The sequence below is a fragment of the Clarias gariepinus genome, chromosome 1 (assembly GCF_024256425.1).
Source record: "Clarias gariepinus isolate MV-2021 ecotype Netherlands chromosome 1, CGAR_prim_01v2, whole genome shotgun sequence".
Classification (NCBI taxonomy): Eukaryota; Metazoa; Chordata; class Actinopteri; order Siluriformes; family Clariidae; genus Clarias; species Clarias gariepinus.
In genome coordinates this window covers 46,139,184-46,283,362 of record NC_071100.1, presented here as the reverse complement: position 1 = coordinate 46,283,362, position 144,179 = coordinate 46,139,184, and the positions used below count along the sequence as shown (strand labels likewise).

Below are 144,179 nucleotides of genomic sequence, written 5' to 3'. Positions count from 1 at the left end.
TTCAATGATTTATTACAAACAGCTGCAAGATAGTAATTTTGGCCAAAAAACAAAAACAAATTTTCAATGGAGGTTTAATCATTTCAAGTGCAACTATATTACACAAAGTAATTAACCAACATTTAAACGCAGAAGCAATAAATCCATGAACACCCAAGTCTGCATGTTTACCTACCATCATGCCTGGGTAAAAACTACGGAGTGTATACATTCTCTGAAGAGCGATTTTAAAGCTCCACTGTGGAAGCTCTGGTCATCATTATCTTGGCAGGAGTGGACTCCACCTAAAACATTTTTTTTTTCTTTTTTATTCAAGCCCTTCGGCACATCACTCCCTTTAAACAACACAGAAATGAGCATTTACTTATGAGTTGTTTACATAAATCTTGCATGTGAATGGAGTACAATATAGTTTCGTTTACAAAAACACTAGCAAAGAGGGAAAAAAAATTGACTGGCATTGTCGTCGATGATACCGATGACCCTTAAAGGTCATTAATCCATAAATGATCAAATCAGTGGAACAAACAGAGCCTGGCTGTAGGCTGGAACAGGCCTACTTTTCTCAGGTAGCTTAGCCTAATGTTAATATCTATGCTAATATTACTTTTTGCATTTAGTTAAACTCCGTTATCCATACCCTCAACATTGTCTTGTTTCAACTCCTTTATTTCTTGTGATTAGTTAAATTACACTGATTCCAGTTGGCTGGTTAATTTACATTTAATGTAAATTAACTGGCGAGTTAAAAATTCACTCGTGGCAAAATTATCATGAACAGGTAACCCTAGTATAGAGATCAAAGCTGTTTTTTTGTATTCTTGGTTTTTTGTACACTGCTTTAAACTGTCAATTTCTGTTGTACAGTTGGGCATTTTAACATGGGGGCCTATGGAGTTTCATGCACCTAGTGGTCATTTGAGGAACTGCATGTTCTGGCACATCATTTTTCAGAACTGAAGTTTGCCGCGGGTAAAAACAAACAGGATTACAACCTAGACATAACGATTGTGACTAACTGGAAGATTATTCCATAGCTTGGGGGCTTTGCAAGAAATCTAACACCTTGTTTGTATTAAAAAAAATAGCTTGCGGAACACCAAACTTTCTTTTTATTTTACGTGTAAACAAATCAGTGTAAGAATGAGTCAGGAAAAGACTCTATAGTAGCATTGTTTAGTCTTAAAGAGTACCGCTATTGATGGAATCAAATACTAAGATCAATTAAGGCATGCAAAGAGATGCAGGTCAATAGTAGGTAATTTACTTCTTCACCCAGTGCTGTTTCAGTACTGCGATTACATCATTATGCTGATTGAATTGTTTTATGAATGTTTGGCTCTTATGTACATTTGAGATCAGATGCTGAGTTTACAACCCAGGATTCTGAAGTGATACTGAGAGCTAATAAAAGCTAAAGTCAGTTCACCTGTACATGTCGAAGTTAAAAGTCTCATCAAACAAGTTCAAGTAAGACAAGTTTCTCCTTACTCTAATACCTCTTGTCCGTTCTTTCTTCTTACGATTTCGAAATCCATTCATCTGAGACTCAACCCAAACCACATAATTCATTCCAGAACCTCTGGCTTTACATGCTCGGTTTAGAATCAGACAGTGAAACTGAATTTTATAACCCCTTGCTGTGCCACATTCCTGTTTCACAGTTCCAGCCATCTAGATGCATAAAGCTCTGGAAACAAACTATATATTTTTATGCGCCACTAGACGTTTAAGGTAATCACAAGTGGTGTACAGTGGGAAGCGTTTGGCTCCCTACAACACGTTCCTTCTCCTTCCTACTGTATGAACGTGCATGCGTCAGGGCGACAGGGTAGGCTGTCATAAACATCCTAATTGGATACTCTGAGGCTTGCAGTATAGCTGAACCTCTCAGCTTATTGCTTTCACATCAGCTTTATAAAACAGGAGAGGGAGAAAAAAAAAAACATGATAAAAGCATCTTGAATATAAACACTGAGCACAATAAATCTTTCCACGTGTGCATTTACTGAAGCAGTCACCCTGAAAGCAATTACAGTGGAATGTTCGTTACGGATAAAAGCAAACTGTTGTGGCACAGAAGCCAAGTTGGTGGACACAAATGGCTTCATGATAATGATCAGGTTCTCTACTGGTTCTCAATTGAAAAGTTAGAAAGTGAACTTTTCACTGCTATCCTATTTACTGATATTTTTAAATCATAAAAATGCTTTTCACGGAATCTCATCAGTACCGTGTAAGCCTCTTCCGTAATAGTTTCTCCTCTGTTGTTGACACTTGTTTGGGAGCAAGAAATATCCATGCTCTAATTTTACCAGCGGACTTTGAACGTTATCTGTTCAATACTTGAACTTCTCATGACCTTGTCTACCGCAGTAATGCTACTTTCCCTGGAAAAAAAAAAAAACAGCTCATAATGGAGGCATGTTGGCGTCTGCTGGAGTGCCAGACACCTGCTAAGAACTTTTGCATCGACAACTTGGCTCGGTTTCAATACCAGATCTATGCCGCCACACTGGCCTGTCAAAGCTCTAGGAACCTTATTGATGCTCTGACGGGCTCTTTCTAAATGGGCTTGATTCAGTCTAGACGTCATGTTATTTAGTCATTCACGCGCTCATTTCGGAGCCTAGTCGAACAAGAAAGCAACTCACAACGTGTCCTTACAAGACATAAGTGCTCAAAATGTTTTTATTACAAACAAACCATAATACAATTCAATAGAATTAATTTCTTACAAGCTTTTTTAAACTGCATTACCGTTTCTAAATCCGGTTATAACTTGTGGCATATAGTTATTAATTTCTGTCAGAATACAATTTGAGTCTAAAATGCGTTTTAGTGCCTTAAAAAGACTCATGAACAACTGGTCAACTGATTATAATAAGTTAAGATTGAAAATGCTTTCAAAGAAAAGGATGCAAAGCAAATGAATGAACATTCCAAATGTATCTGGGTATTTTTTTTTCGTTTATAAAAAAAAAATTGTATAATTGTATTTGTTTATGTTCCAGGTTAGTGGTACTGTACAATCACTGCTAAGAAGAATGAAGGAATAGTTTAAAAAAAAGTACTGATAATTTTAATTCTAATTTAAAACATAAAGCATTTATTATTGCCTGATATATTCTGCTTATATTAGCTTTTGAATCCAGCAATTTGTTACTATATAAAAACAGAAATTCTTACATAAAGATCTCATTTTAATATAAATTAATGTCGGATATCTTTTAATGATAATAAATGTTTATTAAACACACACACACACATACACACACACTGTTAAATGTTAATTTCTCATAAATGCATGAGTGACAGTTTTAGTGTTGGGTAATTGATGATTATTTGATATTGTGTTTTTCATTAAATATACAGTGGGGCACAAAAGTTTTTAGTCAGCCACCAATTGTGCAAGTTCTCCCACTTAAAAGGATGAGAGAGGTCTGTAATTTTTATCATAGATACCTATGAGAGACAAAATAAGGGGAAAAAAAAACAGAAAATCACATTGTAGGATTTTTTAATTAATTAATTTGCAAATTATGGTGGAAAATAAGTATTTGGTCAATAACAAAATTTCATCTCAATACTTTGTTATATACCCTTTGTTGGCAATGACGGAGGTCAAACGTTTTCTGTAAGTCTTCACAAGGTTTTCACACACTGTTGCTGGTATTTTGGCCCGTTCCTCCATGCAGATCTCCTCTAGAGCAGTGATGTTTTGGGGCTGTCGCTGGGCAACACGGACTTTCAACTCCCTCCAAAGATTTTCTATGGGGTTGAGATCTGGAGACTGGCTAGGCCACTCCAGGACCTTGAAATGCTTCTTACGAAGCCACTCCTTCGTTGCCCGGGCGGTGTGTTTGGGATCATTGTCATGCTGAAAGACCCAGCCACGTTTCATCTTCAATGCCCTTGCTGATGGAAGGAGGTTTTCACTCTCACGATGCATGGCCTCAATCATTCTTTCCTTGACACGGATCAGTCGTCTTGGTCCCTTTGCAGAAAAACAGCCCCAAAGCATGATGTTTCCATCCCCATGCTTCACAGATCTGTCACAGTTGCCAAGGAGGCAAAACCCTGAAACAGCCAAAACTCTGAGCACAGCATGAATGCATGACCACTCAACTGATTGGGAAAATATAATGTATACTGTGTAGATACATTGCATTTCAAATGTTTACGCAACAGGTTTCTACAAGTCCGGTTTTTCTTTGACTTCAATATTCTTACTCCTATATTTCTAGTAAAAGTTTAAATAATTGCATACATTTTGCATACTTCATAAAACATAGGTATATTTTTTTGGTTAAAGGTAAAATAAAAAGTGGTTATTCTGACAGTTAAGCTTGTATCAGGAAAGATTACTTGTGATCAACATTTTGTAAAAAAAAAAAAAAAAAAAAAACATGCACTGTTATAAAAAAATGAAATAAAAAAATCTAGCATAAAATTTACACAAACATATAAATAATCCATATTTTAAAATTTGTTTGTCTTAAATTATTAGTGCTGTTTTAATTGGACATGAATTAGAAATTAATTAGAAATGCATAAAATTTTAAGGAGGACGGTTGTTTAAAAATTTACATTTTGTCAATATAATGAGTATAATTTTAAAACTACAGTACATAGTAAATGTAAATGGAATATAATGTTCATGAAGGAAATGTGAAATACTGTCTGTTACAGTGATATATCAGGAATTTGCCCTGGTTCTGAAACCCCAGTGGTTGCAAAAAAAAATAAAAAAAAATAAAAGTAGGGAGTAGATGTTGGAAAAGCAATTCACCCCCCTAATTCATTGCCTAAACAAGTATACATATAATTTGCTGCCGGTTGTCTTTGAGCTCAGGTATATCCCATTTCCATTTGATTGGTATGGTGTTCTTTGGATGTAACTCAGCATTCTTTCTCCTCCAAACACAAAGTTCTATTTTGGTTTCATCTGACCATATGACATTCTCAAAATCCTCTTCTAGATCATCCAAATGCTCTCTAGCAAACTTCAGACGGGCTTGGACATGTACTGGCTTAAGCAGGGGGACACGTCTGGCACTGCAGGATTTGAGTCCCTGGTGGCTCAGTGTGTTACTGATGGTAGCCGTTGTTACTTTGGTCCCAGCTCTCTGCAGGTCATTCACTAGGTCCTCCTTGTGGTTCTGTGATTTTTTCTCACAGTTCTTGAGATCTTTTTGACCCCACAGGGTGAGATCTTGCGGGAGCCCCAGATCAAGGGAGATTATCAGTGTTCTTGTATGTCTTTCATTTTCTAATAATTGCCTCAACAGTGGATTTCTTCACACCAAGCTGCTTACCTATTGCAGATTCAATAGCCTTCCCAGCCTGGTGCAGATCTACAATTTTGTTTCTGGTGTCCTTTGACAGCTCTTTGGTCTTGGCCATAGTGGAGTTTGGAGTGTGACTGTTTGAGGTTGTGGACAGGTGTCTTTGATACTGATAACGAGTTCAACTACTGTAGATGCTATTAAATGCCAACAAGTGAATGACATAGGAGCCTCTTAAAGAAGAAGTTACAGGTTTGTAAGAGCCAGACATCTTGCTTGTTTGCTTATTTGGTACTCCTAACCTTAAAAAAAAAAACTCTATATGACCCCAAAATGGGAAAGTCCAACTAGAATTTAGGCAAAGAGGCAAATAATTTTTCACGGTCAGTCCTTGTGCGAGAACAAATCATGTAATAAATTATCAATTACCCGACATTGAAACTGTCACTCAGGCATTTTGTGGAATTAACATTTACCAAAACCAATCAGATTTCAGCCGTTTTAAATTCCATGCAAAAATAAGATGATGGCTGGATTCTTGGTGCTGAGCTTTCTGCAAATAAATCAATCCTGACTGCAATCTTTGGCAGCTTTGACTGATGTCATCTCTATGGGTTTTGTGTAATGTAATAAGCAAAATGCTGCAGTGTGAGATTCGAAAATGCACTCACACGGTAATTTTCAGCAGATTGATGGGTTAGATTTGGATAGGGTTGCATAGGTTTGCCAAGAGCTCTTTTGCCCCCTCCCCAGCAATAAATACTTTAATTGTTGACTTTATTTGGCAGGAAGATCACATGCACAACTGGCTGTGATATTTACATATCATGGGCACAAATTTTAAGCCATGCAGAAGCAGCATTATCTGAGCCAACTGGCTGTTAATATTAGAGAAACCAACTTTAATCTGGGATTTTCTGAGTCATAGATTTATAGTTAATGAATTCCTAGGTCTTTCAACATCAATAAACTCATGTTTGAGGTTACCATGGCTGAGAGAAGTGATTTAGAGTGTGAATGCTCATCTGTTCCAGCCTCCTGATGGGTTGGACCAAGACTGGCCTGCCGGGAAACCGCCTGTCAGATCTGATTATGTGGGTTGGCAGTAGGAGGCTGCTTTTGACCTCTTGGACCGCTCATTTTTTAAAATGGGTGAGTACAGCGGACAGCCCTCAGTGAGTAATCAGCATCCAACGAACCGTTGATGAATGTGTTTGACTCTCATTCGCTGATCTGTCACAGTTGCCAAGGAGGCAAAACCCTGAAACGGCCAAAACTCTGAGCGCAGCATGAATGCATGACCACTCAACTGATTGGGAAAATATAATGCATACAGTGTAGATACATTGCATTTCAAATGTTTACGCAACAGGTTTCTACAAGTCCGGGTTTTTTTTTTATTCAATATTCTTATTCCTATATTTCTAGTAAAAGTTTAAATAATTGCATACATTTTGCATACTTCAGAAAACAAAAGTGTATTTCTCTGGTTAAAGTTAAAATAAAAAGTGGTTATTCTGACAGTTAAGCTTGTATCAGGAAAGATTACTTGTGATCAACATTTTGTAAAAAAAAAAAAAAAAAATCTAGCATAAAATTTACACAAACATATAAATAATCCATATTTTAAATTTGTTTGTCTTAAATTATTAGTGCCATTTTAATTAGACATGAATTAGAAATTAATTAGAAATGCATAAAATTTTAAGGAGGACGGTTGTTTAAAAATTTACATTTTGTCAATATAATGAGTATAATTTTAAAACTACAGTACATAGTAAATATAAATGGAATATAATGTTCATGAAGGAAATGTGAAATACTGTCTGTTACAGTGATATATCAGGAAACAGGATTTGCATGGATTTACTGTATGACAAGTGGACGGATTTGAAAACCCTTATAATTTGCCCTGGTTCTGAAACCCCAGTGGTTGCAAAAAAAAAAAAAAAAGTAGGGAGTAGATGTTGGAGATGCAATTCACCCCCCTAATTCATTGCCTAAACAAGTATATATATAATTTGCTGGCGGTTGTCTTTGAGCTCAGGTATATCCCATTTCCATTTGATTCATGTTTGAGAGGCCAACAGTCTTCCTTCATCAACTAAACTGTGCAGGGACAGAAACAAGGCTTAAGCCTGCAAGAACATGAACTTTCTCATAAAGGTGGAATTTGGGATCCTTAAATTGGCACCAGGAATGTTTTTGTTGCTTTATCTGTTGTTGTTTTTCTCCCTTTTTCCCTTTTTTCTGTGTTACGTGTCTCTCTCTGCCATCGTATCATCAATGCGCAAGGAACAAGATTTGAAGAGCTGACAAAACTGAGAATGAGGTCATTGGCCTGAATTGCTTCTGGGAGAAGCCAGCCAGTGTTCATCACCTGGTCAATTCCAATCTTACTGTAAAGTGTGGTGGTGGTAGCATCATGCTGTGAGAATGTTTTCAGCAGCAGGGAGTGGGAAAATAAACTAAACCGTTTGACTGCAGAGCATGATCCTTGGACTTTCACTCATTTTGGCAATATATTTTCCTTAGGCAGACAAGGGTGTCTATATATATATATATGGCTGATAAGCAAGTGATCAAATACTTATTTGACACAGTAATTCACAAATAAATTGTTAAAAAATCATACAATGTGATCTCCGGATTTTTTGGATTTTTCTTTTTAGATTCTGTCTCTCACAGTGGAAATGTCCTATGCGAAAAATTGTAGACTCCTTCATGATTTCTAAGTAAGAGAACTTGCGAAATCACAGGGTGATCAAATACTTATTTACCTATAAATATATATATATATATATATATTTTTTTTTTTTTACAAGACAAGGAATTTGCTGATTATATTTTCCATGTCCCATTCTCCAACCATGATTCTAGGCTTTATTAAAACCTTTTGGGACCAAACACCTACTGTATGTCTAGTTGGTTGAGGCTGAAGAGATGTCATACACCACTGCCCTGTACTATGACACGACAAAATGAAAATAAAAGACGGAGGAGGAGGCTTATGATGTTTTTTGTTGCTTTAATGATCTTTAGCACTCATTGTAATAAAAAAGGTTTCATGTGCAACAAAATTCTAAATTTGTTCCAGTTTGCTGCTATGACTTACTGCAGAAAAAAAAATCAAAGTTTGCTAGATTAAATATTAAAATTTAACAAGCGTATTATTTTTAATTGTCCAATAAAAAATTTCGACAAAAAAATACAATTTAGTCACTTACTGGGCATTATATAAATGCTGTAAGGAGTTATGGTGTGGTAGGTAGGGATATATATCATTTTGCTAAATCATACAAATTATATGTATTATTCTTATACGTAACTGAATAACTCAAAATTATTGAAAATTTTTTGAGACAAAAAAACAAAAACATTTTGACATTTACTGAACATTGTTTTAATGCCATGTACTGTAAGAGCCAGTTGTGGGAAGTGAAGTTATGGCATTTTAATCAAAATGACATAACAAAAATAAAAAAAAAATCATACAAAATTCACATTAATAAAAGGAAAACAATTTTAACACGACTTTGTTCATGTGAAATTCACCTGCACACTCATAAGCGTGTTTTCGAGAAATGTACATCTGTTTATCAAGTAGATTTTAACCGCACACTTAAAAGCATGTAGTAAAAAAATGTACAGCGCCATCTGTTGAATTTTGAGATGAACTAATGATTTTTACAATGTCAACTTTTTTAATATAAGGACATTTTCTATTTAAATTTCAAAGTAGCATATCTTCTCTTCTTGCAATGAAACAAATCCTATATGTGACCTTAAGCTTGGCCAAATACGACTGTAAAAACCCCATTAAAATTAATTTAGTAGTTTTTACAGGATGCTTGCACAAACTAACAGACAAACAGACAGACAAAAATTTTTAAAAACATCTTTGTGTGCTATTACTCATCTTATATCCACAAATAATTTCTAGCAAATATCTTCAATGTACAGAATTGACAACTTTACAGTTTTATTTCATGTATAGAATAGATATCTGTTTATATAGCATCATTTTATTATATAACATTATATATATTTATTTTTATTTATTTATTTTTTTACAGAAAGAAAACAGTCAAAATGAAGTGAGTCTCATTTTGCAGTCAAAACTGTTTAAATATTGATTTGCCGTATAGTACAATACTGACCACACTGAAGCCGCATTAAATCCCACCATACACGTTGATTTAATGTATAGCAACTGACCTCATAAAACATGTATAGTCCACACCATCAACCTGATAGTGCACTTAGTTATTATAAATAAACCCGAATAAATACAAACTCTGAGTGTTTCTGTAAGTAACATTGTGCAAAAAAAAAAAAAAAAAAAAAGAGCTAGAAAAAATTTTGGCAAAAAACAAACAAACATTGTGAACAAATACAATTGTCATTATTCTAAAACATTATGAAGCATATAATATGGTGAGGTTAGATCTACCTACTTTTATATTCATTAAATAATCATTTTCTTTATTAGTATTTTGCTAATCAGTACAATCTTGTATACTTTGTGATTATTACTGCAAAATTCAGATTCTGTTGTTAATTAGAATTTTATGTAAGTAATAAATTAAACCTACAAACGTGTCATTATCGTATGTAACGGAACAACTCAAAATTATTGATAAGCTTTTATTCAGACAGAAGGAAAATCAATTTCTACATTTACTGAGTGCTGTATAAATGCCATGTACTGTAAGAACCATGTTGTCGATCATATATGAGAGGGAAAAGCAAGTCAGAGGTGTTGTTTGTGTGTGTGTGTGTGTGTGGCTGTACGTGTGTGTACGTCTGTGTGTGTGTGAGATGGGTCTAATGAACAGCAGACAGCCAGCTAACAACGCGATGATCCCTGTTCAAACCCCATCTCACATGTGGCTGCACGCTGTCCACCTTCATCCATCATCTCTCCTGCACCTGCAGGCGGCCATCACACCTCCTCATCATCCACCACACACACACACACACACACACACACACACCACTGTATACTCTTCAGCCTGTCTAAGCAGTAAAAGTAGAGTAGGCTTTTTTATTTTTTGAGGTTATGTAATGGCCACTATTATAAGCATCGAATCTGATGGCCATAGGTGTACTCTTAATTTCATTAGAATAACACGGTGAGGACCATTCACAAGTCGTTAAGACGCAGGAACAGTCACTGTTGTGTCAGTCACGTCAGATGAAATTGTAACGTCGTTAATGCACATCTTGTCTTGTTGGTGTCATTGAACGGCACACGTGGCCTGGTCTTGGATTCAGAGCGCGTGTGGGTGTACAGTGCACTGTGTTATTGGTAAAAAGCATACAAATGGCGCGGGATAATACGCTCAATTTCTGACATAATGGTAATCAGAACTGAGAGAACAGTACAATGCGAGACTGATTGGAGAGAAGACGAGCCATCTGCGACGTATTAACAAAAGTTCAAGCTTTGAAAAAAAAAATCAGCTTCAGTGGAGAGACGACAAGACGAGAGCGCCGGGAGGACAGACAGCGCCACTGCTTTTTCATTTTAGGGAGAGTTGAAGCTTGTCGATGTACAGTACTGGGCAAAAGCGAGTCTTGAGCCAGACCTAATTTCTTCATATTTTGCTTGCAAAGAGCCAGACGTTCTTGAATTTTTAAAAATAATTCAGGGGAATAATTCAGGTTTCTTGAAGGACTTTTTCTCTTACTGGAACGGAGGAACGTATTTTGTTTGTTAAGTCCAGTAACTTTGGAATCATAAAAAAAAAAAAAAAAAAAACATTTAAATTAAAGCATGAACCAGTGAGAAACTGGTGCAGATGATGACAGATGATCCGGCCGGTGATTAGAGTACTGGTGATGGTGAATATACTGGATGGTTAAGTATATACTGGAATATACTGGACTGGAAAAGACAAGAGGGGAAACGAGGTCGCTGCTTAAAGTTGTTACATAAACATCTAAAGTTTTAAATTGAATCTTTAGGAAGTCGAACATTTGTCCTCATTCCTTTTTTTGAACCTTTGTCATTTACGGTAACTTATTGATGCCCTGAGGAAATTAGGGGAGCTCAAGATATTTGCACGTTACTGTAAAAGGAAAAAGTTAATCTCAAAACAAATTGAATTTCGAGACAAAATAACTCTCGGACTCCAATGACGATTGCAAATTGTATATAATATATACGAATGCATTTTAAAGGTCCCCTATTTACCTTAACATAGGTCTCCCATGCCAAAGTGCTCCAGCTGACATACCTCTGAGATGCTGCATTCATTCATACCTTCTAGTAAAGGACTAGTCCTAAGCCACGCCCCTTCTGGGAGGGAACATCAAAGCTGAGCAAGAAAAAAAAAGAGGGGCATCTTAGGAGAAAAATCTAATCAAATAGTTATAAAGGACATACAGAAGGGAGTTTCTTTTACACCAGAGACCCATGCAAAAGTCTGAATTGTTGATTAATAAGTATTTTATTTGTTTCCCTTTAAGTATTAATTTGTCTGTGATGCATGCAAGGGAACAAAAAGTTACTTAGCATCTAACATTTGAGTTTTTGGTCATAGATGCATGTCATTGTGTTTTATATTGAGATGCCCATCACTAAGTCCATTAAATGTGCACGCACACACACACACACACAGCATGATATATTTGTCTTTTAGTAAAGGTGGAGAAAACAGACTGTTCAGTGCGCAGTCGTCTTAATGAAGATTAATGCAAGCATGCGAGTCCAAGGTGATATTTTATTTGGTATTAGACTATCAATTTGCTAATGTACAACTTTGGAGAGCGGCTCCAAATAACAAAGTGACAGGAGCTGGAAATGGATATTGATTATAAAAGGCTGATGGTTGTTGTTTTTTTCCTCTCTCTCTGTCTCTCTCTCTCTCTTTTTCTCTCTCTCTCTCTCCTTTTATCTTTCTTTCCTCTCTCTTGGTCACGCTATAACGTCTCATGCGGGGCAAAGCATGATGGATAGGCGAAGCCGATTTCAAGGCTGAGCATCAGAAGTACGCCTTTAAAGCCACCTGATCAAATTTCGCTTCTCTTTTTCTTTCTTTCTCTTTTTTTTTTTTGCACAATCTTTCGAATATCCCTATTGATTTCCAGCTCCTAGGTTTAGTTGTGAAAATGGACATGGACACAAATAATTGAATAAATATGGACTCAGCCTTTAAATATTTCCCTCCGTGCCAAAGTAGTGCCTCAGAATAGGAAAGAGATTCTTTTTAAAGTTCTGCATTGAATTAAACGTCTTTGCATGAGATGTGTGTATGGAGAATAATGGCAGTTGGATTGAATGAGATCGGTTACTTCCAATAATCCTAATGAACATTAAGAGCATTGGATTGGACCAGCCGGTTGCAATAGGCAAAGATAATTGCTTGAATCAGGATCTCTTTTGTATTACATCACACAAAGACGTCACACTTATCTACGACATTAAGAGATGACATTACAAAATCCTCTTTTAGGGAATTTGATCAGATTCTCATCTACATTATTTTGACACGTCCAATTACTTGAGTGTGTCTGTAAATCAGCGGAACCGATCCTTAGGCTAAGTGTGTTCATACCCCAGCATTGTTAAGTTTTCAGCACTGACAAGTCTGAAGGTGTTGATTAATATTTAACAGCAGCTCTGCGATTAGGTTTCTTAAGGTTCTTTCATTTAAATTACAGGTTTAGATTATATTAGAAAACTTAATATTTAAGTATAGATAGACTTTCATTAATTCATCAAAAAATGATCTTAACAAGAGGATTTCAGAATCTGCTCTTGACATTGTTGATTTTGTTCCTTCCTTAAATTAATAATTTGTTATTATGGTAACCCTAGCATAGTGGTGATTTTGTAGAGTTAGTTTAATTACATAATTATCAATTCCAATCTAAAGGTCCTTTCATCCATCTAGTAATCTCTGTCGTCCAACTAGGAAGCGTGGAGGCCAGTGGTGATGCCAGTATAATCATGGTGGAACCTCTGCTCAACATTTGGGAAACCCAGTTAACTTAATCTGCATGTCTTTGGACCCGGATGAAAACCCACCAAGCACAGGGAGAACATGCAAACTCCATGCACACAGACCCAAGACGAGAATCGAACTCGGACAATCACCGTGCCGCCACCACTTTACACCATTAATATTATAATCATGTAGGATTTGCATTACTACCGTGCCACCGGAGTGTCTCCGCAGTGATACTGGGTGGCTGAACCTTCTGGCGCTGTGCAGGGTGTGGCCTCCATGGATCACATTGCTGCTAACCACTACGCACGCCACCATGCTGCCAAATCTAAAAGTCGGAATTGAATTAATTTTGTGATTTCGATCAAAGTTAAATATTAACGACATATTCCTGCCTTTGTTAGAGCTGCTACTTATTGTATTGTAAGTTTTTCCATTATTATTTTTTTTCTAATTTTTCATCTAAATGTTTTAATTACCTATAGCGGATTTCCTTTTCCTTGTAATGCAGAGTATAAAGATTTTTGTCCCTGACATTTCCTTAGTGTCATCTCCGTTCAGATAAATTATAATAATAAATAATAAAAATAAATTAAATAAAGCGTGAATAAAACCGCCTGAAAGAAGGACTTGCCAATGTATCAGAAATATTTTTTATGTCACAGGTGTAATAGTCCTCTCGTCACATTTCTGATAGGACACATGCTGTGACAGATTGGGGACAGAAGGTGATTTCATCATTGATGTCCACATGGGGGCAAGTTTTCATGTAAAAGTATCATGGGTTTGCAGGGTGCTTTCACACTAGAGACCAGTGGTTTTGTGTAACATGAACATTCCGTGCCACTTGTATCTTACTTAAAGGCCACTTAAAAAGGTTGTACCAAGCAAAGTACGATGTGCATGGTTTGAATGTTTTTTATGTCAACTCTTACATTTCTTGTGTTGGGATGAACTATAACGATTCCAGTTAGCTTAAGTTAGACAGCTAAAGTTAGACAGCCTCCAATGCAGCCGTCACTCAAAACACTAATTATGCATAATTTTATGACTTACAGTAATATAATTTTAACTGATGAGTTACATGAAAATAGGTGACACCTGAGAACCTGCAACCTTGTATACGGGACAAAGCAGTATAGACGACAATTAAGTGCATGTCCATGAATTTTTTTTTTTATTACATAACAATTTATCAACATATGGGTAATCTAGCTATGGAGAAAAAAAACAAACTTTTTTTTTTTTATTTATACCAGTCTGCAAACATGTTTATTTCTGCATTTCCCCATGGTGTTCTAGGTGGATTGACTGACTTTTGAAGTGGACATTTGAAGGACTTTTTTGCACTTCCGCATTGGAATTTCAGAATAGGAGGTTAAGTCAAATTCTTTGTACTCTTATTCTCTTTGTGGTTTATGTATTTGTGGATCACAAAGCAACTAACTGCATACCAACTGTATATAGAATAGTATTACTCATATGAAAGCGAGCCAGCAGGGAAGAGGAGAGAGGGGGAGCGATCATATAAACCAATCGTGCCTGGTGTAAAAGCACTTCGGAATGTCTGAGGAATAAAATATTATGGGATGCACTTTTATAGAGAAATAATCAAAGGGTATGAAATTTTAATCCTCTTCTACCACAGCAGTTTGCCAGTCGGCACAATTTTTCATTTGTTCCCATTTATAGTTACGCTTAATGTTTGTGAGATGATTATAGCGGCTATAAATAATCATTTCATCACAACCACCTCTTTCTTGATGTTAATAAGACAAATAAAATGGTGCTGGTCATATTACTGCACTGAAGAAAAAAAGATGATTCATTTATTGAGTTTCTACTCCGGTAAAAAATGAATTCTAAAGTCATTGAATTAAATCTTCAGTGATTGTGGGAATTTTTCTTTCGGCCCGACAGCGTACAGTATGTTGGTTGATGTCATTTAACAATTGTCACAACAGAACGTGAAGTTTATATAACTTTGCAATGCCACATGGGTTACGATAAACCACTGTTAAGTGAGTAACTGTAGTAATGCTATAATAAAGCAAATTAAGAACCTTAACTAATCATGTTCCTGTCTCACCCACACCAGTGCATATGTTTAGATCTGCATAGTGATTGAAAGCGAAGGCTGATTAGGGGTGGGAAAAATGAGAGGATGCGATTGCAAACATTTCCTACAGTATAATGCCAGGTGTTAAGGAACAAGCAAGAATCAATCGATTCAGCAAACAACATAAACAGGACCAGAAGAAACAAGACCAGAACCAGAAAATCAATGCAAAGACAATAAAGCTCGGTAAACAAGTATTACTGGGGATTACTGAGGACTGTATTACTCATTTGCAATGAATATGATGTGAACTGAAACTGCAAGATGGACTGCACAGGATGTTCGGAAATGTTAAGCAAGAAGAGAGTGAAACCATTCGGTCCATAGGGAATGGACAGTGTAGAGAGGAAGTGTTTCTTTATTTCACTGGAATCAAGTTCTATAAAAACTAAAGTGAACATTTGAAATGCTATGGACAGTATATTAAATCACAATGCACTTCATACTGTAGCGCTACAGTACAACACACGTTGATATTATAATTATGGCATGCAGTCCCATCACCTGCTGCTCCTCATACTGTACATCAGCCGTTACTATTCGGTACAGTACGCATGTACAGTATTTTCAGAAACGGATATCAGGCAACACGGACAAATCCCCCTCGATGGCATAAGACATCAGTCAGTCAGATGGATTTATGATCTGTCCACCCCTTATATATATTTTAGGCTTATAGATCTAGTATACATTCTTGCTGTATGGTATGATGGGCATTGATTGTTCTTAACTAAGTATACACATTGATCTGATCCGTAAATAATACAGTTTGACAGCATTAGTTTGAGAGCAGGAAAGATATCCATGCTGACATCTCCATCTTGATCGTACGGTTTGTGTCAAGATCCTTTATCTTCACTTTGTTCAGCCTTAAAAGAACAACAAGACAGTTTTTGGCTGTGCTCATTTACCATCTTGAATTGGTTATTGATTGCAATTTTATAACAATAAAAGTTGACTAATCATTGATTAACATAGGCCTTGGGGAGAACGAGAGTCATACCCAATGATATTTTGGAATAAAAGGAAAACAGTCACAGTCCATATGAGCAATCATTTGTACACACAAACCCATATTTAAAAAATAAAATCAAAAAAGTCAAAATGTTATATGTTTGAAACTTCATGTGAATAAAGTATCATCTATAAACTCAATTCTGATTTGCAGATTATGACTCAATTTTATTTTCAAATCTTGAATAAAAAAGAACAGATTATCCTGATTTAAATATGATTCCAGTTTGAAATGCCAAAATTGTTTTCCCTACTCGAATCAAACTGCAGTCTGGAGCTCAAATGGTTTCTTCAGACTTATTACTGCAAACTTATTGCAGTTTATAATTTAAACCGGTTTATTCGGATTCCAATGTGACTGCTGATTTTAACACAAATCTGATTATTCTGTTTCAAAACCGGCAACAGAGTAAAGCAACCATTATTCTAACTCAAATATGATATTATACAGTTCTTCAGTCAAACTGATTATTCTGACTCAAATATGATATCGAATTCATCGTTCTTATACAAATCTGACTGTAGTTTGTAGATCAACGTTTTGGAACTCAAACCTGATTTCAATTTCCATCTTACAATAATTGTTCCTCCTCAAATCAGACTGTAGTTTGTAACTTCCATTTATTATGAATCCCGACTTGAACTTAACTGCAACTTAAAATTCAAATGATTCTGACTCACTCAAATTGATTATTCTGATTTAAATCTGATTACAGTTTGTAAATATAATTAATTGTTCAGACTCAAATATGACAGCATTTAGGGCATCAAATATTCTGACTCAAATATGATTGCAGTTTGTAAATCAAATTAATTGTTTTGTTTCAAATATGATTTTCACTTGTAACTCAAAATAATTATTCATCGTTGAATACTAATATTTCAAATAATCAAATTGATTATTTTCAATTAAATTGTATTTTTTAGACTGATTTATTGTGATTCAAATCTGGCAACTCAAACTGCTTATTGACATAAATGAATTTTTCTTATTCATGTCTGACCACACTTTGTACCTTTGTACCTTTGTACACTTTGTAACTTTAATATGTCTAATGACGCTGTTTCAAATATGATTCAATATATCTTAAAGCTGTCTTAAGTCTCTTATAAGAGAGTGTAAGTAACCAAACAATGAAGACTTTTACACTGATCAGTTATAACATTAATGCCACTAACTATACACCAGTAAATTGGTGACAGGATCATTGGCACTCAAGGCTCACCCATCCCCAAAGGAAGCTTTGTGTCTGTTCCAGTCCCATAGAAAGTCAATGTAAAACAAAAAGTGTCGAAAAAAGTCAATACTACTGGCCACGATAGTAGGGGACCAAAACACCTATTGCACCACAGCCCGCACTGCACAGGGCCCAGCAGGCAAAGAGCGGACTCGGTGTTCAAACTTCCCAGATCCGAATCCTATTAAGCACCCATGGGACTGCAGAAACCCCTGGGGACCAGAGGCCAGGAGACTTAGGGCAAGAGGCAGGGTACACCCTGGACAGGGTGCCAATCCATCACATGGCACACATGCAATCTACGGGCAATTTGGAAACACCAATTAGCCTAATCTGTAGGTCTTTTAAAGGAAACCCACCAAGCATTGGGAGAACAGGCAAACTCCATGCACACAGAATTGAGCCTAGCCAGGAATCAAACCCAGACCTGGAGGTGCAAGGCAACAGTGTTAACCACTATACCACCATGCAACGTAATACAAATCCTACATGGTTATAATGTTAATGTTTCCAATATCATGGCTGTATAAAGTAGTGGAGGCAAAGTGGCGTAGTGGATAGAGTTCTTTCCTTGCTCCTCCAGTGGAATTTGGGGTCTATGTGCTTTCCAGGTACTCTCGGTTCTCTTCCACAGTCCAAAGACCTGCAGATTAGGGTAATTGGCATTCTCAATTAGGGTAATTTCCCATAGTGTGTGAATGCATGTATGAATGTTGACTGGAGGTCCTACCATGGTTCCAAGATGGGAATAAATACAATGGTCACCACTGGCCTACACGGTCCCTAGTTGGACTACAGAGGTTCCTGGATGGAAGTATCGAAGATGACTGTTTTAATTTCATATGGTCATGTTTGGAAAAAAAGCAAAAGAAGGCTGTGGCTGAGAATATGACTTCTCTGCAGTGCAGCATATCCACGGGGCGTCCTGATTTTCAGGATCTTTGATGAAAATTTCACGTGTTAAACAAAGCCTCAGGTGAAGTTAGAACAATCTGCCGACAGCTGCAGCAGCATGGGCTATAAGCACAGCTGAGGTTCATGTAGGGGAGATTGATGGAGGGCGGAAGCGAGCAAAGCACAGCAAGGGCTTTTACCTCTCTGGGCAAGGTTGGAAAGAGTGGTTGTGAAAGTATGGGAGTATTAGACAGATCACATTGCCCTTAGTGTGTGGATTATCAAGGCTAAGTAGGGGAAATTCATGTCCAAGTGCCAAATGTAACTACAGCACGTAGCAAATCCTTGTTTTATCTATGATACAACCATGAGAGCCTTCTGTCTCATGTTCCTGTCTCAAAATAACCAGTCATCATCTCCATCTTTTTCTACAGAAGCCAGTTATACCTTGTGTCAGTGGAGCTTGTTTTATTTTTATTTTTTGACTGCTCCGCCAACAGAACACACTGAATGAAAACACAAGCTGGTGCTTTCTTGATTTTAGGAGCTAACAGCTTTAACCTTGACCTTTATTCCTTTATGTTTGAGATTGATGAAATTAGTTCTCCTACTAAATACCACTGTAACTGGACTAGTAATGTCTTCTGTGAAGTCAGCGAGGCATGTGAGCTCCAAATTTTCATGGGAATAATGAAACATTCTTATTATTACCAATAGCACCAGAATCCTTAAGCATAAACGGTAGCACGGTGGCTTAATGGTTAACGTTGTCGCCTTCCAACTCCAGCACCCGGGTTTGGTTCCCACCTCGGGTCTGTGTGCATGGAGTTTGCATGTTCTCCCATTACTCTGGTTTCCTCCCACAGTCTAAGGACATGCAGATTAGGTTAACTGGTGTCCCAAATTGCCCGTAGTGTGTGTCTGTGCCCTGTCTGTACACCCACCCAGAGTGTACCCCACCTCATGGCCAATGTTAATGAAATATCTTGTGAATGAGGAATTGAAACTGAATAAGTGACTCTTACAGTAGCTGCAATAAAACATTTAAATTGTACAAACATTTTAGAGAAGGCCATGCAACCTGGAGTGACAATTCTGGCCATTCCTACAAACATTCATTGAGTGGAACGCCTGATCATTGAAAATCCACTGATCCGACTTCTCGCCAACTTGTGGAAGAGACATGTGTCTGTGGGAACTGTACACACAATCATTCACCAACACTACTTGTACATTCTCACCTCACATGTTTAGGTCATTTAAGGAGTTCCTGGGAGGCCAGCATTTCAGATGTGGCAGTCCGATGGCAGCTTCGGCATACTGAGCAAACTTTCTCGCTTGATGGTGTCTAAGCACTAGTGAAACACTCTGATAAGTGCTTTAGTGTAGCAGGGGATTACATAGAGAAATAAAGAGAGTTTTCAACTCTCATGACTGTGTTCTGTTATTCCGCACAATCAAGTCCCTGTTTACCTCGAACGCCCCTTGTACATAGGTCTCTATATAGTTCCAGTCATGCCTTTACAAAAATTTTTTTTGCATGTTTCTTTATTTAAGATAACAGCCACATGGTAGGATGCTCTGGTGTCTATCGGTGTGTGGTAACAAAGCAGGAGGCCTTTACTCCTATGATGTCATTGTTACTCTATTTGTCATCTTCTGTGTCGGGGGTGCATGTTTAATTCCAAGAACAAACTCTGAATTGTCATGAATCATGTATAAATATTGTAGAAAGCTTCTGGGCCGAGGACAAATTTGACAACTCGGGTAATTTACTTGCTCTCTGGTGAAAAACAGAGCCAGTTATCTAGGGGAAAAAAGTCTTGATTGGCACACAAGTGTAAAACATTTGAAACAGTGTCGGTGATCCATCATGTCAAAACATTGGAGCGATGCAGAAACTCGAGCTGGATGGTTCCACCTCGTAAACCACAGTTTTTTTTTCCACGTTAGTGCTTTAGCACAATATTGGAGGCACATCAAAGGAGGAAGCTAATAGTCCACTAGTGCCAGTTTAATATCAGGCGGTTTTGCTAAAGTGAATCTGTTTTCATTTGTATATCAAATCGCTTGTTGTTGGGAAAGCCAATAACTACAGCACATGAGTAACATATATACAGTAGTTTACACTACGTTCACACTATCAAGCAACAAAGCCCCAGGCAAAAAGATACAGCTGTGATTTCATAACTTCATTTTAAGCAACATTTTGACTAAAAATTTTCAAGCTGGAATGATTTCTTGGCCCTCAGATCCTGTTGTCCATATGGTTGGATGTTTCTCCACTCCTAACTAGTTTCTACTTTTGACCCCCAAAAAATGGAGAAATATCTGGTAAACAAGGTTTCATCATACTTCGTCAGCTTGGAAGGAAGTATCAGACATTATTGGTGACCTGTGTGTGTATACGTACACAGCTAGGACTGTGACCTGCTAACACTAAAGCGTGTAAATAAAATGCCAACAAATGTAATGTGTGCAAATCATATAGGTGACTGTAGGTTCAGTTCCAACGTCTTGAGGATCAAATCAAGCAAACCGAGCCATCTTGCTTTACCTAAACATTGCAAATTGTGTTTGCATGTTTGTGGAAGTTCCTCCGAGCCATCACAAATCACATAATTAAAGGCAGAGTATGGAAAATTTCCAAACTCAGACGTTCCACCTCCAGTCTTTTCCCTTTAATCTGATTCAGTGCACATTTTCTGTCCACAAAGACTCCTCCATGACTGGACGAATGGCACACTGGATGTCTTGACACGAATGGAACACACCATTTAAATGCTTGATGGATGGGTCCTTACCAACATGTTGGATGTCGTGCTCTAAGGTTACAGCACATTCGGGAGAAAAAAAGAACACAGACCTGTTATTTATTTGGCCCTCCTCATTCTTGACTAGCATCAGTTGTGCTCCTTGATTGACCGCCAAGGTCGATTACCAAAGCTGGCTGCAGATTGCTTCAATCCAGAGGAGGTGTGACTGAAAGACATTGATCAGCCCTTCAAGGGTCCATTCTTATCGCCTTGGTCTTGACAAGACGGAAATTGTGCGAGGGTCAGAGATTGGATTGAGGAGCTGATCCTCACTGACTGGCTCTAATCGGTGACCGTGAAACTGGAATTGACCCAGTTGATTACAAAATGTTTGGATTTGGATTTGATTAGAAAAGCGAAGAGGACAAGAACTATCTGTTTAAAAAGCAATAAGTCAAAGGTCAGCCTGCAGAGTCTATAAATTCAATATGTTAGGCAGTTTGGATCTCTTTAGTCTACTGAATACTCACTCGCTCACTTAATTTCTTTACCGCTTTTCCTGTTTAAGGGTTGCGTGAGGTTTGGAGTCTATCTCGCGGAACTTGGGAAGTCAGTCCATAGCAGGGCAAATGCACGCACACATTCATACTATGGGCAATGTGAAAACAACAATCTGCATGTCTTTGCACTGTGGGAGGAAACCGGAGTACCTAGAGGAAACCCACCAAGCACAGGGAGAACATGCAAATTCTCACAGAACTTAGGCGAGAATCGGACCATCGACCCTGAAAGTGCAAGGCCACAGGCATAACCTCGAAGCCACTGTGCCACCTTGTAGTTAATACATAAAGAATATAATGTATGTTGATGGATTTGCCTTGAGCATTATAACCATCTGGAACAGTGGCGTCTCTACAGAAGCAAATGTAAATGACCTTCAAGGTAACTGCTCTGGAATGAAGCTTCAACAATAAATACATAAATTAAAAAAAAAGTAAAACATAAGTTCAAACTTTATTAATACATAAGTAATTCAGAAAACTTTTCTTACTAAGGTAACCAAAAGTAAATATTATGCCGAAATCTATAGTGAAGAAAGGGGTCATTCATTGCAGGGTTAAATACATAACATGGTTGAGGTTTTAGAGCAAAATTTACAAATGCACAAAATGTCATTACTAAGCATTCATGCTAATGGCACAAGGAGATTAAGGCCCTATTATTTACTTTTAATTATATGGCCCTTCAGGGCATGACTGCACAAGACCTCTGGGGGTGTGCTGTGGTGTCTGGCACCAGGATATTGGCGGTGGGTCCCTTGGGTGTTGTGGGTTGCAGGATGGGGCCTACATGGATCAGACTTGTTGGTCTGGTGCATCCCATGGATGGAGCTTGGAGGCCAAGACGGACTGGCCTTTGGGCCTCACGGGCATGGGTGAGTCTTAGGTGCCTATGATCCTGTCACCAGTTTGCTGTCACCAATGTGTTAATGTCATGGCTGATATACACACACATTCATTTCACAATATTATTAAGTATAAAGTAAAGAAAATGAGAGAACTTCTTTCAGTAATTTGGATGATGCAACTTTCTGTTCCTGGTCAGCTAAATTCACACATAAATGCAGCAATAAAAAGCTTAAGGTCAGGTGTGGTTATACTGCGATAAATCTCAGGTACATGGCTCATATGAGGTGAATGGGAAGAAACGATTCATTTGACTCCTCATTGATGTGAATTAGCTCTATTAGTCTAATGATCCTTTTTTATGGTCCTAAATGGTGCACGCTCATTCCCACACTCATTCATAAATGAAAATCGGGTGTGCTCGTCTCACCACAAGATTAGTTTTATAGCCCTCATCTTTCCACTCCTTTCCTTTCATCTCAGCCAGATTGAGAACCAAGCTCACTGACCGACCTGACAGCCCTCCAAGCCTGGATCACGTTTTCCACAGGAGCATTGAATGTATTGCTCTTTCTCGTTTTCTTTGCCACAAAATACCGCGTTTATTCCCACAACTTCTAAATGAAACCTTGGATTCCCTCTGGCTCCTTACTCAGCCACAGGCCTATTCGTTTAGAAAGAAAATAAAATGAAAAAAAAAAAAAAAGGGGGGTCTACTGTAGATTTTTCATTTAGCAGCGTCGCAGAGATTGTAAGCATCTGCGGAGGCTTATGGAGACAAAAATATTATTCTGAAATGGATCGTTTCAGTTCTAAAGAGCATCAAAATGATTGAATTCTGTATAACCACTTATGTTTCACTTACGCCCTACATTTTTTAATGTTACTTGAAAGCATGCGTTCAAGTCATTTCATCACGGGTAAGATGTTTTTTTCACACTCGTGTTGTTCTTGCGTCATGCCTAAAACCCTCTTACCTGCGGAAAAAAAAACACGTCTGTACCACCTCTCTAGTGCACATAATGAAGTAAATCATCCCGCCGAAAACGCCAGTGATTCAATTTTGGCAAAATCTATTTCTCACAAGATCACTCTTCACTAATATAAATAGGGGCAGAAAAAAGCATTTGCTATTTATTACCGAATGACAAAATCTCTCAGGATTTGTCTCAATGATCTTTCACAACAATGTAAGATGACTCTTTTTAAGATCATTTGCCAGCTGCTGAGAACATCTGGTAAGGCTTAGTGAAGATCTAGACCTCCAAAAATCTCCAGCCAGAGGAAAATCTCTCTCTCTCTCTTTCGCTCTTTTTCCCTATTCTCAGTAAGGCAAGACATCCCAAATAATAAAAAAGAAAGAAAGAAAAAAGATTTGTTTAAAATGAGGCAAAGCCAATGGAGCGTACTATAACACATGTGGAGGCCTCAGTAGCATGTGGCTCTCTGTACGGACACAGTACAGAGAGATCTAAAAACATTATAAAATAAATGAAAATAATAATAACCTCAAGAACATGACATATGTTTCTCACTTTCTATCCAAGTTGAATATGTATTGTATTTCTTAATACTTGGACTAATAATATGGACTACTTCCATATTGCCATCAAATCAATGTAATGTGAATAATTTCAAAATGAGAAACAAGTGGACGTAATCAAACCAGCCCAGCACACACAGTCACAAAAAACACATGCTTTCATTACATCATCGTTACTGATGAGATGATTGCAATGCAACGGCCGTACTTTAGTGTTCATACGGTTACATGAAACCTACATAACCTGACACAAATATGCCTAAATATCTATAGGGGCTTGTTCTAGCTGGTACCGTATTACTCACAAAAACGCTTTTTTTTTTTTTTATTTAGATGTCAAGTCTATCTGAGCCTTATGTGTGTAAAGCCAGGAAAAAAAAAAACATATACCTTTGTCCATTTGTTATTTTAACCAATATTCAGAAGTCAGGTGGGAACAGAAGCATCTTATCCAACAATAACTAAATGGTAAGTAAATTTTTCTCTTGCACCGTTTTTAGAAAGTTTTTTTTTTTTTTTTTTGTATGACATGTTTTAGTTAATTTGTACACAACTTCCTTAAAATCCTAATATCCTACAGCATTTCAATAGTCTTGGCGACCATTCCCATACTTTATTTCTACCCTTTTATTCATTCAAGCATTGATTTATTACTGTTGTGGGAATCAATGTGATTTGGATTATTGCAACCCAGCTAAACAAGAGAGCTGAACAGATGACCTCACATTTGTCCTAAGAAACTTCTTGTATGAAGTGGAGTCCATTGTCTCAATGAATACAAGTTTCTCAGGACCTGTAGCTGCAAAACAAGCTGAAATAATCATTCCTTGACCACATGCGTGATGCTCGATATGGGGTGTTTGTGGTTTTTGTGCTGTGCATGATCATGAAACATCTCCACCTTGGATTATTCAGATGTAATTTTGCAATCAGCGTTTGGTTGGTATATATATATATATATATATATATATACTCAGCAAAAAAAGTTGTTGTGGCCATCCTGTACCTGTCACGCAGGTGTGATATTCGGATGTACCGATCCCGTGCAGGTGTTGTTACACGTGGTCTTCCACTGCGAGGATGATCATCTGTCCTTCCTGTCTCCCTGTAAATCGCCATGTCCGCACTGTGAGACGCCTAAGACGGCGCGTCTTAGGCGTCTCACGGTGCGGACATGGCGATTTATCGCCCTAGCCACATCAGCAGTCCTCATGCCTCCCTGCAGCATGCCTAATGCACGTTCACGCAGATGAGCAGGGACCCTGGGCATCTTTCTTTGGGTGTTTTTCACAGTCGGTAGACACGTCTCTTTAGTGTCCTGCATTTTACTTTCTGTAAGCTGTTAAGGTCTTAACAACCATTCCACAGGTGCATGTTAATTAATTGATTATGGTTAACTGAACATGCATGGAAAACATTGTTTAAACCCTTTACAATGAAGATTTGTTGAAGACTGTATACTGCCGTTCAAACGTTTGGGATCACTTTCTAACTCCATGGTCATTGCTGATTTTACTTTCTACACTGTAAAACAAGACCAAGACTGAAAGCGTACAGATTATGCAGTAATTTCCTTTGAAGAGTTAATGTTAAGATGTGTCTGCTCTTTAAAGGCTTCAGAACGGCTCTAATCTGAGGTCGTGCTTTTCTGGGAAGGTCTTCATGAGAGACAGTTTCATCATGGTGCTTGATGTGTTTTGCAAATGCACTCGACACAATACTGTTCTTGTAAGAACTGATCCAGAACAGCTGACCTCCATGTCTTAAAAATAAGAAACAACTGTTGTTGTTGTTGTGACATCATAAACTAATTCCATATGTGTTATTTCATAGTTCTGAAATCCCCAGTATTGTTGTAGAATGTAGAAAATAAATCACTAAACAAAAACAAAGAAAGTTGTAAATGGTCCCAAACTTTTGAGCAGTAGAGTGTGTCTGTATTCTGTATATATGAAATATTAAATGTTCTGACCATAGACACCCTTTCCTGAAAAGTTTCCATTTGTAAGTGATCTTACTCAGTATAGAATCTTGAACTTTAAATCTTTTGGAGACGCCCTTACACCCCTTCCTGGATCGATGAGCAAGAAACCACTTTTTCTTTGAGGTCATGGCTGATGTCCTTTCTTCTTTGCATAATGTAGAGACACGTCAGAGTTCTCCAGAATACCAAACTGGCCAAAGTTCTGCTTTTCAAACATATTGATGATGAAGTGCATTTCATTATTCATTACTTCATGTAGAATGCTATAGGGTGGTAGAATGCTTTATTGTGCTTAAGTAGGGAGGATGAAGTAGTTTGAGAACTGGCCCTGGAAGGGTCATTAAGTGCTTATTTTTCACTAGCTATGATGAGATAGATGACATGAAACCAAGAACTGTCCAGAATTTCAATTCGAGATGGTTCGGTGTGCTCTTATGAATAATTCAGGAATGTGAAAGGGTTTGAAAAGAAAGCTCAACTGGCAGCAGACACTCAAACGTACTTAAATGGCAAAGCAGGCAGGCTGCTGGTGCAGAATGCTGATTGATCAATGCAAACGCTTGACAAACATGAGACACAGTAAAGAAGTTATTTCGGTTCAACTTCTTTTCCATGACATACACAGCAAAGTAAAAGCTAAATGATTTAATACTGTTAATGAAAGTATTTGTTACAGTATTTAGCATACTTATTTACAACAGTTTGTGGTCTTTTAGGGCAAATGAATCTATGCCTAGACAATACGCTTTTGGATCTTTTTTTTACCATTCTAACAATAAAACGGACTTCCCAAGCACGACATGCATAGCTCAAAATGCTGTGTCCAGATGCTGTGGTTCTGAAGTGAAACTTGTGAGCAGATGTGTTTCGACTAAAGTGCATGAGAACGACCACCAGCCTAATCAAGCGAGAAATGCATTTGGTCTTTTATTGCCTAGAGCTTGAGACCAGAAAGCTAATCATTTCCTACTGCAAAAAAAAAAAACATTTTATATATATATATAGTCTTTGCAATTAATGTTAATTACCAACATACAATATAATACCTGTCCATTTGTTAAAGTCTGTACCTCCTGTAGCATCAGAGTCCAGTTCTTGTCTGAACGGGTTAAATCCTAGTATGATCTTCAGGTGTTGCAGCCCATCTATTTAAGTTTTGATGGATTTTGCATTCTGAGATGCTTTTCTGTTCCACACTTTTGTAAAGGGGCGCTATTTGAGTTAGTAGAACTGACATACCCTAAATGTGTGCTGTTAATTTGTCTTCGGTGTACTCTAGACTCTGTGGCAGCACAGTGGTGTAGTGGTTCGCACTATCGCCTTGCAACTCCAGGGTCCGGGTTTATGGAGTTTAAATGTTCTCCCTATTCTTGTTCCTCCTGGTGTCCTGGCTTCCTCCTACAGTACATTCCAAAGACATGCAGATTAAGCTAATTGGCATTCCCAAATTGCTTGTAGCATGTGTGTGTGCCCTGCAATGGATTGGCGTGTGGATGGATGAGCCTCCTGGAACCTTGTATATGGGATAAAGCGGTATAGATGATGAGTAAGTGAGTGAGAGTGTACTCTAGACTCCAGAGACTTAGACTGACAAAAATCCTAGTTTCTTAAATCCTTCAAACATCAAAACCATTTCAAGGTCAACGACTCTGACATCACTGAGATTTGTCTTGTTTCTTTTATGATGTTGGATGTGAAGATCATCAGAAGCCCTTGAATGCATTAATGTGAGGAATACAGACGTTCCTAATGAAGTAAAATGTGAAAATCTTCCTAATGCAAATTCTGTGCATTAGAATTACAATGACAATTAAAAAAAAAAAAAAACAGTCAGGGAAAATGTCATCGACTTTTAATAGCTACCATGGCGTTACGTGCTGTTGCTTGGTTTTTGAAGTTATATAAAATATCCAGCAGAGTGTGACCTTTTTGCTGTGTTTGCACATCAATAACGCTTTGTCTTGACCTGAATGCGATGAGAATGTCACTCATTTGAATCACACTCAGATTAACTTTTTCTATTTACAGAGCCTGACTACGCTGGCATACTCTACATAATATTGTTTCCATGAATCTGTGAGTTAAACTTTCTGTCAATGCATCTCTTTAGTGTGTTTGAACACTCGGTGCACACTGACATTTTCATATTATTGTATATAGGGCATTTCTTATGCATAGGATTTGGGAAGTCATGATTCATGGGATTCAGGCTGACCCAACGGGAAGTATGGCGATCTCACAGTTCTTGGGTTCCTGGGTCAACCCTGGACTGTGTAAAGGTTAGAATGTATTTCCATTCCTTTCCATTTATAAAAAAACATGTCTTTTAGGTAGATTGATGACTCTGAAATAGTGCCCCTGGGTGTAAATGTTGGTGTTTGTGTTTTTGGCTCGGAAAAACGAAAGGATACAAATCCTGTTGAGGATGTTGTCTCACTAGCCTTTGGTGCTGTCTGATGTTCACATCCACTAGATTTTTAACAAACATCTTTGTTTAACTAAGACCTTTTGATCTGCCGCTGTTCCTAACCTTGGCGAAACATGATCCCTTTGAGATACTACTTGAAATAAAAGATTGGACCCACGCCAGTTGTGCTTTAGGACCAAAGGGCAAGTCATCCGACCCAAATTCAATCTTCTTCAAACCCCTCTGTCATGTTGTCCTTAATAAGCAATCATATGACACCCTGGACACTAGAGAGTAAGCCACCAAAGCCAAATGGCCAGCTGTCACTTAAAAAGATGTGATGGATCACCTCGTGATAATGTGCCATTTTATCATCTGGCAAATTGGACACATGCTACGGATCACGGCAGTTGTGGACCGTGCACTACTGTACATGCCATTGATTGCTTTTAAAATGCATATTGACATCATTGGGAAAGGTTATGTGGTTCGGTGGCCGAGACCCAAAGGGTTGCGCTTGATTGATGGGGCGAAAAAGTGTATGTGTATGATGCTGGAAAGTGCTCACACTCGCATGCAGTAGCAGGGTCTCGAGGGTGTGCAGGCTAATTACCCCTTTCACTCATGCTGTCAGGCAGTGGTTTGGGTGTCTCTTAATGCGAGTGCAGGAGGCATTAAAGTAACACAGGAGCCCAGTTTCTATAGATCGTTTCTGACCTCCAGAGCCTCTGGCCAGGAACTCGACCCCTGACCTGTTGGCTTTCACTGAAACGGTGCCTCTCAATGCCGACCAAGCTCCAAGAAGCTCCAGCAAGAAAACCAAACAAAGAAAAGCCACTATGCTTATCAATGATAACACTCTTGTAAATATTCTGTATTTTTCATACATTGATCACCCATATGAGTTGGTTTCCCCTTTTGCCAACAAAACAGTGATGACCTACAGTTGCACTATTCAACTTACTAATATAACAAGTGCTTTTTCCAAATGCAATACAAGTGGCCCCTCTTAATGGTACCTGGGGTCTAAGAATTATTCAACCCCTCTAAATGAAATTTATCATTAGAGAATAAAATTGGTAAATCAGGTGTTGTCTCAAGCCCACCTGATGCACTTAATTACAGAAAGTGTAGATGATAAGAAAACATCATGCCATCTGTGAGGAAACTAAAACTTTGGTGTTCAACAATGACCCCAAGCATGCTTCAAAATCCACCAAGGTTTGGTTTCAGATGAAGTCCTGGAGTAGCAGTCACTACTCCAAGTCTAGAGTAGCCATCACTGTCGCCTGACTAAAATCCAAAATTTGTTTATTTTTTCAAAGCAGCATGCAAACCCAAGAATCTGAACTAAAGGCCATTGCCCATGAGAAATTGGCTAAGATCCCTTAAAAACACTGCCAGAAGCTAGTGTCTGGCTATACATCACATTTGCAGAAGGTCATAATATCAAAAGGAGGCTCTACTAAGCACTGAACATGTTTCTCATCAAGGGGTTGGGTAATATTGACACTGCAATAGTCATCAAAAGTAGCATTTTGTGTTGACGTATGAAACCACATTATTATTAATTGTGTTGAGCTATTTTAATTGCTCTTGTTTTTCTGATGTATTACAAACAGCTGCAAGTTAGTAATTTTGGCAAAAAAAAAAAAATTCAATGGGGGTTGAATAATTAAATTAAATTAAAATAAGTGTGCTCTGATATCTTTCTACTGAAAGCAGCATTAATCTTTTTGTCAATTTGATCTACTGTACATAGCTCTTCTGTTGGATTGGACTACATGGGCCAGCCTTCACTCCCCATGTGGATCAGTAAGTTACCCATGACCCTGTTGCCAGTTCTTACCAGTATGATATGTTGATATGTTGGAAGCAGAAAAAAGAGGCAAGTGTAAGGATTTGAGTGACTTTGAGAAGGACCAAATTGTAATGGCTAGAGAACTGGGTCAGGACAACTCCAAACCTGCAGATCTTGTGGTATGTTCCTGGTCTGCAGTGGTCAGGACATACCAAAATGATCCAAGGAAGAGGAAAAAATGGTGAACTGGCGACAGGGTCATGGGTGGCCAAGGCTTAGTGATCCATAAGAAGCATTAGTGCAGATCAAAAGATAATGCTGGTTGTGATAGAAAGGTGTCGAAACACACAGTGCATCACTGTTATGGTGGAAAAAGGGGTGACCTATTTAATATTAGGCAGGTAATCATAATGTTATTGCTAATCAGTGTATGTACCCGCATCAACCCATCCATCCCACTTAGGGTACAAGGTGGTTACACCCTAAATGGGGTAACAACCCAAAACAGAATCTAGAAACTAGATTATTGAAAACCCACATCACTAGGACTGTAGTATCAGAGTACCTTGAGGAAACTCAATGACGGGAGGCACTCTAATATTCACATTTTACTTCAAAAAACTGCATGTGCTTTAAAGTGGTCATGGAGTGGCACAACAGAAAAGCTTTTACCCTATCATTGGTGGATTGAGGAGCCAGATTTACTACAGTATGCTCTTGTATAGTAATGGCATAGTCTCTTTTCGTTTGTTAACACTAACCAATTGTACGCATCTGTGAGGTAATATAGGTATGAGAGTGCAGATAGTGCTTTCCTCTAAGTGTGTTACTTTGCCGTTTTGGGCAGCATTAGCTTTAGTGAAAAAAGATTTCTTGACTGGCTTCATGAGTCTTGGAAGAAGCAATAGGTCATGTGATAGGGCCAGAAGGCTATTGGGAATTGAGAATGACCAAATTGAGTTCTTGCCATGCTTTTTGTCTTTTTTCCATTTCTGTATTTCCTAGGGTTTAAACAAGCAACCCTATTGTGACCTCATATACAGTAAGAAGATCCCATCCATCAGCTTGTTACTCGACTCTGCTGTTCTCTGGAGGGGTGTGGCTCAGCAGTAGCTGATCCTACATGCTATACATAGGGAAATGCGGAAAAGGGCAAGATAAAAAAAATAATAATTGTTGAAAAACGTACACGGAAATATTTTAATTTCTTCATAAACCACAAAAAAAAACTTCCTTTAATCCGACGTTGTGCAGTCAGAGAGTGAACCAAGTAGCGGCGGGCTTTCATATCCAGTTCCCGACACACTGCCCCCCACAGGTTAACACACAAACTACAATTTGGGCTGCAAGCTGACGTTAGACAGAGACAAACGAACGCCGGTGTAGAAGTCAATCAATCGCCACTACAAAACGCAACATAAACGTCTAGGACGTTCAGAGCAAGTTTGTTTATCCAAAAACTTAACGACAGTGTGAACAAGGCCTAAGTTTTTTTTTTTTTTTTTTTTTTCTTTACAAATGTACACAAAATACTGTTTCCTTTACAATAGCAATAAAAAGGATTTATTGTTTGGCTTTTGTCTTGTTTTCTTTTACAAATTTATAAATTTCCCCTCACAATATCTTGTAATTGAAGCAGATCCCTGCACTGCATCTCTATCCTGTGTTGTCTTGTGATTCCATTATCAGAGGCTACCGGCTGGAAGACAAATCCATCTAACCTGTCCAACTAACCATGGGTGAAAAATGGTCCTGCACCATACTGTGTGTCTGTGTGTGTCTGTGTGTGTGTGTGTGTGTCTGGGAGGTAAGACAGAGGAGAGAAATACAGGGTGGGGATTGGGGATAATGGATCTAACATTGAGTGACAGTGGAGGCAGCAGTGCTTTATGCGGCTGAGGAAAAGCGTGGAGGTCGACGACCCCTCCTTCTGTCCCTGGAGAGAAGCCCAGCTATCACCGGGGAATATACCATTACACTCCTCCTGGGTCACAGGGCACGTCTGGTTAAGATCAGAGAGGCAGCTCTGTTTTCAGAAACAGGACTTTCTAAAGATTTCTAAAAAATGTTTGTTGATATTTTGTGCTTTCGTACATGTTGATTTCACCTGTACAGTGGAACCTTGAATAATGAGCATAATTTGTTCCTGGAAACAGGCTCGTATTCCAAAACACTCATAAATCAAAGCAAATTCTCCCATAAAAAATAATGGAAAATCAAATTAATCATTCCACAGCCCCAAAAAATAAATACATAAAAATAATTAATACAAAATATAAAGTAATATATAAGTAAGTATAAAATACATAAGTAATAGAAAATAAGTGTTTCTGTTTATGCACGCAGGCTCTGTTTGTGTATGGGAATTAGCCTCCCCTTCTCATAAACCTTTCCCCTCTCTTATTTGAATTTCACACACACACACCTACACACACACACACACACACACATACACACACACACACACACACACACATTAACAGAAAGACTGTTTTCTCTGAAAAATTGGCAAGGAACATTGCTAATGACACTTGTGGGAGCGCATACTAATGGAATCACTGCTGTAAGGTAAAAAAAACAAACAAATAAGCTTGCACTTTACCTTTAAAAAGAGTCGCGACAAAGCAGAATTTCTGTGTAGAGCAGAGTGTGCGTGTGTGTGGGGAAGTGGGGGGTTTAAAAGCGAGAGTGTGTGTCTGAAGGGGCGCGGTGTTAAATTACACACGCGCACACACATAACGACAGGCTGTTTACAAACACAAAATAAAATATCTTTTACACACAAACCCGTGGTCACAGTGTTATAGTAAAAAGTACACACATGCACGGATGTTGATTATACCAGTAAAAGACACGCAGTAAGACCCAGCAAGGAAGACGATTACCCACAATTCCACACCACAAGAGAGAGAAAAACCGTTGGCTCAGTTGTGATCACATGGTGTCAAAACAAGAAGCGCATGTGTGATACATGATACTCTGTACTCATAAACCAAGACTTGTTTGTTTTTCAAGTCAAAATGTATAAAAAATCTTCGCTCGTTTTGCGGAACACTCATAAACCGCATTACTCGCAATCCAAGGTTTTAATGTACTATTATAGTATTGGTGCTGATTTTCTCTTTTATATGTGATACGTATAATACAGGAAATGTGTGTGATAAAGAAGTGACTTCTGAAGTTTATGCAACATGGAAGTCACCATTTTTGCTTCCCTAAAAATTTCAAGTTGCTAACTTCAGCCGTTTTAAAGAGATGATTTTATATCTGCTTCAAAAATGGTTTCTTCATAGTTATACTGTCTCACTATAAACAACAATAACTAAAAATGCAAATTATCCATGTTTCTTTATGATTATTATATTTATATGATTATATAATACACTTATGGTAATAAAATTAAGGTGTAAGTTTCTAGAAGCGTATGATCTGTAAAAATTGTTGCTTAAATTAAACCACTCTGTAGTGCCCTAACCATGTCCAATTCATGTTGCAATATTCTAGCAATTTAGCATTTTAGAATAATACACTTTTTCAGGTTTATGTCTTCTGAATGACAGTTAAGACAGTTGAAAGATTTGAATTCAAAAAAGTAACGGACACTACGGACATAAAAGGGCATGAAATTGTATTTAACGTGTTTCTTTTTATCTAATAAAATATAAATGTGTATTCAAACAGTATTTACAAAAAACGAAGCACGGTTCGGGAGATAAGAAGCATTAAGTATAATAAAAAAAATGTAATATGATCCTATCTAAAAAAAATCACTGTATATGTTTTTATTTAATCTAAAGTATAATTAATGTACTTATTTTCATTTCTAACCAACAGGACTGAATCTAAATAATAACTGCACCTATAATTAAGGCTTAGAAGTGAAAAGTTCATGATGAATCAGAACACGGGGAGAAATCAGAGCCGAACACTTCCACTGAGAAATAAAAATGATTTGCATGTTTATTACAGCAACGTGAAAAGTGTACACTCTTGCAGTGGGCTGAATGGAAACCTGCAGTGACTAAAAGACATCAGGCACGCTTTAAATAAATCAGAAATAACCAGAGTCAAAGAAATCTACACATTCTTCATTAGAGTGACTTCATGAGACAAACATCTTTAGGCTATCTACATCACAATTACCATTTTTATATCTTTATCTTGCAACAAATATGCTTTAAACAAACATTCATTTCATCCCCATTATTTATTATTAGAAAACCTTGAATATTGTGACTGTTGTATGCTGTAAAGTCATGTCATCTTGATTGACGTTTCTTGCCTGAAAACACACTAACATGCACACTTTTTTTTTTTTTTGGATCATTTAGCTCCACCCACTTTTAGTTTAGTTTATCCTGTAGCTAATTTGCAACTGAAAGACAAACACAACACATATTCAGACATAAACAATTTACTAAGTATAATTGAAATAAAATGTAAATAAAAAAGAGACATGGCTGGAACCATTAAAAAAAATTTTTTTGCAATAAATCATAAATCACAGTATTTTAGAACAAAAAAAAACACAAACAAACAAACAAAAATAAAGGCTGATATTTTTATGCTGTTGAAACTTCTGCACATCCAGTCAAAGATAAAGGACTGGACACAGCTACCCCATGGTTGCTTGTCCCTCATGGCACATGTGAAGTGCACGTTTCTGTTGTCGATAGTGGGCGTGGTCCGTTCCTAATATATAGCTAACCAGCACCCACCAAGCACGGGGAGAACATGCAAACTCCATGCACACAGACCCCCGAGATGGGAATCAAACCCAGACCCTGGTGGTGCATGGTGCTAACCAGGGCCACAGTGCTAACCATTTAGCCATTTAGCCATCGCTACAGCAACCTTCTCCATTCCAAAAAACTCTTTCAGAGTTTAATTTTTCATTTATGACATGATAAGATTAAACATCAAGTGTAATTTTGTGTAATGGAAGAAACCTCAGACCACATGTGCCATAAGACTGAGCCAAAATATCCTTCAAGTCAAATTAACTGAATTTTTATTTCTAATAAATGTAAGGAAATCTTTCTCATGTCTCTTTTGTCTCCGTGCCTATGAACTGTCGCATGGTGCTAGTGTGAATGCTTTATTTGCGACTATATTTTTAAAACTTGGCTCTACAGATCCTGAGCTGCATCATCAATCTCATCTTTTTCATTAGCATCTTCCCAAAATATATCTCATGTGACCTTAATCCTGACCATCACACCGTCTGTCTCCTCTAATCGACGTTAATAGAGAGAACCCAAAGCAGTCGAGTTCAGCCTCGGAGATTTCAAATAAACAGAAAAACACACAACAGAAATGGCGTTTCGAATGACTATGGCAGTTTGCGTCTTGCTGTGTCGCTTGCAGTCAGTAAATAAGTGTTATTAAGAATGCTTGAGCTGGAACGGATGACATAAGGATGGTAAAAAAAAAAAAGAAACATTCGAAAAACAAATCCTCAATAAGACAAAATGAATATAATTTGTTATTGTAACTCAAATAAATAGAGGAAATTAGCAACTGTAAATTGAAGCGTTTAAGATTTGTATAGTTTTAGGTAAAATTCTCCTGTGGAATACACAGAGTATTAATAAACAGATTCAATAATGAGCATTGTTAAACAAATCGTGACACAGATTACGCTTTGTCCCAAAGTATGTATAGGTGATATGGTTTTGTATTTAATTACATTACATGAAATAAGGAAGAACGACATCATTAGGAAGAAATGAAAAATGTCACTGGGGTAATAGCTGTATTACAGTATAAGGAGTCTCACTGGTGACTTAAAAGAAGAAAAAAACCAAAACTTAAAATAATGCATGGCCGTGACTTATTAACGCAAGGAAACGAGACCGTTAATTTGCGGGAATGAGATGTGGCTACATATTAAAAAGGCATGATTGTGCTGAAATATGAAACCTTATTACAACTCCAATTTGAAAAGAGATCTGTATTGAAGACTTCATTTCTCTTTGTGTAATTTCCATAACTGTCACAGTGAACTGACTTCGTATTAAAAAGAAAATTACCCATCTGACTGTTAATGCCTGCATCTGTTTGACCTGGTTATTGTAAAGTATAGAACGTGCAGTAGATGGTTGTTGTTTGGTATATTATACTGTATACACTGTTTGCATAAAACATCGACTGAATACAGTAGATTGAACAGATTAATGCAAAAGGATATATAATTGTTGCACGCAGTAATTAAAGGGATGGTATAGGTTTCTTTATGTCTGTCTTGAATCAAAATTGAGGTGCATGTAAGTACATTACAAGAGGTTTTGGACAATTTGAGTTTTCCTGCTCTGCACACTGAACGCGAATGTTGCCACCCAGGACGTGAGTACAAAGTTAGTAATTGAGACCAAATTCCACAACCCTTGTTCCGTACAAAAATGCATTCTAAACTTCAGCTGAGACTCATACAGTACGCTTCTGCCATCTCCATGAGCTAAGTCTAGTTGGTATCCTATAAAGATTATGGTGTATTTGGTACAAATTTAACCAGCTGCAGGGCTATAACCAGAACTAACCATATGGCTATTTCCAAATGTGTACTTAATACACTGTAACTTAGATACCAACCGAATTTAACCCAGGGGGACTGCAGAAACTTCATCTCAGTCTTAGCTTAACTTTGGAATGCATTTGGATCTGCTTCTGATTGGAGATCTTGTCACATGGATGCCCCGTGTGGTCTTCCCTGGATGTGTGTGGTGACTGGGGATGGTTCCACTTTTCCATGAAGTCGGTCCTATCCTCGGCGGATGCAGGAGGACTTGAGACTTCAGTCGCTCGATAATTCAGGACTGGAGTTTACTACAGTCTACCTGAGCCTCCAGGAACAAACTGGACTCCATTTAATTTAACACATCTCCTGTTATACTGAACCTTCAGTCTCACACAGTATGAATGCAGATCAATCCCAGCTATCCGTTATCACCCAGATGAGGATGAGTTCCCTGTTGAGTCTGGTTCCTCTTAAGGTTCCTTCCTATTATCATCTCAGGGGTTTTTTCCTTGCCACTGTCGCCGTCGTTCTCGGCTTGCTCATCAGGGACTATCTGAATATTTTGATTCATACACATCCACATTCCATACAAATTTAAATAATTCTTTTGATTGTGTAAAGCTGTTTTGCGACAATGTCAATTGTTAAAAGCGCTATACCAATAAAATTGAAATTGAATTTGGAATGCAAAATGAGGGTTGCAAAATTTGGCCCAGATTAATTACACCTTAGTTGCATTTCAGGTGACAAACTTCACGACTTCAGAGCAGGAAAACTGCTCAACCAAATTGGCAAACGATTCCTATTACAATGCAATTATATACACCTCAATTTTAATTTAAGAGAAACTAAAAAAAAAAAAAAACTATTTTTTTAACTAATGAACTAGTATAAATTTACTACTTTAAAAACAAACAGACAATTGGTGGCTCATGCCATGATTTAATCATTATGTCATTTCCTTGCTTTAGTAAACAGTGTCAATGAGATAATTATCTTATTCCATCATCTTGCTAAATTGTGTAGATGGGTTAATTATCTCATTCCTTCACACTACTAAATTGTGGTCATGAACTAATTAACTCATTCTCTTATTTTTTCTCGTAAGTTTATTTTAACTTAATTATCTCATTTCCTCACATTATTAAATCGTTTTCACAAGTTAATTATCTCATTCTCTTATTTCTTTGCAAAGATAATACAAGTTTACAACTTAATTTACTCATTCCCTTGCTTAAAAAAATTTTGTTTATGTTTTATTCATCCCAATGATCTGTTACTATGTAACAAAAAGAATTATCAATTTGATTATCTTGTTCCTTTGCATACCTAAGTCATGAACATAACTCTCTCATCATTCACCCATATAAATAAGTCATGGCCACAATTCGAAAAGTCATGGCAGCAGCTTACATATGACATTCCCTAACAATCCCATCATGACTGTAATGTAACTATCTTATTCCCTCGCATAAATAAGTCATGATTGTAACTCAAATATCTTATTTCCTCGCATAAATAGGTCATAACAGTAACTTGAAACTCTTCTTCCCTAGTCATGGTAGCAACTTAATTATCTAATTTCCTCGCATTACTACAGTAAGTCATGACAGTAACTTAACTGTCTCATTCGCTTACAAAAATAAGTCATCACCGTTACCTAACTATCTTGTTCCCTCACATTAATAAGTCATGACTGTAACTTAACTGCCTTGTTCCCTCGCATGAATGTCATTAATGTAACTTAAATATCTTGTACCCTTGTACTCCATAACTTAGCTGTCCCATTCCCTCACATTAAGTCATGACTGTAAGTCTCTCGCAAAACGTAGTCATGATTAACTAAATTATCTAAATCATAACCGTAACTCATTAGTACGGCGTTCCCACTAGTGTTACTCAAACACTCATCCTCTTTCAAGACTAAGTCATGGCCAAGCATTATTTTGAATGTCATGAGTCAGGTTCAATAGTACTTAAAAAGGTAAACATTCGGTTTAAAAGACAAATTAAAAGCTAGCAATCTTTTCTTAAGAACCTACTAAGAACCTACATAGGATGTTTATTTGCTCAAATAAAACAGACACTTAATAAAACTAGTACAAAAATAGTAGTGTTGTAAATGCAGCGAAATCAGCATGAACAGGTCTGTGATCGCCCTTTCCCCAAAGTTACATGCACCAACACAAGCTTGTATACTGTGAATGAAAGACGGATCAACCTCTGGAAGGTGAATTAACACAAAGCCGGACGTATCGCGCCGACATTCATAAACAGTTTTCAGTGGTGTTAGGATAAATACTATGTACATTATATCTCATCATGATACTGCCTCTACCAGGAAGAAGAGAAAGAAACAGCACAGTTAATAAGGCATCTAACGTCAAGCAGCTACAGCCACCACTGGAGTGAAAAAAGAACCGCAGTCACTGTCACTTGCTTATAAAAGATGAAGCTTTAGCATCCATGCTACATTCCAGAGTTCTGTTATGTCCCAAGGCGGCAAGCTCCACCGACCGATACAGCTTGCATTTTCTTTTCCTTCTTCAGAAAATGAAATAAAGTACATTAAAAACATTCTACAGCGTTTTGTTCACTCGTTTGAATTTGACACCTTTTATACACTATTTTACACAAGTGGAAGTTGCTTGTTTCGCTGTAAATGAACATACTGTGAAAGACATGGTGTTCAATGTAAATGCTCACAGCTCATCAAGGTAGCAAACTGACTTGGTCAGCTATGCCATGCCGTTGCCTAGTCATGGGTTGCAAAAATAGCCTGGTGACCAGATTCGACAGACATTTAGCCACTTTGAGATCCATTTGGAACTCCAAGACCAAGACCAAGGGCGTCTTTAAGTCCAACTTTCCAGTGGCTAACTTTCAGCCAGCTTGCCAATGGTGGCCCAATACTGAAAATGCTGTACATGTAGAGCCAATCTAGCCACCCAAGCATCAGTTTGCTACCTGCGAAGAATATATATCACGTGTTCCTCATAACGGTAAACAAAAAAAAAAAAATACCCCATGCATTGTTGCTCTATGTCTAACATTTTGCCATAATCAGGATTACTTAATCAATTGGGATTCGATGCTCCAAGTTAGCCATGAAGTAAATGGTGCAGGTTTTGATTTTTTTTTCTGTCTTTAAACTTTCTCAGAGACATCATGTTGTATATATCAAGTATACAACAGTAACTTACATACACAAACAGCCATGTTCTGCATTTCTGCAGCCATGAAAACCCAAAATATGTCAGGTTATACGTCCACACACAGAGACATTCTCACTCGTTTTTTTTAACACACAATACTGAAGGAGATCAATCCTTCATTTTAATAACCATGACTAGCATTAACTATCAAGCACTAGCCCAAAGACAAAACCCCTGACATTTTCTACTGGATATTATGGTATGGGACAATTCTTATCTTAGCCATAAATGAGCTACTCAATGCAGTGTTTCCTCATACGATAACACCGTTATCTGAAACGCAAAGACTGAGATTACGTTACATTTCCAGAAGACTGCTAGTCCTATTTCCGCTGGTGAAACTTAATTTCCTATTGCCACAGTTAGGGAATCCAACCAGAAAGTCTACTCTCATATAATTATTACTTTAATATATATATATTTTTAAAACAGTCTGGATAAACGTCATCTTGTGAGTCAGGGTTGCAAATCATACTTCCTGTCTGGCATCTTGTTCAGAGCCCATTATGTAGCTTCAAATATACCACCCTTAGGTCCAAATCCACCCAGGCACCCTTTTATACTAAATCAAACCTCAAAAGAAAATCAAAAGAGAAGCAAATGACATGAAACAACGATGCAAATGACTGTACACATCTCAATAATAATGTTCATAAATCATCAGAGTTTGTGTTTGACCATTATCCGTCTGGTCTGAATTTTCCACTGATAATCAGTCTCTGGTTCCGCTGCACAAATTGTGAGCTCTGGGGCTGTAGCCAAACGTCCGGGATTTGGGGGTTGGCATGGTGAAGCACTGTTCTGGATTCCATACTTCCACGCTGTTTCTCGTCTATCTGTCTATCAGTTTGTCCAGAGCTGTTATACTTGCACGTGGCTTCCTTGGGCATGCAGACTCTGGACACTAGCGAGGATCTTCTTCTGGTGCCCAACGAGGGTCACACCCATTTTACTTAACTCACTGAAAGAGAAGTCAAAGAAAGGAAAAAATAGATAAAAAGAGTTAGAGTTGCTATAAGAATGAATGGTTTTTTTTCTTAATTCCACGTCTTAGCCTTCTTTCAGTGGTTTTTAAGGTTTTTTTGTACCTTACACTGATGTAGATTATTGAATCTAATGTGACATAGCCAGCAGAGGTGAAGTTCTCCTTGTACTGGCCCATCTTTATAGCATCCAGCCACTCATCTACACTGTTGACACTGAACTCTGGGGTGATCGGGTCTTCCCTGTAAAGGACACGAACAACCGATTCATCAATATACTGACAGATATGGACTGGCCAGCGGTTTAAAAAATATATTTGAAAAATGAAGCAAAAACAAAAAAGCAGACCTGGTACTTCATAACAAGTGTCATGGATAGTCTAGCATGAGTAAAGTCATTATTTTTACCTCATAGCAGCTTAATTCCAAGTACCCTTAAAGGCAACCCTTCCTGATCAAGGGAGTTTTCATGCGCACATCAGACCACTAGTAGATGCAGAGTGGTTTCCCTGCATAATGAAGTCATTTCCTTATTAATCATCCACTGAGTTCCAAGCAGGAGCCAGCTCACATAGTAGGCACCATTTTCGGGCAGCATAATGACTTTCCCATCTGGAAGGCACCTGCCCACTGAGGACAAATTAAAAGGAGGCACTGCATGCATTCCTCTCAGTCTGGGCAAGCCCATAATTCTGTTCACCAGACAGATAGTTCCAACGTACATGGCAGCCCAAAACATTTTATTTCTAACTGGACTGCTTGTTTTAAACTGAGAATTATTTAAAAAGCTTGGGCAGCATTATATCCCTGAGGTTATCGAGCTTACTGTTGGAATTTAGTCTTTTAGTACCAGGAATGATGGTGTATGATGATGCTGAAGGGTTTACCAAATGTGAGGCCTGGCATGGTTACGCTTTGCTTTTCACAGTCCACAGAAAGGGGTGAGTACATGTGAAAGAATTGGCTACTAAGGCACCTTCCAGGCAAAATATCTTCTCATGGCCACAGCACAAGCCAAAAGATAGACATAGTGGACTAGCTGGGGGATCCCGATTTACCCAGAATGTCAAAAAAGGACTATAACAAGGTATCATGTACAGTCCTAGATATAATTTAGCATAGCCAAGCTTCCAAGGGAGGTATCAAGAGACCAGAGAGCCTGGAAGAAGCCCACTGAGGCATGAGGAGATAACATGAAACTCCACACCTGAGCTCAACAAAGAACCAGAGATCCTGTAGCTGCTATGTAGGAATACTTCCCACTGCACCACCATTCCACCTCATCCACTGAGGGGTCAGTGGTGACTCAATGGTTAAAGATTCTGGGTTACTGATAAAATTGTCAGGAGTTCAAGCCCCAACACTGTCCAGCTGTCACTTTGGGCCCTTAAGCAAGACCTTTAACCCTATTTGTTCAAGAGGTGCCATATTATCTCTGACCCCATCTTCTTAACAAGCTGGGACTGTAAAATATACAAGACAAATAAATCCTTCTTAATCTTTGCTCAATACCAGGGCATTGTGAAGGTTTAAAACAAGACATCAATGACACGTTACCACTGCAAAACCTAATGCCTACTGCAAAACTTTTTCATTCCTGTTTATACAGTATATTTACTTTCATTATCGATTCTGGAGTTGTAGAGTAATAGCCTACATACTGTACTGTAAAGCCAGCCCTGAGGCAGGGGTTTATTTTACCTTCCATTTGTACCACCTTTAACAAATGGAGAATTTGTTACATAAAATAAAAGATAGTGACAAATACAGTTTCGGGACCTTCATCACCCACTCCTGTTCTCTTCGTTCTCTTGTTCATTAATAACCTACTGTATTTCATTTGGTGATCTATCACATGGACGAAATTATGGCCTAGGGCCTAGGAAGCAGACTGCAATTTTTTTTATTTATTTATTTTTATGAAAAGAATAAATTTTATCAAACAAACCCAGCCTTCCTAAACTGGCTCCACAAGAACTTAAAGGAATCTCAGAACTCCTGATGGTTGTTTGTATTTACCTGGCCAAATCAAGATGGCAAAATTCTATCAATCTTTCAACTTTCTACTCTTTCACTAACAGACTTACTTACGATATAACGTTTCGAGTATAAACCCACCAACCTTGTATTTTTTACATATTTGAGACCTTTTTGAGTGACAGTAGTGTTTATACAAAATAAGTACTGTATGTTAAAACGTTCTACTGCTTTCACCAAATCCTTATACGCATGTCACTCATTTATAATCCTGTGTAAAACTTCATCCCAATCTATAGTAATGACATGAAGGAAAAGACGACATGATGGGAAGGGTCAAACTTCCTATTTTCTCATATTCCACCCCCCAACAATTTAAGAATGATTTGACAGGGAATTAAGGCTGTGGCAGTTTACCATATGGAACTGTTGGTCAGCTCTTTTAGGGCATTGGGATTTCGGATCAGCTTGTCTAGCATGTTGACAATCTGGCTGAACTTGGGTCTCTCGGCTCGCTCTTTCTGCCAGCAGTCCAGCATCAGCTGGTGGAGAGATACAGGACAATCCATCGGCGGGGGGAGGCGGTATCCCTCTTCGATCGCTTTTATCACCTGAGACAGAAAGTGAGCAAGAATATATAAATATATATATAGGCTTTGTGTATGTTGAATTTTACTACTTGTGACTTGTTAACCTCAAGCTAGCTCTGTATAGAATGTTCAATAATCCCGAAAGGACTGCGCAAACAGACACTCACATCTTGATTGGACATCTCCCAATATGGCCGCTCGCCATACGACATGACTTCCCACATGACGATCCCGTAGCTCCACACGTCGCTCGCTGAAGTGAACTTCCTGTACGCGATGGCCTCTGGTGCCGTCCAGCGGATGGGGATTTTTCCGCCCTAAACAGACAAAAAGAGAGGAATCATCCTCGTGCATAATGTAATGTCCAAATCATCCTCGTGCATATTCTGCTTTGGCACGGTTTGCTTTGTATTCGAGATTAAATAAACGCTGCAGGTGAGATGTACGCAGCGGAGGGGATTGTTTAAACATTAAAACACTCCTTGACAGTTAATTTCCACGTCAAAGTCAAATAAAAGGCAAACCGACTTCACTTTATGTAGACAAACGTGAGCGGAAAGCCAAAGACAGGCTTTTGAAGAGGAACCCTTTTATTTACTTATATCCAGTTATTTTATTATATCCTGTATCAAAGCCACCGAACACACAAACGCACCGACTTCTGTGTTTCCGGGAGTATTTTCCGCTTGAAGTGATGAGAAACTCGGGAGTTTAATGTAGATGTCACCTAACACATGCGTACAAAGCTGAACACAAACCACCCTCCTTAGTCTAATTAGCTCTCGTGCTGGTTTGGTGCTGAGTGCAAGATCTTGTACTCCGGCATTTAGTTCTCTCGCAAGCCTACAGGAGCTCGAGTTAATGACGGGGGGAGAAGGGGGAGGACTGGAGGACCGAGTGTCAGCCACATCAAGGAAAACGGTGCAGCGTGGGGCACGGAGGAGCCAACTTCCACTCATACAAACATATAATTAACTCCCGACTCCTGAGACTCTCACACTCTCCAAACCTCCCTCGGGCAATTTCTTCTCTTTCCTTTTGACACCGTGTGCCACTGAATACACCTTCTACAGACTAGCGCTCCTTTTTTTCTCTAGTCTTCACTTCACTCACATCACCAATTGTGGGATTTGTGAACGGGCTTGAAAACCAAACTATGTTTTAACTGATATGTTTAGAATTTTGTTTCGTATTTTTTTATCAAGAAATACATTTAGCCATTTAAACAGTTAAATTTTTTTTTTTTTTCAAAAATGGTACCAAGTAGAACCCCTTTATGAAGCCAGAACTTTGTAGAACTTTGTTTTTTTTTATCGGAGTGATGATTAATTCTGGAGTCTAGCTGCTGAGAATGTGCTAATTAGCATTATACATTAAGTAAGGAGTCTCCAGTTTCAATAAAGCTGTTAATGACGATAATAAACAGACTTAATGATTTCGTTCTAAAATGACTAGCTGACTTTAGAACGTCAAAAGCAGAAACAAAGGAAAGGCTAGTAATGCGACTAAATAGTTAAAACTAACTAATAATATTAACAGATTATTTTATTAATTAAAGATGACCTATTTTAGTTAATTTTAGACATTCTAATACCTCCAGTGTGCATGTAGGGGGAAAAATACACACATAAGAAATGTCTTTTTTTATTTTTGAATAGACTGGAGCTTAAACAAACCTATTAGATTTTTTTTTCCCCCTAATGTGACCTCATATAGGAGGATCCCCTTCTCGGGGCGTGGCTGTAAATCATTTACATTGACACTGAAAACTGAGTTTTCGAAGGAGAGGGGAAATTAAGTGAGTTAAGGTACAAAAACATGCAGTGTTTCAGAAATAAAATATGGGACATTTAATTAATAGAAAAAAAGATTTATGTTTCGATGTTTTCTACTTATGAGCACGAAGAAACCACTTATTGCTGCAGTAATTATTTTTCTTTCTTTTTTTTTTATTAATGACATGTCCATTCAAGTATTTTTGTCCAGATATAAAAAAAAACAAAAACAAAAAACAACAACAACAACAACTAAGTAGCTGATGAAATAGACGAGCAACCAGTTGTACACTTACACGTGTTGTATAAGCAGCTTCGGGGTCGTCTTCTAACACTCGGGACAAGCCGAAATCCGACACTTTACACACCAGGTTGCTGTTAACTAGGATGTTCCGGGCAGCCAGGTCACGGTGGACGTAGTTCATGTCTGATAAATACTTCATCCCGGAGGCAATTCCGCGCAACATTCCAACCAGCTGGATAATGGTGAACTGACCATCGTGTTTCTGAGAGAGAGGAAATAAAATGAAATACAATACAATAGAATAAAATAAAATAAAATAATGTTATTCTAACTTCAAACGTTCAGATTCATGTCAGTACTGTTCATATTTTCCTTAACACCCAGTTAAAAGAAAAAAATTTGATTAGTTTTTAAATGCTAAATCCAATAAACCTACTTTCTTTTTTGGACCCGGAGGTCATTTATAATGATAACGCCACATGTAATATGGTTAGATTTTTCCATTGTAATGCCAATTCGTACACGAGGTTATAGGATGTAGAACCATCTGTTTTTAGAACGTGAGACAAAACAAAACTCTGTTTTCCAGCCCTAAAACAACCCTAGCCCGAAGCAATTAGCCTGATGTTTCAATTTGCATATTGGACCTGTGAAGTAATCCGGTTAAAGCGTTTCTATTGTCTCGCCGAGCAATATCAATCCCGACCACCGAGTTGTATTTCACAAGAGCGGAGTTAATTACGCCGTGCCTTATAAACGCCGTTCGCTTGATTGATCGCTCGGCCCGATGGTCCGCCATCGCGCTTTTGTTTTCAATCTCGTTTTCAGCGCTCGCTTATGAGAACGGTCGCATGAGGATGAGTGCGTGTGAGAGGAAGAGAGACACAAAGAGCGCTGGTTGTTTTTGTTCAATTGATCGGGCCCCTAATTAAACACATGTAGCCCGGGCCGACAGGCAATGAGCTATTAACCATAAAAAGCCGCCAGTAATTATGTTAGCCTTTTTTTTTAAATGTCAGCCAAAGTTGTATTTATGGTGTTCATTATCCCGTAGAAGGATCGAAAATCTTAGACGCGTCTCTTTTTTTTTCCTGCTCAAATTTCATTTTCATTTGCTCAAAGTGTGGGCAATTAGAGCGGGAGCTTGCTTCATGGATGAGAGGAGGGGGTCTTAGGCGTAATAAAATCCCGAGGCCGATCCTTCCAAGGTGACAAAAGCGGCAATAAATCCGAGGCGATCTGAGGGAGGAGATGTTTGAACGGACTTGTAGAGAAATCATGTGGTCTACTGACTTCATTCACTTTTCTGCAGAGCTCGTAATATTTCTTTTTGCTCGCTCACACGCCCACTCCCACACACACACACACACATTTGATTTGATAGAAAAAGAGAACTTAAACTCATAGGCACGATAAATTCATGACTTCTCAGTTCACTTTGATTGACTTTAGAGTAAAGAAAATCACTTACACACGATATCAAACATAGAACGGCTGACACAAGATTTTTTAAACCTTGTTAAACTAAAATGTAAAACCTGTGTGTGTGTGTGTTTCCCTTATTTGAAACAAATAAAAATAACTCTTTATTTTTACCTTTAAGAAAGTATCTAAGGATCCGTTCTCCATGAACTCGGTTATGATCATCACCGGCTTGCCTGCGAACATAAAAAAAAATGGAAATAAAACATCGACTGCTACAACATACTTCACTGGAATAAAAAAATTAAATGAAAAAGGGAAAAAAGAAGAAGAAGAAGAAGATACTCCTCTGCCAAGCCACAGAGAAATAAATCACAATAATGGCGTCATTAATCCTACAGCAGCGGGATAGTAAAGGAAGAACGTATGGAGGAAAAGAGAGAGAGAGCGAACGAGTGTAAAGCCTGAGCCACACTTTTTCCTCCCTTAGGAAACTATTATTCACTGAGATGGATCCCTGTCAGAGACCTTGACCGTGAGCAACAGTGCTCAACAGCACTCGTGGCCTGTTCACTACTTAGCAAGTGATGGCCTGGACAATCATAAATGGTTTTGAAACTTTTAAACTGGATTAAATTAAGGATTAACAATTAAACTAGAAATTAAAACACAACACGATAATCTGATTCTAAATCACTTCAAATTACAATTACGGCCTGGGTTACTTTTACTCCTCTTATACCATCACACTATTCCAATAATATATATATTTATTTTCATTTATTAACTGACAACTTCTCCTTACAGTAACCGAGCGCCTGAAGTAGCTACAGTATGAACTTCAGCTTGTTATAATCCTGAGCAATCATCTGCATCGAAAGATTTTCAAGTCGCAAAAAAAAAAAAATCGCTTTCCTTAATCTCCACTGAACATTTAAAAAAAAAAAAAATACTACTTCTTTGAGTAGTTTTACTGCACCATTCATTTTACTTTTACTTGAGTAGATTTCAATTGTTGTTACTCAGACGTAGCAACAATAATCACATGACTCCGTTTGACCAATCAGCCTCAATACCAATAAGCACATGTAGTCACATGACCACATAGAAATGCTACATAATCTCCAGCCGTGGTAGACAGTGAAGGAAACATGACGCGTTAGTTTAGCTGTTTTATTTAATGTTGGAATGTTTAAACATATAATTAGAAAATAAACTAGAGGCTAAAAAAATATAAGTTTCTTACATTTGTTCTACTTGACACAGTTTATCGTAAAGTGAGACTCTTGTACTGTACATGTTCTAATGTTATTTTTCTGCTGAGTCATTTGGCGGGAAACTGAATATACAGTAAATCTTACACTGGAAATAGTTTACACTGTTCATACATACACACGTTACCTACAGTAGGGATTTAGTTCTAAAGCTTTATGTTGTAAAAAAAAATGAGATTAGGAAATTTGTGTTTCTTATTCCTTAATTAGCTTTTTTGTAAAGATTTTTAGTTTTATTCATTAATTTTATTTCATTAATTTTATTATTTGGAAATGTCAGGATTTCTACATTATTTCATTATTTTTTGTTTGGAAAAATAATAAATTATACATTACGATGTAACAGTTACTCAGTTTTTGTTAATCTTTTCACCAAATCCTTTTTTTTTTTTTTTACTCTTACTTGAGTAATATTCTGTACGACTACTTTTTTCTTCTTCTTGAGTAATATCATTTTGAAGTACAGCTACTCTAACTTAAGTACACTTTTTGGCTACTCCACACTATTGTCCATTGTGCAAAACGAACATGTGCGTCTTAACGCCTGATTTGATGTGACGGATCACGAATTGTTTCACCTTCCTTGTTTAAGTGCACTACAATCTAGGTGGAAATAAGGCGTTCTACCCGAAATGTGATAAAACCGACAACACTGTGATGTAATAACAAATCATTACCATTACATTGAACATAACATTTCATCATATTCAAATGTGATGTATAATATTTCCAAAAAAAAAAAAAAAAAAAGGTTTGACAAAAAGAAAGTTCATGGTTGTGAAGCAAAGTGAATTTGATTGACAGGTAACCAAGTCACATTGTGACTGTGTAGGACTATTACTACTTCAAGGACAGCTGAACAAAGACTGTCACACCTTTCTCTTTCTTACGCACACACACACGCACACACACACACAAACACACACACACCAGAACAGCAGAGAAAAGGGTTAATCAGTGCCTTCATTTCAATAAGCACTACATTCCTAGACGGTGACATGTCTACACTGTGCTCACTGCTAATCACAAGATGAAGGCTGTTGATTGTGTGTGTGCGTGTGTGTGTGTGTGTGTGGACGTGTTTGTGTGTTTAAATCAGCTTTAAAGCGTTCAGGTCACACGATTATACACTTTTTTTCACGAATAAAATACAGACTCCTGTAAGATCTTTATGAAATGGTAAATTCGTACATTTATTACACAAACACACTGCAGTGCCTAAAGATGCATGAGTGTGTGTGTGTGTGTGTGTACGAGCTCCATGTGTGAGCGATTGTCCCTGTCTCTCGCTTAATACAAATCCGTGCTGCACCTGATAAAGAGTATAAATCTCTTCATACTGGGATGCGGTGCAAATAGAGGTCAGGTTTGTCCGTATGTGTATACATATATGTGTGTGTGTTGTGCGGCAGGTCGAAATCTTTGCCGGAGCATCTCCTAGTTGTACATCAGCCCAAATTAAATCACTATCTCACTGTGATAAATGTCTCTCCAGACACCTTAGCGCAAAAAAAAAAAAAAAAAAACCTTTTTACTTTTCGCTAGTAGAGTAATGTAGCTGTCAGGTGGCTGAAAGAGGTTCATGCACACACACACACACACACACACACACACACACACACACACACACACACACATGCACACACACACTCAGACACAAAGCATCCTAGGGGATGACATGGTGGTCGACTACCGCTGAATGCCATCCTTTGTGTGTGTGTTTATAGCTCGAGAACAACCGTCTGTCTGTCTCTCGGTCTTGTTGTTTGTCTATCGATGTGCTGCGTGCTGTAATAATCACACATTCCTCAAAGATTTCTTTTAATGACAAGCGGCACGATATCCCCGCCCACTTCGTTCCTACTGACTACGTCCAATTATGGCATTTTTAAATCAGTCAGGAACAGCATAAAGTAAATATTGGGTTATTTCTTACTTAATTTCTTCCTCAAGCAATTATTCATTGGTTAAATAATAAATAATATCGTACAGCACCATTCTCGTGAAACGCTATATATATTTACACTATTCTGTACATTGAAAAGACGTAGAGAGAGAAGAAACGAGCGAGTAACAAAGTGAGAATAATCATAAAAAGAACTTTTTAAAATAAATTTACGATTGATTGATTAATTGATTAATTGATTGATTGGCGCAACATTAAGTCTGCGCATGAGTACAAAGAAATCCGGAGTTAAGACCTTTCCAGATGTTTCACTTCGTTTTAGCTACGAAAGCGTTTCCGTGCGACTTTTCTAACACATGAATACAACTGCACTATATTTCCCGTAATGTGGCTATAATTTTAAATGCTGCAAAGATTTCGTGCTCTCGAGTTTTCCTGATCGTTAGCTCTGGAGCCTGGTTAATGAGATAAAAGCGCACTGGGACGTTCTCTCATCCTGTAGAGGTGATGAGCGCTTCGGTGTGATGGCTGCTCTCGCAGATGGACTATTGATTTTTAACTCCAGGTGTTAAAGTCACGGTCCGCAAAACAGCCACCTTGTCCGCGCCATTTCCTCCTTCAGCACTCGCCTTCCTGTCAGAGTACCTCCATGTCCAGTGACTTATCGTATCGTCCCGGTTCATCATCGAACCTCAGGACAAAAAGGGACGATTTATTAACTGTAATGTCCTATTGATTCTTGGAACTGAATTTTAATAAAGTAGAGAAATACTGTCTTACATGGTTATGTGATTGGGTTTTGCCTTGCAAAGAGAAGCCAAGGATCTATGTGCCATGCCAAAGTTTAGATTTTTACAATTTTTATAAACTTTACAAATGAAAATGCTGCGTTTCCTTTAGAATGTTGTTTTTGTTAGTCTTTCGGTTAAAAGACTAAAAAAACTAAATTTTAAAGAAACTAAATTCTTCATTTTTAATTTTAACGTTACATTTAAAACACATAAATAAACCAGAATTTTTATCTTTTGAGAAGATTTACTCATTAGTTAAAGCTTAAAGAACAAAAGTTAAAGATTAAAACACGAAATCTGTCATTTTAATTGAATTTATGCAAAAAACAACAAAAAAAAACAAAAACAGAATCAGAAGTCAATCAGACTTTCAACAGTTACTGAATGATCCATGAGATGTATTAGATTTGCTTTCTACTTGTTAACACACCAATATTAAAAATGTAAAGCTGAATTGAAGATAAGAGTCTATTAAAAAATAAAATAAAAAATGATTAAAAATAAAAACTATAAGATCAAAATAAAAACTTAACAGACATATACAGTGCTGCGCAAAAGAGCATTTAAAAATTCTTTTTTATCAAATGCTGTAGAGTAAATGAAAAAAAAAATAAAAGGAAACAAATGTTTTAGGTGCGACGGGCTACAAAGTGCTAAAAAATACAAGTTAAAAGTCGTTTGTTTGCGTAATAACCTCAGCAGCAACCTCTTTTCCCCTCTCGTCTGTTCCAACACTCAGCTTTCAGCATCACAGGCCTGATCATCTGTACCTGTTTCTCACTGGTTCATGCCATACGTTAGATGGTTTTTAAATGCTTAAATAATTCATAGATCACAAAAATCTTTTTTTTCATTCATTTTTATTCATATTCTTTAAGATAATATTGAATATTTGTTATTCAAATCACATGGTCTTCCTTTTTCCTATTATATTACTCGTCTTTTCTTATCAGATAAATAAATAAATAGTAAACCGGCTTTTCTTTCTTTTTTTTTTTAATCTGTAATCTGGTTATTAACCTATCAGTATTATTTTCACATGTTTGTTTGTTTGTTTTTGGTGCCGAAAAGCCTGGTTAAGCTCAATTCTAACAAATCAGCTACTTGAAAACCCGAAATATTTTTCTCCCACACAGCCCTATCGAGACGGAGCTTAAATCCCGGATGTCTTTAACGTCCCCGATGATAGCCGCCTCCAAATTGAATGTTTCCAGATTAGTCGATTGTGGGCGCATAAAAGAAAAAGCGATGGAGGAGATAAGCGCGGCTCGGCGTCTTTCTTTCTTTCCGTTCCTTCTTTCCTTTTTTTCCCCTGACGTGAGAGTGAAAGGGCCATCTTCGAGCCTTTCTTTTAACGTCGCAGCAATCTGCATAAGAATGGGGGGCAATCAGAGCGGGAGCGCCGGTTTAAAGCGTTATTCTGCTGAAAGGGTGGTGATTGGCGATGCGCAATATGCAGAGCTCTGAGGAAAAACACACACACTCCGAATTGGGCTTTTGTGGTCATGACGAAAAATTCTCATACATTAGCATAATTTCTATCCCGAGACGCAGCCCAGAAATCATTACTGGGTTTTTTTCCCCCTTTTAGTTTCAAACACTGACCACAGAGAATTTGTATTAATATTAATATATTTCTTTTAGATATTTACATTAATGTTGTAACTCAGGGAGTATTTACTTTAAGCTCATGCTGTCTTTCTTTCTCTTTTATCCCTACCTTCTAGCCCTTGTCCAAATGACTTGTGGTGTGTGAAATTGCTTTTCTTGTGCGTTGCACGTAGGTATTCTCCTGATACTTACACATTCACTTATACGCTTACATTCCTATATAAAGTATTTATACTATATCTAAACACTTACTAGATACAATCTCTCTTATTCCTATAGTTCAACAGATTTTCAATTTCTGAATTATAGAAAAGCTAAACAAACTATAAACCTTTTTTTTTCTTCTGTTTTCGTGATCCCACTAAAACCCCAGATACTTATATACTGTACAGTACTGTTAAAGTCCTAACTGCCCTTATTTCTCCATACTTTGATTCCAAAGAGCCAGACTTTCTAGTGTTGGAACAGATGAGAGGGGAAAAGAGGTTGCCGCTGAAGTTTTTTTTCTGTTTTTTATTGTACATTAAGGCACTTTGCAGCATGTCACAGTACAACTTTTGCTCCTATTTCTTTTTTATTTTATTATTAAAAAAAATATTGATGGGGTGTCAAGACTTTTGCACACAGTCTTGTATAAAAGGATGTGCCGTTTAAAATTAAGGACAAACTGTTTTTGTTCAGAATGAATATAACTAAAGTAAGCAAAATAAAATATAAAAAATGTCTGAATTTAAATGTCCGCACCTCCGATATAACTTACTGTATATACACTATAAAAACTGACAAATAGGGTAATATTTAATATGCATCATGTAATTTAGTCACATTGAATATAAATAAATGAGAAATGAGAGGGCTAAAGAATATACTATCTCTGTTTAATTTCTATTGTTAAATAGATCTTTACTTTTTGAATAATAGAAAAAACTAATTAACACTTTTGTTCTCCTTTTGGAAAAAAAAAAACAGATAAAAAGAAACTGCCCTTTTATCTCAAGATCTCACAAAACCCCCAGAGACTCCTATACTTCCAGGTCATTCTTTAACAGCTAGACAATGCTTAACAACAGGAGCAAAATACTCCTCATTGTTAACAACAACCTTCTATATATATTAAAAATGATACGCAAACTTTTATTAGACCTACGCCGACACTGGGGTTTAATAATTAATAGCTATTTGTTGTAGACATTAGCCCCGCCTCCGTGCTCGGGCTTTCTAACCAATCAAAACACAAAATTTCTAACCTTATTTCTGACACAAGCTTGCTTACAGAATTTTGCCAACAATCGTTTTATTAACTATCATAATCAATAAAAATCCCTTTATGATACATAAATGTGGTTTAGATAAATGCGACTTAGGGCTTAGCACTGTCGCCGTGCACCTCCAGGTGTTCAATTCCCGCATCTGGTCTCCCTCTTCTTGATGGGTTTCCTCTGGGTACTCCAGTTTCCCCTTCACAGCCCAAAGACATGCAGATTAGGCTAATTGGCGTTCCCAAATTGCCCGTAGTGTGTAAATGTGCGCGTTAACGTTGACTGAAGGTGCTACCATGGTCATCCAAGATGGGAATTGAAACAACGGTCGCCATTGGCCTCTATAGTGTCCCTAGTTGCACTACATCTGTTCCTAGATGGATGGATGGATGGATGGATGGATTGTGCTAAACTGCTTTAAAAATACAATCACTTTGTAAACACCAATTAATCTAATTTGCAAGTTTCTGGACTGTGGTAGGAAACCGGAGCACTCGAATGAATTTTTGAACCCACCAAGCAAAATGAGAACATGCAAACTCAACATGCACACAGACCTGATGCGGGAATCGAACCCATGACCAGGATCTTACCAAAATTTTACTTACATTATTTTTCCCTATATTTCATTTTTTTTTACATCTCACTAATCAATTTTCCAAATATGTTCATGTCTCGATATCACACATTTTCCATACAGCGAAAATACTTATAGTCTGTGCCCTGGGTTATCTTTTTCAGTTTTTAAGTCTTTAATGTGTGTGTGTGTGTTTTTTTATTATTATTATTAATATTATTCTCCTGATGTTAGTTGTTTTGCTGTCCTGGTCACGCAGCCCTCTTTAGTCTTAGATGTGTTGTTGAACCTTGCGCTCTGCACTAGACTAAACGCCTCAGTGTTGTCGAAACCGACCGTAGCTTTGAACATGTCAGCTTGAGGAAAAAAGTAATCACGTATCACGTCTTTCACAAAACAGCAAGGCGAAATGCAACTTCAGGTGAAACATTTAATACACCGAGTTATCACAGTTTTCCACATTTTGCTCCACGTCTTCCTTCATTTATTCATACTTTCAAGGATTCGGGAAGTAAAAAAGCTTCAGTAAACATGTAATTAAACTCCTCATGAATGTTAAATACAGCCTAAACGTCTTTCCGAATACTCCGAACTCTTTCCTTAAGACATTAAAAGCAGCACTTTCTCCCTTTTTAATGAAAAGCAAACCTGATTTACCTAGCTAATAGTTCTGCAAACAGTGCAAACCTGCGCTAACGAAAGGTCAGGATTTGCATCCGGCATAAAAAAAATGGAACGGGAGTGTGTGTGTGAGCGAGAAAGAGAAAGCGTGAAGAGAGAAAAAATTAATACAGAATGGTGACAGACTTCGGCGCTGAATATTTATGACACGGAAAAACGCATGCAATTAACTATTTAATTAATCGCATTAATGTGGTCATACATATGCATGCGTCTTTTGTTGGTCTCTGTAGGTAGAAATGGATACAGGCCAAAAATAATTTTAAAAAAATGGACCAGCATTCCTACATAAACCTGCTCATTAGTTATGCATGCCTTCATATCAGGGTTTTGCCAAAAATCAAGTGCTTTTCCTAATTAAGTCATGCACAAATAGGTTTAAAAGAGAAAGTTACCAAAAAGAAATAAACGAAGCATAGACCTGTACAGTACATTCTTGGGAAATAATAAAAAAAAAAACTCTCAAGTGCAATAAAATGCGCTACATTAGCACTGCGATAAGTAACTTTAGCTTAACTACGATTAATTCAACTCATACGCTAATGCAACATAACCAACAACACTTAATGACTACTGAAACAAATGATGTGTAAATCACTCACATTTGGTGACAACCCCCTCCAGCCGGATGATGTTCGGGTGATCGAACTGGCCCATGATGCTCGCCTCGCTCAGGAAATCACGCCTCTGCTTCTCGGTGTATCCCGCTTTCAGGCTCTTGATGGCCACGTAGATCTCTCGCTTGCTCGGCAGCTTCAGTCGGCCGCTACACACCTCGCCGAATTCCCCTGTAGGAGTAACCAAGGTGCAAACTGTCAGTTAGTTTTTCTGATTTGACAGAAAAAAAAAGGTGTAGAGTAGCAGGGGCGATAGCTGCTCGGGGCAGATTTTCTTGGATTTTTATAAATGATTCAACTCAGTCGATTTCACTCTGCAGCCACTGTTTCAAATGAAACCATAATAACAAGATTCATTCATAGAACATTAACTTTTACTGAAGGATAATTACATTTGTATGACTTTGCCTGGTGGCTGTTGAATACAAGAAATATACTCGTATAAATGTCATTTTGGTTTTGCGAAACGACTTTACGAGTTCTGGGATCGAAGTAACCCATGTGCAGACTTGTACCTGTATGACGGAACGGTAAAAGCATAGATTAAAAATATAGCTGGGCTTTGTGCGTCCCCTAACAAGATAGATTCTGTAGAAAAGACCTTTGTCCCAGATGTACAGCCAACCTGACCACACCCACCCTGACGATTGGACGATTGTCTATATACCCCAGTCAGACATAACATGATGACCACTGATAGGCCAACTGAACAACATCGATCACTAAATATACACCAGTAAACTGGTGGCAGGATCATGGGTAACCAAGGCCCACCCATGTCCACGGGGACCAAAGGCCAGCTCGTCAGGTTCGATCCTGCAGAAAAGCCAATAATGGACAAATGGATAAAAAGAATTCAATACTGGCAATGATAGAAAGGCATCAGAATGACCAGTGCACCACAGACCACCATGTATACGTTTTAGCAGGCCAACAGCCTGAGGCCACCGACCCGGCCCACAAACTTTCACAGATGCCAATCTGATCGAGCACTCAAAGGATCCACTGCCAATGTCTCGGTGGTAGAGGCCCTCCCGAGTCCACGCCCTGAGGGGACAGAGCCGCCCTGGTGGCACAAGCGGAACCCAAAACCAACTATAAGTGGTTTCAATGTTAATGGTTTTAATGCTATTGCTGATCAGTCATAAGTCCTCCTATGTCATATTTTGATGAACCAAGTCTGTGTCTCCTTGCCAAGATTTGATTCCAGTGTGGTCTATTCCCAAGCTTATGGTCTTTCTTTTTTATGACTGGTTCCTCTTTCCTTTTGGATCTCTTCAAACTTCTAACCAAATGCTAAACTTGATGAATGGTGCTTGTGTTTTTGGCAGCCTTAAACACACTTTTAAAGCAAGGTTTTTCCAAGTGACTTAAGTCCAAGAGGGGAAGTTTGTTAATTTGACAGAGCGATGCCAAATCTGACCTTAACCTTATTAGAAAGTGCTGGGAAGTTTTTTACCATCTTTGGAATGCATGACCTGATGCTCATGATTGGCTTGTGTTGGTGTTACTCGAGCCAGAATGTCGCATTGTCGGGGTTTGAGTATACCCAAAACGTAGGTATACGCAAGCTTTCCAAACCTCGCACAACGAACCAGTACGCAATGTGTGTGAGCGGTGGTGGTGGTTAAGGGGGGGGGGTGCGGGTTATTTCTCAAAGCAGTGGCAGTCCTTTGTGTGTGAGGATAAGAGGACGCGGACATGCTGTAATTAACCATCTCAGGCTTTGACGTAGCAGTTTCATGACTGCGTTTGTGTCTCAAAATAATTTCTTTAGAGGTAATTTAGTTTGGAAAGCAAGACCCAGAGCAGCAAATCATTTACAATGGCTCATGCAGATTAATATGCTGACATAGGTAATTAGCTTTTTCACTGAGAGACAGCATGGCACATGTTTTTTTGCACGCCAGACATTATCACTAGAACAGTTACAGCTGCTGTTAAACAGGCGATTTCAATAAAATTCTAAGAATAAGTTATTTCTTGATTAAGTTTCACTGTCGTGATCATAGAATTTCAAAATAATTAAGAAATGTAAATACTGCTTAGCTAAATGTGGTATGATGCTTTGGACCGAGTCAAAAGAAAAGCAAAATGCAACACCTGAATCACGAAATGGGGAAACTATGGATTTAAAAATCGCACCATTCAAGATACAAAGCTTTTAATAGGAAAAAAATATATATTGGCAATTATTAATCCTGATACCCAGCTGAGGTTCTGCTAAGAATCTCTGAAACATAGAAACACTCTGCAGAGCACGAGATATAAATTCTTTCAACAAGTTTCTTCCCAGCTTTAGCAGTTTCCCAGAATGCCCCTGGGGACATTTCACGGAAGACAAAATAGCAATGATAAAGGCCAGCTCAAAAATAAACCCTGTTTCCCCAACCAGAGTTTCAACACCTGCTGTGTTATCCAAAAGTATTGGCACCCCTCATGAAAATAAAACAGGGATCAGTAGATTAAAAACATTCGCATCGTATTATTTCTGTAGACATGTTTTATTCAGGCCACAGCAGGTGTACAGGTAATACAATAAATGTCGTTCGAGTCAAAGCGGGACGATTGATTTTGCAGAATAACAGATTACATTTCTGAGAGTAAAAACTTCTATATTCTTTATTTCTCTATATAATCCCCTGCTACACTAATGCACTGATCTCAGCGTTTCACTAGTGCTTGAATACCATCAAGGTAGAAAGCCTCTCAGGAACTCCTTTAATGCTTTAAACACGTGGAAATGGCTTGGAGCGAGGTCAGGACTGTACGAGAGACGTGGCAATAACTCCCAGCCGAGTTCCTGTAATGTCCAAGTGGTGCTGGTGAACGATTGTGTGTACAGTTCCCACAGACAGATGTGTCTCTTCTGCATGTTGATTTTTTAAAAGCATTTATGGGAAAGACTGCAGTGGGCATCATTCGGATATTTTACTGCGTCTCGTCACCTTGTTGAGCTTGAAGTCTCCTGTAAAGGTCAACCTCTTTTACGGTTTCACTCATGAGAAATTTTATCATTTCACAAGTCCCGGTTTGACTTGAACGCCCCTCGTATTTTGCATTCCCTCCTTTAGAGAGCGCAACGATACTGAATCCTTTTTCTTTCATCCGAACACAGGAAAAGACATTCATAATGGATCTTGCAGAATAAAGATTTTATCAATTGTTTTTTATCAACAACAACTGGCAGAGGTAATGGGTGTTAACACTAATAAGAGCACTGATGAATAAATGTAAACAAACATGGTATAAGATGAAGTGATTTCTATGACTCACCGGCACCGATGACCCTCTCGATGCGAATGCTGGAGGCGTCAATTTCCTTAGCGAAATCGCGAACCGCTTGATTTGGGTCCTCGTAGGTATGTGGATGGATGTAGGTCCTACTTCCTGGCAATTTGACTGCAATAAAGGCAAGCAATTAGTCATTTTACATTTATATGTCACTGTGCCGATTAATGTTTTCATTATAAAACGTCCAAACAGCAGTTCCTGTCAGTTCCCTGATGAATACAGCAATCTTTCATGAAGGGTAACAATCGCCTTGACTTACTACAGTAGAAGCAGATGACGTTCACAATGACACCTTTTAATTTCTTTTAAATGCCGAGACACAATTAAGTCGTAATTTGAAATGGTTTTATTCTATAAATGACACAAAATTGCACAGAAATCACAGGAGTATATTTGAAACACCGCCACCTCCTCTAAATACGGCCGCTCTTTTGACATCCCGCCAAATAGAATGAGTTTTACCTCTGCCGTGCTGAAACTGCATCTTCTCCTCGTCGGGATCTTGCTTCGCTTTGATGTAGCCGCAATGTCTGCAAGACATGATAGGAAAAAACTAAACTTTTATTGCTGGACTAAACATTTTACAACAACAGAGAGATGAGATCGCTGTACAGTTTGGGTAACAAGTCATGATCTTGCAAACAAGTAGAACAATGTAAGATCTTAAAGATTAACAAAGATAATAATAATAATAATAATAATAATAATAATAAACTTTCCACACTCAGTGCATTCATGCTGGTGAAAACAAGTCAAAAAATCGCAATTAACATCATAACATTTGGAGGAATTTGGAGGTTCTTAGTAGAGAATCATTCATCAAATCATTAGACTTGGCAACGAAAATAAAATCCTTTTCTTTGTCCAGATGCTGGAAGGGCTGCTGAAAAAAATAGTCTAGCTAAAAAGCATGCTCTCGATCGATAGAAATATTGAATTTAAGTTTCATTAGCAATCTTCAAAGCCTGGGCTCCCAGCAGGCAATAAAAACAGACCAAAATAAAAAGATGGATGTCATGCCGAATCTCTGTGTTGATTATAGCCCATGGCAGACATCAGCTTATTGTTCTTCTCCATTTCTCAGAATTTCGTTCCTTCGATCGTGAAGACATTTTTCTTCCTGATGTGGAAGAACGTAAATGGGACCTTATTTGTATTTTTTATTATTTTTTTTAATATGCGAAGGATAATGAGAACAGAATACAGTGTATGGAAGAGTGAAGACGTCATGGTCATGTCAGACCTGACGGTAGCACCAGACATCATATCAGACATTAAATCATTAAAGTAAGACCACTGCAGTTTGGATTTTGTTCAGTTGTATCACTTAGTAAAAACTCTTGTCATTTTTTACAATCTTTTTTAAAATGTTCTATTGTAATACTTAGTTTATCTGTACCTTGTTTACAACAACCAATTGCATAGTGACTATGGTGAGCTGAACATTGTATTACATACATGAGGGCCGTTCAAGTCAAACCAGGATTTTTTTTTTTTTGGCCAAGAAATTACCAACAGACAAACTTACTTTTATTGATTTTTTATTTTTTACATGATGCGTTCAAGTCAAACTGGGACTTTTAAAAGTAGAAACGTCCTGTATTTCTCTATATAATTACCTAATACACTATTGCACTTAATCCCAGTCTCACTAGTGCTTGGATACCATCAAGAAAGAAAGTTTTCTCTGGTTCATTTCTGAAACTCTGGCCTCCCAGGAACTCCTTTAATGGCACAAAACATGTGGAAATAGCTTGAAGCGAGATTAGGTCACAATTCCTACACACAGATGCGTCTCTTCTGCAAATTGCAGACAAGTTATCCATTAATTTTCTAAAATAAGCCGTTCCACTGGTTGAAAGTTGAATGGGAAGAACCGCATGAGGGAGTTCATGGGTGTACAGCTTTCTAAAACTTTACATTTTACTGCAGCTAATGTCTCACGCCTTTATTTACCGAGAATTTCCTCACCAGTCCCGGTTTCATTTGTACGCTCTTCTTATTTTCTTACAAATTGTGATCTGTAACCCATTTATTTTATTTTTTTTACTGTACAAATGAACTAAGTATTAGTTTTTACTAAGTGATACAATAAAACAAATCAAAAATGCAGTGGATCTCACGTAAATGAATTTTTGTTTCTTTTTTTTTAACATAACAAAGATAATAGAAAGGAAATGAAAACCTCCAAATCTTTATTTGTTTCATAACCCAGCCCTTGCTTGTATTAAAAGTTCGGCTTGGAAATCACCGTCCTGTAATTCGGTTTGTTCGACTCGTACAGGTTCCTCTCAGCATATGTTCATCCAAATTTAAAGCGTATAAATCACTCACGGGTGAAGGAGAACAAGGGAAGGAAAGCGAAGACAGGAGACGATTGAACCGCAGATTAGCGTTTCCTCGACAGGTACGGAATTAATCATGACATTGTTTGCTAACAGCGTGAAGTCTGGACGCGAATGATTAGTATGGAAATGTATTCAGTCCTGGTGATAAACACACACACACAAATGCGTGCGATCAAAATCCATCTAGAGCTTTACACTTTAATATCGTAACTCTGCGTCTGTGTGCGTGTGTGTGTGTGTGTGTGTGTTTGTGTGTGTGTGTTTGTGTGCAAGTATGTGGGAGAGACGTGTTTGTGTCCATCAAAAGCCCTTGAATTTTTTTTTTTTCCAAAACACTGCGAGTGTATTCTCTCATTTCAGTTTACACATCTTGAGACCAACTTCGTCCTACACACACAGAGAGACAAACTCTCGAGGGGATCCATCTGTCCAGCCAATTAGTCATGTTTACATGATTTCCAGCTGGTGTTTGAATCAGTCAAATAAAATCAGTATCAAACCCGAGTTGAGCTCTACTGCATTGAGTTTTGTTTGTGTGTGTGTGTGTGTGTCAGTGCGACACTCCAGCTAGCTGGCTGTATCTGCAACATTCCAACCACAGCATGTTCTCTTGCTTGCCCTTATAAATCATAAATTAACATCTGAATCGCTGGGGAATTTAATCTCAACAAAATCGTAATAAACAGACGTGAAACAAGCCTAGATAAGAATTTACGCAGATGAAATTTATATAACCGTTTCCTCCTGGGATGTACAGAACCTTTTTTTTTTGGGTAATATATTCACTCTTCCTATTTACATGCATTTTTTAAATATATATTTAAATTACTCAACGACAAGGAGGCGATCTGACCTTCTTACTGTTTTTTAAAGTTGATTCTTTTCCAAAAAATGTCATGTATTCCATGGCAATTTGCCAACAAGAGAAACGTTTTAAAAATTTTTAATTAAAAAGTCATATTCTAGATCAATTCATAATCGCATTTAATATTGTGTGACATTTACAAGGTCACGCCGTTTTTAAAAAAAATACTGCATCGCCTTTCAAAAAAAAAAAAAAGAAGATAATTAAATAAATAAATAATTAAATAGAATGCTGGTTTGGAGTTGAGGTTTTCTAATCTAGGTATCCCATCATTCCAGTGTAGCACCTTCGCACCAGGTGCCAATATCCACCTTGCCCTGTCCTTGAACCGTGTGTTTGTGTGAGGGTGCATGTGGGGCGAATGTGCGTGCACCGCAATGTTCTGTCCCCAATCCCTGCCGATGTATCTCGGCTTCAGCAGAGCATCTTCTCTCTCGTTCTTGCCTTCTCTCTCCGAGCTGTGCGAACTCCATTTGCATATCAATTTAGATTTCTCCCTGCAACATGCTGTCAGTCGAGAGTCGTTTTTCTTGCCACCGCTGTGTCTCGTCCTCCTGGGGAACTCACCGCTACTGTTACTTCAGCATGCTTTTCTTTAAATATATATCCTTTAATATACTGTATATTTCCTTCCTCATCTCCACATCTGCCTCCGTCCACTGGTAGCCTCTCTGTTTATTTGCTCTTTCCCTCTCTTCTGTGAGAGAGCAAAGGAAAAGTGCACAGAATCCAGCTGTTATCTTCGATCATGTCGACGTTGGTGTTACAGTGTCGGGTTTACTTCTATTATTCGGATTTACCTCTGTTTAGGGTGAATCTGGACTCACATGACCTTTTTCCAAGTCTAGTTTTTGTTCTCCCTTACAAGCCAAACCTTTTTTTTTAATGAGTCTCACTAACAAGTGGTTTTCTTATAGCTACACAGCTGTTTAGTTCCAATCCCGTGAATTGTATGCTTATGGAAATGCTCTTACTTTCACTTTTAAACAATGATCTGATTTCTAATGTTAGTTTTTCACAATGCAACTTTACCACACATACAGGTATCTGTTGAAAATTCACATTTCTTTGACTTACAGATTAAAGGAGAGCTTTGACAAAAACCAGAGATTGTCAGCGAGTGTGTCTGCGGTGAGAACCAGAAATACAGTGGCTTGCAAAAGTATTCGGCCCCCTTGAACTTTTCCACATTTTGTCACATTACAGCCACAAACATGAATCAATTTTATTGGAATTCCACGTGAAAGACCAATACAAAGTGGTGTACACGTGAGAAGTGGAACGACATTTTTCGCAAATAAATAACTGCAAAGTGGGGGGTCTGAGTGCAGTCAGTTGCCCATAGACATTGCCCGATGAGTGCTAATGACTAAACAGAGTGCACCTGTGTGTAATCTAATGTCAGTACAAATACAGCGGCTCTGTGACGGCCTCAGAGGTTGTCTAAGAGAATATTGGGAGCAACAGCACCATGAAGTCCAAAGAACACACCAGACAGGTCAGGGATAAAGTTATTGAGAAATTTAAAGCAGGCTTAGACTACAAAAAGATTTCCAAATCCTTGAACATCCCACAGAGCACTGTTCAAGCGATCATTCAGAAATGGAAGGAGTATGGCACAACTGTAAACCTACCAAGACAAGGCTGTCCACCTAAACTCACAGACCAAACAAGGAGAGCGCTGATCAGAAATGCAGCCAAGAAGCCCATGGTGACTCTGGACGAGCTGCAGAGATCTACAGCTCAGGTGGGGCCATCTGTCCATACAGTAGGACAACTATTAGTCGTGCACTGCACAAAGTTGGCCTTTATGGAAGAGTGGCAAGAAGAAAGCCATTGTTAACAGAAAACCATAAGAAGTCCCATTTGCAGTTTGCCACAAGCCATGTGGGGGACACAGCAAACATGTGGAAGAAGGTGCTCTGGTCAGATGAGACCAAAATGGAACTTTTTGGCCAAAATGCAAAACGCTATGTGTGGCGGAAAACTAACACTGCACATCACTCTGAACACACCATCCCCACTGTCAAATATGGTGGCAGCATCATGCTCTGGGGGTGCTTCTCTTTAGCAGGGACAGGGAAGCTGGTCAGAGTTGATGGGAAGTTGGATGGAGCCAAATACAGGGCAAACTTGGAAGAAAACCTTTTGGAGTCTGCAAAAGACTTGAGACTGAGGCGGAGGTTCAGCTTCCAGCAGGCCAACGACCCTAAACATAAAGGCAGGGCAACAATGGAATGGTTTAAAACAAAACATATCCATGTGTTAGAATGGCCCAGTAAAAGTCCAGATCTAAATCCAATCGAGAATCTGTGGCAAGATCTGAAAACTGCTGTTCACAAACGCTGTCCATCTAATCTGACTAAGCTGGAGCTGTTTTGCAAAGAAGAATGGGCAAGGATTTCAGTCTCTATATGTGAAAAGCTGGTAGAGACATACCCTAAAAGACTGGCAGCTGTAATTGCAGCAAAAGATGGTTCTACAAAGTATTGACTCAGGGGGGTGAATAATTACGCACACACCACTTTTCAGTTATTCATTTGCAAAAAAATTTTGGAATCATGTATGATTTTCGTTCCACTTCTCACGTGTACACCACTTTGTATTGGTCTTTCACGTGGAGTTCCAATAAAATTGATTCATGTATGTGGCTGTAATGTGACAAAATGCCGAATACTTTTGCAAGCCACGGTATTCACCAATCTTGTGGGTTTTGCAAATGATGAGAATGAGGTGTGGTTGCACAGGAACGACGAGAGACGAGGTATGCGCAAGTTGTGTGAGGGACAAAGCAAGGAATTTCTCATTGGTTAGAGTCAGGAGAGCTCTCAGACTTTTGGGAAATGTTTCCGGAGTGAGTCTACTAGTGCCGGGAGATCGTTACTAGAGAAATCCATTGATTTTTTTTCTTGGAAATAGTTCACAAAAACAATTGACATGTCCAATAATTCCGTAGCTTTTCGGCGAGATTAAGGAGAAGATTTGTGAGTTTGAAAAGAGCCTTATGAGAGCCCAGGAAGTCCAGGAAATCTCAAGACGAACGCCAAATTTCTCGCCAAAATCACTCTCAATGTTATTTCTCGTCAGACTCTTGTATGTATGAAATTGGTCTAAGTGATCTCAATTCATGATTTTTTAATGACCTTGCCGCTATCCTTTCAGGTTTTAGTAATGCGTCGGCCAGTTCTTAACCCAATTCCAGCCATTTCAGCAATCTCCTTAGTTGTTATCTTTGCTTAAAAATGGTCAATAAATTGACCCTCCTGAAACATAGTAACAGCTCGTCCACAACCACAGGATATGTATTCCACCGTGGTTGTTTAAGAAATCCACTGCAACAGATATGTAAAATATTAACCTCTGCAGTATTTAAAGGCTATTTTAATATACTCGTCATATCGTCTAGGGTCCTAGGTCAACTCCAAAGGACTATTTTGGGTCCAGGGTCGCAGGGGGCTTGGAGCCTATCCTAGGAGACTTAGGGCACGAGGCAGGGTACACCCTGGACAGGGTGCCAATCCATCACAGGGCACACACAAATACACCCACTCACTCACACACCATGGGCAATTTGAGAACAACAATTAACCTAACCTAAATGTCTTTGGACTGTGGGAGGAAACTGGAGTACCCGGAGGAAACCCACCAAGCACGGGAAGAATATGCAAACTCCATGCACACAGAGATGGGAATCGAACCCGGACCCTGGAGGTGCAAGACGACAGTGCTAACCACTGCACCACCGTGCCACCCAATATCATTACATGCAGCTAAAATAAATACAACCTAAATGCAACAGTGTTACCTAGCATTCGTTGGAAAAGGATACTGAAAACCTTGCAAGTACATAGCTCGATTGATCTTCATGGGTAGTGACGGTATTTTCATGTGTCTACAGTGTCTTGTGAGTGTCGAATGCTCCTGCGTGTGATCTTATTTTCCCATGCTAGTTCTGAGTAAGGCCCTGATCTTGATCAGAAAAGCCCTTCCTTTTAAAACATAAAGCCTAGAGCAGAGACAAAAAGCGAAATGGAGACATGAGCAAAGATGGAGATGAAACACACGGATCCGAGAACGACTTTAAAATGTCCTGGAAGCACAATAAATATGGACGGGCTGGGCCTTTGAAGGTGTATGAATGAGCCGTCATGCATATTGATCTAATGGATGTTCAAAGAAAAATCGAGATTCATGAAGACCAGAACTCGGCAAAACTGGCGTCGACTGATACAAAATGACATTATGGGTACAAGTCGTCTTTCGATATACTTCACCAGGCGAGCAGGGCTTTAGCGGGTCAATAAAAGAATGCTTCCAGTGATATAGTGGCGAGTGCGTTGCGGAGGAGACGTAAAAAAAAGGACAGCAGAAACATGAAGGAGGGTCGGGGTATCTCCTGCTGGCACTGCATTCATCTCCATTAAAAGCTCCCCAGTCTGATGTCCTTGCCAGCTGTCTGGGTTTGGCTCTCAATTAGAGCAGAAAAAAAAACAAACAAGGTTTCAGATATTCCCATGACTGACTAGCACTGCCCTTTCCACACGGATCACGGACTCCACCAAGATCATCTTGTAATGGATCTCGTTTCATACGGCATATAGAGTACAGTCAATCTTATTCGACAGTGGACGACTGTCACGACTGGAAACCGAGCTGGAATCCATTGCACTCATGAATTAATGGATAATCAGAAATGCTTTGATGTGATGCACAAGGCTCAGCTGAAAATGGAGGGATAATAAGCCTCCTGGGAAATTCGTCGGTCCTTAACCAGAATTTCCGTCCTCAACGAAAGCTACTTGCTAAATAAATGGCAGCAGAAGGGAGATTGATGTTACATTTTAATTGTGTTATTTTAGACTTGCAGGAAGCAAAACGGTGGCCTTAAAAAATACAGCGTGATTTAAAAAATGTTTTAATAAAATAATGAGTTTTTAAATTATTTATTATTAAATAAATATATATGATAAAAAAAATAATAAATCAGTCCAGGCCATATTATTAAGCACTGCTACTTTTGCATGAAAGACATCAGAGAGCACAGTTTTAAATTAACACTGTTTATGTAAAGGATTTTAATACTTATAAGATAATAGCATGTACTGGTATGTTCAGTTTATCCTTTACACCATGGGCATGATTTTAGTAATAGAATTAATTGTTTTATTTTATTAAGTTTTGCCCTTTCCGTGCTGTCGAGCACACCGGGTAACGGATTCCATCGTTTTTATAGGATTTTTTTATTAATTATTATTATTTTTTTTTAAACAGGGCCAGGTTGCTAATCCAACAGCAAAAACTCCTAGCGTTAAGGGCCTTTGGCAGAGGGTTAAGGGTCCATCAGTGTCAATGGCACGACTCAAATCCCTGACCCTTAGATCAGCAACCCAGAGCCGTAAGTCCCTGAGCCGCCAGCATTGTGTGATTTAATGTCCTGAAGCTTTAATAAAATTAAATGAACAATACACTTTAATTTAAATCATCATAAAATTTTTGCTAAACAAAAATAAATAAGTAATAGTAAATAATGAAAAAAAATTATTCTGTTAAGGTTGAATTAATTAAGTAAATTTACGTATATTAACTTGAAAATTTATTTATTTTAGTTAAAGTTTTTAGTTTAGTTTAGTTTTTACATAAATATTCATAATGTAAAATCCAACGTGTGTGCTGCTGGATCAAGTGCTAAACAATACTTATAGCGATTGATGTGATAATACAATACAACTAGGACTGTTTATGAAGGTGTGGAACCCGACTCTGAATACAAGGAACTTTCCAGATGTAAGTACTAATTCAATACAGCCCTAAATGGCAACTGGAATGCTTCCAGGATCCTACATTGTGAAAATCTGGCTATTAACAATAATAATAATAATAATAATAAAAAATTCAAGAAATGTATCCATTTAAATTTGCATTACTACTGTTCCTACTGTCTATTTAGTAATTCCTACTATCTAGTTCAAAGTCATTTGAAGAAATGCTGATGTTGTCTATGACAAGTTAGTGTCTCAGAGAAAGGAACAACACTCCCTGTCCATGGATGTTTATGAAACCCCTATTGGGATTCAAACAAATGAAAACCCTCATAATGTTTCTGATGAGTAATTTTCCGCACAATGCACCTTTCTGTCCCTCTCTATAAGTATAAGTTGCTGTATAATCCCCAGGACATATTGCAGTTTATGATCTAAGCAACCCTGTTCTCCTGATGCTCACATCCACCTCAATGTGTTAAAACCTGGCTTCACTTCCTCTCCGCTGAAAGCCATGAAAGACGAGCTCTTGAAAGGGCATGACGCAACACCACCATGTCCACCTATAATGCCTAATTGTCCGATTTGATTACCTGGTGTTTGGGGCGGCTTTAAAAAAAAGAGCTGCATCCCCTTTCACTAATAAAGCACTGACCTTGAGATAAATGCCAGCTCAGACAAACGAAGCCAACAGGAGCCTAAATGATATGAGTGTTCTTGTTTTTTTTAATAAAATTATTATTTCATTTTTATGTAGCCACAGACAGTGAAGAACATGGTGCATATTTCCCTTAGACTTTCATATCATCTTTAAGCACATTACAATGACGTAAAATTGTCTGGTCAGCTCTCACTAATCGAATTACTTGAATACAGAACACGGCATAGCGAGAACATAGTGTCCGTGTGCCAACTAGTGTTATGCAGCGTGAGAGAGATGTCCGGAGAGAAAGGCAGAGGACATGACATTGCAAGCGCGAGCATATCTCCAGCTCCACATTTTCGGAAGGCTGTAATGCTTTAGTCACGGTGGCTGACGGAGGCAATGATTTGTACCGACGACAGGCCTTTAGGGCAGATTCGCTGATTTGGAACACTTGCCCGTGTCAGAGCCCGGGTCGTGGCGAATGGCTTTATTCGTCCTGAGTGGCTCATGATGTTAACAGCAATCAGAAGGATCTGCAAGCATTAAAAGGCTACAGGGGTTTAGCTATATGACGTGCTTATCATATAATAAGGGCTCAGGCGAAAGTGAAATCTATAGCCCGTGCCTTGTCGTCATCCTTTTTTTCATTTCATCTCCCTGATGTCCTGCTAATAAAGTAGACCTGGACGCTATCCAGTGCACACTACTTTAAAGAAGAAGATTCATTCCAAAGTCATTATTAGGAAAGGAAGCGAGATTAAATGGAGATGTCGGACAAATGCACGGCCACGTCTCCAAAGGGTGCAAGGGGAAAACATTCAATTTGGAGCCTATTCATTAGGGTAATTGTGGACGCGGAAAGGCGATAATGAGATAGGGAGGCCAGCGCACGAGGGCAGGTTTTTACTAGTTTGATTCAGTACTAGCCAATTAATAAGGACACTCAACCACAGCAGGCTGACCGGGACGCCCGTGTATGCAAGGCTAGCAATAAAAATCTCATTTGCGAGGCCCGGCGAAAGAGCTTACGCCGAACAGTGACGAAGCACTATGGGAGCTCTTTTTCAAATGACCATGGATATCATCAAAGGATGGCTCTCACGGTTACCCAGCTCGGATCAGGCGCTGACGTGTAATGAGAATGGAAGATCAAAACGGCGACGGGAGTGTTAGAAAAGAAAGGAAAAAACTTTCCCTGAGGTTAGGACAGTAACATAACACAGACATCAGACAGCATCAAGGGAAAAGAAAAAAAAAAAAAAAGGTGGTACCATGTACAATCTTGAAACGCATGAAATATGTCCATATTGAGATGAGAGCCTCGCTGATGGCTCAGAAATGCTGTCGAAGATGACATCAGCGTTAAGGCTTTGAAAAGCAGACCAAGTAAAAATGTAGGTCTATATATATTGTCCCAAAAAAGGTGTTACAGCCAACATATTAACTTAGCGGATAAGCTGTACAGTTTTTTTTTTTTATTATTATTTATTTTATTTAAGTGTGTATGCTAACTCTTTGCTTATTTGCCTTCTTGTGTGCCGTTGGCACTTTGCCATAGTTTTCAGTCAATACATCAGGCTAGCCATGTAAAGATACACATTTACGATACCCGTAGGCTGTTTTAACATTTACGCTGGTCGTAAGCCGCTCCATCAAATTAAAAGAAAGAGGAATCCGTAAAAGTGTTAGCATGAATGTTAGCAGAAGACAGTCTCAAGTCTTCATACTGTAGCAGTAGAACAATGCCTCTCACTCCAATTTGTGAAACCATTTGCCAGTTTCATTCTGTCGATTGTACTCCAAAGGCATTGCTTCTCACTTTCCAGCATTGGCACCTTTCCTTCCGGCACAGACGAGTTAAAAAAAAGAAAAAAAAAAAGTGCTGCACAAGCATAGCTCTGGCTGATGATGAGAAAACGTGAAGTTTCCCAGACACTCAACTGGCATGCCAATTTCTACATTCCTAGAGCCAGATTGGTTATTACCAAGAAACTTGGAGTTCGGGGCCAGTCTAATTGAGGAAAATATGTATAATGTCAGAGGTATGAAAGTCATCCAACGCTTTAATGTTTTGTTTTCCTCAGGTTCTAAGGATAATTAGCATACAAATGTGCATCTGTTTTACATACAGCTTCATCATCATTATATATCAGGTTTAACCCAAGGCATGGACCAGATGCTCCACTTTAAGAGCGCTGCACTAACATAGAAGATTTTCTTCCTTTAGATAAGACGGAATTTGAAGGTCTTCCAGGGGACTTCACACTTAATTATAAAGACATGTTAATCTATAGCAGGCATCCAAAAAGACAAACCGTTTTTATGCTTCTCACAAACTCTCAGTGCACTGCATGACAAGTAAAGCTTTCGTAACAAACTACCGAATATAGTGCAGTCGGTGATGGCCCCAACAACCTATTTCAAACCAAACTTTGTGTTTCATATACTGGTATTCTTCTTTAAATTTTAACACATGAATTCCTTAGTCTTTGGGTCCGGTTTGACCCAGCAAAGTATTTCTGTATAGAACTCCAGGGTAGATCAACTTTAGATTTCTGAACATGAACTAGCTTGGCTTCTTCAGCAATCCACTTCTGCGGTTTATCCAGTCACATGAATTCACGTCAATTATTCATCTCAAGGCAGCTTGTCGGCCAAAAGACTACAGGGGTATGGGGCTAAAGACATTGATTTAAAAAGTTAGCCATGCCCTCATAAGCAATGAATTTCTTCTTGGGTCTTTACAAATTCAACTTGAATACCCCTGTCCTCGTTCAACCCTGCTTCTGAAGACACAGTGCCGCATCGAGATTAGCTCCAACTCCGATAGAACGCACCTTAGTCAGCAGAAGTTTTTCTTTAGAAGCACCTCGATTTTAAAAGGTGAAGTTAAGAATAAAGACTACAAAGCTGTAGATCTCCAGCAGCGCACTAGACAGTATACAAATTCGTCAAAATCAAACGTGGGTAGCCTGGATCTGGGGAAGTAGGGAGTATGGAAATAGCACTAACATTTTGCCAGGCCCACTGGGTAGGCTCGCGGGAGTTAGACACACTCTCCCACATCGTTAGCATTCAACTGGCAGATTTTAATTGCTTCTCCGGGAAACAGAACTAGAGAAAGAAAGGAACGAATCAGTCTGATGTGTGCTCACCATCTGGTAGCTCGGAGACTGGTAAAAAAAAAATTTATGTTCAAATGCAGCGCGGCATGCCAGGATGAACTTCCCGCGTGCTAGACAAGTAAATCAATGCTGTGAATTCTCACAACATGATATGCTTCTCCACTGGGAGCTGTTTGAGCCGGGAGAGGGGCTTGTTAGCGAGAATTGGCAGAGTCACAGTCCACTAGTCTGGACATCCTGCAATTTCAAGCCTGCTTCCGTGGAGGTAGTGCCATATGGAGATTAGCGCAACAGCTCCATTCAAGACTTAAAATCTGGCCACTTGGCAGTTCCATCCATCCATCCGTCCATTTTCTATACTGTTGATTCTATACAGAATCACGGGGGTCCTCAAGCATATCCCAGGAAACTTACAACAAAAGACAGGGTACACCCTGGATGAGGTGGCAACGCACTGTAATGCAAAATGGCAATCAACTTGGACTGCTTGTCTTTGGACTGTAGAAGGAAAACAGAGTACCAGTAAATACGGAAAGAACACACAAACACCAGGACAGAAATTTGAACCTCCAGCTTTGGAGGTGTGAGGAGACAGTATTAGCCACTAAGCTTGTCTATACCACTTAGTCCTGTATACATGGTCGCAAGTGGCCTGGAGCTTATCCCAGGAGACTTAGGGCATGAGGCGGAGTACACCCTGGACAGGGTGCCAATCCATCTGAAGTATCACACATATACACACTCATACACTTATTTACATACTAAGGGCAATTTAGGGAATGCCGATTAGCCTAATCTGCATGTCTTTGGTTTGTGGAAGGAAACCGGAGTACCCGAAGGAAACCCACCAATCATGGGGAGAACATGCAAACTTCATGCACATAGAGACAGGAATCAATCTTGGTTGGGAATCGAACCTGGTCGGGAATCAGGGACAGTGTAGGTCCAATAGTGCTAACCACTAAGTCACAACGCCACCCTACTGCTTCCCAGTAATATAAAAATTAAAACTATGGAGTTTATAGTAACTTTTATAGTAAACAATATTCCCTTTACAGTCTGAGAAGTGGCAAATACTAAAAGAAGACCTAGCCTGATAATGCACATAATAATGCGCACTGATAATAAAAAAAAATCATGATGGTATTTATAGACCCTGTGTACAGAAGTATACAAAGCATTTGAATGGACCATCTAGCAGAAATTAATCTGAAGGTGTAGCACTAGTCAAACTGAGTGGACTCTGAAGTGCTATAAACTTGAAGGCATTTCTCCTATTAAGAGTTTGTTGCACTTTAAAGAGAGTTCTAAGACTCTTACTGGCAGGAAATTTCTGGCAAAGCTCCTTGGTTGCTCCTCAGCGGTGATATGTCAATTAAAACAAGGCTCCTTAAGAGTTCCTTGGGATTTTAACTGGTCTCATTGGTACCCGATTATAAATGGAAACACTCTACTGTACTGTTCTACATACCAGCCTTAAGGGTTCCCTCAGGGAGCGGAAAAACTAACGCTACATTCATTCTGTCTGTTGTTGATTCACAATTGTGGTATCTGCAAAACTAATCGAGATCACTAGCAAAATTAGTGCCTTCACTGCATTCTAAAAGCTTGGAAACCCCTAACATGAATAATTGGCTTCTCCTGATTACCAGTCCCCAATTTCCCCCCAAATTACACATAGGAGAACAGCTCAAAACAAAAGATCTAGAACAAAAGATCTAGCATCTACTCACAAAAATGCTTTGGTTTAAAGGTTCTACATAAAATCTTTTTCCATTTCACCAAGGGTTCAAGATAGAACTAGTTAAAAAAGATAAATTAACTTTCTTGAGACCCCCCCTACCCAGTGAGAAACCAACTTCCTAAACCTAACAGATAAGATACATGCGTTTGGTTTGTTTCGTCCAAAGAAAGGGTTTCATATAGAACCTTCAGGGTCACAATTTTTTTTTTCATACCTCCTCCAAAACTGTCCAGAGCTGGGAGAGGGGATCTTCTCATATGAGGTCATAATGGGAAAAATCTAGTTGGCTTTTTTAATATTTATTATAATAATACAAAAAAATGTAAACCAACAAAAAAGGCAAGTGTTGTATTTAAATCATGTTGTTTTGTTTTGTACTCCTACACACTGGAGACTGAATTTTGCACAACAGGTGCCCTTTAAGTCGCCCCGTGGAGAAAACCTGCGAAAGACTGTTTTCAAACGCATTCAGGAAGCTATGAACACTTGTAATTGTAGTGTTCAAAGAACACTTGTAAGCGTTCAAAGATTTACACACTGTTTTGCTTCCAACAATAATGAGACAAAATCTTACAACAGTTCAGGAAAGTTCAAGCTTGGAAGCAAACAAAGAAAGTAAATGAGGGATGGAGGGAGACGGAGCGAGGAAAAGAAAATAGTTACAGTAGAAAGAAAGAAAGAAAGAAAGAAAGAAAGAAAGAACTCACTCACTCACTCACTCACTCACTCACTCACTCACTCACTCACTCACTCACTCACTCACTCACTCACTCACTCACTCACTCACTCACTCACTCACTCACTCACTCACTCACTCACTCACTCACTCACTCACTCACTCACTCACTCACTCACTCACTCACTCACTCACTCACTCTTTTAGCTTTTCGCTCTGTCTCGCTTTCCGCTCTGTCTCGCACTTCACGTCTCTTTTTCGGGTTGCTCAAGTGTTCTCTTTCATCTTCTCCGAGAACGCATACACACACACACATAAACATATGTTGTCCTCACTGTCTGGGGGCTTTTTGACAACCCCACCCCCCCAGTCTACTTCTCCAGGTTTCAGTCGCCTGAAGCTGAAAACAAAAAGAGCAGAAAGAACGTGAGGAATTCACGGTGGCCTGTCGGCGCGCGTGTGAAAGCTGCGGAGCGCCTGGTTTCAGCCTGGCACCTGACCAATAAATGTCATTTCTCCCTGTGTTCTCTTATCCGTCTTCTCTACTGAGAGAGAGATGGGAAGCATAAGAATGAAAACAGTGATTTGTGTGTGCTTTTTAGAAGCGTGTCCATCCCAGCTTGTAGTTTTAAAGGTTTCTCTTTATTTATATGTTAATAAGCCCAAGCCAGGTAGTTAAACTCTGGTTTTGTGTGCGTGTGTGTGTGTGTGTGCGCATTTTGGGTCTGATTAGGTCCAGCCTCAGTCAATCCCTAAATAGAGCACTCAGTGTGATAGGCAATCACCTCGGATCAATGCTAACATTTTTAGAGACTTCAATAAGAGCTGAGTATTCAGAGAATCACTATTTAATTCGGTCTGAGCGGATTCCTGAGCAAACGACTTACTCATGCGAGTCCTTTCAGCTTTTAGCTGTGTGTAAGGTACAAAAGACAAAAACAGCCAGACCAAAACAAATGCAGACAATTCTTTCCTGCACCTTAATAAGATTATCATTATTATTAACATAAATGTATGTAGGTGTTGATGATGTTTATGGAACAGAAGCTCCGACTGCGAGCTTTATTTAAATGCACTTGTTCAAGCACATGATCCTTTCTATATTAAACAGCTCGCTAAGATGAATGCGCCATGTTTCATGCACGAGGAGCGTCCCAGTCAAAATGGGACTTGTGATGAAATTTAGGGTAAAAAAAAAAAACACATAAAAACGCCACTTGGACATTACAGGAACTCGGCTGGGATTTATCGCCATTCCTACATGTTTGAGGGATTAAACCCTTGAGTTCCTTAGCACAAGCCGGGCAATGTGATGGAGTTACTTTAATTTTATTTTAAACAACTAAAGAAACATGAGTAAAAAAATAAAATAAAATATGGGTCACATATGATTATATGCTTTTATGGTTGTTTTCAGTTGTTTCTATTATGCAAGTTTGACATTTTTGCGACATCCTTCCCATGTTCCAGTAGCAGTAAAGCAGTAAAGTGTAGTAACTAATGATAACTTTGGTCCATAAAAGCTGTTTTTTTTATTAAGTTATTGACCAATGTTGGCTTCCTGGCACGTATCCATGCTGCTCGAATTTTAAGGGTGAAAGGAGTTCCTGGGAGGCCAGCATTTTTGACATGAAGCAGGCAGTCTGACCATGGCTCTGGTGTATTAAGAAACTAAGAAATTAAGAAACTTTATAAAACACTTTGTAAAAAAACAAATCATTAATAAAATTATTAAAACATCAGGTGTTAGTTTCCCGACAGTCTTCATCATGCTAAACTTGTTTTACTCATTTATTGGTAAAAATCAGCGACTGTTGATGACAGAACTGTTGTTTACAGCTGCTAAAGCCTAAGTGTAAAAAGGTATACATTTCTTATAATGGCACAAATTGTTATGTTTTGTATTTTGATACGTCTAATTAAAAACGTCTCAAAATATCCAACACTTCACAGAATCTTTAAATACATTATTTCACTCATTTTGAACTTCATAAGAAATTTTGGTGAATCAGAATGACAATGATTTGTAAATCCCTTAAACGCTGTTAAAGCTTCAGCCCAAAATCCTACCTTCCGCTCACGACGAAGCAGGTGACGAGGAAGACGAGCAGCACCACTCCTCCTGCTATCGACACCGCCAAGATGGTGGACTGGTTCGGATCTCCGATAGCCAGCATATCTAAAGGAAAGATAAATTAATTAATAGATCATCCCTCCATCTTTTAAAGAGAAAACATTTTATAAAATGGCCATGTCACAACCGCACATAGCTACAGAACTGGTCCTGGATGTTTCTCCACCGCTGCATGGATATTTTGTTAAATTTTTTTTTGTTGGGAGTCATTACTTAAAAATGTATCCATCGTTTATCAAGGCCGGGTTACGCATGAGAAAGTACCACTCTCTGGGAAAATGAAATGAATATCCTAAGCGACATAAATTGATTTCAAATTACATTCGCTAATGTTCAGCACACGGAGAGCTCTGCGCTAGATATGAAACGGCGCGGCACAAGACGACTAGGCAGGAAGCTGAAATATTTGTCGAAATATTAAAACGTGTAGTTGTAGTTGTTGACAATTTATACTTTTATCCAGTTTGTCCAGTTAGTGATTGAATGAGTTCAGGTTTACGACCAAGCCTGAAATGTGATCTTACACTGCAGGAGAGCTCGAAGACATTAACAAAACCCATTCCACGCATGCCGTATCACCCTCCAAGACAAAAGAACAAACGGATTTATGGCTTTTATTAATACACTGCAATGAGGCATGAGCTTAAGCACCTCATGTCTAATTAAAAGAGTAATTAACGTGATGGATGCACAGTATTAAAAAAGTGACCTTGGACCAAGAGCTGTAATTAGTCAAACATGCGCTGCAGGTGCTAGGTACAACACCGTAAAGATTTGTCGATGTGTGTGTCGATTATTGCAAGCGTACAGGTTTGTGCAACAGAGCTTTCCTCGTCTTTTCAGGCAATAAAACGTGCACACGTTTCCCCCTCTCCAGGGTAACGAAAGCAAATAGTCGCGTAAAATAAGTCACGCGTCACTTAACGGTATTAAAACAAAAACAAAGCGCTAAATCTCATAGCAGCTGCTCAATCAGACACACACCTAAACAGAAAAAACAACAAACACACACACATGCACACACAAATATATCATCATTTATACATATTTTTTTTATCAGGAAAAATGCTAAAGAGCTAACGAAAGCTAAGCAGGATCTAGTTAGCACAATTCTGTTAATATTGCTAACTCCTCCTCACTTTTTATTTTATTTTTTTATTTTATAATTCTAAATTAATACGTCATAACCACAAAACATCACACATCCTTGTGGTACACACGCTTCCAATTGCAAAAACATATTTTATTTTTTGCAAATTCTTAAAAAGTGTCCAAAAAGTGAATGAAAATGCTAATTTTTTGCATGCTAATCTATGATGACTGATTGATGTTAGCTTAATAAAAAGGAGGAACAATAGCGTCAATAGTCACAGACATTTTTTTCCCCTCAAACAACTGTTATGTTATCTTCAGCCATATTTTTAACACGGTTTTTAATACGTGCAAAAGTAAAAAATAAAAAAAATCAACATTTACAATGTAATAAGGAAAGTTAATGGAAACAGTTCCCATCAAATTCATGTTGGTTAATGTTATACAGAATCTAAATCCAAAAAGCTTTGTATGAAGTGTAGCTGATGACCAAAAAATCAGATGAACAACACGTTCCAATTTAAAATTTCATCGGTAGCCGTTAGAAATTTCTGTGTCATGGTATTTTCCACCATAAAACGTGAAAAAACGAAAGAGACAAAAGAAAAAGGATAAAGGAAATGCAAAAACAGAAGAAGAATATTACCTTCCTGGCTTGTCTCCAGCTCGATCTCTCCGCTATAGCTGCCATAGCCTCCATCAGTTCGAGCTCGAACCCTGAATACATATGTGGTGCCTGGTTTCAAGCCTTCGACTGTCATCATGTTAGATTTTGTCTTCAGCACTGTGTAGTTCTGATCCCGCTGGTTCTAAAAGGTCAAAAGTACACACAAGTCACGAGAAAAACTCTGACTGTCATTACCTTTCTTGCTATTAATTAGCAGTTAAAAATGATAAATATAATCAAAAGGATACAATCTAGAGAGATTTAGCTAGCACAGATTAAAAAGAATATTATGTTTACTAGCTAAACTGTTCTTTGGTAAATAAGTAGCATTTTAGGATAAAATTACCACAGATCAGTGTTGGGGGACGTTACTTTTTAACGTAACTAATTACATTACAAAATTACCGTCTTCAAAAGTAATCAGTTCCATTACTTTCTGATAAAAGTAACTTTTCAATTGCAGAAAATTGTGATTTCTCACAACCTTTATTAAGACCTTTATAATTATTTTACCACCTTTATTAAGTGAAGTTTGTCCCATAATCTGTTAACTACTAGTTAACTAACTTCCATCTTTCCGCGCATCGGTCCTCACATAGTCAAACCGCATAGGTGAGATAGGGGTATAACAAAAGGAATAACAGAGGGGGGTGCGGGGCTTGTAGGACGTCTCACACACACGCATACACACACACTAACGGATTGGGAATCACTGCTGTCTGGCTCACAGATTACATAAATTGCCTGAATAACGGATAAAATTTTTGAAAAAGTAACTAAATAACTGAGTACTTAAATGGCGGCCCTAACGTGTTAGATTACTCGTTACATCAAAAAAGTAATTCAAGTACTCTAACGCGTTACTTTGTAACCTGTTACACCCAACACTGCCACAGACACATGCTAATGAGAATTACTTAGCAAGAACATATTTTCTTGTTTATCCGCCAAAGTTCTTTTAGTAAATACACACCACATTATCATGAGAATTTTGGGCAAATGAGAATTAGCACCTCAGTAAGGATCATCAACTAAGTTTTTCCGACTAAACATTCTTTAGACAATTTATCAGGTTAACATTTATTCAGGCTAACAATCATAATTAATAAATATGGACAAGGACTAGTGGGCATAAACTAGTTTTTCTAAAATGTTTTTCAAAACTACTTTTGGTAAAGATATAAAAATTAGCATTTAAGGCTAACAATGATAAACTCCATAAACTCTAAGGTGAGTATTAATAAGTGCAAATACTTTTATGTAATGTTAATTTGACAAACAACTTAATGTACTAACTTTTGGTAAAATTTTAGCAACTGTAGGCTAGCACTGACATTTAACAGAGAAGGTAGGTATAACATAGAAGAACTTATTTTGATAATGATTATTGATTAATATAATAACATTAAAATTGGGAAAGCTATGGGGAAAATGTTCTATATAGTGTATAGAGTTAGCTTTGCAATCTTTTTTTTTAAACAATTTATTTTAACCTTAATTACTAAACTTAATGATGTGTTTATTTAATGATAAATTTTGTTAGCAAACATTCCCCGGTAAATATGGTAACATTAGCATTTGGGCTAACAATGACAACAAATAAATTATTATAACATGTAAATCCATTTTTAAAAACTAATGTAACTTTGGCATTTTAGGTCTCCAATGGCAATCAATAAATGCTATAATGCTTCCTGGCCAAACCACTTCTGATAAAATTAGTATGTAATTAATAATTCAAATTAACTTAAATTGGCCAGTAAACAAAATAAAATAATTTAGCATATTTAAAGTTATTATTTGTTGGCTAACAACTATTTTTTTGTCTGAAAAATGAAATATGTTCGGTGAATTTAGCAATATTAATGAACAAATTTAGGCACTAGGACAGGATGAGTTAGCATGATATTCCTGATGTTTACTGACCGATGGTGATTTCTTTCAGGATTTTTATGCTAACAATGAATTACCACATAAGGTAATAGTCACGTAAAATAGTCGCGTAAAATAAGTCACGCGTCACTTAACGGTATAAAAAAACAAAACAAAGCGCTAAATCTCATAGCAGCTGCTTAATAAGACACACCTAAACAGAAAAAACAACAAACACACACACATGCACACACAAATATATCATCATTTATAATTTTTTTCATCATGAAAAAAGCTAAAGAGCTAACAAAAGCTAAGCAGGAGCTAGTTAGCACAATTCTGTTAATATTGCTAACTCCTCCTCACTTTAAAATTTTATTTTTTTTTATAATTCTAAATTGATACGTCATAACCACAAAACATCACACTCCTTGTGGTACACACGCTTCCAATTGAAAAAAACATATTTTATTTTTCTTAAAAAGTGTCCAAAAAGTGAATGAAAATGCTAATTTTTTGCATGCTAATCTATGATGACTGATTACATAAAAGTTGATATTTCCTTCATGTTTGAGATATTAGTATTATATGCTAGCACAAAACATTAGCATCATACACCAATCTTTATACCACCTGCACGTTAAGCCAAACTAAAATTAAAATAAAAATTTTATAAACTGAGGCATAAATGACTAAAACTAAAAGCTAGGATGAGTTTTTTGTGTTCACTTAAAAAAAAAAATTCTAATGTATCTAAATGATTCTGGCTCATTATGGACAGTATTAGCATTTTTATTATGCTGTACGCTGTGTGCTAAACTGGCATGCTTGATTATTAGCAGCATTAGAATTTTAATAGGGAAATATTTTATAACAGGATGTAGGAACTCAGGTGCTGAGGTGTCAGAGTAGATCATGTGATGAATTTAATAAAAGAACAATGTCTGGAAAAAAATATTCCAGCTCTAAATTATTGACTAGATACTGTTTAATAAATGGAATTTGCTGTTATGGTAAAAAGAGAAGCGCTAAAAGCGTTACAGAAGCAAAATTCCCTGTTCCTGTTGAGTACTTGGTGTTTTTTAACAATATGATTTATTATATTGTTTATTTTTTTTGTCATAAGTATATTAGATGGCAACATCTGGCACTCTAGATGATGTAGTGTGTGTGTGTGTGTGTGTACCTAACATGTTTGGGCAAAGCTAAGTGCTAAGCTTACAAGCAAATGTCCACCAGGAAATCAAAATGGCACCGGCTGTCACTCAAGCTTCGGTCTAGCTGCACATGGAGCCGATCCGATTTACTCCAACAGGGCATTCTGCCACCTAATGAACCCAGAATGATTGTATGTGTGTGTGTGTGTGTGCATGTATGTGTGTGTCACACCATCTGCCACAGACTCCTCCGTGCCAGACACCCATCTGCATATTCAATATCAACTCATAACCCATAATCACGCTTAATCCGGCGCCTGGGCCCGTCTTGCTCCTCCTCACACTTGCGTGCAAAATCGGTTGTAAATTATGCACGCTAAAGGAAACTAGCTTAGCCGTTTAACACACTGTGTGTAGATTTATTTATTTAATTTCATGGATGACATATGCTCAATTTGAAATGCTCAATTCTGATTGGTCAGTCATAGTTGCTGGACGTTCTCACCTAAACTTGTCTAGAGCTTTCTTTAGGAAATTTCTTCTTCCTGACTTTAGGAAGGAGTCTCCAGTGTCGGTACGTAGCAATGGTTAAGGTGAACACTGAAGAGCTTTAACTGTGTTGTGTTTTCGTTGCTTTGTGGTTTCGTTCGACCGGTATAGGGTCTGTTTAAATCTGAACTTCCTGGCCTGAGACATGCGTTCAGTCGAGGTCTGTTGTGTCATCCCGAGGCTTTGTGTCAATGTCGGCGCTTGCTAAAGAGAAAACGTCTTCACGTCAGCTCTTGGCTTCATGACACCCTGCTGTCATTCTTGACTTCTAGAGTGATCCTCAAAGTGTGGGGACAGAAGTGTTTGAGCACGGGCACGGGTAGGAGCGAAAAGCAAGAAAGGCAAAACATGCCACTAGTAAAGGTACTACAGAAGAGAAGTGAAAAGAAAGAGTGATGAAAGAGGAGAATTTATGAGACTGGAAAAGACTAAAAGAGGAAAGAGACAGGCAGTGGGATGACTCAAACAAAATGGGATGAGATAAAGCTCAAGCAAGAAGAGATGCTTTATGCATGGATGGGTGGACGGACGGATGGATGATGGATGGATGACAGTTAAATAAATGAATGGTTTATAGGAAAAAGAAGAGAAGAGAAGAGAAAAGAGGATCACCTTTTCGTAATAGATGACTTCATATTCGAGGATGACGCCGTAGGGTCGGTCCGGTCCCTGCCACGCCAGAGTGATGCTGTCTTTACTCTTTCTCTCCTTCAAAATAACACTCACTGAAGGGCAGAGAAGGGGAGAGCGAGAGAAAGACAGTCAGAGGGAGTGAGAGAGACACCGAGCGAGACAGAAAGACAGACAGAGAGAAATTGATTTTGTAATTGAAATTGACTGGCATCATTTCTTAATGAGAAATTACAGGAGGATAAACAGCGCAGCGTGAAGGTGTTGATGCATTCTGAAACTCTCGCATAACTAGTAATATTTAAAACGTGCCGTGAGAGAGAGAGAGAGAGAGAGAGAGAGCAGTCAGAAGTGCTAAATGATCATTTAAAAAAAAAAAAAATTCAATCACAGATCCCCTGCTATCATTCTCATCACACGTTTCCTTCAAAAGCTCTCTCAGATTCAGACACACACATACAGCCGCAGGAAGGTGTTTCAGGCGAGGCCACACTCCAGCATGTAATAAAACTCCTACATTGGCACCTGGCTGTTCCAGTCCAGTAACACCACTCTCTCTCTCTTTCTCTTTCTCTCTTTACCTCTTAAAATCCTCCACAATCTCTGCTATGTACTTAAATATTTTTCAAAATATGAAAAATCTACACAGCAACCTTTGTTTCCTTCCTGATTTGGTTCCGGTCTTGTGCAGAGCTCATCGTGTGCACGATTCCTACCCAGAGTGTCCGTCACATACCTAAATCTTCATCATCACTGATACAAAAGAACAACGATCCTAATTACGATGGAAAGACCGGGCTTTACTCCAAGTATGACGTCTCAATCACAATCAGGAGCAGAAGACAGCACACTGATCTCACACTGGGCTTTCAGGTTAGACTCCTCGGACGTGTCCCAATCCAGGTGCTTTGGTCAGCGAGACAGCTAGTGGAAAACTGACTTATTCTAAATTTGGCTGGTGTACAAATGTTTCAGTTCATCCACTCAGCTGAAATATGTCCAGTCATCCTTGTACTGTCTGTCTATTCAAACATCTTTTTGCTACACCACTCGTTCATCTGCCAATTCAACTCCAATATCAATTTTAATGTCATCTTTCAGATCGTGCATTCTGTAGCAGCTTTTATTCCATCCATCCATCCATCCATCCATCCATCCATCCGTGCTCCAGACTATTCTTATCCTTACCCATCAGACCATCCATCCATTTATCCATAAACAATTTATCCTTCAGACCACCCATCCTTCTTTTAGTTCAGCCTTGTGGGCATCCATCCATCTTTTCATCCATCCATTCATCCATCCATCATTAATACTTAAAAGGAACTATTCAACAAACGGTCTAACCACCTATAAGACCATCCACCCAACCCATTAATCCATCCAACCATCCATTCTTAAGATAATCCATCCTTCAAAACTATCCACCTTTCAGCTCATCTATTAAGCGGCCATGTTTATCCATTCATCCATTCATCCAATCATTTATCCTTTAGACAAAACATCCATCTATTCATCCATCAGACCATATACTATTCAAGCTGCAATTGGGTTATCCAGACATCTATCCGTAACACCCAGTATCTTAGAGACAATCTGTCTATTTACCTATTTGTCATAGGTGCTTAATATGTTTGAAATTCATCCATCATATCATCCATCCATCCATCCATTCATACTTAAGACAACAATCAATCTAAGAATCTTGTAAAATACAATACATCTAAACCATCTATCTGTCCATCTATCCATCCATCCATACATCCATCCCATCTGCATATCTACCTCTCTATTTACCTTTTAAGATGAACTGGGTTTATGCCTCTATCCATCCTTGTGATCCATCCATTCGAAGTTAAGACCGACTATCCAACAGACAATCCATTTAATCTAACAAATGTTTTACTGAGACAGGCTAAATAGCTGTATAGGTACACTTTAAAAATTGGTTGCTTGTGTAACAACCTCAGCAGCAACCTCATTTCCCTTCTCGTCTGTTCCAACCACTCGGCCTGATCATCTGTCATCATCTGCACTTGTTCCTCACTGGTTCATGCCTTAAGGTATAGTAGATGTTTTTTAAGCTTGAATGATTCATGGGTTACAACGGTTTAAAAAAAATAAAAAAAAAAAAATACATCTGAACTTGCTCAGGTATAGGGACTGGGCAGGAAATTAGACAAAATTTCCTTTAGAAAACATGGAGAACTATTCTTCAAGACTACATTAAAAATGTGAAAAAATGAGGGGTGGGTCAAGACTTTCGCTCAGATTTTTCGCAAGACTTTTGAACAGATCACACTTGCTATTTTATAGCGGTAGTACTTAACAATGTAGCAGAATCTGCAAGTAGCTGTTCTTATCGAGAATCCAAAAAAAAAGACAAAGAATAAGAGAGCTGTTGATCTTTGTGCCAGAAGTCGTCGTTCAGCCACAAGCCTGTGATTCAAGGCTTTAAAGAGGCTCTAAGTACGACTATAAAGACACAATAGAAGGCCCTTGAGCATGAGTGAGTGGAAAGTGAGAGGTGGACAATGTTCCACACACATACAGAAAGACCTTTCAATGTCCTGCTGGTGAATACAAACTTGATCTTGGATGTCAGAATGGAGAACTATGGAATATAAACACAACTAAGCAGACTAGTAAGAAATAAGATGAAGTATTATTCAGGTATTTTAAATAGAGTGGATATTAGAGTGTGTTGCGAAATGATGAAAATCAGTCATCAAACACTATATGATGGTGTACTCATAGGTTAGACACATAGCTTTGTCTCAGGTTTTGAATTTTTCTTTATTATAAGTCGTACCTGTCTGGCCCGTGGTGATATTGACCGTGAGCTGCTGTTTTGGACTCGGACTCAGGTCAGAGACGCCGTTAATCGCCTCGATGCTGAACGCATAGTCGGTGTTGGGAAGCAAACCGGACACGAGCACCTTCGTCACATCGAGGCCGAACTGCCGTGGCGTGAAGTGCACTCCGCCTCCACATGGGCCGCACTTCCTGCCGTCCGAGGCGCACTTCCTGCAGTGCACGTTGTAGGCGAGGTCACTGCGGCCGCCGCCGTCTCGGGGAGGACGCCACTCCAGTGCAACCGACGTGTCATTTAGGGTGGAGAGGCCATTTTCTGGAGCCGATGGAGGCCCTGAGGAAGAGACAGAGTATGAAGGCTTTCCAGAATAAATACAAAAAGAAAAAAAAAAGAAATAAAAATGAAATGAAAATAGCTTAATGAAAAATGAAAAACGGCTCACTATTGTTCATGTGGATAGAATTCCGTCCTTTCCACCGTTCAGATTAAAAGGAGAAAAGGGAATGATTGAGGAGAGGAAGAGAGAACTGATGAAGGAGGGAGGGTTTAACTGGCCATGGTGATGGCATTTCATCAGATCCACAGGCTAAGATAAATGAACAGCGCTCCCTGAAGACCTACCAATCATGCACACCACTTGCACCGCCACACCCCTTATCGTGCATACGTGTGTGTGTGTGTGTGTTTGCAATTCATTCCTTAAGATTCATTCCCTCTGCTCTGAGCGAATTATTTGATTCGTAAGTGTTTGTGTGTGTGCACATGATGATTTATGTGATTCTTGAACATGAATTTGTTTTTGATTCTCTCCTTATGATTCATCCACTCCCACTTGACTCATTATTTGATTCCCAAGTACGTTTGTGTCAGTATGCGTGTCTGTGAGCCTGTTTTATTTGGGTGCTGCTTCATTTGTATGTATTCGATCCTCTTTTTTAAATTCATTGATTCTCCTCTGACTCATTATTTGATTCCTGAGTATGTCTGTGCGTTTGTGTCTTTATTTCATTCTCTGTTTGATTCTTTCCTGATTAATGAGCCCTTCGCCGACTCTTTATTTCATTCACTCTTTGTGTGTGTGTGTGTGTGTTAGTTTGAATGTCACCTACTGATTCATTCCTTTTCCCCTCTGACTCTCAGTTTGACTCTTGCCTGCATATGAATGCTTTGTGTGTGTGTGTGTGTGTGTGTGTGTGTCTGCTCAGCTCAGCAGCAGGCATGCTGTGTATATCAGCGTCCTTTTGTCTAGCACATGTCACAAATGAGAGTGATTCGATTAGCACATTATTGTTGCTTCCTGGCACATGACTTCCATGTCTTAGCAAACACACAAACACACATTTCTCTCCCACTGCTGGATTCACTTGATTATTGCATTAGAGATCGTGGGCAAGTGATAACCTCTGTGTGTGTGTGTGTGTGTGTGTGCGGTCAGTTATAGCTGAACGCCATTTCGAACATGCACACACACTTCAGTACACATGACTTATATTATCAGTGCAGTGCATTAATCGAGTTCCACTTCTGTCATAATTTCTTTTATAAATAAAGTGAATATTAAATATGTTTATTAGTCCACCTGCTTATTTAATGGGTCAATCCACCCCCCCCCCCCCCCGCCAAATGCCCCTTTCCGTCTACCAGTCAATAGAGTAATCTCATGACCCCTGTAACCACCCTGAATAAGCATTACGAGGCAGTGATGTAATAGTCACTTAGTAATAACCTCTCAATGCCTGAGACAAATCTTAAATCTTCTCCGTCTTCCCCACATCTGTTTATCCACACATTTCATTTTAATCCCACCTTTTTATCTATTCATCCATTTTAAAGTGCATCCCATCTCCCACCCATGCAACACCCATAAAGCTTTTTTATGTCTGTTCAAGCATCAATCCAATCATACTACCCACATAGACTCTTTATCCATCATATCCATCCATCCTTTGGGGATCATCCATCCATTTATCCATCCACCCTTTTATCTATCCATACACTAGTTCATTCAGTTAGCTACCATGTCCATGCATACATCTATGCATCCATCCATCAATCCATCCATCTTTGGATTTGCATGCATCCAACCATTCCATCATCAATCCACTAGTTCATCTAGTCAACTACAATGTTTTAATTTATGCATCCATCCATCCTTTAGATTTGCATGCATCCATTCATGCTTCCATCGATCAGCTATCTTAAAGTCCATCCATCATTAATCCACTAGTTCATGCAGTTAGCTACAATGTTCATCCATCCATCCATCCATCCATCCATCCTTTAGATCATCATGAATCCATTTACTCCTCAGCTATCTGCCGTTCAATCTATCCATCCATCCATCCATCCATCCAGTCAGCTACATGTCCATTCATGCATCTATCCATTGACACTTGACATCCATCCATCCATTCATCCATCTATCTTTTAGACTGTCATTAATCAACACATCCAACAATCTATCCATCCACTGATCAATTAGATCATCTTGCATCCTCTTTTATCCATCCATCAACTATCTTCAAGTTCATCCATCCATCCATAAATATATACATCTCCCCACTAGTTCATACACTCTAGCTATTATTTTTATAACTTTAATTTAAACTTTTATTTATCCATTCATAATTTCAACCGCAGTATGTCCATACATCCACCCATTCACCTATCCATATATATGGCTAGCCAGCTGCAAGCTGACATGTATCCACCCAGTCATCCATCCATCAATTTATTCCATCAACTACGATATGTCCACTCGTCCATCTGTGCATTTATAACCCCACTAATCCTTTAGACCATCCATCCATCCATCCATCCATCCATCCATCCATCCATCCATCCAACCAACCATCCATCCATTTACCCATCCATCCATGTATGAATCTAGTAGCTTGCTTGCATCTGTTCATCCATCCATCCATCTGCTATATTTGGATTGAGAGAGTGGACTCCTCGCCAAAAGCCTACCAGGCCAAGACTGGAAAGGACTTATTAAACTATCAATAAGGTTAATAATCCTCCACTTTAGTTTGCAACTGTTGCCCTGTCATCTACCCTATAGTTCATTTAATAAGCTCCCACTCCATTTTTCTATTTACCCATATATCATCCAATCTACTGTACCTCCCTTTTTTTCCTATCTACCCATCAAAACCACTGGGATTATGGTCATCTATGAATGTAGTCCTAATACGTTATCTTGCTTTCACCCTTAATAAAAAACACTTCCAACCATTCTTTTATTTCAAATCATGTGTACCTGTTGTCCAAGTGCACACTATGTATGTCTACCTGTGTGTGCACTTAAACTGAGATACTGCTGGATGTCAGTGAGCTAGGTGTAAACATTTAAGTGCTTATTCCCCCACAACACATAAATTTTTCTTAAGTTCCCGAGGTGTAACTTGATACATCAACTTACTTGTACAGGCCATGGATCGAGGGTCCATGTCAGCGCGGTAGTAGCCCTTCTCACACGTGCACTCGGACGACTTCTCCTGCTGCGAGTAGCTGTGTGGAGGACACTTGGTGCAGTAGGCATCTTTGGCCGAGGCCTTGTATGTACCTGGTCTGCAAGCTGCAATGAAGAACAAAGAAACAGACAATAGTCTGAAGGTTAGTAATGCAATCAAGGCTTTCATGGCTAGATTGGATTTGATTGGGGATTGGAACCATATCAGGACCACCTTGTTTAAGGTTTTCATGCACCAAGACATCAATGAGTTCTTGAACTGAATTTCTTTTTTTAAGAAATCGGATTTATACACAGCTTGCTTTCAGGAAGAGACAGCAGTTTCAGAAACTTCACTGTTCCTCATGTTCTCTCTCTTGTTTTCTTACTGCTTTGCCCCTGAGCTTTACTGGATGGCCCAATTTTTCCAATTCTCTAAGGAGCCTTGTTCAACTACACTTTTTCTTCGCACTCCACTGACAAATGGGAACTTGTTGGAAGGGGAAAGGAAATAAGGGGACCCAGAAAATGGTGCAAGTCGGGGAACTAGATTGTACAGTTTAAAAAACAACATATTCTGATGTATCCAAATTCCGATGTCGGAGTGTGTGTGTGTGTGTAGGGTTTAAATGCTAATGAAACGCGAGGGTAAATTCATTTAACTGCTTTGCTGCTTGGTTCAGGAACAGAGAAGGTGCATGTGTGAGTAGAATACGGGTAGCGTGTCAGGGGGTAGTGTCGTAAATTCATGATGCAGTTAAGGCATGAACAACCCAGGAGAGCAAATTAGACTATCTTGGCGAGGTCAAGTCGCAAAACGCAATTCAACTGATGGATGAATGGGATGATGAATTTGCCCTCGTCTTGATTGCGCGTGCGGGCGCTGAAGGTCACGGATTTAATCAAGCCTTGCACTCGTAAATTCACGCACACACACGCACACACGTGTACACGCCACTCTTCTTCTTCTTCTCCTCCTTAGTGTTTTTTTTCGTCCCCACACCCACACATGTAATGTTCTCATACCATTACGGCAAACAACGAGCGCGATGAAAATGTCATCTAAAAATTCAATTACGAGTCGACCGCATGGGTTCGCTCAAGAGGAAATTAATTAACTAATAAGGACTGGGATTGTGTGGGAACCGATGCAATAAAAAAAGAGAGAGCGAGAACAGTTAATTAACCGGAGTCGGGCTTCTCGTGGAGTACCGACCGGATGAAGAACGTCATAACGCTAAGTCAGGTTACGGTAAATGAATGTCACAACTTGCTAATGGAAGGCAGATGTATCACGCTGGTATTGTTTCTCGCCAGTTTCTGCTAAAATACTCCTGATTCAGATATAAAACCTCAAAACGCTTCACGCAATCATCACACTCAGCCGTGCAATTAACATGGCATTATGACGTTCAAGCTTCGCTACAACATAAAATCAATCATGCCTTATTAAATTAAACCTGGCAAGTTTTTAACATTACTGCGAGCTGTTACCATGGAAACTTATTGATCGTATACAAGCCTTCTGAATTTAGCAGATTATCAGAGCACGTAATGACGAATTTAGAGTGGTGACATTGTTCCTGCTGGATCGTCGGACAAGTGGGCAATCTGCCCTTGTTTCTAGCCAAGTTTGGCCCCTGATTGGGGATTTCCTGGCTCTTCCTGCCTGGCACTGATCCACAGTCTGTCCATACACAAACACACACACACACACACATCTATCAGTGACTATCCTCAAGACTCTGTTCTCAAGAATCTCCCGCGACTTCAATTGCAAAACATTTAAAATGGCTAAAAATGACTTTTACTGCAAAAATAAAAAAATAAAATCACCAGATCAAAAACATTCCCTTAAATCTACAGCTGTGCCATCGTAAGATACTCCTTTTAAACAAGTTAACATAAGCGGTAAAGGTGTCCAAAATGTTCTGGCATCCCTCTTTTAAACACACTATTTTAGTGTTAATAGCTTTAAATGCAAAATAATTTCTGCCCTTTCATGCACCCTTTGTAGAAGTGCATTTTTCTACCCAGTTAAAACACATATAATGGGTAGTCGAGCTGAGGACGGGGATATACAGTACAAATTGCCCCCTCTGCGAAATTTAATTAGTGTGTTCAAGCACGTTTATGAACTTGAGTCTTGTGTGAATGTCTGAAAAAGTACATTTTACATACACTTTAAATAAAGATATATTTTTAATTCTACATAAAAAAAAAAGGCAAAGGTGGACTGGGAAATTTGGGTCTGCGTATCCTCAGACGGCCAGAGAAAAGTGCTGTGGAGGAAATTTTCAATCAGGCCCATGAGAGGACCGGAGTTTTGGCAGTACACCATGTAAAAGTGTGTGTGTGTGTGTGTGTGTGTGTGTGTGTATGTGTCTTTGCTGGACGGCCTCAGGAAACAAGCTCTGAACATCTTCTACAAAGCTAAAACAAATCCTTCCTGTCCTCTAAGTGCTGAAGCAAAGTAAACGCAATGCAACCCTTGTTTTTTTTTTTTTTTTGTAGCTAGGAGGCTCTAATTATTTATTTATTTATTTATATATTCATTTTCTCTGCTGTAAAGCGCAAACCCATCAGAAAACATCAGGGAATGAATTGTGCGTGTTTCGCTCCTTTCTGCCGATTAGCGTTTTCTGAAAAAGACATCTGCGCCCCCTCTTCGGGACTGAATAAGCACTTATACAGGTAGTGAATCATGGAAAAAGCTGCATCTCCGATGGCTTCGGGAGGCCCGCCATATTAAAAATTCATACCGCTCTCTGAATTCTGTCCTTTTTTTTTTTTATCGATAGCTTTTAGATACGATGCTGTGCGGCGTGCTGGGATCAATACGATCCACTGACAGCGCTCCGCTGTTTGTTGTACGAGTCGATCCCGGATTTAATCCCCAGCTTCATTCGGCCTGATTATGTTACGCGTATTTAATAAACGTGTCTTCTTCTCCTTTTTTTTTTTCCTTGTACATTTGCTTGCTTTACGATCAGAAAGTCTTTACACCTGAATTAATTAGTCATGGTGGGAAGAAAGCGGTAGAGACGCCGCGCCTCATTATCCGATCAGTCAATCTTTTGCTGTCAAATTACCACCCTTTTGTCCCCAGAACAAACAACTTTAGGTGGCAAGAGGTGGCATTATCAGCACGTCAGAATTAATGCTGCTAAGTAAACAGACATGACCTGTTCTTTGGAAAAGAAAAAAGAAAACAACAGCACATTTCACACAGTCAGAGTTGCACTAACATCAATAATCTGCCACAATTAATGAGTAAATGTGTTCTCTAATTTCAATCTGCCTCGGGGAATGCTAAAGCCCTAATTAGCAAGCTTTAACTCTTAGCTAAATAGAAAGCAAGCTGTCTGACTCTCAGAAAGGTAATTAGTTAGACTGGTTTAGTTGTTTTGTTTTATTCTCACCTGTGACGTTCAGTCCTCGAAGTACCTACTAACCACTTGACATTTATTTAGTCTCCTGTTCCAACAGTGTATTTTATTTCTTACATCATCGACATTTTTGTCATTACACAAGGAGTTAAAACTTACTTTAATAAGGTTGTAAATGAAGGGCGGTTTCACATTAGTGTGAACCCTTGACTCCAAAGTCTGATTCATTTTGATCAGTGAGAACACAATCGTTCCGCACTCGGGAACTGTGCCTGTGCCGGCTGGAAGAGGTGGTTTCGAGAATGGTACGGTCCACTCATGCGCGGATTTTATCAGATCTACAAGTCATTCGTACCATAACACTAGAATAGATCGCTGTTTGGATGCAACGTCATCAGTCTCCTTTGAAATCTCTGTTAGTGGGCAGCGTACACCGATCTCATACTCGGTGCATAGGCATAGTGCAAATGTTAACTTGCTCGTTCTTGCTCGTTGATCGGTTCCTTTTCTTCGCCATACTCTTCTCTTCCCATTATTCCCGCTTTGTTTCTTTTTTTTTTTCGCCTTTGTTCTTCCTGTCCTTGTAGTAAACCCTCAGTATTTCCTCTACTGAAGTCTTCGCTTGATTGTTGACTTTGACATTGATAAACCTCCATCCTTGAGGCTGTTCCTGATTGGGATAACTTTCCTAAAAAGACAGACTCAGACTCGGCCACATCTACCCAATGGGAACGATTTGATTTTTTTATCAGCCTAATTACCCTTTGCTCTTTAATTGTTGATTTTTAAATCCAGATCAAGAGATTACGACGTCAAAGTACAAATGCAAACATGACAAAGTGGCGCAAGGATGGGAAAACACACACTTGGCCATGAATACACAACAAGGCAACTAAAATAAAATAAAAAAACTTTGGTGTCTAAATAATTATGCACAACACTGTTTAACACTTAAACACAGTTATTACTAAATAGTATAGTAGTGTGTACGTACATAATATGCCACCCAAAAATAAAGGGAATGCGTGGGCCCGAGTTGAGGGGCGTTCAAGTCAAACCGGGACCAAGTGTTCCCTTAATTTTTTTTTAGCTGCGTATTTGACTGTATTTAATTGAAAGATTTGGGTTTAGTGGTGGAGTAAATTACTTAGTAAGCAGAAAGAATTTAGTTTGAATTTTTGGTAACAAAATGAACAGATATGTGATTTACTGTATAGGATTGGAAACTAAATAAAAGAACCAATATCTGAGACTTGTAATTGATAATTATTAGTATTTAAAATATAAATAAATAAAGATGAATAGTCGTGTTACTATTATTGTTGCAACTTCAACCCTCATGTGTCAATCAGATCTCGGAAAAGGGGAGGAGGGGGAAACATGTTAATTTTAAGAAGAGTGAAATCTACACGAACCGTTCATGAGTGCAACAAAAAAGGCAAAAAGAAAGAAAGAGAGGAGGTGGTGGTGGTGGTGTGATGGCTTGATGTCCTCGTGCTCTCTCAGCCAAGAAAAATAAGAATCACACACCAGATTACTGTAAATTACATCCTGGAGGATGACATCATTACTGATAGAATCAGTCTCCACTGTCATCAACACACACACACACACACATACACAGGTAGGTACTCGCCAGGGGCAGGTTGCTTATTGCCCTGTGGAGTCTCTCCTAACACACACACACACTGCACCGTATAACACTACTGCTCCTTTCTGCATACAGAGTCTAACTCTAATTTCAAGTAAAACCGCCGTCCCATCATGGCTTCATTAACACCCATTTCACACGAAACTACAAGGAATAAAACAGAACCTCGGTCGACAAGCCTCTAAAACCGGATTCCACCGGATAACACCTTAATTAATACCCGCGCTAATGCATTTACTTATGCTTTTAGTAAAGGTCTGTGGGTCTCTGTGTCCATAAACTCGGTGTGCTTTGCTCTCCATTACAAAGCCCACAAGTGCTCGGGCATTTGCGGGAATGTTCTAGAAAAAAAAAAAAGTGAGAAGCTGAAAGCCGCGCTGGCCGATTTGCAGCAGCGTTGCTCCCAGATAACATTTCTTCTTGGTTACTGAGGCATATACCTGTGGTATAAGGAGAATTTCCCACATGGTTTGCATACAGGTTCAACACAGAGCTAGCATACGGCCTCAAAAACCAAACTAAATGTAAAAGTTCAACGCAGAGCTAGCATACTGCTTCAAAACTAATTTAGCACAAAGGTCCACACCGCTAGCATACTGCTTTAGAACTAATTTAGCACTCAAGTTAAACAGAGAGCTAGCATACTGCTTCAAAACAAACTTAGCATACTGCATTAAAATTAATTTAGCACTCAAGTTCAACACAGAGCTAGCATACTGCTTCAACACAAACTTAGCATACTGCATTAAAATTAATTTAGCACTCAAGTTCAACACAGAGCTAGCATACTGCTTGAGAAAAACTTAATGAAAAGTGCAACACGCAGCTAGCACACTGCTTCAAAAACTAACTAATGTAGAAGTAGCATACTGCTTGAAAACACACTTCGCATACAGGTTCAGCACTAGGTTTGCATCCATCACTGACAAAGAAATACAAAGAAGTAAAAAAACAGTGTGAAGGCACCATATTGTTAACTCAATTGCACATTGTCCACTGCTAGTCAAACTTAGCATACAGGTTTACGGGTTTAACACATCATAAAAATCTGTTTAATCAGCTAGGCTGACTCGTATTCAATAAATAAGTATTGAATTATTTCTCATTTATTAATGAACTAGAGTAAGTGTGCGTCGTTGACGGGAAAAGAGTTTGTATAAATAGTTAAAAGGTTAAAGCAAAAAAAAAGCTGATCAGCTTTAATGTAATCAGTGATATTATTTTTTCTGGTTGAAATACATTTACATGTCTGTCTGTCTTTCTGTATTGATACAAAAAAAACTTATTAATACAAAAAAAATTTGTAAAGCTGAGATTCTTACACCTTTATGTTTATGTTAAGTTGGACTTTTTTCGCCGTCGGCCAAATACACGTGATTTAAGACGCGCCCACAGTTTGACACATGCACAGTACACTGTCAAAACTTGACGTTTATAATCTGTCACAAAACTGCTCATAACTTCCCTTTTACTTAACATTTTGATTTAAATTTACAGATTTAGCAGACGCTCTTATCCAGAGCGACTTACATTTTTATCTCACACATCTGAGCAGTTGAGGGTTAAGGGCCTTGCTCAAGGGCCCAACAGTGGCAACTTGGTGGTTGTGGGGTTCGAACCTGGGATCTTCCGAACCGTAGTCCAATGCCTTAACCACTGAGCTACCCCTGACCCCAAATTTAACTTATGGCGCAGGTTTAATTTCAGGCAAATCCCGACGTACTGGAAACATTTCATTAAACTCTGTCCAGTCAGTTTTGCGTGATGCTGTGACACAATCTGGCTGGACAGACATACAGACATACAGAAAATTGGAGACTGGCTTTGGGTCCTCCAATGTATGAAATGTAAGGATATCATTGAAAGAGCGAGTTCTTGACAAATGTACAGACAAAACCTCTCTTTTATTTATATAGATCATCCTGTCAATAAACGTCAGCTGAAGCTCTTGACATGTATCTGCACTTTTATGGCACATCGGGAAAGCGAAGTATTGAATTTTAAAATGGATTTCAAGTCAGATTGAGCATGAAGGCTTAAAATCTTCAATGAATAAGCTGTAACATTAGCTTAGCAGCTCCACATTCGATCCCTGGAGTCATCGTCAGTGGTCATGCCCTACGGGTAGGAGCTAGGGGCATGGCTTCCAGGCATACTTTCAAAGTCCACTTCATTTCTGGCTAAAGTAACATGTAAAACCACACAACACCAATAGGGTTTTATCTAAACTTCATCTAAATTTGACCATGAAAAACCATACTACAGGAATATATATCAAAATGCTATGGTTATCCCAGAATTATTGGCACCGCCGAGGAAAAACAATCACCACTGGACCATCGCTGAGGAAGTATTAACAGCACAACGCTACTGTATAACCGTCTCCCCGAATACAGTCGTAGATATTTTTTATAGTCAGTCACTGCATACTTCCCTGAATCTTCTGAGAGGACCAATCACTCAGTTTAAACAGGAGATTAGGTGGCTGAATACAGACATACAGAACCTCTTTCCAGCCCAGGGGCATTTTTTTCCATGACAACATCCCAAATCAGAGGTTAAATCTTAATAAGCACTGGAGCACAGCAAATCCCCTCAGTTGAGAAAGAGCAAAGGATGGATAAGGAGAGTGTGAGAGAGAGGTGCTCTCGATATACCAGCTGTACACAAGACATGGCTCATAAACTCTTAGATGAAAAGGCCATGCTGTAAAACACAGACACGCACAGCATGGCTCAAAAAAAAAGAGCAACTGTCCTTACAAGCAAAAGCATGGTAGTATCGATGTATGCTAAATTAAATATAGTGTAGTGTAATGGTTTAAAGGATAAACAGAAAGAAAGACACACATCGGCAGCAAAGCGCTAACAACACTGGCACCTGATTAGAAAGCACAACCTGCAACCTGCTGACTGCCCTGCCTCATCTCTCATCCTGTCTGTCGCTTTTTCTCTCTCCCTCCCTAACCATCCCTTACTATTTCATCCCTAGTGGCAGTGGGATGAGCCGGTCCACTGCGAGCCATCGATTTCCTGTTGTGTGCGCGCGTTGGGTGGGCTTTCTGAAATCATCCTCCATTTCATTCTCTTGCTGTGTCTCTTTTTCTTATAGAAAATAAATATGATTTGCCTGGTCAGCAAAGCTAAAGCTTTTTTTTCCCTCTCTCTCTCCCTAATAGCCCCAGGCAGGCTGTAGAATTACTACAACAAAATGTGCTGGGTTTTTTAATATCTGTAATCGAATAAATAGTGAACCGAGTGGCAATCATAAAATCATCCCTTGCTGGAAAGGAAAACCGAAATCATGAAAAAAGAAAGCCTTTATGCAATCACAATTTCTAATATAAAACAATAAGAACACGCATAAAACACATACTGGCTACTTTAACTGGTGTTCCTATTAAATTGGCAAGTAGTTACTTAAAGTAAAAACTGGTAACTGGGTGCTTAACACTATTTATTTGAGGCGAAGAAAATGCTACGAGAGAAAAAGAAAATAGTTTTTGTTTAAAAAAAAAAGGATTTGTTAAAGCTAACAGTTATCATTACCACTAGAGGCTAAAGCTATAAATTATATCTTAGCTAAAAATCTTAGTTCACTAACTAACTAACTAACCAACTTCACCATAGAGTCTAGCTACCGACTCAAAAAGCATTTTAGTGAAACATAAAATGAAAAATAAAATGTTACTTAAAAATAAGTCTTTCTTATAGCTATTAGCTAGCTAAGGCAGGCATCAGATAGCATTTTAACTATCGGGTTGCCACTACAGTGTTGTAGATAAACAAAATAAATAGTCAGTCATTGCTAAAAAATGTATAAGTAAGTAAAGTTAGATGGTATTAAAACTCGGAGCTGTCATAACATGAAACATATCTAGCTAGCTCAAAGGATGCTAAATTTAAACATATTAGCTAACATATTAGCTACTATATAAGCTATTGTTATTGTTTTTTTGAAGCAAGCTAGCTATATTCTTACATTTTGCTAACTCGCATTTAAACAGAAATGCTAAGTAGCAAAGTAATAATGATAAATTTATAATAAAAATATATAAATAAATAATAATAATTAGATGTCAAAATCCATAAGTGTTTCCACACTAACTATAGTGTTAAAATAAATTAAGGCAATAAATATGTTACACTGGGAAGCTTTTATTCCTAGCAAGCTAGCTAAACGCCGTAGCCTGGTTGCAGTCCCCATGGAGACTTTTTGTCATGAGAGCTTTTTTTGTCCACTCAGGCTGCAGTCACGACTGAATTACAGCCACAAAATGTGTTTGCTTCATCGGCTGTTTTTTTTTCTTAATATATAATCAAATAAATAAAGAAATGAGCGGTCATCGAATAATCATCTCTTGCCGGTAAAGAAAAAAAAGAAAAAGAGAGAAGAAAAATGAGCCGTCGCCCGAGAAGCAAAGTGCGATGATTGCAGGAAATCAATAGCTGGATAGAATAATGATGGTGTTTTTAGGGGGAAAGCAATGTAAATGGGTAGAGGGTCATTATCTCTTCCTTTCTCTCTCTCTCCCTCGTGCTTTTCTCTTTCATCTGCGAAATGAAGAAAGTTTTTTTTTAGCCCTTCTGCTCGCTTGCCTAAATGACTCTGACGCCTCGACGTCGTGATTATCTTCCTAATCTAGTTATAATTGTCCAATATAAGGCCTGGACATCGTAGTCCCGGCAGCATTATCACCTCTGACCTCGGAGGTCATGCTTTCCCTGGCGCCGTTGCTATCTTACAAAATTATCTTCCATGGCTGTGGAAGAAAATTGTGCGTGCGAGCCAAATTAAACCAATTTTTATGTCGGCAAGCAAAAAAAAAAATTGAATCGATGTCAATCGGTTTTGCTTTCCAAATACGAATCTATCACGAATGACCAAAACTAGAGAAAAACACCTTTTTTTTTTTTTTTTGCGTGGGTTATTTTTATTTACAAGACTGCTCCTATAAAAATGTTGAGAACGGCTTTTATAAAGAGTAAAAAATGCACAGTGGTGTATGTTTTTTTTTTTTTTAAATAAACTGAACTTCATTTCTTTCTTTTAAAGCCTCTGAGTCTATGTGCATGGAGTTATTATGTTCTCCTCGTGCTTAGGGGGTTTCCTCCGGGTTCTCCGGTTTCCTCCCACAGTCCATGGCTGTACAAATGGAAAGAAACACAATAATCCTAGTTCGACTTCAGAGGTTCCAAGATCAATGGGTGGATAATTTTTAATTTATCTTTTAATTATAGTGCATTCTCTTTACTTACCAATAAAATATGGTGTCCATGTGTAAAAGGTGCTCCATATACTGTATATTGCATCATATTATTATTATTATTATTATTTTTATAGCAGTAGCAGAAGAAGTGATTGTCTTAGTAGCTACAGCAGGAACAGTAGTTTTAGTTGTATTAAGTATTACACACAATGTATAAAAAATTTAGCTGTAAAGCCAAAGAAATTCCATCTACTGTACAGTAACTGTGTTATTATTGTACATTATTTTCCTGTAACACTATATCCTTTTACTGTAGCACCGGCATACAACTATTACTCGTACACCTTGGAATAACTCATTAAAAGACTGGCGTTCTTTAAATCTCTGTGATCATCCTGAATGGCAAGCACGATAAACAGAAACCCTGCACGTTTATCCGAATCAAGCAAAACATACAGTTCTTCTGTTTGCCCCATTGTATAAGGGATTGTACAATGTCTGTTTAATCTGAAAATCGAAATCACTGCCCATGAAGTCTCGCAAGCCATGATGCACAGAATAAATCTACAGCCTGAGCCAGAAAGAAATCCGTCTCAACTTACCCACATTCTGCAGTACAGTACGTAATGCACAGGTCGCTGGCTTTAATTCAAACGTGCGCGACTGGTTCAAAGGTGTGACGGTCAGAAAGCGGACTTCCTCTTTCACGCTCTTAAATAGTTGTTATAGAGACAGAGAGATGAAAGGGATCGAGCCCAGAGGTCGGGGTTTGATTACTATTCACAACGCAGCATCGTGCCTGTGCGGAATTAAATAAATATTAGCGCAGGGGTAAAGGAGAAGGTCAGGGTCAAATTCTGACAGACAGGCACAGCAGGAGAGGCTCGGAAGACACGCACGCACACACATACATACAGTGAAGCAGCACCTGGAGAGAATGCTAAGACGTAGCTTTTTCACTCATATACACACACACACACACCACTTTCTCTTTCAATTACCTAGAGGGGAGAAAGAAGAGAATAGGATCCAGTCTCTGGGCCGTTGTATGGAACAAGGAATAAATGATTAAATAAAAGTTTATTAAAGACAGAGTAAGAATGATGGAAAGGAGTTAAATCTTTTTTGGACGCTATAATGAGCCAAATTCAGAACTGACCCATTATGTTTTTTTAAGTTAATGTTTAAGTTAAATGTTCCCTTGGTACTTCCTTGCCATACAGTTAAGCATACCGAGCACATTAATAGATAAATACATGTTGCTTCCTTATAGAAAATGATTTAACCAATCGGATTTGAGAATTCAACAGCGTTGTGATATTCACATATGCTTGCAAACAAAAGCAACAACCATGGCTCGTGGCGTAAACACGGCCAGCGCCTGGTGGATAGACTGTACTGTACCGAAGCAGTGAAAAAGCTCAGAGACTCAGAGGGAAAAGTCTTGAAAAACAACTTAAGATCAAGGAAACGTCGGAGAAAGTCCTGAATCTGTTGAGAATACGAGACGTGGAAAATAATGCATGAAGGACGAGAGCAATACGAAGGATGACTGAGCGGGATCGAGATGGGAGGATGTACACGTGTGGCGTCACGTGAGAGGCTGATGAATATTTAACGGCGCAGGCAGGGACTCACGTTTCTCTAGCAGGTGATGCGGTCTTTCGACTGCTGCCTGGGGATAGATGCCTCACACACACTTACACACACACACAGGCAAACACATACACTGCTTTACATCATTTACAGAGCTCCGTCTAAGTGGAAGTTAAAGCTCCATTTAGAACTTTTACAGTTTTTACACTTTAAACTGCGAATAAAATTAATCAAGCTAATTATCTCGAGGGGAGACATTTCGAGGTGTAAATTATTTTCATTACGACATAATTTCAAAAAAAGCCAAAGAGAGTCTTATTTGCCCTTTAGCAGGTGCTCGGCATTGGCGGTTTATTAGGTGAACCCCTCGGTGGATTGAGGAAAACGTGACTTTCGGCACACCTTATAAGACTTTTTGGTGGAAAGAGGATTTAGAGGTGACAACCTAGCAATGAGACGAAGTATTACGTTATATTACAGGATGGTGAATTTAATCTTCATCTTATTGCTATTTCTGACTTATTCTGATATTTCAAGTTCCCGCTTTGGCGTTCCCATAAACCTTAAACCTTGCTGATGCAGATAACTTCCTCACTCACTCATCTTCTATACCGCTTTATCCTGTACTCAGGGTCGCGGGGACCTAGAGCCTATTCCAGGAGGCTTAGGGCACGAGGCGGGGTACACCCTGGACAGGGTTCCAATCCATTGCAGGGCACATACATACACACACTCACCCCCCCCATCTACACACTACGAGCAATTTGGGAACGCCAATCAACCTAGCCTACATGTCTTTGGACTGTGGGAGGAAACCGGAGTTCCCAGAGGAAACCCACCAAGCACGGGGAGAACATACAAACTCCATCAACACAGAAATAAGAATTGAGCCTAGCCGGTAATCGAACCTGGACCCTGGAGGTGCAAGGCGACAGTGCTAACCACTTTACCAGATAACTTCCTACGCCAATTTATTTTTGAGTCTGCATCCTATTTAAGACTCTGGTCCAGACAAACTCACACATCAACCTTGTAGAAACTTCCACCAATAGTGTTTGCGTAATGCCTCCATCACAAGTCTAATCCTGATTGTTACTTAGCCTATGTGTTTACCAGAAACACCAATACAACATGCTTTAAACAGAAATGAAGCTATGAAGAAAAAAAATCTTATTACATTGACCTTTCTGTGACCTTGACCCTGTCTGGATCAGTTCCAAAATCTAATCAGCTGGTTAAAATGAAATAATTGATAAATTTTAATCCTACAGTGGTTCATCCAGTTGCTCATGAGAACCGCTGACATAGACACATGGATGGACAGACGAGCTAATGAACGCAACAAAACCTTTAAAAATGTCGACATGGTCAGGTTTTCTCTTTAGTATTTTGTGAGTAATTAGTATTTAGATTCTCAATTGCTGACATTTTGTAACGGTCAGGAATTAGGACACATCACTTTATCGTCTGTCCACTTGTACGACGGTATTCACCTTGTTAACTGACACTAGCCTATCGGCGAAAAAAAATTCATAGATTGCATGTTTTTTGTTTCGCATCCCATCAATTTTGGACTGGTTGCATGCTGTGTTGGTTGATTGTGGTGTAATTGGGACAATAAAACCTTACCTAACTGCAGTTTCAATAACTAGCCAGAACTGCTCCCTCTGCTGGGAGGAGTGAAAAAGAGCTGGGAAGCCGTCCTCGATGAGCATAGAAGACTGAAAACTCGCTTGTGTAGATTTCCACAATGAACCTTTATTTTGACAAAATTTATCGGCCGTTGGCCAAATTATAATTTTTAACATCCGTATCGGAAGCATAAATGCACATCAGAATGCAAAACCTTTACAGTTATGAGATACAACAACAGGAAACTTCCAACAGGAATCCGGTTCCATCCCTTTTACGAAAGAACAGGGGTTGGAGACTACATTGGCACATATTCACCTCAACTAAAAAGCAGCCAACTGAAGGTAAGAGGAAATAGTCCATAATAGGTGCAGATTCCTGACAGGAGTGGAAGCTGATGTGGTCTCCTACTTGCTGATTAGTTAATCGGTTAATTGCATGAATAAGAAGGTCTTTCTAATAAGGTGTCCAGTGTATGCACTCTACTCTTCCAATCCATTAGACATAGACATGCAACTAATATAGCGGACTTTCTTATTTAGGTCAAGCTTAAATATATATTGCCATTAAAGAAGACACACAAGAGCAAAACTAGCTTCTTTTAACACACTGACAGACTGTTAAGAGTCGCTTTTAAGCCCGGAGCTCATTAATCAAGATCAGCATCCGAAGCCTGGGCTTTCTCTTCCTAAAGACTATTATTATGAGGCGGTGTCACACGAGCCCGTTTGAAAGCAGGTCATTCAGGGATTCGCAGCTGCTAAAACATTAACGGCTTTGCGCGAACACACTGTGCGCTCGCTTAACTCCGTCTAATTGGCTTACCATAATATAGTTTGTAGCAGCACAGCCTTCAAAGGCCGAGTCAGCGGCTTTGCCTCGGTCTTAATTAAGGCCGGCCGGAGGGATTGAATGGAGTAGAGAGCTGGAGTGTTACTGCAATTCTTCAGATTTTATGGATAAAGAGGAGTGCCGAGGTGTTGTGGGATATGTGAGTCTGCAGGGGCATTAATGGGTATTACTGTAGGGGTTTTGCAGCAGATGAACATTCGAGCTGAGGCTAAAGTGGTTGAGCAGAACCTGCTGGAGCTAGCACCCCCAGGAACTAGGGCATGGCATCTCAGTGGTGGCGAGGTAATTGGCGCAAATCGTGACTGAGCTACGGACATTCAATGTGATGCATTATCTTCAATAACTACACTTGCTTGTTATAACGAATTACCTTTAGAGTGCTGAAAAAAGCAAGACTTGGCATTTTCCATAGTGTAACAGCATAGGAGTAAAAAGAATTAGCTATTAATTCCCTAAAAAAAGATCAAACAGAGCTAATATTCCATATAGCTCATACCGGATTTAAGTCATACCACATTAGCATGATATAAATTTTTTTTTCCCGGTGTCGTATGCTCCTGCAGCCAGAGCTATGAATTATTCAGTAAGAAAGAAAAAATAAGATGGACCAGTACCATGAGTCACTCGGACTCTCGTTCTTTTCCTGTCACTTTTCTTTTCTTCCTTCCTTTTGCTATCCTGTATCTTTGTCTGCCCCGTCCGTTCTCTTCATTCATCAGTTTTCCCCTTTCCTCTTCAGCCGGATCGACTCAGGTGTCTTAATATCGATTTCACGAAAAAAAAAAAAAAAATCAAGTTCTTATAACCAAGCATGAAGAACAATCAAATCCAGCATGTGCTTAAAGTCTTTTCCGCTGTATTTATTACAGTACATAGCTCATAACGTTCTGCTCCACCTTTTGGTAAAGCACATTTCAAGCCACTATATCAAGCACTCTACTGTCCTTAACTCTCAACATTGTTTTGCACATTGTTTTCTTCATTTTTGCACACACTTGCACAGGAGCACTTTATGTTCTTTAAGGCTCTTTAGGCTTAATATTTTTTAGATATGCATAATTCTCTTGTAATTTTCTGTTGTTGTATGTACTGTAGCACCATCGTCCTAGAGAAAGCATTTCATTTACTGAAAATGTGTACCGTTTCTACTGTGTATGGTCTAAATGACAATAAAAGCCACTTTGAATTTTGACTTTATATCTCATTTAAAAAAAATGTGTTAAGCTGTCTCTACCACTTGAGGTATGCAATGCTAAAGAAAGTATGCATTTTTAATAATTTGGTAGCATAGCACAAGAAATAAAGTGGATCTTCTGGCCAAAACATACTGTATGTGCTATTTTACCATCACACAAAAATGTAACAGCCTTATTTAGAGTTTTTTTTAATGAATATACTTGTATATAAATTGATAGTTTTACCATAAAGAGTCATATCAACCGTTTGGAAGAGACCTATATTGGGGTCTGTTAAAAATAGTGCTGTTAATTTTCCCGTAACGAAATGCAAAGAAACAAAAATTAATTTTTATTTTCTTAGTGAAGATGGTTAAAAAGATACTGGATAACCTCCCTACCCTTGGTATGTTTGGAACTTGAAATAGTTAACAAACTTCACGATTAGCGGGTGATAAGACTGCTGCCTTTCAAATGCCACCCTGTGAAAAACAGCAGACCCAGGTTGAGACATGCATCGATCTAAAACACAGCCGTGTCTGAGCAGGGATTAAAAGCTCCTGGTGACATTATCAAAAGTAAGCTTCTGCTAATAAGGCAAATGCCACTAAGACGCGTAGTTCAACAAAAAGTTTTGGTGACTGACACAAAACCTGGTGAGGTAACAATGGTTTAGAGGTTTTGTTTTTGTCTCTCAAAACAATGCTTGGCATTTAATATCAAGCGCTACTGAATCTTTGCTTTAGCTGGCAAAGTAGACAGAAATGAAGTTGCTAGCATGGGCTTTGTTAGCAAAATGTGCCTGTTTGAATGCAAGAATAATCTACAGTATGATCATTTTTAAACATTGCCTTACATCAATCAACATATGGACAAGCAAAATGGACAGATAACCTATGGAAATAAGGTTGACGAGTAAAAGAGAGAGAGAGAGAGAGAGAGAGAGAGATAGAGTGCTTCAGTTTATTGCTTGCACAGGTCTGTTTTAAGAGTCAGGAGTTTAGACACAATGGCGTCTTGCATTATTAATAGTAGGTGCGCTGTTTTTTTTTTACACTCACTAGTGCTTTTGTTGCTTCAACTCTGAGGTGAAAAGGGAGCTGTCCACCAGATATCTCTATGAAATAAACTGAGAATATGCTAGCTATATCTGGTGCAGATGTCAGCAGCTGCAGTTAAAAGCGATATATTGTTGAAAATTATCCAAAGCTGAAAATAAGCAGACTAGCAGTGATTACAAAATTAGCAAGCATTAACAAAAACTAGCGAGGATTAGCAAAACTAGCAATGAGCAAGAAAACTGCCAATGATTAGGGAACTAGCAATAATTACAAAACAATGATGGGGCAACTAACTGATGAGGAAAAACCTAGCAATGATTCCAAAAACCAGCAATTAGGAAACTAGCAATTATTAGCAAGCTCACCATTATTACAGAACTAGCAATGATGAGCAAATTAGTGAGGATAAGGAAATAGCAATGATGAGATTAGCAATTATTACAAAACTATTAATTATTACAAATTTACAAAAAGGCAAATTAGAAATTATATATATATATATATATATATATATATATATATATATATATATATATATATATATAGCAATACTAGCAATGGGTAGCAAACTAGCAATGATAAGAAAACTAGTAACAATTAAGCAAGTATTAATGATGAGGAAATTCACAGTGATAACACTATCAATTAAAAGGAATTAGCAATATGTAAGAATGTAGCAAAATAATATTTATGACATATGCTAAAGCACATGCTATATGCTAGCAATGATTGCAAAACTAGCAATTAGGAAAATAACAATGATAAAATCTATAAATATATTAAATATATAAATTATTATAAAACTAGGAATGATAAGGACACTAGCGATCATGAGGAAACTAGCAATAATTACAAAACAGGTAATGATTAGGTAACTAGTCATCTCATCAGCTTCCACAAACCATCATGTGAAAAAAGTCTGCTTTTATTTTCTAATTTCACTTTCTTTGCTGTCTAACTATCTTCTCTTTTTCTCTCACCATTTTATTTATTTATTAATTCATTTTTATTGCAGTCCATATAATTTCCACTTTGCCAACTCCGCTGCCTGTCCCTCCCTCTTCGCTTCGCGGCCGCGCAATAAATAACGTCATTTTTTAACTCTGCAAAACACAGGAAAAAAGGCTGCGTTCGGATGCATCCAATTAAAATAAAATATGTACTAAACCTTTTACTCTCCCACTTCTCATCGTCCGTGGGGAACGCGGGACCTATATTTGGCTGTGAGGTGTTTCAGAAGAACATCCATTTACCAGGAGGCTTGTTCCTTGGCCTTGTTTTCTTTTTTTTCCCCTCTCTCTATCCCTTCTTTCTTTCCCTTGTGGTTTCGAAATACTCTGCGTAAAAACTTATCCATTTTGCATCTCAGAGGGAGAAAAGGGAACGGGGAAAAAGGTGAAAGACGAGAGAGGAACGAGAGAGAGAGAGAGAAAGGGCTGGATGGAAATGAGTAACAGCTGGGCAGATGGAGCAAGCAGTAAGAGTGATCGATTGATATTCAGTAAGCGTGTACACTTATTTATTTATTTATTTATTTATTTATGTATATATATATATATTTTTTTTTTTAAAACCTTGGGACCCCCCAAGGAAACATCTGGCTCTCGGCCTATGACGCCCTGCTGCTTTGACAGAACTAAAAGAGCCACCCTGCAGTCTTCACATGAAAGAGAGAGAGAGAGATGCCGGAAAAATGTGGCATGCCGGAATAATGCACTAGCTCAGGGAGCGTCTGACCTTCAAAAATCCTCCATTAAAAAAAAATGTTATATATTTAAAACTGCTTGGCTGATTCTTATGTCCACGATACGCGCACACACACACACACACACACACACACACACACACACACACACACACACACACACACACACACACACACACACACACACACACACACACTTACAACCTTTCACTTGAAGTATGATTTCCGAGATTTGGAAGTAGACACGATGTCCCAAAAGGAAGTTAAAAGAGCGTTCTAAATGAGAAAAACGTCTTTCACAGATTTGACAATTTACTTCGCCTCACATCTGTTCGAACTTCATACGGTATCATGATATTACAAAGCAGCTCATTTAAAGCAAGATCCCTGGAGATAGAATATCGGACCGAATGAGCAGAATAAATCCTGTGCACATTTTGAAAGCACTATGTGTATTTCCTTTTCTTTTTTTTTTTAGATGGTAATTTGTCAAATCTAGGACGTAATATGACTGTAAGTGAATAAAATGAATATAAAACACTGACAATTACACATTTTCTTGAACTTACAAATTTGTTCCTTCCACTCTCAATCCGTTTAGAAACCACAACATTCAATTACTATGGTTTTCTTAAAGCCGAAGTGGGTGTGTGTAAAAAAAAAAAAAAAAAAGAAGATGCAGTATGTCTAACCAGCAGGAATAATAATAATAATAATAATAATAATAATAATATTAAAAATCTGTCGTTATCACTCTCAGAGCAAACAGAAGTAGAACTGGAGTAGTCCAAGACACAGAGTGGCGCCCACTTATGTATGAATGCCAGGAGAGTACAGAGCCATTTCCCCTCCTATTCAGTATAACACACACATACACATACACACACACGCACACACATACACACACACACTTTCAGACAGTCGTCAGCTCCAATGGCTATTAGGTTCGCTGTTGAAGTGATTCGCTCAAGCTCTAATCTGATAAGTGGGTCGTGTTTAGCTCCTTTTCAATAAACTACACACACACGCACGCACACAGAATCACCGCAGCATTCTAAAGGATAACAGTAAAAGAAGATGTCCCACGAAACCTGAAACATAATGTAAGACTTGCATTTAAAACGAGCAAGTCCATGTTCGAACCCCAGCCCCCAAATTCATGAACAAGTTACAAATGAAGCCGGAATAAAGTTGCAGGACTTGGCAGGAAAATAAAAACTCATCCAAGTTGTACTTTTTCTATATGTTGTATATATGATAATATGCTAATGTGTTTAATGTGAAGGTGGAAGACAGTGAGATGCTGGGAGAGGGTTGGGCCAAAGTTCAGATGAATATATGGAAAGAGAAAGAAGTGAGGAGAAAGCGTGGGAGAGCAATAGGGAGGGAGAGAGAGAGACATGGCAGGTGTCTGGGCTTCCCAGGTCTTCGAGTATCCATGTTGGTTCCATAATTGGTCTTGGCAGACACAGACAGCTTGAAAGGCCCGTTTCAGCCCACCCTTAAGGAAAAGAAAGCCAGAAAACTGAGACGCTGTGGAGAGAAAGTGTGCGCGAGTGAGAAACTGACACCTGAGTCCACATGGAAGAAAACACAAAGAGACAGAGATCTCCAGAAGATACGTGTTATGACAGCAGAGCACACTTTAACGGTTACATAATCCCTCAATGCTGCGAAAATCAGGGTCACAGCGGTGAATTATTACGCTGGGCTTTTTTCGTAGTCTCAGTTGTGCAGCACAATACAAAGAGGTTACAACTGCGATTTTATTGTGTAATGTGTTGTTTTAGAATTGCGAATCGAGTAGCTGAAAATCATGACTCACAGCTCATTTTCCCGGTGACACAAGTGCTACCTATGGTTCAGATTTTAAATTATTCTAAAACAGTCGGGCAACATGGAAAATTTGCTCATCGTAATCCAGATTATATCCATCATGCCAATCTGCACTACTGTCCAAATAGGCTTGCATTAGGGTTAGCTTTTAGATTTCGATCTAAGGTTATCCAAATTAATCTCCTTCACTGCATGACATAGGGACTCACTTACAGCAGGTTCCTCAATGGTTCCTTATATCTTTAGGATTGTTTACCTTTATTAATGGGGATATTTTCACGCCCAGAAGCAAACCCATTCCTTAAATACAGTATACTTATTGTTGCTTCTACCATCAAGCATGGAAGCTATCCACTGTTGGTGCCAAATGTATCTTATATGAGAACAGTTCCAGGTTTGTAGGTATTCCTGTACAGTGACATGCCATGCATTCAAAAAGCGCTATTCTCCAGCACTTGTTGTTTTTCAAGTAAAACAATGATCTAAACTAAGAGCACTATTGATTTGTTCCATGCCCAGGAACGATTGCCCCCCGCCGTCCCCACTCTGCCACTAGCCAGCATTCACATTATTATTTTTCTCTCTACTCCGGTACCACTTGGGTATTTTCACCCTGCGACACCCGACCTTGACCAGTCGAGTGTTTTTTCTCCAAGTGTTTTTCAAAAGGTTTCTACAATCCAATTCTCCTATACTATAAAAATCTAAATAGACCTTAATTTTAGACAAACTGAACACTCTTTTAAGGTTCTCCATCTAGGTCTACAGTAGATCAGGTCCCCATAATTGGCTAGTACAGAGAAAAAGAGAAGTGCTACAGTAATTCCATGGTACTTCTTGAAGACCAACGTGATGTACCGGTTCTCCTTCACAAACAGTATATGAACCTGGTCATTTCTTTCCATGAAGCTGACTCACATGCTTGTTCACCCTTTGTCCTCTTATTATTGCGCTTTCACTGTGTGCGCCACACATCAGCACACATTGTTACGAATCACCCAACATTCTCCAACATCACATTTTTATATTGTCTTATTGGCTTCCTATCATCTGCCTGCATTACTTTTAAACCAATGAGGCTTGCTTGCAATACCAAAATGGACAAGCACTTACTTTATTGTACTTATGAGATCCTTGTCTTCACTGTTCCATTCGTCCCTCTAGAAGGACTTTTTGTGATCCCCTTTTAAGGACAAGACCTGCATTGCGATTCTTCCTGGGACTAACACCAATAGTTCTCACAGCTGAGTCACTCAGTGTCTTCAAACGAAGACTGAAGACCAGCTCTACCAAAACTCGAACTATATAATAATTATGAGTATTCTTGTCCTGGTGGTATATTGGTTAGCACTGTAGCCTTGCATCTCCAGGGATGGAGGTCTGAGTCCCAGCTTCGAGTCTGTGTGCGTGGAGTTTGCATGGTAACCCCGTTCTTGGGGGGTTTCCTCCCACAGTCCAAAGACATGCGGAATAAACGAATTCCCAAAATTGGAATTTTAAGTGTGTGAACGCATGCACCATGTGATAGACGATGGCCCTGTACTGAGAAGAGTAAGTGAGTGAGTGTGCAAGTGAGTGAGTATTATTTGAGTACCTTCAGGGCCAGGGTTCAAATCTCATCTTCTCTGTGTGTGTGGAGTTTGCGTCCTGTGCTTGGTGGGTTTCCTCCGGGTACTCCAGTTTCCTCCACCAGCCCATCTGTGATTGTGTGTGCGTATGTGTATTTGTGTGTGTGTGTGCGCACTTGTACCCCACAGTGGGTTGGCACCCCATCTCTGGTAATCCTAGCCTCCGCCATCCCACCATTATTCTCAATGGCACAGAGAGCCCATCATGCCTAATTCCTCTAAATGAAAAAAAACAGCCAGGAGAGGGTGAGATGGAAGACTTTATGGTCTACACTCAATCACTGACCTGTGGACTGCAAGGTTCTTATCAGATTGTGCCATGCTGCCATACTGAAAGAGGTCCTGCTTTAATGAGCTCTCCACTGAGACAGCTGGTGTGCCGGAGCATGCTAATCTACTCGAGTCGGTTTTGACGTTCTGGCCTACGATCAGCTTTCTGGGACTGTAATTACATTCTAAGAAGGGCAAAGTCCACAGAGGACAAGGAGCTGCAGTCACGGCCAACTTGCAAGCTAGATCAAGCTGGAAAACACACTAAAAAGAGCTCCTGATGGACGACGGGCTGCGCCGTTCCAAAAACACACACTGGCTATATTGAGCCATATGGCCAAGTACGCCTGAGCTGGATTTACATGGGTGTGGAAAACCCTGAGAAATTCGCAATGACCATTATTCACATGAAGTAGTAATAAAGGCAGGCTTTTACTGTAAAAAGGTTCAAAGACTCCATTCCAGGAACGTTTTCAGCCACGGAGTCTACTTTTTATACATTATGATTAAAATTTCATTCCTCAATAAACTTCTCTCTGACCCAAATCAATATCGGTAGCATTAGAAATCTTCTACAGGAGTGTTTAATGCAGCATCCTAAATCACCGCTCGACATCGCTCAGACAAAGAAAGTGAAGAAAATACGGTTACATAAAAAGCAGAAAAAAAACAAACATGTGGCTACAGTGACATGAATATTTCATACTCTAAAAGACAGCGTATGCGTCATAGAGACTGGGAGGCTCACTAAAATCCACATATACACACAAGCGCACTGTTCGGCATTCAAATCCTGGAACTTGCAGACTTCCAAATGAGCACTGGGGACGTGGTGCGAGCAGCTAAGTCTAATTGAAATTCATCAGTTTCTATTATTTGTTTGCCTTTTTTTAATGAAAGCACTTAGCTTTTTCTTTCTTTCTTTTTTTTTTAAACCCACATCTTCCTGAGACCTTATGAATATTTAACGCCGAGCCAGACTGTCTCGTCAAATGAGCAGTCCAGCTGCTGGACAAGGAGCGGTGACTGAAATGACTGAAAAGCCATTGAGGAGGAAAAATAAATAAATAAATAACCAAGAGCGCTAAAGTCCCAACAACAGCGCTGTGCAAAATGTCAACAATTAGACCGGGTGGCCGATTTCTGCCTAGCTAATGAGTCCATTAGCAGCTACGCTGTCTAAAGGACGCTAGCTGGCAAGGGAAGAAAAGGGGAAAAAAGACACTGGTTTCAGTGCAGTTTTAGCAGGCTGACCTTTTGTTTGCTGATCTCTGAAACCACAGAGCGAGCTGACGGGTAAAAAAAAAAAAAAAAAACACTAGAGAGGAATCATCCAACTTTAAAGGGGACGAAGATTGGGATGCCTCTTGGATCAGTTTTAATAGCACCACTGACACACACCTGGACACAATTATGATCGTGACAGCTCCGAGAGGCAGCAGACAAGATAATTTGCCTAATTTTAGCTCACAACGATCATACATGCATGACCTTGAGACTTTTGGATAAATAAACCTTTTATCAGAACGTAATCATTGTCCTTCTTGTTTTCCCCTCGCGCGATCTATCCCTGCCTCCTAGCTTAGAGGAAAAGAAAAAAAAAAGCATCGCTCTTGAACACATTTACCCTCTGCTATGAGGAGGATTAGTTATTTCATTCCTGGGGATTTATCGAAGTCCAATAATCTTTCTCCAGCTCGATGAAGCCTCGAGCGCAGCTGTCATCTCGTTCCAGGTAACCTCACAGAGCTCTCACAAATACCTACAAAGATGTCTGCTGAAGGACTGGCACATAGTTTCAAAACATGCTCCAGGGCTTACATGGTCTGCATCTGCTTCTGACTTCCAAAAAAACAGAAAAGAAAAAGGAAAAAAAAAGAAAAGGATCATGTGTTAAACTGTGAAAGGCTGTATTTCAACCCAGGAAAACGTCCCAGCAATCAAGGCTACTCATACGACTACTACAGCTTGGATCAAAGCTCCATAACAATCAGAATTTACCTTAACTGTAATATTAGTTAATAATTCATAATGTGTTTCGCCGATTAATTTAAAACACTTAATTGCAAAATATACTGATGAACAGTATTAGGGAGAAAGACCTGATGAACATCATTCAAGATGAGTTTTCAATCCGATAGCAGGGACGATAAACGTCAGCTCCTGTTACACGCATGTTCCAGCATGGATGCTCCTCGTTTCGATCGGAACTCCATCATCGCTGCGTTCCTTAAAAAATACACACTACTGTACAAATGTCTTTATAATCTCAGTACAAATTTTGTTGTATATGTTTATCATTATGTACAAAACCATTTACCATTTCCAAACATACCTTAAAAATGAATAAATAAATAAATAAATAAATAACATTATAGGGGAATATTTGCACGCCTGTAAATAAAGCATATTTACATATTACATATTACATGACAGGTCAGGTTTTAGGTTTAAATTAATAATAATAAGGGCTCCTGGTTTATGTAAACAGATAGAAGTAAAGTAGTGTGATAAAGTTTTTCATTATCATATACTCCAGCATGCTCAGTAAAACCTAACAGCTGTTTTTTATATAGTTCTGTGCAAACGTCTTGGGCACATTATATATATATATATATATAAACATAAGCAAAGATGCCTTAAAACATTTCTAGGTAAAGGAAACTTTTATAAAGTTCACTAAAGAACTTTATAACTTCTGTTTTCATGCAAAACCCAGGAGCCTGCATTAATATACTTTTTTTCAATCTGAAAACTGGTGTGTTACGTAATATGTCACTTTTTTTTTTTTTACAAGTATGCAAATATTCTCCGGTAATGTTATTTATGTATACATTTGTTAAGCTAACTTTGGAAATTTTTTTAGAGTTTTGTACATGATAAACATACAGTGTATAACCACATCTGTACTTCAAATAATATGGTGCCTTTTGGCATAGACTTTGGCACAGTAATGTATGTTGGTAAATCTAAATGTAACTGTATGTTGGATTTTTATCTGTTCAATGCACAGCAACAGCAACAAACTAGCGCAATGACTTTCCTATCTAAACACCATATATATATATATATATATATATATATATATATATATATGTGTGTGTGTGTGTGTGTGTGTGTGTGTGTGTGTGTGTGTGTGTGTGTGTGTGTGTGTGTGTGTGTGTGTGTACATATACACACACACTGAAATTGCAAAATCTGATTCCCTGAGTCAAACCAGACAGACGAAGTGGAACAATTACGATGGACGATGCTGTACTCGCGACTATCAAAGACCCATCATGTGTACTAATGTTGCTTTTTTATTCTGACTAAATGAGACGCAAAAAGGAACATCAGACGGATTTGAAACAAAACTCCTAAGTCTGACACACAAATGTACCCGCTAGACGTCTGAATCTGCAGGCAGGGTAAAAAAAAAAAATGAGCAAAGGCTTTGAAAAAAGTTACATCTCAATAACATCCTCTCTAACCAGCAGGTACAGCGGATTATGATGAATAGGCCGTGACTCACCGGTGCCTTAAGCTATTCACACACACACACACACACACACACACACACACACACACACACACACACACACACACACACACAGTATCCGCTATGCAAGAGCTTCAGGTTGGACCAACATTTTCCAAGACATCTGCTCTGTTGAACAGGCAGCCGATGCTGTAAATCATCCCAAAATATACAGGGACTTGAAATAATGCACCGAAATGAATTTAGCTTCGAGGCACAAAACTGTGCAAGGGTATTGTCTTGGGAGTTTATTTATGCTGCAGCTCTTTTCACTTCCTGAATCTGATTGTTCAAAAAGTCTTGATTGTTTTTCCATGAAATAGACTACAAACGCAGACTGGAAGAAACCGGAGTTCCTAGAGGCAAGGCGAGATTTAAACCTCCATCATCGGAGGTGCACAGCGACAGCGCTAATGTGCCGCCCAAAATAACATAATTATAGAAAAGCTCTTTTGATCAATAAGAATCAGGAACTCAACTGTTCTATGGCATAAATATTTCTACTGAATGTGTACAGAACACGTCCATTCATTTTGACGATCATATGTCTCCTACGATTGGCATGCAGTAATGTATTTCTGCCAGAGGTGTCACCATCATTTCAGTAGCTAATTAGGTTAGGTGAATTTAGACCTCATGCCCATGTACATTTACCACGGCTACATACTCTCCAAATACAGCATATACGATAAGATACTTACGCTGGCAATAGTCCTTGCCTTCCTCAAAACCCGGCTTGCAGATACAGCGCCCGATCGGTACCAGCCACCCACCATCGGCACTGCAGTACATCTTCGGGGACTCGAACTCCTCCGAGTCGTTAACGCACGATCCACGCACCTCGACCAGTGCTGAGTCGCCCCCTGTCACTGTATCTGGGAAATGTGCCAGGTTATGAACGGCGGCTGGGCACTTCTTATAGAAAACCCGTAGTGAGACAAGAGCGATGCAAGCGCCAACATCCTGAAAGGCCAAGTAGAAGCCCTTTTTGTTCAGGTTGCTAATATCCCGAACCTCAGTGTTCAGTTTCATGACGCGGTCGCCAACGTCGGTCTGGGTGAAGCTCTCATCGGCGGCGATCGTGTCGATCTTGACGTACTGGCTCTCCTTGATGAACCACAGGTTGTCGTTGTTCGACTCGTGGTAGTACATGTTGAACGTCTCTTTGCAAGTTCCGGGGACTCCAGGAAGGCTGTTGCAGTCGCGGAGGGTAAACTTGATCTCGATGTAGATGCGCTGAGCGCCGTGGCGGGCGATGTGGCGAGTGCGCAGCCAGTTGTTCTGGTTGGCTTCCATCACGTTGCAAACTTGGTATGAGCGCATGGGCGTGTTGCGCTCATCCATCACGCTGATTTCCTCCCACTACAAGGAAAGCAGGAAACAAGTTGTTGGTTAAAGGGTACATCTTGGATTTAGCAAATATTAGTAGAGCTAATACTTTAGGGTCCAGAATAAGAGTTTGCATTAAAAATTACTTCACACGATAACTGCGTATTAATAGTTGCAACCAATCTTCACGTTTCTCTGTCGTGTTATTAAGTCGTGAATCTCGAAGTATGAGACTTTTACGACATGGTCCTAATTAAATTCAGTACTCTTAAAGTTACATTAGCTTTTTTGACAGGCTGGTGGAACTTTCATCCATTTTGTAAATACCTGATTAATATCTCGTACCATCAAAAGAACCCTTGAGAAATGTTTCTTATTCCCACCAGATGATTTCTTCAATAATAAACAATAAAATATATATTGATCTTTGGTTAGCGTTACAACCTCCTGACCTCTTTATCCTTTAGCCAGGAACTTTAATTAACCGTGGCCAAAAGACAATATTGTCTTGACACTTTTCCAATGACCCAACGCGTTGCATATCACATTGTTAAGACGTACATTACATGTAACTGGCAAACATTGTTGCTGATGTTGGCCAGATGTTTGTGTGCTATAAGGGTATGTTAAATACTACTCTGGAAAAGCCAAAACTTTCGCTTAACCTCAGAAACCGAAAAGAAAACTTACGCCTCGGTTAGCTTTTCAAATGACAGCTGCATTTTGTAGAAATAAGCATTTCGTTCCCGCTCATGGGGTGCAGCGTGATGTCCTCAAAATGTCTGTCTCTAGTTCCATAGCCAAAATAAGCTGTTTTTAATGGGGACCAGCAAACAGTCGGGCAAGCGATGAGTTTTCATATTGTAATCTAATATTAGAAGGTATCTGTGTGTGTGTGTGTGTGCGTGTGTGTGAAAGGTTTTAGTAATGTGGGTCAGTCTATGCAACTTGGTCTACATCTGCTTTTACTTGTGTGAGGTTCTGTACCCGAGGACAATTCTCATGTGAGTAAGAAAACATCTCAATTTCTTAAAGGGGAAGGAAAATAAACCAGGCACGAACACTCCCTCAAATGTCTGATCCCCAACAAAAGATTGCGATTTAGCCAAATAAAACCCAGATCCCAGGGTCCATGGAACTCACACTGCCACGAATATATGTCCGGAAACCGCTGTCTTAGTTAAGAGCTTGAGTGATTCGAGTTACTGTTAAATGAACTGATGTCTGGTTAGACATCAAGCATTTGGCTTGAAACATAAACTTCTCAGGGTTCTTACATGTCTGCATGGCTAAAGTACTCTCTATAAAGCTTTTCCCATCCTGTCTGACGTTAAAGGGGAACCACAGCGTTTATTTTTGTACGTGTTAATTGAAGTAGCTATTAACGTTGATGGAACAAAAACTTTTAACAATAAACAAGTCTTGATGAAAACTAGGATTATTATTAGTACAACTGACATTTACAGAAGACTTCAATCACAGTATGATGACGATACAACGATCCCACTGCATTAGTTGAACGTTCAGCTGGTGGAACGCCTTATCCTTTAAAATTGTTGGATAACTTGTCGTTAACTTGCAGATGTACGTGTAGCATGCAATAATTCACCAACACCACTTGGAACTTGGCTCGGAGTTATTGCCACAACCTCCGTATAATCCTGACATCACTTCAAGGGATTTCCACATGTTTGGGCCATTAAGGGAGTTCCTGGAAGGCCAGTGTTTCAGACATGAAGCATGCAGGCTGATCATGGCTCCGGCATCCTGAGAAAACTTTCTAGCTTGATGGTTTGCTATCATTATCTGCCAGTACACTACAGTGTCTATCCATCCAATCGATCTTTCTAATATCACAACATAACAGTCCAGTTTGACTCCAGTTTGACTAGGAAACCATCTGAACACACCCACGACATATCAAAAAGAAATTTTCCAAATAAAGTCTGAAGCAAAACTATTTTCCATGCTCGCTCAGCTCATATGGACCGGAGATTTGCAAGGTCGTTCCTCGGACCTGCTTCGATGATACAGGCTATAACGACATGATTACGAATGGGGGTATGGTTAAAATACATCAACTGAGACATGAGGGTAAAATAGAAATACTGCCTGTGTTTAACCGGAGACACGTGTGTGTGTGTGTGTGTGCGCGAGTGTGTTCACTTCGGTCCACAGGCGGACAATGCGGTAGCAGATTCTACAGAATGACTTTCTAGATAAAAGAAAAAAAAAAGGTAGTCTGCTTCCCCTGGGGTGCAATGATTGTGACATTTGGAGAAATAATCATCCGGCAAAGAAGACAGGCTTATGAGTTCCTGTTTATTTATTTTCAAAAGTTAGTCCGCACTCAACTTTTATATTTCCACCGGGAAACCATCGCTGGGAGTTTGAAAGTATTTTACAAAGTGGTTGAAGTTTTTTCAGTGGGGTGTCTGGAGCACATACATACACACACACACACACACACACACTCACACATCAGACCCAAAACGCAATAACTGCGCTGCCATATGGTGAGCTGAGTCACCATATAAACGACATGCAATTACCATAAAATGACTAGCGATTGCCCACGTATCGCCCACAACGGCACATGCACAAGGTTAAAAGCATTCTGTTTAGACAGGAGGTAAAGGTTAGGTACTTTCAAGCAGCAATGCTGTCAGGAGGATAATGTGGGTGTCTGGTTCCGTGCATTCTGTGGAGTTTTGAGAAGAGGAAAAAAAATAGAAAAAGAAGAAATCTTAACTTCACTCATCAGTCATTTTTCGGCATTACCCTCGGCAACTTTGATGCAGGAAAAACATGTCAGTTTGATGGCTTGACAGAATTTCCATCAGTAATTATCTGGTAGTTTGAGATCATTACTGTCTTTAGATCCACAAAAGAACATCTGTTTTTCTAAAGGAAGGGTTCCTTTTGAACACCGCGTGATTTCGTTTACCTGTTTCCTGGCAGCCTGATGTGAACCGTCCCTGTTCGGCTGTACGCACACACACACACACACACACACACACACACATACAACTGGAATGAACTTTGAGCATCACACCAAAGCCAAACTTTCACATCTGGCTTGGGGTTAAGGGAATTGGTTCTGGCCTGCCAGGGTCAAGTGGCACATTTGAGTTGCTAGGATAAATATTCAGTGGAGCAAAGCAAACAACACTGGAAAATAACTGCCTTTGCTCTCTAGGTAGGGCTGGCTGTTGAAGGTCAAAGGCCAGCGTGCTAATCTTCATGAATGCCAGCCAAGAGGCAATCCCAAAGCTCTGCAAGGGGTCTCTTCACAGGACTCCTTCAGTGGGAGAACCTACAAGCAGTACGTTAATTCAATTACCCTTAGCAAAAAAAAACCTACCGACATGGTTTTAAGAACGGAGAGGAGGCATGTGTGTCTACAGTAACCCCAGATCAGGGTCAAACCGAGCAACCTGGAGCTGTGAGTTGGCAACTCTACCCGCTATATACCACCATGCTCTACAAGCTAGGTTAAACACTGGTGGCAGCTGGAGACTCGGAGAAAAGCTCACTCACAGCCAGCACAACAACAACTCGTTTCTGCTTCAGGGACCAAAAAAATCTTGTTTATCATCAGTAGTTATTCAGTAGCATGTCAAAAACCTCTTCAGATTAAGGAGTCTAAGCGACTGGTCGAGCTCTCTGGTTCATCCGTTAATCAATACATTTTTTATGTTATCCATAAGGCAGCACGGTGACTTAGTGGTTAGCAGGGTCGGCTTGCACCTCCAGGGTCCGGGTTCGATTCCCAGCCGGGTTCGATTCCCGGCCAGGTTCGATCCCCGCCTCTGTGCCCGTAGAGCATGTTTAGATTGGCACTCTTGCCCTAAGTCTTCTGGGATAGGCTCTAAGCCCCCCACGACCCTGTATACAGGATAAAGCGGTATAGATGATGAGTGAGTGAGTAAGAGAGTAAGATGTTATACATATAACACAGAAATGTTTGTGCCAAAGACGCCACTTCTGAAGTTTATGCAACATGGAAGTGACAAATCTCACTTCCCTAAAAACTTCAAGTTGCTTACCTCAGCCGTTCGTGGAGATGATTTTATATGTGCCACAAAAATGGTAATTTTTCAGTGTTATCCTGTCTTGCCTTAAACAATAATAATTTAAAATGTGAGTATCGAAGCTTCTAGAGGCATATGACTGGTAAAATTGATGCGTAAAGTAGTTTTTGGTAAAAGCTTAGGAAGCAAAAAATGCATCTGTAGTGTCCGTAACCATGTCAAATTCTTGTCGTAATATCTTAACAATTTTGCATTTTAGAATATTACACTTTTTTAGCTTTATGTCTTTTTAAGTGAAATCTAAATTGGCCAAGTTTCATTTGAATGACAGTTAAGATCATTGAAAGATTTGAATTTAAAATAGTTACAGATGCTACATACAGTAAAAGGGCAGGAAATGTAACAAATGTCTTTCCTTTTATCTGTATAGAAATATAAATGTGTATTCATATTTACAAAAGACGAAGCATGAATCAGGAGATAGGAAGCATTTAGTTTTATGAAAAATGTTGTTATATGATTCTAACGGATTAAACTGGATCGTAAAAAGTCTCTTTTTCACCTAGGTGAGACACTTTTTAGCACCAATACCATGTTTTGCCATTTCAACAAACTTTGAAATTAAAATTCTAATATTCTAATATTCTCGCAAAGATTTGGTTATTATGCCATTTTACTGTAGCTCCATTAAACATGCAGTTTAACCTATTGATGGGTTCCAATAGCTGTGCATGGCACATTTGTGGGAAGGCTTAGTAATTTTCCCAGTAGTCTAAGAAAAAAAATAATAAATTACAGACCTGGATGACTAAGCTGCATGAGGCATTTGTCTTTAATTTAGAATACATATTCCCTACCGTGGTGCTTGATTACCCCTAGTCTTAAACGATACTCCTTTCTGAGTGTGATAGAGCTGGGAGTACATTAAATCGCACAGGACAGCAGTGTCTCGGGTACATGCTACTGATTGCACTAGGAAGCATGTTGAAATCGGACAGATTTTGAAACTAGCTTTCCGGACAGAGTCAATTATTCACTAACTAAAAGCTACCACAATAGTATATGATTTACAAATACTTATTAGGGTCCTGCCAAAACTGTTTCCACGAACTTTAATGAATTGAATGCTTTGGGGTAGATTGGAACACTTCAGGTTTCCATGGTGGACATCGATGCCCAACCTATGGTATATTAATGAGAATGGGACATGATGTCCAGAATGGGATGTTACAATACTCAAGTATTCACATAATTTTGGCCGTGTAGTGTGTTCAACATTAGTGCGTCATTTTTTTCGCGATTTCTTGGGTTTAGTTTTCTTACTCTAGAGGTAACCACTTTGGATCATTTAATCTAGGAGATCTGGCATACAGTAGGTTTTACATCCAATGCATTTTCTGTCGCAACGGTCCGAGTTTCTAACTGGGCTTGGGACTGGTGCTGCACGCAGTGGCTGAGTTGTATGTTGCATAGAGTTAAGGGTCTTACTCATGGACTCAACTGGGGAAACCTGGAAGTGCAATGATGCAATCATTTCTACCCAAAAGAAATCCTATAGCGTACTCCGTACAAGGCGGGGTACACCCTGGGTAGGGTGCCAATCCATCTCAGGGCGCCAATCCATCTCAGGGCACACACACACACACACACACACACACTATGGACAATTTGGGAACCCCAATTAGCCTAATTTACATATCTTTGGACTGTGGGAGGAAACTGGATTACCCGGAGGAAACCCACCAAGCACCACTCCATGCACACAGAGACGGGAATCGAGCCTAGACGGGAATCGAACCCGAATCTGGAGGTGGAAGGCGACCGTGCTGTGTGAGAACACTGCTTGAAAATAATCAGTAGTGTTAGATACTAATTTGTGCAGTTTTATACGTAAAAGAACTGTTAGGTTTTACTGAGTTGCTTTCGTTAGAGGCACGCAAATATTCATCTGGAATGTTATTAAGGAATGTTTGAAAATATAAAAGGGGTTTTGTACATAATAATGCAGAAATGTTAAACATGTATAACAAAATTTGTACTGAAGATAATATGGTGCTTTTGCATGTGGTGCTGTAATCTGTTCAATCATCACCAAAAAAAGTCAAAACTGGAGTAAAATAGCGAAGGACATGAGATAGTGATGGCTTCAGTCAACAACTCTCAGCTCTGTCCTATTACACCGAACCTTCTCAAAAAGCCCTTTGCAAAGTATCCTTGCCTTGATCACTACAGTAATCACGAAAAACTCAAAAGTCCTTTCTTACACTTCTTCCATGCTCTCATTGTACGCTGATAATTTTTATTTCTTTTTTTTTTTTCCCCAGCCATCTGACTCAACCAGGCTGTGTTAAATGTCACTGTAGCTCTCAGCTCTATCGGACATGATTGACAGAATCAAATTTGCACCTAAATAACAGCCAGTATGGCATTATACTAGCCTTCTGTAAGCCCCAAAAAGATTTGGTCGTGATGCTGTCGAAAAAAAATCATGTTTTAATCCTGGCCAATCTTGGCAGGGGTGCAAATAAATTGCTGTGTATTTGTGTGTTTGTGAAACAAGTACGGAGATCCGATCCAGCTCCTGGCTGCTCCGTTAAATCATTAAAACAGGCGGCTGTGAAATCCTGCAGATTGATTTCCTTTAAAGCCCGGGTTGACTTTCGCTAACTTGATTATTTTTAGCTCGTGCCTGGTGCATCGTATAAAGCCAGAGACGAAGCGGCTCTCCCCTCTTCTCCTGATCCGTCTCTCTCTTTTACACACAAAGGATTATGTTGTGATTTAAGGAATCTCTATCCGAGCTTCTCCGCCGAATAAGAAGGGTCCGGCGTCTTGGTGGAGCACTAAGCCTTAACCACGGCTTTAGGTGAAAATACGAGGTAGCTGCTTGAACCGTGGCTGTCTGGGGAGATCCTGCAGATGACCTTGACTTGTGTAGTGTCAAAAACTTCAGAACATGGTTTCTGCACTGTGCACTTTTAACATGCTCATAAATATTCATACATAAACAGATGGGCCTTGAGTGTGTGGTTCTGTTGTTGTTTTCCTTGGCCAAAAAAAAAAAAAAAAAAAGGAAGGGATTTAGCAGCATGCATAAGCTTAAAAGAAACATCACTAGTTTTATTATCATAGTTTGTCACTAGTTGAGCTGCCTCAAATTGGATCAGTCTGGTTTTGCAAAACAATTCAATACAATAAGTAAACCAGTAAGTAAAAAAAAAACATAATTTATGCACAAGGTTTAGTTACGGAAGTTCACGTCCGTCAACGGCTTATAACTCAATAACTCGGCTTCTGTAAATGGATTTCCGTGACTAAATAGCTTAAACAACTCGGGTGTAAGGTACATGACTGTTCATATAGAATAACATGCATTAAGCTAATGATGGGTTTTTTTTGTTGTTGTTTTTTTGATGGCTACTCACCCCTTCGGCTGGATACGCCTCCCATCCAAGGTCCCCGAGAGCAGACATCGAGTCCAGTAACGTAACTAGAGAGACAGGAAACAATTTAGTTTCATAATTAAATTTCAGATAATGTCACTGGTATCAACATCTGCATTTCTTTTGTTTGTTTGTTTGTTTGTTTTTCATCGTGCTCAATTACTCGTTTGAAAAAAATGTAAATTATATTTCATTCCCCTGGAGGGAAGAAAATCAGCAGGAAAAACTGCTGCTCTGGGAGTCGTTCAATAACAACCCACTTGAAGAACGACCCGCATTTAAGGAAGCTTGCACGTGTGTGTGTGTATGTGTGTGTGTGTACGAACCAAACCCTGGCTCGCGCTCGAGATTTCAACACCCAGGAGTATTAAGAGAGCCTTAAGAAGTTGTGGAGGTCATGTAAGGAAATGTTTATAGGAATGCGTAGATCAGATCAGTGTGTTATAAAAAGCCTTTTCTTTCAACACACGACACACTCCTCTAGTCCTTGTCCTCAGGCTCTAAACTATGTTTTCCCAGTCTGTTCTGCATTCCAGAGTAATTAAGGTCTTGGCACCACATGGCATCAATTTTTCATTAGCCCCCATCTGCAGACGTTGGCGTCCACACTCAGGACCTGAGCGGAGACGACGGCTCTCGGAACACAGCCGAGTCATGCTCGCGTACACGCGAGTACACACGCTTGTGTGCACTAATGTCTAGGACATTTCACTGTGTTTATCACTCTGCTCGGCCACGTTCATCAGAATGATGTTACCACCATTTAGTCCTAATTAAGTCGGGCTCACAACACTGGGACAAACGTTTTGGTAAATTACTGTTGTCTTTTTCTTATTATTTATTTCATGGTGCTCATTGTTTGAAAATGGTAATTTACTAGCCACAGCGGCGAGTGCCTCGTGTTCACCAAGAACCCGCGTTCGCATCCTGGTCAGAGAACCACCTTAGTTCCATGAACATGTAACGCAGTGGAGGAAATAAAGTATGAATACTAATATGTTGCTGTATTTTGTAGCACTGTGTCTGGAGTAATGTGTTCAATGTTATCTCAATGTCATGTAGTCAAGCTTGGTCCAACATCATTATATCCAAATATTACTTACTTTTAAAAACAATTTAATGCTGACGTTGTTTGAACATCCATTGCATTGGCAAATTAACATTGCCAAAAAGTTCTGATAAACAAAAATGACTTCCCAGGTCAAAACAGCCAGATTGGGCCAGTTTAAATACTACAGTGTGGCTAAAAGATTTGTGGATATGTGGCCTGATCTACTCTACATAAAGATCCAGTGACCTGTGTTCTGGCTTTCTCTATGTAAGGTATTGTAGTCTGATCTACACTATATAAGATATCTGCAGCCTGATTAACACTATTTAACTGTGATATCTATGGTCTGATCTCATGTATGTAAGATATCTGTGGTCAGCTCTACTCTATATAAGATATCTGCAGGCTGATCTATGCTATTTAACTGTGGTCTGATCTACTCTATATAAGATAGCTGTGGTCTGATCTCCTGCATATACAGTAAGATATCTGTAGTCTGCGCAACTCTATATAGATATCTGTGGTCTGATCTCATATACAGATCCATGGTCTGATCTACAGTATATAAGTTATCTGTGGGCTGATCACATGTATAAAATATATCTGTGGTCCGATCTCCTCTACATAAGACACCTTTGGCCCGATCTACTGTACATAAAACACCTGTGGCCCGATCTCCTGTACATAAGACACCTGTGGTCCGATCTCCTGTACATAAGACACCTGTGGCCCGATCTCCTGTACATAAGACACCTGTGGCCCGATCTCCTGTACATAAGACACCTGTGGCCCGATCTCCTGTACATAAGACAACTGTGGCCCGATCTCCTGTACATAAGACAACTGTGGCCCGATCTCCTGTACATAAGACAACTGTGGCCCGATCTCCTGCATATAAGACACGCGTGGCCCGATCTCCTGCATATAAGACACGCGTAGCCCTATCTCCTGCATATAAGACACACGTGGCCAGATCTCCTGCATATAAGATAACTGTGGCCCAATCTCCTGCATATAAGATATCTGTCGTCCGATCTCCTGCATATAAGACACCTGCGGCCCGATCTCCTGCATATAAGACATGCGTGGCCCGATCTCCTGTATATAAGATAACTGTGGCCCGATCTCCTGTATATAAGATAACTGTGGCCCAATCTCCTGCATATAAGATATCTGTCGTCCGATCTCCTGCATATGAGACACCTGCGGTCCGATCTCCTGCATATGAGACACCTGCGGTCCGATCTCCTGCATATGAGACACCTGCGGTCCGATCTCCTGCATATAAGACAGCTGTGGTCCGATCTCCTGCATATAAGATATCTGTCGTGTGATCTCCTGTATAAAAGATATCTGTCGTGTGATCTCCTGTATATAAGATATCTCTGGTCTGCTCCACTCTATACAAGATATCAGTGTGTTAGCTGCTAACTGTTTACTATTGTTTAAACCTTCCGACTGTGTGTCTCACTCATCACACGTTTGAAGACATCAGACCGTTGTTCCATGATGAGGAAGTCTCCAGTTTCACACAGATCTCGTCCTGCCCCATCACTACAGTATTTTCACACCAGGACTAAAGGCGCTACAACAGCGACCCCCGTTTCTCCCTCCGTAACTTTCATGCAGAACGTAGAGGGGCAATGATGGTGCAATATTTCCGCAATCAAGCGGCTGTGTACAAGCTGTATGCTGGATAACTGGACAACAGGATTACTCTGAAATTTCACTACTTTGTAATTACAGCGTAAATGCAACAGCATTTCGACTTAGAAATGCACCCTCGGCTTGCACCTCACTAACTACTATTCGAATCGTTTTGCGCTGAAGTCAGAAAAGATCGATACAGGAGACAAGAAACGAGCATCGTTTAGATAAATACACCGTAACAAAGAAAAGACTAGGATAAAAAAAATTGAGAGAGTGGAGGAAACAAAGAGAACAAGTTGAGGTTTTGATTTACGATGTGCTGCCGCACAAAAAGAGTGTGTGCATGTGTGTGTGGAGCCCCGGATTTGATTTATAACGACAGCGGCATGTTTGTAAAAGATTAATGAACGGTGATTCATGTTTCATAAATAGTTTCCTCCGCACTGCCTGCAATTCTTCACCCGGCGAGACACGTGTTCACGCTGCCACTGTGTTCAGCGTGATGAAAAGAGCTGGAAGCAGCTGGAGATAGAGTACGCTTCCTGAATGAGAGAGAGTGTGTGTGTGTGTGTGTGTGGTGGAATCCATCTTAACCTACATTAACCCTTACTGTGCTTCATTATCGAGTTACAAATAGACTATGCCGTCAGAAAAATATCAGATGAAGTTAATGTTCTCAGTCAGCAGGTTCTCTGATTCACCAACACTAGAATAATAATGTTTAACAATATATAAAAGTAAGTTATTTTGGCACTCGTCAATACCAATGTTTTAATTAATCAGTGATGTCACAAAGCAATTTATTACAGATAAAGAATGATGGCAATTTTTAATGTTGGAAAAGTGATTTTGGACACTGGAAAGTACGTTTCTATCGATGCTCAATGTCATGCTGGATAAGATCTGACATTTTTTTACTGCTCCTCTTGAAATTTTTTTTTACCTTTTACTTTAATTGCCTAGATTAATTGAGAAACTGTCCAGTCAGTTGATCTTTCAGAACATGAGTTGGTGGTAGCTCAGCCAGTTAAAACCCTGGTTAGGGGTTTGAGCCCCGCCAGCACCAGTTCATCATTGATGGGTATTTGGGCAAGACCTCCAAACCATAATCCTCACACAACACAGTGACTGCATACAGTGCCGGTGTCATGTCTGGTTGGAAAATAGGAACGCATACAGTCTGTGCCAGATCTTTTGGATCAAATGATCCGGTGTGGTGACCCCTATGAAAAAAATTAAGAAAAATAAGTTGTTGTTTTAGAGCAGCATGGGAGCTCATGTTTTCATCCCTTCTGTTTGCGTGTTCTCCCCATGCACCATGCACATAGTTTCCCCTTCAGGTACTCCAGTTTCCTCAGTCAGGCTGACGTATGTTTCCAAAGTGCCGTAGTATGTGATTGGATCTGTGATTTTCTGCCCTGCTATGGTTTGGCCTCCCATTTAGGGTGTCCACCATCATATGTCCTAAGTTGGATGGATAGTCTTGTTTTATGTCACATGTTCATTAGTACAAGAACCTATACCAGGTTTACACATCACATGGTAGCTGATGTTCAAGAATCAATGCCCCATACTTGTATCGGTAAAAGAAAAAAAATATTAAAAGAAATTGCAGCTAATTAGTGGGGCACCATGTCTGAAGGTGATAACTTCATGATGGATGAAAAGTAACTAAGCTTCAAAAATTGGCAATAACGTCCATATTACTAATACATATTTCTTGAAACAAATTGTACATGTACTTTTTTACATAGAAAAATCAAAGCAAATCCTTAAATTTTATTGTGGCACCAGTGGCATCAACCAGTTTCCTCAAATGGCCATTGGAAATGCACAACCTTAGGAAGGAAGAAATTTGGAATTTTGCGGAGAACCTCCTGAATCCTTGCCTCCAAGTTCTCCAGTGTGCATAGCTTTGTCCTGTACACCTCCTCATTTGTGTAACCGCACAGGGTAAAAACACATGGACTAAGAGCTGGACTTCTTGGAGACCATTCATAAGGTGTCAGCCAATGTCTTGGAAAATGCTGATCTAACCATGCATGCACAACAAGAGTAAAATGGGGTGGGTGCATACACTTTGGCAACTATGAAACAACAATTAGCCTAATCTGCAGGTCAGAAACCGGAGTACCAGGAGGAAACCCAGCAAGAATACAGGGAGAAAATGAAAACACCACGCACACAGATCCGAGGTTAGAATCAAACTCTCGCCCCCTGGAGGCAATGGAAATCCAAATACAGATTAAGATCCATAACAAATAGCCTAAAGAAGTCAGTGGCAAGGAAAAAACAAACAAACGCAAGACTCAAACTAGATGACACTCGTCTGGGTGACATCCAATTAACAGATTATAAATCGTCAAGTGTTGAAAGAAAGTAACGAGTGTGTTAAAGGAATGTTAAGGATAAGCAGATTGTGAATGAGAGTAAAGGATTACACAAATCGTCATAAATACATGTCTCGGATTCCTAAGTGCGCTTCTCTCTCCAGATGTTTAACGCGTACACTTGTTTGTCTATTACTGCTAGGGGAAGAATTACGCAGCAGTTTGGCCTAATGCACTCCCATTATGTTTACACTCACTTCCAGGAAGTCAGTCAGGAGATCTATTGATTGAACTCCCAGCAAATAAACAATTGCATGATTCCTTCAGTTTAAGGAAACTCCAAATGTTTTTTGTATCATTTAAACTATTCTGGCTGGGAGGTTGTGGTGACTTTAAATTGCCAACATTATAGCACCAGATTGGACAAAGTTAGAATTACTTTGATATAATGATGCTGGAAGAACGTTCACTACATGAAGATGGGATGGTGTTGAATGAACCCCCCTTAACACAATGCTGTAACAACGACGATTAAACAATATTTATAGCAAAGCGATGGCCTGAGTGGGACTTGAACACCAGTCAGGACTCGACCACCAGTGGGATCACAAGGATAAACGCTACTGATGCAATTAAATGCGCTTACAAAACAACAAGCTCCACAAACACAATATAAGAGTGGAATAATTTGGGAACTAAGATGCCTATCATGATAATATTTCTGTAAGAAAATGAAACAAAGGTAACAATAAAACGCTAAGATAAGCCTGACGTGACACAGTACACGCTCGGCGTGCGGTAAGCTGTTGTGTCCGTCCCAATCTCCAATCGGATTTCTAAACTCTGTTCGAAATACGTAATGGACCATGGATGTAGTCGGATGCTGTGCAAATGGATGCCACAAGTGCTCCGAATACAAGTAAAGGTTACAATTTATGTGTGTTTGGGTCAGTCATTTAATGTTATTTCAATATAATTTTCTCAGTCACTCTAACTTTTTAAAAACAACATTTCCTGATGATGGACATCATCTCAACATCATTACAACCAAATTACAATGGTCATCCTACATTGGGGGCAGCACGGTGATGTAGTGGTTGGCACTGTCACCTTGCACCTCCAGGGACCGGGTACGATTCTCAGTCAGACTCGATTCCTGTCTCTGTGTGCATGGAGCTTGCAAGATCTTCCCGTGCTTGGTGGGTTTCCTTCAGGTACTCTGGTTTCCTCCGACAGTTAAGACATGACTTTAACGCAGACTGGCATTCCCAAATTGTGCAGTAGTGTATAACTGCACCTGTGTTCTTTAATTTGCTGGCACCCCATACAGGGAGTCCTCCACCTTGGGCCACAAGCTCCACCCATGACCTCATACAGGATAAGCAGGATGGAAAATGAATTAATCCAACTTATATTATCCTGGCAAGGTAAATTTTGATGTGTAGACATTTTTTGATTTACTGTTTATATATATATATATATATATATATATACACACACACTTTGATGTACGCAATCAACCCGATAATTGCTGGCAAGCATCAGAGACATAAATAAAAGTATTACCCCAGTGTAAATGCGTTACAGATTGGCCTTTTTTCCATTACTGACGTCCTTATTCACAAACCCGGGGGGGTCTCAGTTTTTCAGAACAAACTGGTTTACCTTTAAACCAACATAACTTTTTCTCATATAAATTGTCTTACATAAATGGATTTATTCGGTTTGATAAACGACACCCTATGTTAGTCAGCGTCCCCTTTGGACAGCCCCCATCCTATTTCGCAGAGTGATGATCCGTTCCTTATAGTGGTCCTTGGTGTCCTACCAATTTCAGCCACCACAGTTCATTCTGTCCCTTCTTTCTCTCCTTTCCCGAGGATGGATGAGTAGCGCTTTCCTAAAGAGCCAGAAGCCTGATACGAGATTATGTTCCTGACTATAGAGTCATCTTTAAAAAGAGAAAAGAAAAAAAAAAGCAGGATGTTGCACAGAAGAAGCGATTCTGAGACAGATCTCCTGTCAAACCGGAACTTGTGATGAAATTTCTCGTTAATGAAGGCGTAAAACCTGAGGACATTCAAATAAGACTTAAAGAACAGTACAGTGATGAGACCCTTTAACACAATAAAACATAGGAATGTTTTGAAGAATGCTGTATGTTCATTAATGACGATCCTGGAGCCAACTGTACTCGTCCCAATGAACATTGAACTTGTCACCAATTTATGGAAGAGACGCATGCGTCCATGGGAACTTTATACACAATCATCACCAACACCACTTGCACATTACAGGAACTCGGCTGAGAGTTTTTGCCACATCCTAACCTCCATTTCCACATGTTCCTGGGTTGGCCATCATTTCAGAGATGAAGCAGGCAGTCCGACCATGGCTCTGGTGTACTGAGATAACTTTTTGTTGAAGCACTAGCAAAATACTGGGATAAGTGCACTAGTGTAGCAGGGGAGTATATAGAGAAATAAAGGTTCATTTAACTTTCACAAATGCCTTGTAATTCAACAATTCTTCACTGATGCTTCTTTGTCTATTCGTCAAACGTCTCGTCAGGGTGAAATAATGAATAAAAGTCCAAGACGTGAATCCTGCTTGTCCTGTGCGTTTTGGCCACTTACTTCCAGCTCACTTCCATTAAGGAGAACAAAACAATCTTAGTAATCTCCAAGATTTTCTCCCTCAATCCCTAGGCCAATATCAAATGAAGCAGTGAATCCATCGTGGAGGAGTAAGAATGACTCCTGAATATGGACTGATTTAATTCGAGTGACAAGAAAAAAAGATTCACCGATGCGAAAGGAAAAAGATCTCAGAGGAATGAAAAGTGTGTGTAAAGACGTGTATCTCATTAATCAATTCATTTCCTGCTTCTTGCTCAGAGTCAGTGCCGCTTTATGGCACTTTTTTTTTTTTTTTTACTCTTTATCCTCTCATCACAAATCCACTATGTACTTTTGGCTTGAAGAATGTGCGATGGGATGAAAGAAATACTCGTCCTCTTTCTCTCACTTTTCTCATTTCCTTTATAATTCTCGGCATATATTCACTTTCCCTCCTTCCTCTCGCACTATGGAGTTCTTCGAGTCTCTCCGTGTGTATCTTTCCTTCTCTCTTCGATGCTCCCAATCTGTTTTTGACCTACATACCACTTTCCATCTCTTTCTATCTTTTTCTTTTACTCTATTTGGCTTCCCTTATTTCATTCTTTTTAGATCCTTGCTCTTTTCTCTTTGTCTCTCTTTATTTTGCATTCTCCCCCCGTCTCTGCTTTTGCTTTCTCGTCTCGTATCGTTCTTTTCCATTTTCTTTCTCTTGTTTTCTTCCAGCTATCCATCTCTCACTTTTTTTCAACCATCTCTCCCCCCCTCTTTACTTTTCCACTTCAGCTTTATGGCCCTGTTGCTCGTTCTCTGCCTTCATTCCTCATCTCTTTCGTCTCTCTCTGTCTCTCTCCTTCTTGTCTCCGTACTGCTTCCTACTATTTCTCTCATGGCCTCTTTCTCCACTTCACTTCCTCACTCATCGTCCCTTTTCCCACCCGTCTTTCCATCCTTGTCCTTCCTTCATCATCTCTTTACTTGCCTCACTCTCGCTCTTTATTTCCTCCTTGTTCTTCTCCTATTCCCACTCTTTCCGTTGCCTTGCTTGCTAATTTTCTCACTTTCCTCAGGTCGCTTTCTCTTTCTCAACTCTCTCTCTCCTCTACCTTTCTTTTTCATCTCTCCTATCTCTTTCAAATTGCTCTTACTCTTTCTCTCATCCACTTCTGCTTTATTTCACCTTTACCTTTGACCATGTCTCTGCCTTGCTTCTTTATTGCTTCACTCTCTCTTATCTTCTCTTTTGTTGAACGTCCTTGTCTGTCTGTTTTATTCCAGCTTTTATCTTTTCCCCATCTCTCTCCCTTGTTTCCTCATCCCTTCTCTCTCATCCCATTCCTTTTGCTCCCCCTCTCCCTCGTGCCCTTCAATGTGTTTCCCCTTTCCCTTACACATCTCCCACTCGGCCTTTCCATTTCAGCTTTTATCTCCCTCTCACCCACTTCTCCGCCTTGCTTCCTGATCTTTTCTCTCATCAACCCCCCACATCGTTCTCCATCCCTCTTTCCCAGAAGACCCCGTCTAGCGCTCAGTCTCCGTAACTTTAACCTGCTCTATATCGCACCATCCTCTGCTTACTCATCTCTGATCTTCTTCTGCATTACCTAATAAATCAACCCCCCGTCAGCAGCCCAGACCCCGATGCGAAGCCACTCGCTCGCGGCTGATGCTTTGCGCCAGATGATCCGTCTTCATTTCTGCCTGTCTTTAGAACCGTTTAGCGTAACTGCTGGTGCTCTTCTCGGCGATGCGGTGTTTCTGTATGAAGAGTCTGGAGAAGCCGTGCCGATCGGCCGTGCTTTTTCAGCAGTCTCTGGTTTCAAACATGCTTAGATATCGAGCGGAGTCAGCAGGCACCGTCGAACATGAAGACGAAGAAGTGAAAAAGACCACGCGTGTGTGTGTGTGTGTGTAAGTGTGAGGTCTTACTGGAATAAAACCCCCACAGAGTGTAGGCGAGGATTTTTTTGGGGGGGCGATAAATCAATACTTCTGACACTTCTGGACTGCTACAACTGAAATCTGACTGGCTTAACCAAGATTCTTCTTTTGCATTGGAACGAAAATCAAATGCAATGCAAAAACTCATAACAAGCTACCTATTAAATATCTGTTGATTCTTTTCCAATAAAAACGTTTTGCTCCCTTCAAACTCCCAATGGCGACTGAAATGATCGTCAATGCACACTAGTGGCAACCGTTCCTTACAACAGCAACAAATAAAAAATATAGAAAATGCATGCATGCATCTTTAATCCTGTGATCGACTCTCCTCTCCTGAGTCTGCCTGCCTGACATGAGAGTACAGCAGGTCCGCATTCAACAATGAGACCACTTGCGGACATAAAACAGTTTATCTGACCGCAACTGTCTTATGTTCAGAAGCGCTCCCGTTATTGAATGCAGCTCTTCTGTACTATCACATGCACTCCTGTATGTACTTGGACGCACATGCCGGCAAGCAGTTGGTGTGATGTAGCTTGGCTGCCCTTAGTCTCTATTTTCTTGTACCCAGGGCTCGGAGTGGTTAAATAAGTTTACCAAAAGGGTTCAATGTTGGTGCCTAAAAACCTACAATTCACAGCTCTGTTTCCCAGTTGTTCCATCTCTCAGTCTCATTTTTTTAAAAACATCATGAACAGTTTTTCCACTTTAGGCAGGTCTTTAAAATAGAGAACAATTTTGCACTTGCGCCCTATGTTTGAAACAATTGGCAATCTAGCCAGGACTAACAGTTGCAAACAGTTTTTGTGATTGTTAGGAAGTTGTTGTGGTATAACAAGGCTCGAGACAAACACAAATCACTAGGCGTCTTAAAATATATTATATACTCATATTATATACTGTATGATTTATGTTTGTCTAGTGCAAGTGCAAAACTGTCCTCCTAAAACTGCTGTAGAAATGAGAATGAGGGTTGGAACGACTGGAAAACAGCTGGGGATCGTAGGTAGATGGTAAAATAAATTCAATTTAATTTTGGTGCGAAATCAAAATGAATTTAATCTACCGTTGTTCTTCATTTACTTTAATAATCTTTTATAAAGCAATTATCTTTTTTTCCTGCCAATTTCTCTCCATTACACTCCAGTCCAGCAGGGGGCAGCATTCATAAAAGTAGAATAAGTGGAATATGATTGATTGAATTGATTCTAAATCAAAAAAACTGATTCAATTGAAAAGCTCAGTTAGAGAAAACATTTTTTAAAAATGGTGCCATTCGCATGAATTGGATATTAAGATAATAAGAAATAAAATATCAGGCATCGGATCCTGTAACAAATCACTTGAAATTAGATTTGAAAATTTAATTCATACATATTTTCTCACACATTTGATACACTCCTCTCACTCACTCATCTTCTATACCTCTTTATCCTGTATTCAGGGTCGCGGGGACCTGGAGCCTATCCCAGGAGGCTTAGGGCGCGAGGCAGGGTACACCCCGGACAGGGAGCCAATCCATCGCAGGGCACACACACATACACTCACTCACACACTACAGGCAATTTGGGAATGGAACCAGAAACCCACCGAGCACGAGGAGAACATACAAACTCCATGCACACAGAGACGGGAATCAAACCCGGACCCTGGAGGTGAAGGGCGACAGTGCTAACCACTACACCACTGTGCCACAGTGACAACGATCATTGTTTAAAGCACTAAACAAATTAAATTGTATTTAAAACTTATATTTTATTTTTGTAATTGGAAATCAAGAACATTTTCGTGGGTATTAAGAATAAGTAGTAAGAATAAGAGTAAGTATTAAGAATAAAATTTAAGTATTTTTGTAAAAAGGTATACGTACATGTGACAAGTGCAACTGAAAGGGAAAAAATAATTCTCTGTTTTTTAATGATTATCTTGAAAGCAAAGTGTAGATTGGGAATGAAAATCTGGCAACCCAGACAGCATATACTGTAACATGCTAATAACTGATCATCCAAAAGAGAATGGATCATCAAATACTGGAAAGTCATGTTTTTGTAAACAATGGAAGCCTCTTAAACTGTAAGTGTGCACTTTGATCTTTGATTTGATCTTCAGGGGTTATTGATCGTGAGCTACAACACGACCACTGTTCGGCATTTGAGCACAACCCTCATGCTGCGTAATTCGCTTTGGATGAAATATGGATCCGTAAGGCATAAAATCACGGTCTTGTCTTCACGCCTCGAATTCATTTCGACAGGAAAATAACTCGGCACCGATCTGTTTCCGGACTGAGCGAAATGGTTTTTGCATGAATGTGATGATTGTTGCATCATGCTGAAAGGCAGAGGGTGCCAAAACTTTTAGCAGTTGGTCTCGGGTTCAATTTCTCAAACAATAACAGAAGAGCTGGGATAAAGCAGTTTGTGTTTGTGTGTGTGTGTGTGTGTGTGTGTGTGTGTGTGATCGGAACCACACTCCCACAGAGAACTCCCATGTTGGGTTTTGGTGGTCAAGACAGTCCTGCTTAGACAGAAGTGTGTGTGTGTGTGTGTGTGTGTCTCTCTCTCTCTCCCTCTCTCTTTTTTTCAGCCTTTTCCCTAAAACACACTCTCTCAGGCACTCTTGCACACATGTTGACTAAAACACATGGAACACCGCTATGCAAACACATACACTCACAGCCTGACACATGCGGCTTTCCCCCAAAAGATAGCTCACTCATGAGCACATGTGCACTCTCTTTTTCTCTCTCTCTCTCACACACACACACACACAGTAACACACACACACACACACACTAACACAAAGCTGAATAAGAGCTGCGAGTGCTTCTCTGCGCTGTTGTTTGCTCTCCATACAGTGCCATGGGTGAGAGCGTTGTCGTGGCAACAGCAGAACATGTAGCGTGCGTGTGTGTGTGTGTGCCCTCTATCGCACTCCCACACACACATTAAGCAGAGCCAGGACCCACTGTGCCCATTCAAGGCCCGACCATGCTGGGTCACGCAGCAGCCAATGGTGCATTAGCTGGAAAGGATCGAAACGCACAGAAAGACGTCCGACGACGCCTCGGAGAGCTCAGACAGTCGCTGAAAGCTAATGAAGCAAAAGGCATAAATGTTAGATACTACAGTACATACAGTAGGATTGTGGTGTTATGCTGAATTCATGAAAAAGAAGCAAAAACAGCGTGCATTGAATACTAAAGTGTATCACACACTGTTAACTGTTTGTCGTCTTTTAAGGACTAGCACATGATGCTGATTCGGTTAGGATAATCGGTTCTGCCGTTCATCAACTAGAACAAAATTATTTTACTTAAACCTGACAATTCTATCTTGTTTTGGGAATTGCCCTTTATTTTGCTCTATTAAAGCAACTTCATCAACTTAGCACTTACGCGTTTAAGTTTCAGACTCAAACGAACACGAGTGAGACGAGACCGGAGGAAGGAAGGGGTGTAATTAAATATTCTCTCTCTCTCTACACTCTGTCTCTTTCTTAAAAAAAAAAAAAAAAACAAGACAGAAAAACAGTAGAACAGTGTCATGGTAATCATGGTAACATTTATCATGTGATGTGACTGATAGGACTATCAGGTCCCCGGAAACCACAAAAAGACAAACCAGAAAGAAATAAGAGAAGTCTGAAGCAGAGGTACAAAAAAGAAATGATAAAAAAAAAAGGATTTCAGAGTAAAGATAATGCGGTAGACGGAAAACATAATCGTTGTGGTTAGTGTTCGAGCTCAATACAAGAAAACCTTTTTTTTTTTTAAGTTAAACAGAACGTTCTTTTATTGAAGAGCGTAAGGTGCAAGTCGTACATCGTAAAAATTGTAGCACAGTAGTAACTCCATGCGTTTTAACGATTTTCACCCTCTTTATTAAAAAAATACACCATACGTATATTAAGGAACACCAAGATGGAAGATGATTCAGGCCCTCATCTTGGTGTTTTTATACTTTGTCTTACTCGATAGTAATAACGGGATACATGCAGATTACTGCTCATTACCATGACTATCTTTTGTTGGTCCATTCAATGGGTCAGTTTTCGACTCATACTTTTATTATTATACACTGTAATAAATTTTATTATTTTCTCGAAAAAATACAAAGATCAGCCATAACATTAAAAACATTAACATTAAAACTAGATTTTGGGGTTGCCCTTTGTTTTGTCTGTGCGGTTCTGGCCCCGTGGAGTGTCTCTCTGCGGGGTCTCTGGAGGTTGCCGTGGTGTCTGGCACCAAGACGTTGGCAGCAGATTTTTTGGTTGTTGTGGGTTGCAGCGTGGGGCCTCTATGAATCAAACTTGTTTGTCCGATGCATCACAGATTGGGATCTGGGGAGTTTAGAGGCAGGGTCGGCGGCCTTGGGGTCTTTGCCTGTCGGGCCCTGTGTGCTAAATGAGCTGTGGTTCCCTGGTGGTATTCTGTTTCCTTTCTATTATGGCGAGCATTAACGATTTTGCCGATCCTATTATGGCCAGTATTAACAATTTGGGCGATTTGTGTTGCATTGGCTTTTCTGTGGGATCGGACCAGACTGTCTGACCTTTGGTCCCTGTGGGCACGGGTGAGCCTTTGGTGCCTGAGATCCCGTCACCAGTTTATTGGTATATAGTTTGTTATCAGTGTTGTTCAGTTCACCCGCCGGTGGTGTTGATATTACGGCTTTTAAAGAAAATATAAACCTCTTCCATATTTCATGAAGTACTTTTTCCTTTTATTTTAAGTGAAAGGGCAGTTGGTGCAATGTCATTTAGAGACTGGAGTCTATAAACTGTATGGAGCAGGATTCTGATGTTTAATAAATGCCTTGTGTAAAGTTTACTACTTGGTAAAGGTATACAAAATTTAGCTGCTTTAAATAAATCAGAAAATAAATATAAGTGCTATTGAATGGAATCAAATTGAAAATAAAAGATTTTAATGTAGTCTAGGTTTACATCACACAGTGTCACTATGGATTAAAGTATAACAAGTACAGTATGCGTACTGGTATAACAAGGTAAAATCTAATCTGCTTGAAAAAAAATACACAGTATATAAACAAGTAGCACATAAAAAAATTTAATTCTTTAGTCCTTACTTTAACTCCCAGTTATGATTTCATTCACATTCATGTTCTGAAGATAAAAAAAAATAGGGAACAAAAAAAAAGAGATAAAAAATAGTGTTCTGACATCCTACGCTTCCATTACTCAGTGTGTGCAAACCCGTGCCATTTTCAACTTTCCTCTTTTCACTTCCCCACCCAAGGCCACTATATTCCGTCACCAGCTGACAGCGAAGCCCGAGCCGTGACAGCGGGTGGTATGACATGACTCGGAGACTGAGAATGAGTGATCTCCTTCTCTCCCTTTCTCTTGTTCGTTCTCTCAGGGCTCGTGTTGCATGAAGCATTAAAATATTGGTGCAGAAAAATCTCTGTGCCCAAAAACAACCTGCTCTGATGGCACTTAAGTACTAACCACAACCTGTCCTGCAGTGCATTATAGTATCGCTTTTACTTCTTCGGGGAAAAAGAGAAAACAGGAAAGTGACCACTGACGCAATGACAGTCGTCTAAAATGCACCCAAGCTCTTGTTTTCCCGTTTTACTGCAGGATGCTTTGATTACACCTTAGCCACCGAAGTGTGTTAAATTTCAGAAAGTGCTTTCAGTGAAAACCGCATGATATCGGATCATGTATATGTATATAGGAAGGGTGTGACACAATGACGCACCGATCTGTTAAGCGCTACAAATATCTTTATCCTACAAAAAATAATCATAAACTTTCTCCTCATGTTCATATTCGTATCCGTTTTTTATTCTGTTTCATTACCAGTTTAATTCAGTGAATGTTAATGCTGTAGAGAGACAGGAGTTTGATGAAGATGCTCTTCAAGTTTGCCAAGGTCAGTGTCTCAATTAGCATGCTTGAAGCAAAACAAAGATATCAGATACTGAATTAAAAAATCATTTAAAAAAAGCATAAAAAGACTGACAGAAAAAAAAGAAAAGCTAGTCCCTCTGCTTTTCAATAGAAGTGCAGTTAACAAACCCACTATTTTTATTTATTTATTTATTTATTTATTTTTGTTTGTGCTGCGCTAATGCGCCAAAGCGCTAATGTACACCGCACAAAGCGTTTTTTTTTGTTTGTTTGTTTTTTTCCCCCGAAAGCGTGAACTGAAGATGAGGAAGGACGGGGGGGATGGCAGGCAAGCGAACACATGAATTCAATTAAGAGGAATAAAAAGGTCATGATTGGAAGCCTGAGAGAGAGAGAGACGGGAGAAGGGGCACTCGTGTGGAGCTATGATCTTTAGCCTGCTATTGTGTTGACTAGCCTGCTAATGAGCAGTGGCAGAACAGTTTCTTACATGTGAAAGACCTAGACGAAAAGCAAAGAAGAGAGTAGGAGAAGGAGAAACTGCTGATCTAGCTGATCGTTACAAAAAAGCAAGGATGGTTAGTTTGTCAAAAAAAAAACATTTACATTTAAAATAATTTGACTTTTACTCTTTAAAGTATAACTATAAATTTGGTAGCTATTAATGTTCTTGTTACATGGAAACCTTAAAAAAAGAATCTTAGTAACTAGCATAATATAATAACATATAGCAAGCTAATAAGGTAGCTGCTGCTACATGCGCTGCGATTGCGATAAAGTGAAAGATTATGATTACCCCCCCATCTTCGATAAAAAGAAAAGTTGGCTAACAGTTTGAGCTACAGGATGTGCTGATGTTTCCGTCACATTTCTTATAATATTTGTTGTACTAGGTGTTATGCTAGCAATCGAGTTAAATGACAGCTTAGCGCTGGACTTTCATTGTTTTCTTTGGCACAGGGATGCATGGTTCTCATGATAATAAATATAAATAAACAACCACAACAAAACAATTTTACACGATTAATCCACTTTTTTTTTTTTTTAAGTCAGATAATTATCTTGCAACCTACATTAGCTACAGTGCACCACTACGGGTTTTAGGTATAGCTACGTAACTACAGCCAATATAGAATTATGTTTTTGTCCCTCAATTATTATTATTTTATTTTTACTTGAACAACATGAGGAAATTGTACCAGATTTGCAGCGTTATAATCTTAAACCTAAATTTATCCCATAAGTAATTCCATTAATAGAGCCGATCACCACTAGTCCAAGTTTAAGGTCGTGTGCAAAATCTAGTTAATTAAATCTTGTTGACTTGAACGAGGCCAAATAAAATGCTAACCTTTGACCCTGTGGCAGACAATAAAGCGATAAACCTGTATTGATAGTGAAGACGTTAGTGCTGTGCCTCTCTCCAGTCTGTTAAAACACAGAGACCAGACAAAAAGAGTGGTGTGTGGTGACAATAAGAGACAAGCCAGAGCTTGAGATAATGTCTGCCGAGTTGGGTGGGTCTAAACAAAGCTTAACACAGGAGCTAGTGAGAGCTGGCCAGTTACTATGAGGTTAATGACTCAAGGTAGAAGGTTTTCTCAGTCTGCCGGAGTCATACTTAGACTGCCTGCTTCATGTCTGAAACGCTGGCCTTCCAGGAACTCCATTAATGGCCCAAACTTGTAGAAATGGCTGGGAGCAAGGTCAGGACTATACGGTTGAGTTTATCTCAATTATATTTGGAATAAAATGTTAGAAATTTAAAAAACATAACTTTCTTATTTTTAAATCCTTTATGTTTAATTTTTTTTTGGTAAACATCCTTATGATGAAAAGCTAAACTTCAGTAGAATTTAATAAGATAAAACAGTTCAATAATTACGTCAATAATATGTACACTTATTTTTGTATATTTAACTATTTTTATGGCAGTTTGTTCCCAAACTAAATAGATCATGATACATATTGTGTACAATGGATCATGTCTTCAGGTAATCTGGAGTGATATTTTTCATATCGTCCTGCTCCTATTGTAATAAACGTCATGCTTAACCAATTGTTTATGATTCCTGAGTTAGTAATGGATTTTCATTTTAAGGAGCAAAAAAAATAGTTTATTCTTCATTTCTATCCTTGACCTCATCTGCGTTAAAACCAGGGGATAAAAACCATCCACTATCAGGCTACACTCAACAAACCACTGCCACAATACACTAAGGGCTTATTTCTTCACTCGAACCACACAAGCTGTGGGTGTGTGTGTGTGTGTGTGTGTCCACGGTTTAGCAGGATCTCTGAGCTTAGGTGGAGCTACGTTCATGAGATAAATATTACTACCAAAAGTGTGTAGAGTCCCAAGTTGAATGAGATCACATCGAGTAACACAATAAGGAGTGAGTGCTGTGTGTGCGCCCTCTGCTGGTCACAAGAGCATCCTTGATTCCATAGAGGATCGAAGAGATTGAGACAAGTTGGCGTAAATTTTTTCAAATGTTCATATTTCTTTCCTCACTTCATGCTTGGTTTAAATACTTTCCCAAAAGATCCAGTTGTGAACTGATAATTACCGAAGTGCTTCATTAGTAATAAATCCTTTTTTAAAAGAATGAAACAGTGATACGGTAACATCTCTGAGCCGGGACAAGCAAACTTAGCAGGGTAAAACAAACCGGCCATAAAAATCCAAAAAAAAAACTAAAAAAAAAAAAAAAAAAACACTCAACTTTTAGTGTCTCAGCATTCTGAAAATGAACCTTACATTGAACCCCCCCAACAAATCTCAAAGATCTTTCTGTGAGTCAGTTACCGTGTCCCACAAATGCCAACCTTCTCCCAGTAAAGTGAACCAATCTGAAGAGAAAAGGTCAACTCAGAGCTGTCTGAGCCCTGCAGGAAGCACTGCGGAGCGCGCTCCGAACATTTATCTACACCATTATGCTCATTTGGGTTCTGTCATTTGGGTCAAATTGTTTGCAGACGTCGTCTAGCCACTAAAAGCTGTGCGTGTGCATGTGTGTGTGTAGGGTTGTTATTGAAGGACGTATGGGAAACAAGATTACTGGGTTGGATAAACAAATCCAAATGTACTTTTAATAAAAAAGAACTGAATTTTAAACCATGAAAACTTTTTTTTTCATATTATGCACGCCATTAAGTATTTCCCTGATAAAGATTAAGATATGGATCATCGGGTATTCCAGTTTCCTCCCACAGTCCAAAGATATACTGGTTAGGCTAATTGGCGTTCCCAAATTGCCCGTAGTGTGTAAGTGTGTATGTCCAGGGTGTACCCTGCCTCGTGCCCTAAGCCTCCTGGGATAGGCTCCAGGTCCCCGCGACCCTGAATACAGGATAAAGTGGTATAGAAGGTGAGTGAGTGAGTTAGTGAGAGTGAGAGATTAAGATATGCAGCAACACTCAAGATTATGTTCGGGGTTCAATTATGTTTAGCCCAGGCTCCATTTTAACCAATTATAATAATTAATTATGGATATATTTTAGTGCTGTTAATGCAAGTGCAAGTTCATAATGCACAAGTTATAACTTGGAAAATGGAACAAAATAAAATATAATAATTTGGCTCTGCTGATCTAAGTCAAGGTCATAATGAACAAATTACAACTTTGCAAATGAAATACAACAAAACAACCCATTTTTTAAAACTTAATAGCAGAATAGATTAGAACTTGAACATCTGCTCCAGATGCGCATTAGATCCATGAAACATTCGTGCAACACAACCTGTAGTGAAAAATAAAATAGAAGAAAGAAAACTCCTGGAAATGAAAACATGCTCAAAAAAATAAAAATAAGAAAAAAAAAGATTGCACGTTCAAGTGCAACATCAAAAATCCAAATTCCTTCCGCGCAACCCTCGCTCGCGCACGTCCCTTACCTTCATTATCAGGGTAGTTGCGCGCGCCCCGACCCGGTCCCAAGCAGGAAAAGAAAAGCAGCAGGAAAATGAGAGAGGGGTAAATCCGAGAAAGTGCCATGCTCAGGCTGCGCGCCTTAAGGAGCGCGCTGCATCCCTGGTTTTCCTCCTTCTTCTCTTTTCACGCACGCACACACGCATGCAAACTGACTCGCGCGCGCGGTCGCTTTCTGTCCGAGTTGCGGCTGCTACTGAGCGGAATGAGGAGAGCGGGGGGCGGAGTCAGGCTGGGATGGGGGCGGAGTCAATCAGACTGCCAGGATGACTAAATACAAGGAGAAGCCAATGGGAGGCTGGAATGCGCTCGGGAGATGAGAGGCGCGCGATTGAGACGCTCGCACACACCTGCCGCGCGAGGGAGCGGCAATTAGTTAATTGGTAAAAAAAAAAAAAAAAAAAAATTAAATAAAAAAAAGGAAAGTTGATTTTTTTTTATTCACTTAGATATGGTTTGTGGTGGATTTGCGGTACATTGTGAAAAATAAATGATAGATAGATAGATAGATAGATACTTTAGTAATCCAGAAGGAAATTCCAGATATCCACACTGAAAAAAAGGAACTTGGCTACCTGTTACATGTACTAAAATGTAATATGTGTTTTGTACATAATAGTTTCATGTTTCTAAGATGAACATGAATAAATTATGTTGTATTTGCATAAAATTCAACAATTTAACATGTATTAGATTCAATCATGTTGAGATTAACCAAAGAGATCTTGTCGCTATGAAAACCGGAAAATCAGATCAAACATCGCGAGAAGATATCGCGAGAAGAGAACACAGTGTGTCGAGAAGACAAACGTTTGGCGGGCGTGTGGAAAAGGTAAGCAGGAATTAATTCCCATATTTCTAAATAGAAACGAAATACTGAACATAAATGTCACCTGTTGTTTAGCGATGTTTAGTCACGTTATTTTGGTTTAAGCTATTTCTTGTATTTTTTTATCACGACGGTTATATGCGCGTGCTTAATCTGCGGTTCGGTTCTGGTTTCGGTCTGTTCTCATGAGTTGTGAAGCGAGAGGAAGAAGGTATAAATATTTTTTCTTTGCTAATTTAAGTATCATGAATTTTAATTGAATCTATCTCTGTATTGTTTCACAGGAGTTTTGACTGAAAAGTGTCCTGTCTGCATCTGACTTCAGGAGTTTCCTGACCAACCGTCTCTAACGGTCATATTTAAAAGTCATAACGTACAGTTATAAAGTACAAAACGTTTCTGTTGGTGTTTATTTTTTTTTCTATGATTAATACTTATTTCTATGATTAATACTTATGTTTTGTACATATTTTCAAATTGAGACCTCATTTGTAAGTTGCTGCTGGTGTAAAACATTTTATTTTATTAAATATAAAATAAAAATCTCTGTTTTATCCCGTTTGTCTTATGCTTCCTTCCTTCACAGAATTCTGTTGACCAGGGCTTGAAATTTAAATTTACTTGAGTTGTACCAACCCTATTAATTTATGTCAACAGTATTAAATTATGTTGGATGCAGCTGTAGTAAATAAGTTAAATTAACCTAATAAAATTAATTTGACTGATTAATTTTTTTAATTACATTAAACATTTGAATAATGTAAGCAGTAAGAGATTGTTAGATTTTTCAATGATAATGGAGTATCATAGACATAATTCAATTACATTACAATTGTGCAATCAATTGCTATTACAGTAAATGATAAAGATTATGTTAAGTCAACATGAATCTTTCACACAAGTTTAACATAAATGAAATACTTTGGTTTAGCAGGCAAAAT

At 39.0% G+C, this 144,179-nt stretch overlaps 1 protein-coding gene across 1 annotated transcript; it reads right to left on the bottom strand.

Annotated features, from left to right (window-relative positions):
• Positions 1–37,760: 37,760 nt before the first annotated feature.
• Positions 37,761–142,543, bottom strand: epha4b (eph receptor A4b). The gene is made up of 17 exons (XM_053501975.1): positions 142,376–142,543; positions 122,984–123,048; positions 114,897–115,557; positions 88,642–88,797; positions 85,215–85,550; positions 82,385–82,497; positions 78,174–78,336; positions 76,372–76,480; positions 59,601–59,668; positions 59,121–59,246; positions 55,830–56,015; positions 47,303–47,364; positions 45,759–45,968; positions 43,855–44,004; positions 43,515–43,708; positions 41,226–41,363; positions 37,761–41,098 (listed from the first exon to the last, which is right to left on the bottom strand). Exons 1-17 carry the CDS (start codon positions 142,473–142,475, stop codon positions 40,999–41,001), a joined length of 2,937 nt encoding a protein of 978 aa, XP_053357950.1. The 5' UTR covers positions 142,476–142,543; the 3' UTR covers positions 37,761–40,998.
• Positions 142,544–144,179: the final 1,636 nt, after the last annotated feature.

Excerpts from the sequence above, each read along its gene's own strand:
- epha4b (XM_053501975.1), bottom strand. The coding sequence starts at position 142,475 with ATGGCACTTTCTCGGATTTACCCCTCTCTCATTTTCCTGCTGCTTTTC. Across the intron at positions 59,669-76,371 it reads TGCTTCGTCGTGAGCGGAAG|ACATTGCGGCTACATCAAAG; the intron begins GTAGGATTTTGG and ends CATGTCTTGCAG. Across the intron at positions 45,969-47,302 it reads CCTTAGATACTTTCTTAAAG|AAACACGATGGTCAGTTCAC; the intron begins GTAAAAATAAAG and ends CCTCTCTCTCAG.